This window comes from Pleurodeles waltl, chromosome 1_1 (genome assembly GCF_031143425.1).
Source record: "Pleurodeles waltl isolate 20211129_DDA chromosome 1_1, aPleWal1.hap1.20221129, whole genome shotgun sequence".
In the NCBI taxonomy this organism is placed as follows: domain Eukaryota; kingdom Metazoa; phylum Chordata; class Amphibia; order Caudata; family Salamandridae; genus Pleurodeles; species Pleurodeles waltl.
This window is the reverse complement of record NC_090436.1, coordinates 214,797,637-214,941,815: the sequence shown is the minus strand read 5'-3', so window position 1 is coordinate 214,941,815 and position 144,179 is coordinate 214,797,637. Positions and strand designations below refer to the sequence as shown.

Here is a 144,179-nt window from a genome sequence, read left to right as displayed (position 1 = left end):
TGGTCATGTCGGAGTCCGTTGCATGGCCCTCCGGGGCCATGTGAGATGCAGCTCCCTCTTGCGCCGATGCCACTTCTCCTCCGCCTGATGATGCTAATGCACACATTCACAGAAAAACAAAGAAAATGGGGGGGGGGTGGAGAAATAAAGACAAGTTGAGTGCATGCATTGGGGACACCGTTGGCGGAGAGGACAGATACAGAAGCCCCCTGCACTACGCTGCACACTTGGGGTACACTACTCATTCACTGGGATATGCCCTACAAGCCTATGGGCGACAACTGCCCACACAGAATACACAGGTCCATGAATAGCGTTACTAGGCACCCTACAGAGGTGGGGGGCGGGGGCACAGGACCATACCTCACGGAGGGGCCTAGCCTACAGAAATCGCCCTGGCCTATGGATACCCACAGCCCTCCTCCCCCACCCAGACACCTCCACTGCGCGCAAATATAGCTGAATGTGCTGGTACTCACCCCCTTGTGTCTGCTGTGATGTCCTCAAGCGCCCATCTAAATCGGGGTAGGCCACCGCCAGGATCCGGGACATCAGGGGGGTCAAGGTACGACTGGCACCCCTCCTAGGTTGGGAGGCCATCCCCAGCAGAGCCTCGGCAGTCTTCCTGCTCCCGCGGCGGATGTCCTCCCACCTCTTGCGGCAGTGGGTGCCCCGTCTGTTGTGGACCCCCAGGGCCCGGACGTCCTTGGCGATGGCACGCCAAATATCGATCTTCTGATGGGCGCTGACCTATGTGACATGTACAGGGGGGGAAAAGAAACATCATCACTTTTCTGCATGCTCAATGTGAGTGGCCCCCCTCCCCAAACTTGCCATGTGGCACATGCTCTCATCTGTCGTGCCATGCATTCGTAATTCGCTCCCCTCCCCTCCATCGTACATCCACCCCACTCATCACAGGCATTGCCCACTATGCATTGGCCCCCGTGTACTCACCTGTTGGTCTGGAGGACTGTAGAGTAGCGCATACTGGGGGAGGACCCCGTCCACGAGCTTCTCCAACTCTTCGGAACTGAAGGCTGGGGCCCTTTCCCCAGTCGCAGCAGCCATTGTCACTTCCAGACCGAGGTCACAGCAGCACTTGCAGTATAGGTCCTCTCCTGTGGATGCTCAGGTCTCGTGTGATTAAGCAGAGAGAAAATGGCGGTCACGCCCGCGGCGGTGCGTACCGCGACCGCCGGCGCACATCGTCATTGGCTCCTGAAACCCATAGGGTTCAATGTTAACCAATGCTGCTTTGCGCCGCGGTCTTCGACCGCCTACTGCCACGGCGTGCCACGCCAGCGCAATGACCTCACTTCACATTGTCACACTTCACAGGTCAGGCAGCCGCCATTTCAAGGGCCCACATGGCTTAATTCCTACTGCGTCACACATGGCTAGGCCTTGCATCGACACTCATACAAGCCATTCAATCCAGAGAGATTCGTGTACTGTGCAGGCTGTGGGAACTTACCTGTGGGTTGATTGACTCTGTGCTCCATGTTGTCCTTCCTAGGCACCGTCCGCTGGGACTTGCGAGGAGACGGAGGAATGTTCCCGTGTACAGACCGCTGGTGGACCTGTCGACAATGGAAGAACGACATGTCATACTCACCTACAGACTCAACAGTGCCACTATACAGGAACTGTGTGCCCAGCTGGAGCCAGACCTGATGTCACCCATCCGCCAACCCACAGGGATTCCGCCTCTAGTGCAGGTGCTGTCAGTACTCCATTTTTTGGCTAGTGGATCATTTCAAACTACAGTGGCCATTTCATCTGGGATGTCTCAGCCTATGTTTTCAAGGGTATTGTCCAGAGTGTTGTCTGCCCTGATGAAATACATGCGGAGCTACATCATTTTCCCTGAGGTGGGTGACTTGCCTACAGTGAAGGGTGATTTCTATGCCCTTGGACACATTCCCAATATGATTGGTGCCATTGATGGTACCCATGTGGCTTTGGTCCCCCCAAAAGACAATGAACAGGTGTACAGGAACCGAAAAAGTTATCATTCGATGAATGTCCAGGTGGTCTGTTTGGCTGACCAGTACATCTCCCATTTAAATGCCAAGTTCCCAGGGTCAGTGCATGACGCGTACGTCATGCGAAATAGCAGCATCCCTTATGTGATGGAACAGCTACAGAGACAGCGTGTGTGGCTAATTGGTGACTCTGGTTACCCCAACCTGCCTTGGCTATTGACCCCAGTGAGGAATCCCAGGACAAAGGCAGAGGAACGGTACAATGAGGCCTATGGGCGTACTAGGAGGGTGATCGAGCGGACCTTCGGCCTCCTGAAGGCCAGGTTTAGGTGCCTGCATATGACAGGTGGATCCCTAATGTACTCACCAAAGAAGGTGTGTCATATCATCGTGGCCTGCTGCATGCTTCACAACCTGGCTTTGCGACGCCAGGTGCCTTTCCTGCAGGAGGATGGTCCAGATGGTGGTGTTGTGGCCGCTGTGGAGCCTGCGGAGAGTGAAGAGGAGGAAGACGAAGAGGACGACACAGACAACAGGGACAGAGTGATACTGCAGTATTTCCAGTAACACACAGGTAAGAATCTACTCCTGCATTTTATTATATCTGTAACAGTACTGGCTCTCTACTGTCTGACCTTTCACCCCAATGTATGGTAACTTAGTTGTGAATTTGCCTTCCTATTTCAGTGATCTGGTCCCCACGGAGTGCCCTCTGGTTTATTTCCCCATGGACTACCGCTGTGTGACACTGGTATGTTGTCATCACAATGTAATTGGACATTTTTGGTTGGTTATATCGAATACATTTGGTTTAAAAAAATAAATAGCAGACTCCAGATGGTTTTTGTGCAATAATTGTGTTTATTGAAGTGCAAAAATTGGTGTATAGTTCAAAAGGGTGATGGGTGATGGTGGAGGCATGTCCATGGCAGAGTCCACACTCTCGTTCGCACAGGTGCATTGTCCATATGCCTGTGGAAGGTGGAGCAGGGGCAGTTCAAGGTTGGACAGGGTGAACAAGTGGGACAGTGGGATGACATCCGGGGGGATCCGTGCATGGCGGGGGTCTTGACATCCTACTCTGTCTTCTTCCTAGATCTCAGGCCTTTCTTGCGGGGTGGTTCATGTTCTGCAGGGGGTGGGGTCCGGGTGGCCCGTTGCTGTTGTGTCGGGCCTCCTGACCACTAGCGCCGGCGGAGGTGGTGGGCTGTTCTTCCTCCATGCTAGTGGCAGGGGCCCTTTGGGGGGCCACATGGTCCCGCAATGTGGTGACAATCTGGTTGAGTGCCACCACGATTGTACCCATTGCGGAACTGATGCTGCGCAGTTCTTCCCGGAACCCCATGTACTGGCCCTCCTGCATGGCCTGGATCTCCTGGAACCTGGCCAGGACCGTCGCCATCGTCTCTTGGGAGTGGTGGTACGCTCCCATGATGGTGGTGAGGGCCTCTTGGACAGTGGGTTCCCTAGGCCTGTCCTCCCTCTGTCGCACAGCAGCCCTCCCAGTTCCCCTTTGTTCCTGGGCCTCTGTCCCCTGGACGGTGTGCCCACTACCACTGCCCCCAGGTCCCTGTGTTGGGGTGGTGGGTTGCCCTGGGTGCCTGTAGTGGTAGACACACCGCTGCTTGACCTGTCCTGGAGACAGAGGCATGGGCCCGCTGGGTGGGTGCTGTGCTGGGGTTTCCAGAGGGGGGTAGGTCTGCTGTGGCCTGTGGCTGCCTGAGGGGAACCGACTGTCTAGAGATCCCCGATGGTCCGGGCTGGTCATCAGGTTCTAGGTCGACAGAGCTGCTGTCATCACTGGGGGCCTGTTCTGGGGGTGGGATGGACATTTCTGGACCCTCCGGGCCGGTGTGTTGGCGTTCGGGCCCTGCAGGGGTAAAAGAGTATGGTTATTGCTTCTGTGTGTGCCATGGCGTGTGATTTGTGGGTGCCCTTGTCCCCCAGTGCTGGCATTCCCTTGTGGGAGGAGTTGTGAGGGTGGTTTGGGGGGGGGGATGGGTATGTGCAGTGGTCATGCTTAGGTGATGGGTGTCCATGGTTTGTGTTGGCATTCAGGGGTTGGTGTTGGTTTGGGTGCGTTGTGCTGGTGAGACATTAGCAGGGAGGATATGTGCTGGGGGGTTGGGGGTGAGGGTGGGGGTGTGGGTTGGCATGCTGGTGGTTGGGGGGGGTGAAGTAGTTGAGATTAGACTTACCAGAGTCCATTCCTCCGCCTACTCCAGCGAGGCCCTCAGGATGCAGGATGTTCAAGACCTCTTGCTCCCATGCTGTGAATTCGGGTGGAGTGGGTGGGGGTCCGCCGCCAGTCTTCTGCACAGCGATGTTGTGTCTTGACACCATCGTCCGCACCTTCCCCCGTAGGTCGTTCCAGCGCTTTCGGATGTCTTCCCGATTTCTGGGATGCTGTCTCACAGCGTTGACCCTGTCGACGATCCTTTGCCATAGCTCCGCCTTCCTGGCTATTGTGGTGTGCTGCACCTGTGTGCCGAAGAGCTGGGGCTCTACCCTAATTATTTCCTCCACCATGACCCTGAGTTCTTGGTCCGAGAACCTTGGGTGTCTTTGGGGTGCCATGGGGTGGTGTGGATGAGGTGTGGGGTGGTGTTTGTGGTGATGAGTGTAGTGATGTGTGGTGTTTTGTGCGTAGTTGTAGTGTGGGGGATGATGTTGGGTTCCTGTGTTTGTTGTGGTTTGCGTTCCCTGTGCTCTCTCTCTGTGTATTGCGCCTTGTCTCTGAATTTCAACTTGTGGGGGTTTGTGGGTGATGTGGGTGTGTGTTTTATATCGTATTGATTGTGTGGGAGTGGTGTTTGTATGTGTATCAGGTGTGTGTATTTGTAATTGTCCAATGTGGCAGTGTTTTGTAGATGTGTGTGTATTTTGAGTGCAGCGGTGTGTACCGCCAATGGGATACCGCAGTTGAAAGACCGCCATGTGGATTTGTGGGTCGTAATGGCATGGGCGTATTTCTGTTGGCGTGACGGTGGAGGTTTGGTCATCTCCAGTTTATCGCTGACCGCTGATGTGGCGGCCTTCAGTGGAGGTCGGGTTTTTGGCGGTTTGGCAGTTGTGGGTCAGAATGACCCTGGCGGGTTACCGCGGCCGCGGCGGTGTTATGGCGGTCTTCTGACCGGCGGTAACTGCCTTTTACCGCCAGGGTCAGAATGACCCCCTGAGTGTTTTAGAACTGTATTAAAGAAACATGTGTTCTTTTGGTCCAATGAATCTAATGACATGTTTGAGCAAATCAAACAAGAAATTGTTAGTGTTCCTGCACTTCAACCGTTTTCAGAAAATAAGAACACCATAATTACAGTGGACGCTTGCGAGTATGGGCTTGGTGCTGTCATATCTCAAGTTTCTAATGATGGGAAGGAAAGCACTGTGGGTTTTGCTTCTAGGACGTTAAGGCAGGTGGAACGTAAGTACTCAGTGATCGAAAAAGAGTTATTAGCCTGTGTCTGGAGTATTGAAAAATTCAAACAGTATTTATGCGGTAGACAATTTGTATTGAAGACAGATCACAGACCTCTAGTAGAAATTATTTCTGGTAAAAGGGTGAAACGTTCAACAGCAAGGATCGCAAGGTTATCTGCCAAGCTGTTAGAATTCACTTTTACAGTAGAATACATACCTGGTAGGAAAAACAGGAGGGCAGATTGTTTATCTAGGCTTCCCATTGATGATAATGATGAACAAGAATGGGAAATGGAAATTGAAGAATGTTTCATTGCCTGTGTGTCTGAAAGCACGGTTCCGTTAGATGAAAGTGAGTGGGTGAAAGCAGTACAGGATGACAGGACTCTTTGTGAAGTGATGCATTTGGTCAAATCAGGTTGGCCCAAGGAGAGGTGTCTACCACCCGAACTACAATCATATTGAAAAGTATATGATAAGCTGTCTATTGAAGGGGATAAATTGGTCAGAAGCAAAAGGTTGGTTCCACCAGAAAGTGTAAGGAGAAGGCTGATTGCGGCTTCCCATGTGGGTCATTTGGGGTCTACAATCACCAAAAGAAAATTAAGATCCGAATTTTGGTGGCCCAAAATGGATACTGAAATTGAAGACTATGTAAAGAGTTGCACAAGATGTTGTACCAGTGACAAGGTGTTGATCACGGAAGGATCGTCTGAGACTTTCGTTCCTTCTCCTGCAAGGGCCTGGCAAAAACTCGGTCTTGACTTTTTAGGTCCCTATTATATTTTGCCCCCAGACATGAGATACATTGTTGTTATTATCGATCATTTATCCAGGTGGGTGGAAGTTGAGCCTGTTAGATTTCCCACTACTCGTCTAGTAATAGAATGTCTTAAAAAGATATTTAGTCGTGAGGGCTTTCCTGAACAAATTCTAACGGACAATGGTGTTCAATTTGTCTCAGCCGAGATGCTTCAGTTTCTGAAAAAGTGTGGTGTGAAACATATCAGGACACCTCTTTACCATCCACAAAGTAACGGCATGGTCGAACGATTCAATCGAGTGTTGGTAGACTGTATTCAAGCTTCATATAGAAATCATCTGTCCATTGTTCAAGCTATTAAGGATTTGGTTTGGTCTTATCGCACCACACCTCACTCTGCCACGAGGAAAACTCCTTTTGAACTCATGAGAGGGAGGGTGGCATCTACGGAGTTGTGCCCTTTTTGGATGGTAAAGTTATTCCATGCAGGTGGTGATCTTAGGGAATTGTGGCAGGTTGCTGAGTGTAATTCCAATGTCAGTGGGTTAAAAAGGGGAACTGGTGAAGGCATCAAGGGAAGTAAACTAAAGGTTGGTGACTGGGTGAGGGTGAAAAATCCGGTGCTAGTTAAAAAGGGATTTTCTAAGTTTAAGGATGCGCAGCAAATACGTGATGTGCGAAAGAATGCCGTCAGGCTGGCTGATGGAAGCTGGTGGAACAATTCTCGCATAGCTTTGGATCCTGTTGCACAAGATTATTCTGATGTCTCTATCACTGGCAGTGAATTTACACAAGGCACCAATGGAGAACACAAATGTAGGAAAAGCACCAGAACTTGTCAAACACCAAAGAAGTTTCAAGGTTTTGTTATGTCATAATTTATTTATTTTTGTTGTGTAATTTATCTTTTGCGTTGTCTCATAATTTATGTCATTTGAATTAATAAAAAAAATAAAAAAGGGAAGATAGATGTGGTGACTGCTTTGTATTATGTCCTCGCGGAGGCATAGAACGGTCTGACATCATTGATATGATGTCACGCTGTTCTGTGTCCTCGGTGCGGCAGTTGCTCCTCTCTGTGCCCCTTTTCGGAGACGTGTCCTCGCTGCCTTTCCGATGCTATTAAACTAAGAAGAAAGAGTACGTGTCTTCGTGAATTCATTCCCCTTCACTTCAGGTATCCATCTCGACGTGATTCTATCAAATCCATTCGAAATAAAATATTATCATATTAGACATGGTGGTTCTTCCAATTAAATGTATTATAAGCCAGCCTAAATCAAAGTACTCATAGACATTTGGACAGGCACCCATTGAGGACGATATCTTATATACACAGCTGGTGAACTGGAGGATTAACAGTTCTTCCCTCCAAGTGTCATGCAAATCTAATCTTCGTGTGCCTTTTATAAACATCATTAGAAGGCTGATACTAATACAAGCCATCCAAGTGGATATCTGCCTCTGCCCCACAACACCCTAACCTGTACCCATTCCCACCAATATAAGGCATGAAACTGGAAACACTTCTGCTGGAACCACCACAGAAAGGTATTGAAAGAAAGAAATCACAAACAATCAAGCATCTTCAGAGCTAACTTTTAGCCATAAACCTACTGCAACAATTACTTTGAGCTTTAGTCTTGCACACTACTTTCATCTATCACACCACCAAGAGCGATGGCACCAAGGCAAGATAAGAGCATTTCTTTGTTAACTAAAGAACCACACAAACAGCTTTCCACATAGGCACACACTGGTTGACAGCACCCTTACAACCACACAGTTCTATATGGTGTAGCATGCTACTTTCCCAGTAAGGGGCTTTGGCGCCTGCATAGGAGTATGAAATATGAAATAGATGGTACAATACAATCAGGTGAGTGATGGCCTGAACAGAGCTTTGGGACATTGGAACTTTGAGGGTTAAGAGGAAGGTGATAATCTGGTAAAAAACAGCTGTATGTGGGAAATTCGAATCTTAGAGCTGAGTTTACTGTACACAGTGGAACTGCTTAAATAAGTATGATGTTTCGTTATCTTCTGGAAGGATAGAGCTTGTTCATTGCTGAGTGGGCTAGTTTGAAGTGTATCTGATGTGTTATTACCCTAGGGGTAAAGCCACTTAGAGTTGGGATGGTGATGATATGATTTGTCTTTAGACACACGTAGTATCTTGTGCCTTCCTCCTTACCCTGTTCGATAGTGTTTATGCATGAAAAGCAACTGATCTACAAACAATCACTGCAACAAAAGAAACAAACATGCAGAGGAAACAAACACAAGGACCTTATCTAGTGATGCAAATAGGAGATAATGTCTATGATAGATCAGTACCTTTACAAATATTATGAATTGATCTATTGTGCATGAACTCAAGTGTTAGGCTCTGGGAGCAGTTCAGTCCAGATGTATGAAATAGTTGCAAACTTTCGCAAGATTAGAAATGCCTTAATTGAAAGGTGCAGTTTTCCTCTTTCCATACAATGAAAGACCTTGCAGCAAGCAGGTTAATAACACCCTGGCCAACGTGATAGCTGATAAATCACTCACCTGAACACTAGGGTCCATGTGAACAGAGACAGTCCGTCCTTTCACCTCCAGGCTAGCCCTCCAAACCCGATACACAAGTGCCGCACTTAGCCCTAAGGGGAAAGGCGAGAAAAAATGGAATAGGGAGAAGGAAGGATTCTGAAATCAGTGCAGAGCTCAATAGAGGGGAGGGTCCAGTCTTTAGGGTAGTAGTGCTAAATCATACATGGGTTGGGTGGCACATCCCTAAAACACACAAACAAGAGGTAAGTAACCACCTTAGTATGTGGTAACACCCCAGCAAACACTTCCATTGAAGCTCTAAAATGCACTCACCAATCCATTTATCACAATACGTCCTCAATCCCTCTCAAAAACTCCTGAAATGATGGATGTAAGGAACAATTATTCCTATTAAGAAATACCATAGGTGATAATAAAATAATGTCTCAAAGTAAGTGCCAATTTCTAATGGCTCGGATAAAGTCTTCTACAAGCAAAGGAACAAAAAATGAGGATTCATAGAATAGCACATCTAAAAACCAAAAATATCACAAGAAAGCTCCAGAGAAGTGAATAACAACGGAAATCCGGCTTAGTCATGACAGCCTCGATCAGCCCTTTGAAACAGGAACGAGGAAGGAAAAGGAAACAGAAGTCCGGAGCCGGCAATTCAAGATCCTATTCCCTGACAGAAGGATATAAGCCAAGCCCCTTGGCAATGGAGGGCGTGCTTAATAAAGGCCGTGCCGTCATGTCACGGGACAATAGTACATATGTAACCAGAGATCTCACGAGACCTTGCTTGTATCAGAAGGAGGGATGACAGGAGGCAGACAGAGGTGAGCTCCTAACTAAATGAGGGAATCATAATTAGGGAGACCAGATTCTCAAAACAAAAAAACAGGATATGTCATAGACATAGAAGTAGGATTACAGTTTGCAGCAACCATCGACATAAAAGTAGGACTACCTAACAGCTTTCCCAGACATAGAAAAAGGACTACAACGACAGCCTCCTCCACCGACACATATGAAGACTTACAGACAACAAATCAGATTTTTTTTTGCTCCAGTGGCCCTCCATAAATTCATCCTGTCACCTCCACAACAGTAACATTTACCGCCTCCCCTCACTCACTCAAAAATCTAGCCCCTCTGTCACACTTACCTCCTGCTTATCAGTCACTCACACCCAGGGCTGGCTCTAGGGCAGTGCGACTGGTGCCGCCGCACCAAGTGCTGACTTCGGGTGGGGGCACCGTATTTGCAGGTATATTATAGTTTTAAAAGCACCTGCTGCCATGTTCCTTGCCTCCAGCAGTTTTTAGGCAACAATAAATATGTCAAGATAACTCTGGTGGAGCTCCGGGAACATGGCGGGCGCGTAACACAGTGGTTGCGAGCTCTCCCCGGCCGGCGTTCGATTCTGTAAACGCCAAAATGCCACGCCTGGATGCCGCGAGGCCGATGAGCTTCGCACCACGCCCCCATGTGAGTCAGGGCGAGACGTGGTGTTGAATTTAATTGTGGAGACGCCAAGGTTTGGCGCTCCACACTCAGGATTCTGGCCAGAGGCTGCTTGCACTCTGCACCGAGGGAGACATTTTCTTTGCCTCAGGTGTTTCCGGGGGCCATGTTTGGAAGTAGCTTTCAGTATCTTCAGGAGGGAGTCGGAGGAGGCAACCAAGGATCACAGCAAGTATTTTTCTACTATTTTAGTGGGAGGCACTGTTTTTATGACGCCAGTTAAATTAAGAGTATGGGCATCTTACAGGGACCCCCCATTGGTGCAAAGTCAGAAAGTTCTCTTCAGTGTTGGGAAGGGTGAGGAGGCCCTTCAAAAAAGCATAATTAACTGCTCGCTAGTTTCTAGCAAGGGGGGTCCGGAAATAAGAGAGTGCTGGTGAAGGGGACTGTAAAATCTAATAAAGGGAGTTTGTCTGCACCCCTTCCGTCTGATTTGGAGCCTAGAAAGAGGCTCAGTAGTAAGCCTAGTAAAATCAGTAAGGCTTTGTGCGCCCAAGGCTTATTTTCCGAGGGGGACAAGTTGGTTTCTCCCCGTACACCCTTTTTGAGGAATACTTCACACTGTGTAGAGATGCAGCCCCCACAATCCTTGGAGAACTCTCCCCGCTCCCAGACCCCCTCAGCCTCCCCCTTGGGTATGGGAAGCAGGCTGGCGAGAATGAGTCAGCGCAAACTCAACCTGTAGTGTGCGGTGGGGCCTTAGAGTCTGGTTTACCTACTCATGATTCTGCGGTACAGAACCTCTTGATTTCCTTATCTGAGGAGATCAGAGGTAAATTTGAGGTATCTGAGTACAACCAAGGGAAAATCAGAGAGTCCTGTGCGTCATTGGAGACTAAACTTAATGCGTTGTCTGAGAGGATAAGTAAATTGGAGATGGCGGTTTCAGAGCAGGAAGCCCGAGTACTATCCAATTCCCAGGATATTTCTCAGTTGACATGCAACGGCAAGATGGTCCAGGAGAAGCTAGAGTCTTTGGAGAATAACTTACGGAGGAATAACATTAGGTTATTGAATGTACCTGAAGGGCTGGAAGGAGATGATATTAAGGCCTTTGTATTAATCCTGTTTAAGAAATGTTTCCCGCAATGGACCAGACAAGGTTGAAAGAGGACATACAAAGGGTTCATCAGGACCCCTTTAGGAGGAAGCCTGATAGGAAGACCCACCAGGAAGATTCTGGTTAATTTTGGCACTTACTCTGTAAAAGAAAGAATTTTGTCTGATGCTCTCAGGACAGGTAGTTTTTCAATGGGCGATTGGTCATTTCAGATCTTTCTAAAACAACTTTAGATAGGCAGGGGGAATTGGGGAAGTATATGCAAGATCTCAGGTCCCATGGTTCTACAGTTCAGTTGAGGTTCCCGGCTTTTTTGACGATTATGTGGAACAATACCATGTACAATATTAGGGAACCCGCGGAAGTCCAGGCATTAATTGAGAAAATGAACACTTAATGTTGATATTTTTTTTTTCTTGAGAAGAGCCGGCAGGCTCGAGCTCACATGGGTGGTAATAGTCACCTTTGAATGACGAGGGAGGGTTCCCATGGGTGGAGGAGGTATTGGGTGTGTTTGGGATACAGGTCAGGAGTTTTTTTTTTCACATGGAATGGGAGGTGGGTGGTGGGTGGGGGAATAGCAGGGGAGATGGGAAGTTATGCAATGCTTGAAAATGTCCTCAGTAGTATGGTATGTATTCTTATGAGGGGCTTTAACTTTTTGTTGAGTTCATGGTTTTCTTGTGATAACTCTTCTCTAATTGACAATGGTTAAGCAGATAGGGGCTACCTTGAAGTTTTTATCATGGAATGTGAACGGCTTACGGGTTCCTGGGAGGAGGTGGAGAATTTTTGAACTTTTAAAAAGGGTAGAGGAGGAAGTAATTATTTTAGAAGAAACTCATTTGTTAGAGACCGAATGGAATGTATATCTTAAACATCTGAATTGGGTGGGTTATTGTGCATGTACTAATCAATCATGCGCGATTAAGGGGGTGGCAATTTTGATAAAGAAATCAGCAGGAGTGAAGGTTGTTAATGTTAAGAAGGACCCTAGGGGTAGGTGGCTTATTGTGGAAGCCGCCTTACACGTTACCTGGTTTACGATCGCTGGTATTATGGTACTAATGTCGATGACCCTTCACCCTTTCTCGTTGCCCATTTATTGGTTGTTAAACGCCCGATTATAATTGGTGGAGATTTTAATGTTTTATTGAATCCTTCTTTAGATAAGTCTACACCAAGACCAACGGTTAATTTACCCAGAACTCGGTCAAGGATAAAACAAGGAATGCTGGATCTTGGTTTAATAGATATTTGGCATCAGAAGGGTGGGGTGGGCCCCAGGTACACATTTCATAACAAGAAGTATGGTCATCATTCAGGGATAGATTTTTTCTTAATTCAACATCAGTTAAGGGACATGGTAATGTTGGGTTGTCACGCCTCGGTACATCTTTCAGATCACTCAGCAGTAATAATGCAAGTCTCCCTTAAGAGCCAAGTGTCTACTCCGAGGTGGACAGTTAACCGTACTTTGTTTTTGGATGAGTTAATTGTGGATGGGTTGATGAAAGAGACTAATTAATTTTTTTAATTGAATTATGGATCCACCACATTGCAGACATTGTGGAACGCATATAATGCCTTTATTAGAGGTAGGCTTGTGGGGTTGGCCACATATAGATACAGAGCGTAGAAAGATCAATTGAAACAACTTGAGCTTAAGGTGGCTTCCATGCAGGAAGCTACTTTAAGGGTGGAGGAGAAACAGAAGGGGTTCTTTAACGCTCAGTTAGAATCTGCAAAATTGGAGTTGGACTTATTTTTAGAGGGGAAAGTGAGAAGGGCATGGGAATGCAGCAGGTTTTCCCACTATGAATATGGGGAAGGCTGTGGAAAACTCTTAGTCTGGAAAACCAGATCAGACCGTTCTAAGAATGTAATTTCGCTTATCAAATCAGAGGTTACGGGAGCTGTATTCACAACTAATCCCGAGATAGAGGAGGCCTTTGTGGGTTTCTTTCAGAGCTTGTACACAGAAGATCAGCATTGTTCTGAAACGTCTATAAGAGAGTATTTGGAAGCGCTTCATCTTCCTCAGTTAACAGCATTGAATCAGAACCAACTCGCGAGGGAAATAGATCCTGGGGAGGTGAGAGCAACAATTCAGAATTTAAAGAAGGGGAAGGCTCCTGGTCCAGACGGTCTGCCTAACGAACTATTTGGTAACCTTTGCGAGGAGTTGTTAACTATTTTGAGAGAATTGTTTAATCTTCTTTTACAGGAAGGGGTGGATATGCCCAAGTCTTGGGACGAGGCCGTCATTAGCCTCCTTTTGAAACCAGGGAAAGATCCGACCCTCTGTAGTTCATATAGGCCAATATCTCTGTTGAATTCAGATTATATGCTTTACACTCACATTTTGTCCAACAGGCTTCAAAGTGTGATTTGCAATTTGATTCATGAGGACCAGAAAGGGTTTGTTAGAGGTAGATATTTGCATGAGTTGACTCATGACTTATTGGGTGCAGTGGATCTGGAGACCTCTGAAAATGTTCCCCTATCAGTCCTCACATTTGACGCAGCTAAAGCTTTTGATCGGGTAAACTGGTGTTTTTTACAATGTGTAATGGAGGCCTTCGAGTTGGGCCCGAAATTTATCAAGGCAATTCAAGTAATTTATAAAGAGCCATCTGCTTGCATTTTGATTAATGATAAGTTATCTTCCAGATTTAGCATCCAGAGAGGGACGCGACAAGGTTGTCCGCTATCCCCTCTCCCTTTTAATTTATATATTGGACCTTTAGCAGCTAGAATCAGGGCGGATAGAGCGATCCCTCCTTTTCAATGTATGGGCTGGGAGAAGAAGATTGCTTTATATGCTGATGATCTTATGATATACACTGGGGATTTGACACAGGTTTTCTCTAGAATTTTACTACGGTTAAAGGAGTATGGAGTAGCTTCGGGTTATTCCGTTAACCCAGAGAAAACTGAAATTATGTGTTGGAATACTACTTTTGATAGCCCGTTGGTTAAACAACAGATTAGATATCTCGGTATTCAAGTTATTTCCAACCTTTGGCTGGGGTTAATTTTGATAAGCTTTGTAACGACACTCGTAACTTACTTAAGACTTGGGCCGGGCTCCCTCTGTCTTTTATAGGTAGAGTAAATATTCTAAAGTAGGTCACTCTCCCTAAATTCACATTCCTGTTTAATGCGACCCCCTTGGAATTTAAGAAGAGTTGCTTTCAGAATATGCAAGCCAATTTAACCTCGTTTTTTTGGGTCATCAAATGGTGTTAGGATCGCTTGGCAAAAACTATATAGGCCCAAGGGGAAGGGGGGGATTGCAGCTTCAGATTTCTACAAATACTATTTAGCCTTTCACCTGAAAAATGTTAGGATTTTGCTACGGGATAGGTCTGAATATACGTTCTTTGGGGCGCAGTGACTCAAGAGTTTTTAGCAGCTGGTAGTTTTTTCTTATACAAGTTTGGTCACCCGAAATTCTTCAAAAAGAAGATGATTCTCTTTGCAGACAGTGAAAAGCGCGATGGGTGCAACTGCACCCGTCGCACGGAGCGCAACACCGCTGGCTCCATTTGGAGCCGGCTCCTATGTTGCGGCCGTGATCCACGCTGGAAACCGCCAACAAAGACAGCCACTTTAACACTCCGACCGCCACGGCGGTACAAACAAACAGCGCAGCGGTCACCGCCAACAGACAGGCGGGAGACAATGTACCGCCCACACTATTACAACCCACCAATCCGCCACCTTTTCCGGGGCGGATTCACCGCAGATAAAAACACAGCGGAAACAGGAATTCCGAAGGGAAAACGCTCACCTCTACACACCCCACGAGGAACGAGGACACCATGGACCCGGAACTCAGAATTCTCCCTGCGATAGTCTTCCTGCTCCTCTACCAGGAGCACGAACACCGGCAGCGAAGACCACGGTGAGTACTGCACCTACGACACAGGGGAGGGGGAGGGAAAAAACAGGGACACACACACGCAATACGTAACACCCCCACCCCCACCCTCACCCTCACCCACTGCAACACACACACTAATGCATATTGATACATCACAGTTACACCCCCCAAGCCCCCTGGAAGAATGCAAAGACAATAGAAAATGAGTGTAACCATTGTAATATATTAAAATCAAGTAGGCAAAAATATATATATACACCATTTACAAAATATATACTAAGCATAGTAGTTCAGGTAGTGCTCCAATTAAGTCCGTGGAACACTGGGCCCACACGGTATGGGCGTTCCATCCTGGGGAGTGCAAAGCCACAGTCTCTCAAGTGGATAACAGTCTCCACTGGTTCTGAAGGGGGCCTGGTGCCCAGAGTGCTTCATCCTGCTAAGGACAGAGGTAGTGGATGGATCTCTCCACTGGTTCTGGAGGGGGCATGGTGCCCAGAGTACTTCATCCTGCTAAGGACAGAGGTAGTGGATGGATCTCTCCACTGGTTCTGGGGGGGGGGCATGGTGCCAAGAGTGCTTCATTCTGCCCGTGATGGACTCAGTAGCATCAGTGCCCTTGGCGCTCATGGGCCAGCGGTGCATGAGAGGGCGGTGCCCTGTTCAGCGGTGCGTGAGGCGGCGGTGCCCTGTTCAGCGGTGCTTGAGGCGGCGGTGCCCTGTTCAGCGGTGCTTGAGGCGGCGGTGCCCTGTTCAGCGGTGCTTGAGGCGACGGTGCCCTGTTCAGCGGTGCTTGAGACGGCGGTGCCCTGTTCAGCGGTGCTTGAGGCGGCGGTGCCCTGTTCAGCGGTGCTTGAGACGGCGGTGCCCTGTTCATCGGTGCTTGAGACGGCGGTGCCCTGTTCAGCGGTGCTTGAGGCGGCGGTGCCCTGTTCAGCGGTGCTTGAGACGGCGGTGCCCTGTTCAGCGGTGCTTGAGGCGGCGGTGCCCTGTTCAGCGGTGCTTGAGACGGCTGTGCCCTGTTCAGCGGAGCTTGAGGCGGCGGTGCCCTGTTCAGCGGTGCTTGAGACGGCGGTGCCCTGATCAGCGGTGCTTGAGGCAGCGGTGCCCTGTTCAGCGGTGCTTGAGACGGCGGTCTCCATTGCAGTGACTCAGCTGCTGGCGGTCCTTCATGGCCCAGCGGGGCTTTTGCTGGCGGTCCTTCATGGCCCAGCGGGGCTTTTGCTGGCGGTCCTTCATGGCCCAGAGGGGCTTCTGCTGGCGGTCCTTCATGGCCCAGCTGGGCTTGTGCTGGTGGTCCTTCATGGCCCATCAGGGCTTTTGCTGGCAGGCCTTCATGGCCCAGCGGGGCTTGTGCTGGCGGTGGCCTCCTGGGCAGCTGGGCTGGTGCTGGCGGTGGCCTCCTGGGCAGCTGGGCTGGTGCTGGCGGTGGCCTCCTGGGCAGCTGGGATGGTGCTGACGGTGGCCTCCTGGGCAGCTGGGATGATGGCGGTCTTCTCCGCCGTGCTGCTCTTCCCAGACTTGCTGACCTTCTTGTCCCGCTTCCCCACCTTGGAAGGTGTCGCAGCTGACTCCACACTCCCACCTGTACCCCTGGGAGCGGCTTTGGTGGCTGGAGTCTTCACCCTCTCCCGCCAGGCACTGGCCAACTTCTGATGCTTCACAGGTGGGGGACTGTCTGTGCTGTGGCTCCGTGCCACACTGGCTGCCCTGGTGGCCGGTGCACTCCATATTCCGGTTACTACAGGCACCACTGGTCCCAGAGATGTTGTGGCTGAGGTGCTAGTTCGGGACCTAGGAGACAGACGGGGTGGGGGAGGTGTGGGAAAGAGGTCAAGGTTGGACAGGAAAAGTTTTTTGGATACACTGGGACGGGTAGCTGGAGGGGGTTTGGGAGTGGAAGAGGTTGTGGTTGTAGGAGGTGTTCGTTTGCTGACTTTGGGTGAAGGTGCATGCGCTGGAGGCTGTCTTGAGGTGGATGGCTGTTGGATGGGTGTGTGCCTGCGTTTGTGTATCTTGGGAGGGGCGTCACAGACACACTGGGAGAGGACAAAGGGGACGTGTGAATGGTAGTGGGGGTGGTGACTGCACGTGAGCGGGGTGTGGTGGTGGGTGTGCTGTAGAGGGACGTAGTGGCTGTAGAGGTAGTGCATGCAGGTGTGAGTGTACTGTAGATGAGACAGGGAGGGAGGAAGGAGACAAGGAGGAGGGGGACACAGTGGAGGCAGTGGATGTTGCTATGTCTGCATCTGTGTGATGCTTGCGTGAGTGCCTGTGGGATGTGTGGTGCTTATGTTTGCCTGAGCTTCCCTTGTGTGTTGACGTGTGTGCATGCTGGTGTGTAGGTGTGCTTGGGATAGGCTGAGGTACAGGGGATTGGGTCGGGTGGAGGAAGTTGGAGGGGGGAGGCTAGACACAGGGACAATGGCTGCCATCAGTGCTGAGGCCAGAGTCTGAAAAGCTCACTGAAGGGCCGCCTGACCAGAAGGAATGCCCTCCAGGAATGCATTTGTTTGTTGCAACTGCCTTTCTACACCCTGGATGGCATTCAAAATGGTAGACTGCCCAACAGTGAGGGACCTGAGGAGGTCAATGGCCTCCTCACTGAGGGCAGCAGGGTTGACTGGGGCAGGGGGTGAGGTGCCTGGGGCGAAGGTGATGCCCACCCTCCCAGGTGAGCGGGCACGGGGCGAAGGCTGAGGGGCTGTGGGGAGGGTGGTGCTGGAAGGGGGGGTGGCGGCTGTACCTGTAGATGGGGGTGGCAGAGATGTTGCGGCCACCACAAGGGAGCTCCCATCAGAGGACGAGCCCGTGTCACTGGTGTCAGCTCCTGTCCCCGCCGTGGATCTCCCCTCGCCCTCCGTCCCACTGGTGAAGTCCGATTCCGTAGTGCGGCCCTCCATGGCCATGTGGGATGCAGCACCCTGGTGCTCCGGTGCCACTGCTCCTCCGCCTGATGATGCAAATGCACACAAGAACAGGGAGACCACAAAAAGGGGGGGGACGACAGAAGAAAGACATGTTGAGTGCATGCATTACCGCTACCGTTGGCAGACACGACAGACACAGAAGCCCCCTGCACTACGACGCGCTCTTGGGCTCCACTGTTCAATTCCTGGGAAATGGCCTACAAGGCTATGGACGACATCTGCACACATAGATGACACAGGGGCATGACTAGGTGTACTTGGCACTCTACAGAGGTGGGCTGGGGTGCCACATGGCCTGCCGAACGGAGGGACCTTGCCTACGGAACTCGCCCTGGCCTAGGGAAACCCACAGCCCACCTCCCCCACCCAGACCCCTCCACTGCACGCAAAGTCAGCAGAATGCAAGTGTACTCACCCCTTGTGGCTGCTGTGATGCCCTCAAACGCCACCGCCAGGTTCCTGAACATCAGGGGGGTCATGGTGCGACAGGCACCCCTCCCACGTTGGGAGGCCATCCCCAGCTGAGCCTCCGCCATCTTCTTGCTCCAGCGGCGAATGTCCTCCCATCTTTTCCGGCAGTGGGTGCTCCATCTGTGGTAGACCCCCAGGGTCCGGACGTCCTTGGCAATGGCAAGCCAAATATCTTTTTTCTGGTGGGCCTTGACCTACATGATTTGTACAGGGGGAAGAGAAAGTTATTACCAACTGCACCGTCAAAGTGATTGGCCCCCATCCCTACCCTTGCCATGTGGCACATGCACTCACCGTCGTTTCATGCACGCCGCACTCTCCCCCCTTCCTTCTTACATCCACCCCTCTCCACACAGGCATAGCCCATACATCATGCTCCCAGTGTACTTACCTGTTGGTCTGGAGGACCGTAGAGTAGCGTGTACTGGGGGAGGACCGTAGAGTAGCGTGTACTGGGGGAGGACCCCATCCACAAGTTTCTCCAACTCCTCCGATGTGAAGGCAGGGGCCCTTTCCGCAGACACTCGAGCAATTGTCTCTTCCAGACCGAGGTCACAGCAGCACTTGCAGTGTAGGTCCTCTCCTGTGGAAGATCAGGTATCGAGTGATTGAACAGATAGAAAATGGTGGTCACGTCCGCGGCGGTGCGTACCGTCACCGCCGGCGTACATCGTCATTGGCTCCTGAAACCCATAGGGTCCAATGTTAACCAATGCAGCATTGAGCCGCGGTCTTTGACTGCCTACCACGACGGTGTACAACGCCAGCGCAGTTACCTCATATCCCATTGTCCCACTTTAGAGGTCAGGCAGCCGCCATTTCAGGGGCCCACATGGCTTCATTTTCAACTGCGTCACACATACCTAGGCCTAGACTCAACACACATACAGGCCACTTTTTGATTATGAATGGTGTTCTGTGTAAGCTGTGGGTACGTACCTCTGAGTTGTTTGACTCTGTGCTCGCTGTTGTCCTTCATAGGCACCGTCCGCTGGGACATGTGAGGAGATGGCGGCTTCCTCCGGTGTACCGACCATTGGTGGACCTGTCGACAATGGAGGAAAGACATGTGATAATCACATACAGTGCCTCAATCCAGGAACTGTGTACCCAGTTGGAGCCAGACCTGATGTCAGCTATCCGCCATCCCACAGGAATCCCCCCTCAAGTGCAGGTGCTGTCAGTGCTCCATTTCCTTGCAAGTGGATCATTTCAAACAACAGTGGCCATAGCATCAGGGATGTCCCAGCCTATGTTTTCCAACGTGTTGTCCAGAGTGTTGTCTGCCCTGCTGAAACACATGCGGAGCTACATCATTTTCCCTCAGGTGGAGGATTTGCCTACAGTGAAAGGTGATTTCTATGCCCTGGGACATATCCCCAACATCATAGGTGCCATTGATGGGACACATGTGGCTTTGGTACCCCCCACAGGAGTGAACAGGTGTACAGAAACCGGAAGAGTTATAATTCGATGAATGTACAGATGGTATGTTTGGCAGACCAGTACATCTCCCATGTGAATGCCATGTTCCCTGGCTCAGTGCATGACGCTTACATCCTGCGAAATAGCAGCATCCCTTATGTGATGGGTCAACTCCAGAGGCACCGTGTGTGGCTATTAGGTGAGCACCTGGAAGCTAGTCAGTGGGAATGGTTGTCTGGGACTGGGGATATCCCTCCAGGTTAGTGTGTGTCTAACAGTTGTCCCTTGCCATTTGCAGGTGACTCTGGTTACCCCAACCTTTCATGGCTACTGACCCCAGTGAGGAATCCCAGGACAAGGGCAGAAGAACACTACAATGAGGCCCATGGGCGAACTAGGAGGGTGTTCGAGCGGACCTTCGGCCTCCTGAAGGCCAGGTTCAGGTGCCTCCATATAACAGGTGGTTTCCTATTCTACTCACCAAAGAAGGTGTGCTAGATCATCGTGGCCTGCTGTATGCTTCACAACTTGGCTTTGCGACGACAGGTGCCTTTTCGGCAGGAGGATGGTCCAGATGGCGGTGTTGTTGCAGCTGTGGAGCCTGTGGACAGTGAAGACGAGTAAGCAGAGGAAGAAGACATGGACAACAGGGACTCAGTGATCCAGCAATATTTCCAATGAGACACAGGTAAGAAGACAAACCTGCCCACTACATGTACTTAAACACTACTACCTCTCTACTGTCTGTCGTTTTCACCCAGTGTATGGTCACTGAGTTGTCACTTTCCCTTACGATTTCACAGATGTGGGTCCCACTGTGTGACATCTGCTTTGATTCCTCATGGACTAGAGCTGTGTGACATAGGTATGTTGCCATTACCAATGAAAAAGCTTTTTGCCACAGTTATTGCTAATACAGTATTCCAAAATCACAGACAGACTCCAGATTGTTTTGTGCTTTAAGGGTGTTTATTTAAGTGCTCAATATTGGAGGGGGTTGTAAAATGGTGAGGGGTGATGGTGGAGGAATGTCCATGGCAGAGTCCAGTCTATTAGTCTCACAGGTGCATTGCCCAAATGGGCATAGGAAGTGGAGCTGGGGCAGTTTAAGGATGGACAGGGTGACAAAGTGGGACTGTAGGATGACAATCAGGGTGGTCTTATTTCTTGGTGGGGATCTTGGTATCGTTCTCTGTCTTGTTCCTGGATCTCAGGGACCGTTTGCGAGGTGGTTCTCCCTCTGCAGGGGGTGGGGTGCTGGTGTGGTGGTCCTGTGGCGGTGCCTCCTGTCCACTAGCGCTGGCGGAGGTAGTGGGCAGTTCATCATCCAGGCTAGTGTCAGGGGCCCCTTGTAGTGCCACAGTGTCCCTCCTGGTGTTGAGTACTTCCTTCAGCACCCCTACGATGGTGCCCAGGGTGAAATTGATGGTTCTGAGTTCCTCCCTGAAGCCCATATACTGTTCCTCCTGCAGGCGCTGGGTCTCCTGAAACTTGGCCAGTACCGTTGCCATCGTCTCCTGGGAGTGGTGGTAGGCTCCCATGATGGAGGAGAGGGCCTCGTGGAAAGTGGGTTCCCTGGGCCTGTCCGCCCCCTGTCGCACAGCAGCCCTCCCAGTTCCCCTGTGTTCCTGGGCCTCCGTCCCCTGGACCGTGTGCCCACTACCACTGGCCCCAGGTCCCTGTTGTTGTTGGGGTGGTGGGTTAGCCTGGTTTCCTTGTAGTGGTGGACACACTGCTGATTGACGTGTCCTGGGGACGGAGGTATGGGTCCGCTGGGTGGGTGCTGTGCTGGTGTTTCCAGAGGGGGGAAGCTCTGTAGTGGCCTGTGACTGGGTGTGGGGAACCGACTGTCCCGAGGTCCCCGATGGGCTGGGCTGGTCATCTAGATCCAGTTGGACAGAGGTACTGTCATCACGGTGGGCCTCTTCTGTTGGTGGTGTGGACATGTGTGGACCCTCCTGTCCGGTGACGTAGGGTAGGGGTCCTGCAGGGGTATAAAAGCATGATTATTGCATCTGTGTGTGTCAAGGTGTGCAATGGGTGGGTGACCGTGTACCCCAGTGCTAGCATTCCTGTGTGGGACCTTGTGTGATAATGGTTTAGGGGGGTGTATGGGTATGTGCAGTGGGCATGCTTTAGTGATGGGTGTCCATGCTTTGTTGTTGCATGCAGGGCTTGGTGTTAGTATGTGCGGTTTGTGATGTTGGGACATTTGTGAGGAGTTAGAGTGATGGGGGTGAGGGTGAGGGTGGGAGTATGTGGTGGCATGCAGGTAGGGTGGAGGATGTAATAGGTAAGATTTGACTTACCAGAGTCCATTCCTCCACCTACTCCTGCAAGGCCCTCAGGATGCAGAATCGCCAAGACCTGCTCCTCCCATGTTGTTAGTTGTGGGGGAGGAGGTGGGGGTCTGCCGCCAGTCCGCTGAACCACCAGGTGGTGTCTGGGGACCACAGAACGCACCTTCCCCCGTGGGTCGTTCCACCTCTTCCTGATGTCCTCCCGATTTCTTGGGTGCTGTCTCACTGCGTTGACCCTGTCCACTATTCTTCGCCATAGCTCCATCTTCCTTGCAATTGATGTGTGCTGCACCTGTGATCTGAATAGCTGTGGCTCTACCCGGACGATTTCCTCCACCATGACCGTGAGCTCCTCCTCTGAGAACCTGGGGTGTCTTTGCCGTGCCATGGGGCGGTGTAGGTGATGTGTGGGGGTGATGTGTGGGGTGATAAGTGTGCTGATATGTAGTGGTGTGTTGTGTGAGGTACGTGGAAGTTATGTGAGTGATGGTGTTGTGTGCCTGTGGATGCTAGTGTTGTTGATGGTGGTGTCTCTCTCTGGCTTTCGTTCGTGATTTGTGGTCGTAAGGGTTTGTGGGTGATGTGGGTGTGTGTTTTATATTGTATTGAGTGTGTGGGAGTGGTGTGTGTATGTGTATCAGGTGTGTGTATTTCGAACTGTCCAATGTGGCTGTGTTTTGGAGATGTGTGTGTATTTTGAGCGCGGCGGTGTGTACCGCCAATGAAATACCGCAGTTGAAAGACCGCTGCATGGATTAGTGGGTCATGATAGTGTGGGCGTATTTCTGTTGGCGTGACGGTGGAGGTTTTGTTTTCACCAGTTTATCACTGACCTTTTGTAAGGAAATGGCTCTCTGTTGCAGTTACCCCCCACTTTTTGCCTGATACTGATGCTGACTTGACTGAGAAGTGCGCTGGGACCCTGCTAACCAGGCCCCAGCACCAGTGTTCTTTCACCTAAAATGTACCATTGTTTCCACAATTGGCACACCCCTGGCACACAGATAAGTCCCTTGTATAAGGTACCAGTGGTACCAAGGGCCCTGTGACCAGGGAAGGTCCCTAAGGGCTGCAGCACATGTTGTGCCACCCTAAGGGACCCCTCACCTAACACATGCACACTGCCTTTGCAGATTGTGGGGGTCATTCCAACTTCGGTGGGCGGCGGAGGCCGCCCGCCAAAGTTCCCCCGCCAGAAGACCGTACCGCGGTCAAATGACCGCGGCGGTCATTCTGACTTTCCCGCTGGGCGGGCGGGCGACCGCCAAAAGGCCGCCCGCCCGCCCGCCCGCCCAGCGGGAAAGCCCCAGCAACGATGAAGCCGGCTCCGAATGGAGCCGGCGGAGTTGCTGGTGTGCGACGGGTGCAGTGGCACCCGTCGCGATTTTCAGTGTCTGCTTTGCAGACACTGAAAATCTTAATGGGGCCCTGTTAGGTCCATGACCGCCAGGGTTGGAATGACCCCCTGTGTGTGTTGGTGGGGAGAAAAAGGCAAAGTCGACATGGCATCCCCCTCAGGATGCCATGCACACAAAATAATGCCTGTGGCATAGGTAAGTCACCCCTCTAGCAGGCCTTACAGCCCTAAGGCAGGGTGCACTATACCACAGGTGAGGGCATAGCTGCATGAGCAATATGCCCCTACAGTGTCTAAGTCTATTCTTAGACATTGTAAGTACAGTTGTGGCCATATTAAGTATATGGTCTGGGAGTTTGTCAAAAATGAACTCCACAGCTCCATAATGGCTACACTGAATACTGGGAAGTTTGGTATCAAACTTCTCAGAATAATAAACCCACACTGATGCCAGTGTTGGATTTATTAAAAAATGCACACAGAGGGCATCTTAGAGATGCCCCCTGCATTTTACCCAATTGTTCAGTGCAGGACTGACTGGTCTGTGCCAGCGTGCTGCTGAGAGACGAGTTTCTGACCCCATGTGGTGAGGGCCTTTGTGCTCTCTGAGGACAGAAACAAAAGCCTGCTCTGGGTGGAGGTGCTTCACACCTCCCCCCTGCAGGAACTGTAACACCTAGCAGTGAACCTCAAAGGCTCAGGCTTTGTGTTACAATGCCCCAGGGCACTCCAGCTACTGGAGATGCCTGCCCCCTGGACACAGCCCCCACTTTTGGCGGCAAGTCCAGGGGAGATAATGAGAAAAACAAGGAGGAGTCACCCACCAGTCAGGACAGCCCCTAAGGTGTCCTGAGCCCCTAAGGTGTCCTGAGCTGAGGTGACCCCTGCCTTTAGAAATCCTCCATCTTGATTTTGGAGGATTCCCCCAATAGGAATAGGGATGTGCCCCCCTCCCCTCAGGGAAGAGGCACAAAGAGGGTGTAGCCACCCTCAAGGATAGTAGCCAAGGGCTACTGCCCTCCCAGACCTAAACACACCCCTAAATTCAGTATTTAGGGGCTCCCCAGAACCTAGGAAATCAGATTCCTGCAACCTGAAGACGAAGAAGGACTGCTGACCTGAAAGCCCTGCAGAGAAGACGGAGACACCAACTGCTTTGGCCCCAGCCCTACCTGCCTGTCTCTCCACTTTGAGAAAAACTGCAACAGCGACTCGTCCCCCAGGGTCCAGCGACCTCTGAAGCCTCAGAGGACTACCCTGCATCTAAAAGGACCAAGAACTCCTGAGGACAGCGGCTCTGTTCCAAAGAAACTGCAACTTTGCAACAAAGAAGCAACTTTTAAAGACCACACGTTTCCCGCCAGAAGCGTGAGACTTTCCACTCTGCACCCGACGCCCCCGGCTTGACCTGCGGAGAACCAACACTACAGGGAGGACTCCCCGGCGACTGCGACCCTGTGAGTAGCCAGAGTTCACCCCCCTGAGCCTCCCCAGCGACACCTGCAGAGGGAATCCAGAGGCTCCCCCTGACCGCAACTGCCTGCTTCAAAGAACCCGACGCCTGGTAAAGACACTGCACCCACAGCACCCAGGACCTGAAGGATCTGACCTCCAGTGCAGAAGCGACCCCCAGGTGGCCCTCTCCCTTGCCCAGGTGGTGGCTACCCCGAGGAGCCCCACCCTTGCCTGCCTGCTTCGTTGAAGAGACCCCTGGGTCTCCCATTGAAACCTATTGCGAACCCGATGCCTGTTGGCACTCTGCACCCGGCCGCCCCCGTGCCGCTGAGGGTGTACTTTTTGTGCTGACTTGTGTCCCCCCGGTGCCCTACAAAACCCCCTTTGGTCTGCCCTCCGAAGTCGCAGGTATTTACCTGCTGGCAGACTGGAACCGGGGCACCCCCTTCTCCATTGAAGCCTATGCGTTTTGGGCACCACTTTGACATCTGCACCTGACCGGCCCTGAGCTGCTGGTGTGGTAGCTTTGGGGTTGCCCTGAACCCCCAACGGTGGGCTACCTTGGACCCAACTTTGAACCCTGTAGGTGGTATACTTACCTGCAAAACTAACAAATACTTACCTCCCCCAGGAACTGTTGAAATTTGCACTGTCTAGTTTTAAAATAGTTTACTGCCATTTTTGCCAAAACTGTACATGCTATTTTGCTGATTAAAAGTTCCTATGATACCTGAGTGAAATACCTTTCATTTAAAGTATTGATTGTAAATCTTGAACCTGTGGTTCTTAAAATAAACTAAGAAAAGATATTTTTCTATACAAAAACCTATTGGCCTGGAATTGTCTTTGGGTGTGTGTTCCTCATTTATTGCCTGTGTGTGTGTACAACAAATGCTTAACACTACCCTCTGATAAGCCTACTGCTCGACCACACTACCACAAAATAGAGCATTAGAATTATCTCTTTTTGCCACTATCTTACCTCTAAGGGGAACCCTTGGACTCTGTGCATGCTATTTCTGACTTTGAAATACTACATACAGAGCCAACTTCCTACACCTTTGGTGTGGCGGACTTGTGTGGGTGTCTGAATTTTGGCGGATTCCGTGCTGTGGGTCATAATAGCTGTGGCTGGATTCTGCGGCCGCGGCGGTGTGTTGGCGGTCTTCTGCATGGCGGTAAGCGGCTTTTACCGCCAATGTTGTAATGAGGGCCATGGTTGACTATTTAACAAGAGAGCAATCTTCTGATTATGATTGGAACATTTACCAGGTTTCTCTATATATGCTAATACCAACTGCCTTAGAAATTGCCCCCTTTGCCCACAGACGTATCATAGACTTAGGGCATTTCCTTCATGGAAACATGCCTTAGCTTTGCCTTACACATGATGCTTTTGATATTCTGAATCTCCATATTGTGAATTGCACTGCTTGGATCTTATTTATGCATGCTGTATCCAAGAAAATATTTTTGGGAACATCTTTTTATTCATTTTTCACAGTTGTAGCATCAACATTAGGTATTGCCATACATTCTATAAGAACAACGAGAACTCGAGCCCTACCCCTCCCTACCCGACCCTCCACCAAGTCCACAGACCATGGTGTGCCAATAACTCAAGTTCCTAATTGCCCGTGCCCATTTGGTCCATAAACCTGCCGGTGTCCGCAATGGCACCACCCTCCAATGAGGGGGTGGTGGGGAAGGGGTGAAGGTATTCACAGCCCGGATCCGTATCCTCAGAACCCCCTATGTTCCCCATTCACTCCAAATTCTCTCAAATGTTTGTGCACATCCTCATCCCTTATATATCTCTTTTCCCAGCAATCTACAGTACTCCATTCCTCTTTCCCACTCTCTAAGTGTGTGGGGGGTGCCTGTTCCCCACTTCTGTGCAATGTCTCGTTTCGCTACAATACATCCCAGGTTAATCAGGTATTATTGGTATTGTGTGTGATTTGTGTCTTCCCACACTTCCAGTAGCGCCGTCTTTGGTGTCAGGTCTAGTGCATTACCAGTGGCTGTTTCTAAAATCCTGCCCACTTTCTCCCAGATGGGACGGATGCAAGGGCAAGCCCATAGTGTGTGCAGGAAAGTGCCCTCCATACCACATCCTCTGAGGCAGTGCACGTCCATTATTTTACCAATCCAGTGGAGCAGGGTATGGGTATAGTACACTCTGGCCCTCATTACAACCCTGGCTGTTGGTGATAAAGTGGCAGTAATACCGCCAACAGGTCGGCGGTAATAACTGTGAAATTATGACCACAGTGGAAACAGCTCAGACAGACAGCCACTTTAACACACTAACCACCAGGGTGGAATCAACAGGCACCACAGCGGTAACCGCCTACAGCCAGGCGGAAGACAATGTTCCACCCACTGTATTATGAGACAGGAAACCTCCACTTTTTCCGGGCGGTACCAACGACATCAAAAGCCTGGCGGAAACACTGCACAGAAGGGAAACAACTTACCTGTGGAGACTCAGGGAAGAACCACGCCGCCATGGAGCCCGAGTTGCATATCTTCCCCATACTCTTCTACATGCTGCTCCACTACGAACACCAACGACGGCGAAGATGACCACGGTGAGTACTGCCATCTAGCACTCAAGGGAGGGGGGAGGAAAAAGAGAGTGACACACACACACGCAACACCCCCAACACCATACACACAAGCAGATGCAGTAACATAACATATTCACCCCGTACCCCTCAGGAATAATGCAAGGACAACTACAATAGAGTAAAAAGAGTGTAATAAGATAAATATAGTAGTAATACGTGCATCCAAATCAAAAAGTGTATACTTATTCACAAATCAAGAGACACTGCCCAGTCCTCAATGTTTGTGGGCCACTGGGCCACATCACAAAGTCCAAGGCCCCACCTCACTCCTGCAACAACACAGAGAGAAAACTGCAGGGGCATCAGGTCGAAAATAGCCAGGCACCTCAGGGGGACGGGGAACGGAGGTGCACCTCAGCCAGAAGATGGTACAATGCCACTGGTCCTGGAGGGAGCAACATGCCCCATGCTCTGTCCTGGGGAGTACAAGGCCACAGTCTCTCAAGTGGGTGACTTGCCCACATGCTCTGGAGGGGGCATCATGCCCAGTGAGCTTCATCCTGGGGAGGATGAGGTGAGTGGATAGCTTTTCCACTGGTTCTGGAGAGAGCATCATGCCCTATGATGCAGATCTTGGGGAGAGCAAGGTCACAGTCTCTCAGGTGGGTGTCATACCCACAAGATTTGCAGGGGCCAGGCCACACAACAGCCCATGGACACAGGACTACACACTGTCTGCCTGCGGTGATGGCTGCTCAGTGGTGGTGCTGTTGCTTCTGCTGGAAGTGGTGGAGGGAAGCTCCAGCCCATCTCCTACAGCCTCGGACGGCTGCCCACTGGGGCTGCTGTTGCTGGTGGCGGTGCTGGTGGCAGTGCTGCTGGTGGAGCTGGTAGTGGTGGGGTGAGGCTCCAGCCCATCCCCTGCAGCCTCGGACGGCTGCCCATTGGGGCTGGTGCTGCTGGTGGTGGAGCTGGTAGTGGGGAGGGGCACCAGCCCATCGCTTGCAGCCCCGGACGGCTGCCCACTGGGGTAGGTTGCGGTGCTGGCGGCGGTGCTGCTGGTGGAGCTGGTAGTGGTGGTGGGAGGCTCCAGCCCATCCCCTGCAGCCTCGGACGGCTGCCCACTGGGGCTGCTGCTGCTGGTGTCAGTGCTGGTGGCCGTGCTGCTGGTGGAGCTGGTAGTGGTGGGGGGAGGCTCCAGCCCATCCCCTGAAGCCTCGGATGGCTGCACCACCATGGTTGGTGGTGGTGGCTTCGACTGAGTTCCAGCACCAGGCCTTTGCCTCTACTGTCTGCTGTTGCAGGCCCCTTGCCCTTCCTTCCTGCAGCTGGGGCTTTCTCCTTGCCCTTCCTTCCTGCAGCTGGGGCTGGCTCCTTACCCTTCCTTTCTGCAGCTGGGGCTGGCTCCTTGCCCTTCCCTCCTGCAGCTGGGGCTGGCTCCTTGCCCTTCCCTCTTGCAGCTGGGGCTGGCTCCTTGCCCTTCCCTCTTGCAGCTGGGGCTGGCTCCTTACCCTTCCTTGAAGCACTTGGGGCAGGCATCCTTTCCATCTGGCTGGCTGGTGGCCGGGATCCTTTCCCACCTGGAGTTGCTGGGGACACTACTGTGCCTGTGGACTGGGTGGCTGAGGTGCTTGCCTGGGTTTTGACCACCCTGGCCTGACGTGAGGGACGGGGGAGGGCTAGGGAAGAGGTCAATGGTGGTGAGGAAACGCTTCTTAGGGACATTGGGGCGGGAAGAGGGAGATGGTTTGGGAGTGGAGGCAGAAGGAGTGGTGGTAGGAGATGTCAGTCTGCTGTGTTTGGGTGTAGGTGCATGGGCTGGATGCTGTTGTGAGGTGGATGGCTGTTGGGTGTCTGAGTGCTTGCGTTTGTGTACTTTGGGAGGAGGGGGCACAGACACAGTGGAGAGGACACTTGGGATGTGTGCATAGATGTGGGGTGGTGACTGCCAGTGAGGGGTGTGTACTGATAGGTGTGCTGGTGATGGTGGTAGTGGTTGAGGATGTAGGGCATGCAGGTGTGAGCGGAGACGCTACTGGGAGGGAGGTGGACAACGAGGAGGAGGGGGCCACAGTGGAGGCAGTGGATGTTGGTATGTCTGCTTCTGGATGGTGTTTGTGTGAATGCCTGTGGGATGAAGTGTGATGCTTGTGTTTGCCATGTCCACTCTTGTGTGTTGTCCTAGGTGCATGCTCACCTGACTGTGTGCTTCGGATAGGTTGGGGTTGAGGGTAATGGGGTTGAGAAGAGGAAGTTAGAGGGTGAGGGTGGAAACAGGGACAATGGCTGCCATCAGAGAGGAGGCCAGAGCCTGGATTGATCTCTGTTGGGCCACCAAGCCAGTGTGAATGCCCTCCAGAAATGCATTGGACTGTTGCATTTGGGCTGCCAGCCCCTGGATGGCTTTCACAATGGTTGACTGCCCAACAGAGATGGATCACAGGAGGACAATAGCCTCCTCACTCAGGGCAGCAGGGCTAACTGGAGCAGGGCCTGAGGTGCCTGGGGCGAAGTAGATACCTACCCTCCTGGGTAAGCGGGCACGAGAAACTCGCTGAGGGGCTGCTGGGAGGGTGGTGCTGTACCTGTAGTTGGGGTGGGCACAGAGGTGTCTGCCACCACCAGGGAACTTCCATCGGAGGAGGTATCCGGGTCCGAACTGTCCCCTCCAGTCTCCGCCGTGGTGCTCCCCTAGCCCTCCATCCCGCTGGTGCCCTCATCCTTGGTGGATTTGGCCTCCTGGGTCCTGTGGAATGCAGCTCCCTCCGTTGCCGGTGCCTCTGCTTCTCCGCCAGATGATGCTAATGCACATAAGGACAGGGTGACAAAACAAAAAGGGGTGGAAGAGACTAAGGATACACTTGGTCAATGGCGGCAACAACACCTCCATTGGACTACACAACACACTCACACACAGGGAACAGCCCTACGCATTAGGCAATGAACTACCAGTCACAATGCTAGTCACCAACCTATGGATAGGGACACCTAACGCCTGAGGACTCCGAAAAGGTAGTATATCGTCTGTGTCCTCCCCGACCTCTAGTAGAATATCTCCCCCTAGAGTCTTGTTTGTAATATTCTTCTGTCAAATAGGGGTAGGTCAATCTCTTGTCATAGAGGTTAATATCTCTAGCCAATTTATCCAGTTTATGAGCTTGTGTGTTAGTGTCAAAATCCTTCATCGTCCTTTCTAAACGATCTAACGCCTCCTTAGCATTAATTAATGCCTTATTCTCTAGGATCTCCTCTTTCAATTCAGCAATCTCCTTTATCAATTTCTGCACTTCTTCTAATGCCGTTTCCACCCCTAGTACCATCCAATGTCTGACTTCTTTGTAGGTCAGCGTTTCTAATCATGATGCATTATGCGTGGATCAGTGAGTGTCAAATGACTAAGCAGTGCCCTACATTGGTTGTATTGATTCTGCCCTTACCCCCTCTAGGTCAGCTTTCTCAACCACCACGCGTTAGGCGTGGGATAGTGAGTTTCAAATACATACGTTGTGCCGTAAATTGAATGTTTTTAATTTCATAATCGCTGTTTCAATTTAGTCGTCGGGTTTCAATTAGTAAACAGAGAAAGGTGATACGAGCGAGAAATGCCGATCGTTTGAATGGTGCCTCCTGTTCCGGAGTTATACGTTTAGACGAATGCGAGTATTTCCGCATTCTTGACATTTTTGCAGACAACGCATGCGTGCGCGTCAATCGACGATATTTAAACGCGGGCTTTTCTCTCGCCACGTCTTTAGATGGCAGAGAGAGGCCTCGCAGACGGACGAAAGCAATACCGGCAAGTGAAAGGTAATGGACCCTTTGCGGAGGTCAGATGTTTTGCTGATAAAAGGGTTTCAGTGGTTTATTTTGGATTGGGTCTCGGTCTTATCTTAAATGAGGCAATGTTTCTGGAGAGTTAGCTATCTGACTGATTGAGGGGTCATCATATGTGGCCTTCGAGCAAGGTGGAGTTACAATGAAGCTACTAAGGCTTGAGTGGGCTTGAAGGGTGTACAAATGGGAGTTGTTTATTTCTATTTAAGGCAAGAAAATAGAATTGGAATTGGAAGAAATGATACATGGAAGGTTTCTGGTGTGAATTGGATTGAAGAAGAAAATTGGGATAATTAATCACATGAATTTGGGGTAAGAGTGGGCTGTGATTGGTTTCTGTGTAAGTGTTTGATTGGCATGGGAGGTGACTGACTGGGTTAGTCTTTTATTTATGTTTTTTAGATTGGTGGATTGTTCAAGTGATATTGGTGAAGACTGGTGTTTCAATGTAATATTGAGGAATGTGGGTGAGTATTGAGAAGGATGATAGTGCAGCATAGTGTTAAGGAGAGTGAAAGGATAATATGAAGGTTGATGTATTCTTTTAGATTATTTTAGGTGCCCCCTGTCGATTAGTCCTGAGGAAGACCCATTGTGGAGCCTGGAGTTGGCCCAAGAGCTAGAGGGGGTCAAAACGTCGACGATGATGCTTTACCCTGGATTTGGTTTTTTGAATATTTTTGAAGGACTAAATTGGGGATGGAATCCTGTTTAAAATAATATTTTGATTCAATGTGGTAAAAGGAATAACCAACAGGCTGATGTATATATTTTTTAAGTATTTCCTTTGATTGGTTTAGTGGGAGATTGACTATCCTTTTTCTTTTCTAAATCACGAGCACTTGATCTATTTGCACTTTGTTCATTCCTTTTCTTTTGTGGTGATACGATGGGGGATTGTATAAATGTGAGGAAAAAATATGATTTTGTGTATGTAATAAAGGATGTTTTCCTGAATGAGTATGGGTCTATGCTGCATGTTTGATATGAGGGATGGTATGATCTTGGTTATAATTGGTTCCTAAGGGGTCAATGTTGTTTTAAAATAAGTTTCTACCCAGACCCTTTGGGTTGTCATGGGTTAACCTCTGTGGTATGTAAGATACCATTCAGGAGTCCAGCAGAGTAGCTCTCCCCAACTGTGGGTGCTCGTGCGCACTATCTGCCGCCCCAGCCTGGTGGTCCGGAGTGCTTCACCTCTTAACCTCCGGCACCCTCTCCTCAGCTGTCGCTCATTGCGGCACCTCCCCAGTTGCCATCTTGGGATCAGGCAGTTCACCGCCATTTCTGCTGGTACACATCGAACACAGCTTTCGGTTTTCAGCCCCTCTGTCAGCGCCCTGTGTTCCACCCGTCGGCGGTATGATATCGACAGGGTCCGTGGTTGTTTTCAATCAGGATTTAGGGGTTCCCGGGGCTATGGGGCCGGGAGCTCGAGGAGACTACGTCCCGTTGTCTGGGCGCTCAAGCCACGCCCCCATCCAAGAAAATATTGGTTTATTTTGATTGAACTGATTTGAGATGATATTATACTAATGTGATTAATACAACCTTTATGGTCTGCAATCTACTCCTCTCTGTCTTTACTGTGGGACAAAAATCAGTTTCATTGTCTAATCTCGCTATCTGTTTTGACCCCAAACTTGACACACATTCACACATGCAGCATGACTTGTGAGTCACGTCTTGGTCAGCATGGTATCAGTGTAGTCATCCCTCTACCTACACAGTTGGGGTACAGTGCTGATGAACAGGCACTGGAAGACTGATGGCAAGAGCGGTATTTGAGCAGACTGAGTCAGTGGGTGGTTCCTGATGGCACTGGGTTCTACTGATGTTCACTGGTATTGCAGCAGTTTGGCATCTGGAACCTTACCAGGAACTGTGGTATATGTAGGAATGTCCCAGTCTGGCTCACCCGAGATCATACCAGGAAATGGAAGGCAGAACAGCCAGTGGCTCTTATGGCCTGCCTTGGGGCATGGTGGTTGCGAGGGCAAGATTAAGCAGGATGCATACTATATCACTGCTGCATCAGTGCCCAAACCATTGAAAATAGTTACATTGTTGTGAACTCCATATGCCATCATGTAATTAAAAAAAATGGATTGAATTTCTGATAGCTACTTTGAATGACCATCCCTGCTAATTTTAAATAAGCATTGGCAAAGCTAAATAGTCTGGCTTTAATGTCCTAACACATACAAATGGCACTTGGGCATGTCTTTATTTGCCTGTGGTAGCACAATATAGTAAAATGCTTTCAGACATAAAATAGTCCCTAAAGCATTGTAACTGAAGCCCTCCCACAGAAGCACAGTGACACATCACACAGACATGTGCATTAGGCAGTGGCAGCTGGTAACATTTGAAAGTGGTGGGGCATAAAAGCTGGGTATGACTTTTATGTACCGAGTGAAGCGAGCAAGCTTAATGGACAAACATGGGGTCCAAGTTGAGCCCTCCTCCCAAGAAAAAAATGAAAAAAGATTGACAAATGGTGCATTTGAAAACAAATGAATGTAGTGAGAAAGCAAAGTTTATAAAACATTGTGAACGTATAGTTTTAAAATACTAAACACATTCAAAACTGCCCAGTATCTTCCCGCATTAACATGTTCAACAGTTACTTTAATGTGCAAATTGCACAGCGCAACAACTTTAGGCCCTTTAAAGTGCGTGCTTGCCCAGTGTCTTGCACTGCATGCAGCATCAACTTTGGGAGAAAATGCTCTAACCAGGCATCAGAAAGCACCCACAGCTGCTGGCTGCAATCAATCTTACTGAAATATGTGCAGACAGATCTTTAAGTGAGATGAAAAGAGTGGAGCTTTCTAAAAGGGAACATGTAAAATATATTTCTGTGATTCCCATAGTGTGACACCCGGCCTGTATTTTGGTTTCTCTCTGAGATATTATTGCATCCAAAAATATAACACAACAACTGACATACACATAAAACCTGTCAGCGCTATTGGCTTTGTCAATGGTTGTTAGCTGTTTAAGATAAATGAGTAACAACAATGATTAGTTAAAAATAGTTAACATTGGAAATATTTAAATTCTGAAATTGTGAGACTGTGAATTAAATATTATTGAGGCCTATGGAAGGAGTATGGCCTTGAGTTATGTATGCTTTACGTTAGATATGTAAGCCCTTTTTCTCTTCACATCTCATCCAGCTGCACATTTTCAACCACCTCTTTCCATGTCAGCACCCTCTTTTCCCTATAAATTGAATGCCCTCCCTCATGTTTCCCTCATTTTACCACCCCAAGCATACACTGCACTCATTCACATTTAAGCACTTTGTTTCATTTTGCTTTTGCCTTCTAAATATTTTTACTTCTACACACACATTTACACTGAATTTTATTTGCAACTGGAATACATGACTATTGTTCTATGTACTCTACAAAGAGACCAACCCATTGTCAGGCACATTGCTTTGCTTTCAGCCTCAGTACCAGCGCTCTCAAACAAAGCCCTTCATAACCACCTGGCATAAGTCAAAGCATGCACTATGGAAGAGTAATACAATGCACAGAAACACAGCATGATAAATTAGCTAACTCTCTTGGGGAATGCAACATTAAGTAAAACGTGAAATAAGAGGAACTAAATGGCTGACACACATTACGTACATTTTAACATTCATAGTTTGCATATCAATCCATATTTGTGGCATTAATGTTATGGGCATGAAGATAGGGCCAGCTTTAACACCATACAGCAGATAACTGCTTTTACTGTAAGCACGTATTTCTCCCCTTGCGCTTGACTTGGATATTTGGATCCATTTTGCAAGGGAGCAAGAACTGCGCTCGTCGTTTGGAACAATTTCATGAGGAACAAATACAGTAGCTCCACTTCTAAAGGACCCAGCGAACTGCAGCTAGGGCCTGGGGTGGTCACATGGGGGAGGTTAGCGTGACAAGGGGTCTCAGTACAATAAAAATAACTCAAGATTAGCATTATAACAATTGCTGTTACCTAAGACAAGGCACTAAATCACACATGCTTGCATCCACTCCTAATGCATGACGAATGGGGAAAGGCTGGGATCTATACCTGTTAATGGCAGATGGCTGCCCTCACGTAGGGATGAGGACTCCAACGCCCAAAATCATGACGCTAAAAGCGTCAGTTGCCTATAGTGGACACTGCCATAGACCACAATCGAAATGAAAGGCTTTAGAGCAGTCAGCCCTGCGTCATGCGTCAGTGTAGAAAGTTGATTTACTAACTGGCTTCCGTCTTGTGCTTCAAAGCGAGGCGGAGCAGGCAGCCTGGGACAGACAGCCCAGACTTAAATGCATCGATTTGTTCAGAGATACGAGCGTATCTCTAAACAAATTGATATAGTTAATATTTTTTTATATGAATGTGTAGAAATTTCAGAGGAGCGCAGCCCCTCATCCCTAAAAGAGAAACCGAATCTCATTAGGTGAGAGAAATTCTAATTCCACCTGTATGCATTTGTATATAGAGTATTGACAACAACCTAGGTAGGCAGCTGTCAGGTCATACCGAAAAAAATATAAATCCAGTGCCTGCAGTAACTGCATAAAAAAGCAGTTTTTCTCTCTAAATAAGTCCCAGTGCTAAGAATTTAAAAGCACTGGCCGAAATTAAGCAATAAAATGAATAATCCTGTGGTGTATTCATTGCAGGTAATAACAATGACAAGAATTCTGTTGTATTAAATTAAAATTAATCGAAGACCTAATGAGTCCAGTAAGTAGGTTTTGGTACAGTAACCCAAATTAATAAATCTCGTACTGGGACATGTCTTTTTGTTGTTGTTCTGTTTCTTTTTTACATTCTATATTTATCTTTATTTGAAAAGTAAAAAGCAGAATCCGCATTGTGAACATGTGTAGAGGTAAACAAATATTGGCTAGTATTTACAATAAAATAATAAAAATAAGGATGTTGTATGATGTATGTCTGTGCAAATTCGTATCTCTGCGATGGTGTTTAACATTTAGTGAAAGCCTTCTCTGTGAAGAACTCATTAGTTGAATATGTTTGATCAGAGGTGTCTGACATTTCAAAAGGTGTTCGGCTAACATTTTGAAGTTTTTTTGAAGCTTTGTGAAGTACTTGAAAATTGTTACGTTTAAAAAAAAAAAATGTTTTAAAAAAAACTAATGTACTTTTTTGACAAAGCTTGCTGCCCAGAAAAAAGTTGCTTTAGCTAGAGAATAGTCTTGCAAAAAAGGGCGTTGCAGTAAAATTCCGAAGTGAGATATACATTTTCACATCACTGCATCAGACAAAATCCTATTCATCATAAAATGTAAACGCATATTAGGAAATTCACACCTTCGTGTGCCCATGCCTTTAGAGTTCTTCCAGTTCACAAACCATTTCTGGAATACACCTAGAAAGCTGCTATAGGTGCTGGTTTCTAAGCATACTCCTGGATACGTCATGTGACTCTTTCAGGTGTTCAGTAAATAATTCTAGATCACACTCCTTTATTTTGAATTAGATATATGTTAGCGTGTAACAGTTCGCCATGCTTCTCCTAGGATTGACCACACATGACAGAGATGAGGACATTCTCCTGAAAATTCTCGCCATTATCTACAGCAGGCAAAATACAATTGGGGAGCATTGCCAAAATGTAATTTGATATAATTCATTGATTCATCTATCAAGGAACTGATCTTTGTAAGTAGAATAACAATCTAAGCAACTATTTAGTACCGCCAGCACAAGCACTGCATTTCTGAAGAAAAACATGACATGAACTATTAATTGCAGCTTTCTAATCAAACCTTAAATAGTTCAGCTACATACCTGCAAGAAATATCAAATCTACCACCGTGTACCCATCTACGTAATACCTAGCCCATTTGTTATGTTGAGTGAATTTGTATGGTGCAAGTAATCACCCGCAAGGGTATCCAGGCGCAGGCGTGTGGGCCCGGCGGTGCTTCTAGTTGAACAGTGAGGTCTTCAGCTTCTTATAGAAATTGAGGAGTGGAGTAGCAGCTCTGATGTGTAGAGCAAATTTGTTCCAGTTTTTGGGGTCAATAAAGGAGAAAGCTTATGCTTCTGTCTTGCTAAGGTGGATGTGTGGGATTCTTGTGAGGGAGAGAGGTGGAGCGTTGTTGTCTGGAATAGTAGAGTTGGAGTCAGTCATTGAGGTAAGCTGGTCCTGTGTTGTGGAGAGCCTTTCTGAATGGGCAGCCAGTGGAGTTCAGTGAGATAGGGATTGATGTGGGCATTTCTGGGGATGTCTAGGAGGAGTCTGGCGGCAAAGGTTTGGATGGTCTGGAGTCTTTGTGTGAGATGGTTGGAAATGCAAGCATAGACTGCGTTGCCGTAGTATAGTCTCCTGGTGATAAGGGCTTGGGTGACCATGCGTCATGTGTGTGTGGGTAGCCATTTGAAAATCTTGTGGAGCATTTTTGGGATGTGGCAGCAGGATTGCTATCATTGCATTGACATATTTGTTCATCGTGGGCTTCTCATCCATGACAATGGTGAGTAGACAATGCTGAGGTTTCTGGTGTTGTCAGTAGGTGTGAGCATGGGACCCAGGTCAGGTGGCTGCCAGGAGGAGTTCCAGGGGGAGTTCTTACTTCTGAATATCAGGATCTCCATTTTGTCTATGTTGATTTGTGGCAGTTCTCTTGCATCCAGTTGGCCACTTTGGACATGCAGGCAGTAAAGTTGGTCCTCGTTATGGTGTTCATATCGGTGAGGGAGAGTATGAGCTGAGTATTGTCAGTGTAGGAGACAATGTTAATGCCATGGGTTCTTATGATGTGAGCAAGGAGCACCATGTATAGGTTGAACAGGGTTGGGCTGAAGGAGGAGCCCTGGAGGACTCCGCAGGCCAGCTTCTTGTGTTCGGAAGTGAAGGCGAAGAGTGTAACTTGTGTCCTGTTGGTGAGGAAAGAGGCGATGCAGCTTAGTGAGAGTCCTTGGATACCCCAGTCCTGGATTCTAGCAATGAGAGTGCTATGAGAGATGGTCTTGAATACCGCTGAGATATCGAGCAGGATAAGGCCAGAAGGTTTTCCTCTGTCCATAATGGATCGGATTTCACCTGTTGCTACCAGGAGGACAGTTTCCGTGCTGTGTTTACTGCAGGAACCCTGACTGGGCAGAGCCTAGGAGGTGGTGCTGTTCAAATTGGGCGAAGAGTTGCTTGTTGATCTCTATCTCCAGGACTTTGGCTGGAAAGGGCAGGAGAGAGATGGGTCTGAAGTTGCTGAGGTCATTCGGGTAGGCCAATGGTTTCTTCAGGAGAGCTATAACCTCTCCCTGTTTCCAGTTGTCTGGGAAGTTTCCACTGAGGATGGAAGAGTTGGTGATGGTGGTGAGGCTGGCACTGATCAGTGTGCTTCCCAAGTTGTACATGTGGTGTGGGCAGGGGTGAGTTAGGGACCCTGAGAGGATGGTCTGAATGTTTCTGGTGGTGTCATCTGTGGTGAGGGGGTGCCAGTTTGTTAGGAGGTCCTGGAGGTTGCATGATTATGTCCTCTATGGTAAGTTGGGGTGCGAAGTTGGTGTAGAGCTTCAATATTTTAGTTTGAAAAAAATGAGAAAGTTGTCGCAGAGGACCTGTGAGGTGATGATGGTGTTAGAGGCTGCTGTCTGGTTGGTGAATTCTTTGATGATGTTGAAGGGTTCTTGTCGGAGTTGGAGCAGGTTTCGAGTCTGAGCATAAGGGCTGCTTTTCTGACTTCTTTGAGCTGAGTGTGATATTTTCAGAGTGCAGATTTGTAGGTGTCTCTGGAGGTGCGAGTATGACTGGTTCTCCATGTTCGTTCTAGTTGTTTGCAATAGAGCTCAGAGTCTCTTAGGTCTTTCGTGTCCCAGCAGGCTTGATGCTGAGTTCTGGTGTGTCTGATCTTCTTCAGGGGGGCCTAGGTGTTGCCACAGTTAGAGATCCAGTTGTTGAAGGTTAATAGGCCATACTGTACCCTGTAACACCTGTACAGGTGATTGGATCGGAGGGTGTGGGTCCAGTCTGCTTCTGTTATGTTGCTATAGTTGCAGGTAAGAAAGGTGGTTGGTTTTTGTTTGCTGGCTTGGGGTGCATGGATGTGCAAGTGTACAATGGAGTGGTTAGTCCATGTGAGCTGGGTGAGGTGGCTGAAGGTGATCCTGTTGCTAACTGTGAAGACTGGATCGAGAGTGTCCAGGGGTGTCGGTCGGGCCTAGTATGATCTGTGTGAGTCTGATGATGTTGAGGCTTTCTAGAAAGTCAGTGGCGTTGTGGTACATAGGGTCATCGAGATGGATGTTGAGGTTGCTGAGCAGGAGAGTTTTATTACTTGGGTGAGACAACAATGCCAGTGAAATTAAGATTTAATAAGCATTAAACACAGGCATGGGAAGCCACTGATAACTGGGTCTGTGACAAGGAAGACCAGGACTCAGGGTAATGAAGAATTTCAGTTATTATGTGGGTCGTTGCTGTTACTGTGTTGACTACAGTCCCCAAAAGAATGACAAGAACAAAGAGATGCAACACACATAGATGTTTCAATAACTCCGGATAAGGCATACACATTCAACTACCAGAACCACAACACCCAGTGCAGCAGAAAGAGGACTTTCAGCAAACAGCAATTAATGCAAAAAAAAACATGCAGGAACGCTCAAGCAGCAAACCTACAAAACTTGTGCATGGGAACCCCTTGCACTTTGGCCTCTACACCTCTTGAGAGCAATCACTGAATCCTAGGCTAAAGCGACAATCTTACAACTACATAATCCTGAGAGATAGCTAGGCAACTCCACACCAAGTTTACTGTGGTAAGCATCAGGGTCTTGTTCATCTACAATCCAAGTAAGTCAAAAATGTAGTGCACAAATTATGAGTATCACAAAACTGTAGTCCAAATTTCACATGGTATAAAGATCCTTTCATTCTTGCAAGTGTATAAGGCATTTCTTCTTAGTCCAAGCACTTGGTTCATTTTATTCTAATTTTATATGTTCATGTACATAAACATAGTCACGCACCGTCTTGCTCTTGACAAAATGCTTACATAATCAACAGAAATATATTGATATGCATCTTCACCCAATGGTGACTGGGTTACCACCATACATTAGGGACACTAAAGACTTACTGAAAAGGATTAATGACATACAGTGGCAGGAAGTATACTTACTAGTGAAAATGGAAATCCATGAAGTTCTTGTAATGAATTCCACTCGTCAACAAATTGTACATTGTTACTGAACATTCCAGAGGCTTAATGGGCAGGACGTTCCTTTTTTTAACTCCGCTAGTTTTTACAACATGTGCTTATTCTTATACATCTGACTGAATTTGTACTAGTAAAAAAAAACTTTCTTATACTAGGGCATGATATATCACCAAGACCGATGCACAGCCATGGGCCCTAGACTTGCTCCCTCTATGCCACTCTATTTATAGACTGGTGTGAGTGGGTGAAAGTCTTCAGTAGTGTGTCCTTTCCTCAAGCGAAGGAAATTTTTTGAGTTCATTACATGGACAATATTTTTATGCTATGGAATGGAACAAAATGTTGACTGAAGACATATCATGACTATTTCACTTTGAACACATTCAGTGGTAAATTAAGCGCTGAGTATAATGCTATGAAGATTATCTTCATTGATATAGCGCTTTAGTTGCCCAAGCAAATCACTATGGCAAATCCTATTCTGCATGCCAGATTAGGACACCCAAACAAGCAAATAATATTCCTTATGAGCAATTCAAGTCTAGAAGGAACTGCAATAATAATTGTAAGTTACACAAAGAAAGGAAATGTAGATCATTAATGATTAGATCTTAATGAAAGGATATGGAAAGGATGTATTAGAAAAAGCATGCCCAAGAGCAGATAAGCTGGAAAGAAGAGACATTCTGAGAGATGAGCTGAAACGAAACAAAGTTTGTAGAAAATTTGAGTTTTTTTACAAAATACTGACCTACTAGTGATGACTAAAGCAGAAGCCTATTGAAACACATTTGGCGTACTACGTCTAGATAATGATTTTTGCAGATGTATTACTGCAAAACTGTAGATGACTTTCAAGAAAGGCACTGCTGTGAAACTCATCCAAATACATTGAAATACTGTAGTAAGAGGATTGCAGGTGGTCAACTATAAATGTAGCAAATGTATATGCTGTAGGTATATGTGGAATAAATGTAAAATGTTCACCAACTTTGAAGGTAAGAACATACCACATAATTACATTTATCAATAATTATACCAAATTTGTGCATATGTAATAAACTGTATGCATGGCGATACGGCCAGAGTTGCAGACTTTGGAATTGGGGAACCATGTTCGGGACCCTGCCTCAGCTTAACATCCAATGATTCTGGACAAATCACTTAATCTCCCTTTGACAAAAAACATAATGAATGTCATCCTGTGTAAAGTAAGCGGTGCTCATGTAAAGCACTCCAATGCCCTAGGGCTGAGTTTGCGAGCAATATACAATTGCAAAAATAAAAGAAAAATGTGGTCTGCAATGTGTTGTGTCCTAAAAGAGGAAATTATAGGAATGATGGAAAGAAAAACATTAGGGAAATAAAAAGCATATTCAAAATTATGCCATTGTTTAGTTCAACGTTGCATCACCTACCCATGACCCTTGAGACATCTGTTCAATGCAAAAGAAGTGGGGGAGTTCTTCAGGGATGCAAACAGGTCCACCATGGATGACGGCACCATTGCACTATTGTTTGGCATTAGGACACACATTTTTAACTCCACATATCAAATACATAGGTACATGGCATGAAAGGGACAATAGTGGTCTTGTGTGGTAAACTGGCTCAAGAAAAGGAAAGCTGGGCCCAAAGACTCAACATCAATGGGAGATTGATGCTAACTTGACTGTGTGTGTGCTGGGATCCTGCAAACCAGGCTCCAGCACCAGTGTTCTTTCCCTAAACTGTACCATTGTTTCCACAAATGGCATACCCCTGGCACACAGCTAAGTCCAGTGTAAAAGGTACTAGTGGTACCAATGGCCCTGTGACCGGGGAGGGACCCTAAGGGCTGCAGCATCTATTGTGCCATCCTAAGGGACCCCTCACTAAGCACATTCACACTGCCATTGCTGACTGTGTGTGCTGGTGGGGAGAAAAAATGCAAAGTCAACAAGGCACCCCATCCAGGGTGCCATGCCCACAAACCACTGCCTGCAATATAGTTAATTCACTCCTCGAGCAGGCCGTACAGCCCTAAGGCAGGCTGCACAATACCACAGGTGAAGGCATAGCTGCAGGAGCAATATTTCCCTACAATGTCTAAGTCCATTCTTATACATTGTAAGTGCAGGGTGGCCATATTAAGTACATGGGCTGGGAGTTTGTCATTACGAACTCCACAGCACCATGATGGCTTCACTGAAGGCTGGTAAGTTTGGTATCAAACTTCTCAGCACAATAAACCCACACTGATGCCAGTGTTGAATTTCTTGTACAATGCACACGGAGGGCATCCTAAAGATGCCCTCTGTATTTTACCCAACCCTTTAGTGTAAGGCTGACCAGTCTGTGTCAGCCTGCCACTAACTGACATGTTTCTGACCCCATGGGGTGAGAGCCTTTGTGCTCTCTGGGGTCAGGAACAAAACCTACTCTGGGTGGAGCTGTTTAATACCTCCCCCCCTGCAGGAACTGTAACACCTGTATCAAAGGCTCAGGCCTCCTGTCAAAGTGCCCCAGGGCACTCCAGTTAGTGGAGGTGCCTGCCCCCTGGACCAAGCACCAATTTTGGTGGCAAGTCCGGCAGAAAGATTAGGAAAAACAAGGAGTGACCATTCTAGCAGGGACCACCCCTAAGGTGTCCAGAGCTGGAGTGACCCCCTTCTTACAGAATCCTCCATCTTGTTTCAGGGAATAGGGACCAATAGGGTTAGGAATGTGCCCCCAACCCCAAAGGGGGTGGGAACAGGAAGGGTGTAGCTGCCCTCAGGGGCAGTAGCCATTGGCTACTGTCCTCTGACCCCTGTACCTCCCCTAAATCCAGTATTTAGGGGCTCCACTGAACCCTACACACCAGATTCCTGGCAACCTCAGAAGAAAGGACTGCTAAGCCGACCCCAGCAGTGAAGACTCCAGATGACAATTGACTTGGTCACATTCCTGCTGGCCTGTCTGCAGCTTTGAGACTCCTGCTTCAAGAAGGTGACCCATCTGCAGGTCAAGTGACCTCTACAAACCCCAGAGGATGGCCCTGTCCAGACAAAATCACCAAAAGGACTCCAGAACCCCCCCCAGAACCACAAACCCTGTCTGCACTGCACCTGACACCCACGGCCCGACTCCAGGTGGCCCACCAGCCCAGATAAGGTCCTCAGGCGATTCCGACCTGGAGTCCACCCTGGGTTACCCCCTCCTGGTCCACACAATGACGCCTGCAGCCTGAAACCGGAGGACGCCCCCCCTCCGACGAAGATTCCCAACACTCGAGGAGACCCATGCACCCGCAGCCCCCTGGCCTTAGGGAATCCAAACAACGGTTGAGCAATGTCCAACGGGCACCTCCCCTGCCTGTCCAGTCTTTGGTTTCCTTGAAATGACCCTCTGTACCCAGCCTGCAGCATCATGTGTGACCCCCATTTACCCCTATTGAAAACCATTGGGCGCCCAGCTCTGTATCTGCACCCATCCCACGGCCGCCCCTGTGCCACTGAGGGTGTGTTTGTGTCAACACCAGGGCAGTGCGCGCTCTACGGGCGAGTAGAATGCAAAAAACAAACAATTTCAAGCTAACATAATTTATGCATTGTGCTGATATGATGTTGTTTAACCTTTTGCATTGCAGAGTTTAATCCTGAAGATTTATGTTCAGCGTGCATATAAATACTGTTCACATGTAATGTACTGCTGCAGGCTTTCAGACTGTGTCAGGGTGTGGTCCCCTTCCAGGGCCTTCTATAAACTTTCCCTGCAGCATGCCTGGGTGTGGTTGGTGGGCTGGGCTAAGACTCTATAAAAGGGAGCCAGCCCAGCTCCACGTGCTCACTATTCCGAGGTCCCCGGTGCAGAGCAGCAGCAACTTCCTGAGCTCCTGTTCTGGTGGCCTACTTTGATCTTCCAGGCCTTAGCCCTTCATTTACATTGGTGATCCTTGATCAGGGCGGTAAGACGGAGGTTGGGCTGGGCCCCCGATCTTGTTTTCGAAGGCATCAGAGTTCCTGGGCCTAATTTTCATGTTGAGACTTTACCTTGTGTGTGTGAATGTGCTCTGGGTTTTTCTGGCATTTACATGTTAATATTCGAATCGGCAAGACGCGCGATTTGTTCCTCGTGCTTTAACCCTTGATATTCATTGTGCGCTACCATTCCTTGGCACTTACATGGTGGCATTCGAATCGGCAAGACGCGCCATTCATTTCTCGTGCTTTAACCCTTGATATTCATTGTGCGCTACCATTTCTTGGCAGTTACATGGTGGCATTCGAATCGGCAAGACGCGCGATTCGTTCCTCGTGCTTTAACCCTTGATATTCATTGTGCGCTACTATTTCTTGGCAGTTACATGGTGGCATTCGAATCTGCAAGACGTGCGATTCGTTTCTCGTGCTTTAACCCTTGATATTCATTGTGCGCTACCATTTCTTGGCAGTTACATGTTGGCATTCGAATCGGCAAGACGCACAATTCATTGCTTGTGTGTAATTCATGTTATTCATTGTACGCTACCATTTCCTGACATTCATAGGGTGACATTCGAATCGGCAAGCCACGCGATTCCTTTTCTTGTGTCTAATTCATGATATTCATTGTGTTACCATTTCATGACATTTATTGGCTGACTTTCGAATCGGCAAAACGCGCAATTCATTACTTGTGTTTAAATTCATGCTATTCAGCGAGTGTTACCATTTCATGGCATTTACTTGGGGGTACTCGAATCGGCAATACGCACAATTCATTTCCTGTGTTTAAAATCACGGTGTTCATTATGCGCTACCACTTTAAGGCATTTATTTGGTGGCTTTCGAGTTGGCAAGACGCGTGATTTATTTCTCGAGTCTAATTTATGTTATTCATGGTGCACAATCATTCCATGGTATTTTAAACCTTTGTAAAAATCTGCAATGTGCGCAATTCATGTTCCGGCAATTTTGAGAAAACAAAAAAGCTAGAGTTCTAGATGTAATGTTGTATGTACATAATACTTTTCTCAAACACGATTCATATGATGGTTTAGAAATCATTCAGATTATTTCCTGATCCTCATGCAAAAGATAATATTTGAATTTGAAAGTTGCATTTAACCTTTCTTGATTCCCTCACAGGTATCCAGTCATCTTGAAGCCTAGTTATTTAAGTCTATGCTTAGGTTGTCCATGTTTTTGAAGAATGACAATGCTTAGTCATAGCCTAGTATTGATTAATATGATATAATTTTGATATTGTGTGTTTTAATCTTTTTGCTTCGTACAGGTCTCCTTCCCAGCTGTTCCCTTCCTAATCCCCTTTTCCCCACTTGGACTCTCTTAGACTCTGTGACAATTCTAAACAGAGTATTGGAGCTGTCTTGTGGTGGAAGTGTTGGGAACGTGCACAGACCCCGAGGATCTGGTGACTCTGACAGAAGAGTGAGTCAGTTACAGGATAAGGTAGAGAAGAAGGAACAAAATCCCCCAGGTGTGTCTTGGCCAGGTCCTTCTTCTCAGACTTCTGGAGGTAATCCGACAAACATTTGCCTCAATGTTCCTTCAGCCATTCCTTTAGCTCCCCCAGAACGTTTCTCAGACGACCCCTTGAAAGCGCAATCTTTCCTGGTTCAAGTGGAATTACACTTCACCTGCAGACCACATACTCTCCCCGATGCCCAGTCCAAAGTAGCTTTCTTGTTATCATATCTGACTGGAAATGCAGCTACCTGGGCTATTCCTCTTGTGCGTAAAGACAGTACCCTGCTGTACAACTGGAGACATTTTGTTCGCAAGTTTGAACGAGTTTTTGATCGTAGAATTGTAACACTGTCAGCAGATCGTGAATTATTAGACTTACGACAAGGGAATCCGGACTTAGTGTCATATTTAGCCAACTTTAATCAGCTGGTCGCCGAGACATCCTGGCCTGAAGAAAAACAAGCGGCCTTGTTCTACAAGGGACTCAGAGGAGCTAAAAGATATTCTAGCTCAAATAGACCCGCAGCCTACATACTGTCAAGAATTGATAAACCTTGTATTGATGCTGGATCATCGTTTAACAGAACGAAAAGGAACACGCAAAAAGACTGAAAAATATTCCTGGCGTGTTCACGATAATAGACTCAAGAACTCCGAAAGAAAGAATGCCGGAACCAATGGAAATTGGAACCATCAGGAGACCTTTGACCAAAGACGAAAAGGACCTACGTAGAAAGAATGGACAATGTCTCTATTGTGGGCGGAAGGGTAATTTTGCCAAAGAATGTCCAATCAAACCAAAGAGCAAATGAGGTCCGGTTCAAAAGGTTGCAGCCAGTGCACAATTCGAGTCGGAAAACTAAAGCACCCAAGATGCAGAGAAGGGTTGCTCTTGGGTGTCACCGTGGACCCTTCACAATCTAGACATCTCAAACTGGGTATAAAGGTTCAGGTAAAGAAAGACCTATTTCAAGAAGGCTCTAGTAGATTCTGGGGCTACCGGGAACTTTGACGCCCAATTGGTTTGTGCATGGGGGATCCCATGTATTGAAAAAAAGACCCCAGAAATCATCCAGGCAGTTGATGGAAAAGTCTTGACTGGAGGTCCGGTAACTCTTCAGACTGTCCCCTTGTCGGTGATTTGTGAAGATAAGAATCAAAGAAAGAAACATAAAGAGAAACTCATCCTTGACGTGGTCCATGCTCCCCAGTATGGAATTATCCTTGGCTTAACATGGTTAACTCATCACAATCCAGAGATTAATTGGGCAGAACGAAAGGTCGTGTTCTCATCTGCGCTATGTAAAGAACAAGGCCTCTAAAAGTTTGCAACTCTTACATAGCCACTGCCGCGGAGAAATAAGTTAAATTACCCAAACAGTATTCATCTTATGAAGATGTATTCAATGAGAAAGAAGCAGAGAACTTACCTCCTCATAGATCTTGTGACTGTCAAATTGATCTAGTTCCAGGTGCGATACTTCCCAACTGTCGTCTATATGCCCTGTCAGAACATGAAAATCAACATTTACGAAAGTATCTAGATCAATTCTTGGAGAATGGTTTCATTCGCCCTTCTAAGTCTCCTGCAGCTTCTCCTTTGTTTTTTGTTCCGAAGGCGAATGGAGAACATCGAACTTGTATCGACTATAGGGGATTGGACAAAGTCACCATCAAGAATAAATATCCTTTGCCCCTAATTCCGGTCTTGCTCGAACAAGTAAAGAAAGCAAAAATCTACACGAAGCTTGATCTTCGAGGTGCTTATCATTTGGTCAGATAGAGAGAGGGCGACGAATGGAAAACAACGTTCAAGACAAGATATGGCCTCTTTGAACACACCGTCATGCCTTTTGGTCTGTGTAATGCTCCAGCAGCTTTTCAATTTTCCTTGAATGACATTCTTATAGAGTACCTCGACATATTTGCCATAGTCTACATCGATGACATTTTGATCTACTCAGACAATGAAAATGAACATGTCAAGAAAATTCTTGCAGCCCTTTGAAAGTACCATTTATATTGCAAACTAACCAAGTGAGTTTCATGTTACCACAGTTGAGTTTTCAGGGATTATCCTTACCCCTCAAGGTATGGTGATGGCAGAAAAGAAAGTAAAGGCCGTATCGGATTGGCCCACCCCAAGACTGTTTGTGATGTACAATGTTTCCTGGGGTTTGCAAATTTTTACCGGAGGTTCATAAATCATTTCTCCCAGACAGTGGCTCCAATCACTAACCTATTAAGAAAGAAGGAAAGATGTGTATGGTCCCCAGAAGCTGACCAAGCCTTTTCAACTTTGAAGGAAGCTTTCTCCACTGCCCAGTCTTGACTCATCCTGATGCGGATCGGCCCTTCATAGTGGAAGCTGATGCTTCAGATGTGGCAATAGGAGCAGTCTTGTCGCAACGAAACAAAGACACTGGTCAACTTCATCCTGTAGCTTACATGTCTCGGAAGTTGAACGAAGCCGAATACAACTGTCATTGCTGAAAAAGAGCTTCTGGCGATTCGTGACGCCTTTAAAGAATGGAGACATCATTTGTTGGGTGCCAAATACACTGTCACGGTATATACTGATCATCACAACCTTCAGTTCATGAGTTCCGCCAGACTTTTGACTCCTCGGCAATTACGCTAGATGCTGTTTTATGCCGAATTTGATTTTGTGGTAACTTTCCGGCCTGGTAAAGACAATCGCAAAGCTGACGCCTTGTCCTGCCAAGAGTCTACCACGTTGCCTGCAGTTCAAACCTCCAGAGCTCTCATTGCTCCAGACAAAGTCCTATGTATCATAAAAACTGAAGATTTCTTTGAAGACATCTGCAATTCTTTCACTGTTGAGAAATGGCAGACATGGGCCCAAGCAGATCCCAAAAGGTCAATCAAGCAAGGATTACCTTTTCATGACGCTTGTTTGTTCGTGCCCACTACCAAACTTCGCAAGATAGTGTTTCATTGGTTGCATGTTATACCTACGGCAGGTCATCCAGGTACTCCTAAAACTCTTGAATTACTCCAACGCTATTTTTGGTGGCCTACCCTAACAAAAGATGTAAAAGCGATGGTAAACTGCGAAGTCTGTGCTCGCACTAAAACAAGTCATTTAAAACCGAAAGGGTTGTTGCATCCACTCCCAACTCCAAATCGTCCTTGGGAGCACATTTCTTTAGACTTTATTACAGGTCTACCAGTGGTTCAACAACATTCAGTAATCCTGGTGGTAGTAGATAGTCTCACGAAACATGGACATTTCATTGCCTGTAAGAAATTGCCCACCTCCAGTGAACTGGCAACTATTTTATTGAATAGAGTGGTTCGTTATCATGGACTGCCGAAAATGATCCTCTCTGATCGGGGGTCGCAATTTGCCTCCAATTTCTGGAAGACATGGAGTAAAACACTCCAAGTGACATTTACACTATCTACTAGCCACCATCCTCAAACAGATGGTCAAACGGAGAGACTAAATCAGACTTTGAAGCAATACCTACGTGCTTACGCTGAAAAAGCACTTCATTCTTGGACATCAATGCTCTGGTTAGCGGAGTTAGCCTACAATAACTCATTCCACACTTCTACTGGCGTTACACCTTTTTTGGCTTGTTTGGCTATCATTCTGACACCTTGCCCATCACAATCCCTCAAGAAAGTTCTCTTACTCCAGCTGTGTCAGAAACCATTCAACATCTGCATCAAACCCAGAAATTGATTCAACAGCGTTTAGAAAAGGCCAAACAAAAATACAAAAAGCATTATGACAAGAAACATTGTGAGGGACCGCAGTATCAACCAGGTGATAAAGTGTGGCTTTCCACAAAATATTTAGACTTCAAAAAGAAGCACATGTTCAACCCTAAATTCATAGGTCCTTACACTGTCCTTCAGCAAATCAATCCTGTGACCTATAAACTGCAATTGCCAAGATCATTACGGATTCATCCAGTGTTCCACACTTCCCTCTTGAAAAAGTCAGTCCAGAAGGTCCGCCCTCATCCAGCTCCAGTTCTAGTACAGGGGGAAGCAGAATACGAAGTCAAGAAGGTGTTGGATTCTAAACTGAGAGGGCGTAACCTATGGTACTTAATCTCATGGAAAGGTTATGGCCCTGAAAGTAACTCATGGGTTTCCGCATCTGATATCCATGCTCCAGTACTTGTGAGGCGTTTTCATCGTCTCAATCCAGACAAACCAGGCCCTAGAGTGTGTGGGAGAGGGGAATACTGTCAACACCACGGCAGTGCGTGCTCTACGGGTGACTAGAATGCAAAAACCAAACAATTTCAAGCTAACATAATTTATGCGTTGTGCTGATATGATGTTGTTTAACCTTTTGCATTGCATAGTTTAATCCTGAAGACTTATGTTCAGCATGCATATAAATACTGTTTACATGTAATGTACTGCTGCAGGCTTTCAGACTGTCAGAGTGTGGTCCCCTTCCAGGGCCTTCTAGAAGCTTTCCCTGCAGCATGCCTGGGTGTGGTTGGTGGGCTGGGCTAAGACTCTATAAAAGGGAGTTAGCCCAGCTCCACGTGCTCACTATTCAGAGGTCCCGGTGCAAAGCAGCAGCAACTTCCTGAGCTCCTGTTCCGGTGGACTACTTTGATCTTCCAGGCCTTTGCCCTTCATTTACATTGGTGATCCTTGATCAGGGTGGTAAGACGTAGGTCGGGCTGGGCCCCCGATCCCGTTTTCAAAGGCATCCGAGTTCTTGGGCCTAATTTTCATGTTGAGAGACTTTACCTTGTGTGTGTGAATGTGCTCTGGATTTTCCTGGCATTTACATGTTAATATTCGAATCGGCAAGAAGCGCGATTCGTTCCTCGTGCTTTAACCCTTGATATTCATTGTGTGCTACCATTCCTTGGCAGTTACATGGTGGCATTCGAATCGGCAAGACGTGCGATTCGTTCCTCGTGCTTTAACCTTTGATATTCATTGTGCGCTACCATTTCTTGGCAGTTACATGGTGGCATTCGAATCGGCAAGACGCGCGATTCGTTTCTCCTGCTTTAACCCTTGATATTCATTGTGCGCTACCATTTCTTGGCAGTTACATGGTGGCATTTGAATCGGCAAGATGCGCGATTCATTCCTTGTGTGTAATTCATGTTATCCATTGTACGCTACCATTTCCTGACATTCATATGGTGACATTCGAATCTGCAAGCCGCGCGATTCCTTTTCTTGTGTCTAATTCATGATATTCATTGTGTTACCATTTCATGACATTTATTGGCTGACTTTCGAATCGGCAAAACACGCGATTCCTTACTTGTGTTTAAATTCATGCTATTCAGCGAGTGTTACCATTTCATGGCATTTACTTGGGGGTACTCGAATCGGCAATACGCACAATTCATTTCCTGTGTTTAAAATCACGGTGTTCATTATGTGCTACCACTTTAAGGCATTTACTTGGTGGCTTTCGAGTTGGCAAGATGCATGATCTATTTCTCAAGTCTAATTTATGTTATTCATGGTGCACAATCATTCCATGGTATTTACAACCTTTGTAAAAATCTGCAATGTGCGCAATTCATGTTCCGGCAACTTTGAGAAAACAAAAAAGCTAGAGTTCTAGATGTAATGTTGTATGTACATAATGTTTCCCAAACACGATTCATATGATGGTTAAGAAATCATTCAGATTATTTCCTGATCCTCATGCAAAAGATAATATTTGAATTTGAAAGTTGCATTTAACCTTTCTTGATTCCCTCACAGGTATCCAGTCATCTTGAAGCCTAGTTATTTAAGTCTATGCTTAAGTTGTCCATGCTTTTGCAGAATGACAATGCTTGGAGTCATAGCCTAGTATTGATTAATATGATATAATTTTGATATTGTGTGTTTTAACCTTTTTGCTTCGTACAGGTCTCCTTCCCAGCTGTTCCCTTCCTAATCCCCTTTTCCCCACTTGGACTCTTAGACTCTGTGACAATTCTAATCAGAGTATTGGAGCTGTCTTGTGGTGGAAGTGTTGGGAACGTGCACAGACCCCGAGGATCTGGTGACTGACAGTTTGGTGTAGGCCTGTGTCTCTCCTCCCCTCCCCTTGCTCCCCAAGGGCGCGGGTACTTACTTGCCAGCAAATCTTTTCCGAGTGCCCCCATTCTCCATAGGATCCCATTCTAAATCCGACATCAACTTTGACCTTTGCACCCAGCCGGGCCCGTGCTACTGATAGAGCATGTTTGGGGTCAACTTGAACTTTTTCCGGTGAACATCCTAACCCCCGGAGAATAGAACTGTAAGTCGAGTACTTACCTTCAAAACGTATTAATACTTTTCCTCCCCTAGGACTGCATTGGTTCCTATTAAAAATTGCAGTGTCAACTTTTGAAATAGAAAATTGATACTTGTAAACTGCTTTAACTTCGGAAACCAACCAAAGTACATTTGATATATATATGCTTGATACCTACTTACAACTGTACTTACCTGCAACAAAGTTCTTCTGGTTCTAGTGATAAAGTAACAAAAAATGTTTTTGGTATATAAAAACGATTGGCCTGGAGTTAGTTATTGAGTGTGTGCCTCATTTCTTGACTGTGTAGAACAAATGCTTTGCAATACTCTTTGATAAGCCTAACTGCTTGACCACACAACCACAAAAGAGAACATTAGTATTATCTACCTTAGCCTCTGGGGAACCCCTGGACTGAGCACACTATACCTCATCATGGTATAGTATATACTGAGCCAGCTTCCTATAGGTAATACCCCAGAGGGAGACCAGCATATACACTTGTTTCCTGTACTGCACTGATTTGGGGCAACCGGCAAACATCGGGCAGTGGACCCACCCAAAAAAGTCTAATGTGAGAGGTGGTTGAAACCACAAGGCAAGGGGTACACAATGTGGTTCTCAAATGCTGACCAGCAAGTGAATGGTCAGAGAGCAAATTCTAGGGCTATACCTGCTAAACACCAGGGTAGTACAACCAAAGCAAAGCTGAGGAGAGTGGCAATGGAATTTGAATGGCCATTTGAGATGAATGGCCAGGGCCTAGAATTGATCTGGGGGGGGCTTAAGAGTGTGGCAGACAGTTCCAACTTCAATATGCCCAGAGGTACAGGTAGCCTAAGTTAAGCCTTGTGGTCATTAAGGCTCTCACCTTTCACCCCTCGCACTCCAGCAGATCACTTCCTGGCTCTGAAAGATGAGCCCCAGCTGATTCTGAGGTGATTGACTTAATACAGATGGTCCTTCCCAGTGCCTCATCATCCTTTTTCAGAAGAGAAGTAGCATAACACCATGACGGCCTCCTGTGAAGCCACTGTACAGGTGCAACTTCTTACTAATCCAATTTGAATTGCACAGAGTATACTTAGCCAGTAAAAGACTTTGGCCCTTCCACCAGGAAACTTTCCTGACATGCTTGCAACACAAGGGGACAGATGAGCATCTCAAGCACCAGTTAATGATTGCCATGTCTTCAAGCCCTTTCGGTGAAAGGTCCCTCAATCTCTATCACAGGTTTTGGTAAAGCCAATGGACCTTAACCCCATGATGGACCTTTTTAACATACTGCACTATATGAACGCCATCCAGTACACACAGGCACATACAGACATAGGCCTTATTTTCTCAAAAACAGAGGATGCACAAAAGTGGTAGGCAGCTGGAATGTTGGGTGTGGGGGCATGAACCACTGCCCAGCCACAGAAACCAGTGCACTGTTCAAGGGGTTCTCAACACAAAATGGGAAAATATGGGGTGCGTATTCGGGACTTCCACTTTGAGGTCCACTGTAGAGACCTACCCATGGTAGGGAGGTCTACAGAGTAGGCAAATCCACATATGAAGCCTAACTTGTAGACAAGCATGGCACATACTTCTCAACCCACATGTACTTAGATACCATTGATTGTTTTTTTAATTCTAGGACTTCTAGTCTTATTTGTAATGGAAAAAACAAGACTATAAGTGCCAGAATGTAAAGAAAACAAACCTTGGCTACAGCAGCACATTACGCATGGACCATGGAAACGTGGCTGGGCTTTAGGACTGTATGAAATTGTATGTCCTTATAAAGTATCCACCATGTATGTCACTGAATCCCCACGTTTTATATCTATACCAGAAAATGTCATAAAACTGGTTCCATAAAAGAAGAAAGAAAACTACACAATAAAACCAATTCACAAAAACTTAGAACAATTTAATGATCAAAGACACACAAAAATGATTAAAATTGAATAAGGGTGGTTGAAGAGAGGGATTTTTTAACTTATGAGGAAAAAGGGAATGAGAAAACACAAAGGCCCTGTCAGAAGTTCAATTCTGGTTGACTTGGAACTAGGCACAATTTAAGGCAGACTGCGATGTAGTGAGGGCCCAGTAAATCAAATGGGTCACACCGGTCAAATGCTGGGAATGACTAAATAGCTGGGGACACATTTGATTTGCAAAAGTAAATTTATTTGTATATTTAAATTACTGGACACGGGGGTGAGGGTAAATGACGAATCAAATGAAGACAAATAAACCGGAAAAGGTACTGGTTCATCTTTCATAATATGTGCAAGTGTCTACTGTGGAAAAAATACACGGGCGTGATACAGACACAGGTCAGTTTTGCAATGGCATGCCCTGGGGTTAGGTATGATGAGTTTAATAACAGAATGGAGGCAAAGCATCCGGATGTAGAGTGATGGAGTTGGATCATTTTGTGGCTCCAATGACTGGCACCGATTAGAATGGCTCCTGCAACTCACAGAGTAAGCAAATTACCTGTGCAGCTCATTTCCAGTCCTTTCTGGTGCACCTTTTCAGGGTGGGGGATCTGCTAGAGGATTATTCCAACGAGGTTGGCCTTGTTGGTCCTTTTGACAGCGGTTTGTGTACCAGAGCCTTTTTTAAGTGTTGATGTGAGTGTAAAAAACAAGAGGTGCAACAATCTTCCTAGATGAATGAGTAACCATTTAGTTGACTGGCAAGATGTAATGGCTTAATCGTTGAATGTTTCTTATTGGTGTTAGTGAAAATAAGGGGTATCTAAAAGTGGGAGACTGAAGGGCTTGCCTAGGATGGGGTAGGAAAAAGCCTCAGGGGGATACTGGGCGCCGGTTGGGGAGAACTTTGATGGGCATAAGGGGGTTTGGTTTGGCTCTGTCACTGATGGGGGGGGAACCAGCTTGTGGTGCACAGTTAAGCAGAGTGGCTCTGAAAAGGAGAGTAAATTAGAGCAGTTGTGGGGTAAAGGAAAGGTGACCTTAGGGTGGTTAGGTGACATCTGATGCCATGAGACGGACGCGAAGAGCTATAGGATCTTGGGGAGGGATGGTAATGTATGGGTAGCTTAACGGTGAGTGGTTGTAGGTATCGAGTACTGTTTACGTTTAGTGTTTGTTTTAGGCTGGAAGGCAATGATCCAGTTATTATTGTTAGCACAACCCTATCTCATTTATTGTATTGTTATTTATTTAATTCAAAATGTTCTACAGCACTGCTGTCCCTGAAATGTGTTAGTGCACTTGCATGTCACAATAACAGATTAAAAGGCATCAAACGTTTGGATCAATAGATGGTATATTACAACAACATAGTCAATTTGGAGGGATGTAACTAGTCACATCTGACGTGATTTACACCTCTAGCCTCACAACTATGTACAGCATTCTGACTCCCCAAAGGGTCTGGTTTGCATTGTGCTCCACAAACTACAAAAACAAATTGCAGTAACAATCATGAAGATAATTGGTGAAATTATGAATCATGGCGAAGCCACTTGCTGTATGTGTGAGACTGATCAGGTTGTTGAGACTCTGGGCTCCCTGAAAGGGAATCGGCCTGACCTGCTACTGCTGCAAAATGTCTGACCTTGTGAACGAGGCGCTTGGGTCTGTTCCAAGAGCCGATTAAACAGGCTCGAAGGCTTCAGGAACACGCAGAGCCCATGAACAATAGAAATGGACGCGAGCCAAATTGGTGTTTTTGGCCCATTTTTTGGTCTTCTGGATGGCACTTGTACGAGAGGCAGCTTCTAAATCTGTATCCACTGGAATCATTGTAGAGATACTGAAGAAAATACCAGAGAGGTTTGCTACGATGTAAAGCAACTTTCCAAATCAAAGGTATGAAGTGAGAGTGTGCAAGTACGTTTCATAGCAGCATTCATTTTCCATTTCTAGGAGGCTGTACCGAAACAAATTGTTTTATAAAATCTACATAAAAAATAAGAAAATATGAAATCGTTGCCGCACATGCCCAACAGTAGAGGTGATGCACAACCGTTGCGATTTTTTTTTTTTCGTTTCTGGGATGAAGTTTCTAATGGACTAAGTGCTTCTTTTGAGTTTTATGGCATTCGACCAGTGTCAAACTTAAAAAAACAGAGAACATGCAACCGGTTAGACAAAAAAACAACTGGAAACTGATATCATTAGCACGACAAAGAAAAGTGTCATGGTGAAATGTAAAGGAAGGATCTTTAAGTGAAGCTGTGAACAAAACAACACAAACATTCACGTTTTTAAGTCTCAATAAAGGGCAAGGACCTTTACAACGTGCAAATGTGTCCACAGGGAGTCTCCCTTCGTATCCTTAGATGCAGGGGGAACAGCAGAATAATTTGTAAGCCGGGAGCCATTTACACAACTTGAGACCTGAAAACCGTGAAAGTATTTAGTTGCACAAAGTTACCACAGTTTTGTTCAGAAACAAACCATGCTGAGTGAAGTGCTGCCAGGCGAGAATTACCGAACACGTTCACCTGCGTGTAAACTCTAAAGCGCTTAGATGGACCCGCTGGCTGCCTACCAAGCACTCTGCAGGCGTTCAATTTAGTTATTTGGTTTGACCTAAAAAGCTTTTTCCTTGAGAAGTTGTGCCGTAGTCCCAACGTGACTCCTCTCAATCCTTATTTTGCGGTGGCTTGTCTTACTCCTGGAAGTTCTTAAGTCACCTGGAGCAGGACAGGGCAATTTTCAAGCCTGCCTCACATTGTGAAACACCCTAACCAGGCCACGGGGGCACGGCTGGGGCATGGCGGTGCATCCTGTTCTGAAAGCATCACCCTAGTTTTCCATCAAGGTCTCAAATGCATAAGGGACAGAACGGTCTGCCTGGCCCAGATGTGGAGTAGCGCACAGCAACTCACAGAAAATGCTTTCCGAAACAGGCAATGAAATTCAGGAATAATTCACACGCAAGACTAACGTAAGGCACAACCACTCATAAAAAAACCTTTATTTTCCATCCAACAGCAGTGTTTCCAACTAACTCTGAAGAGAGAGGGGTGATTTTTGTCACCAGAAATCCATAAAGAATTATGACCGTGGGAAAATAAGTCTACATGTTGGTACTGCGGAAACAGGTTTTATTTCCCAGCAACGCTCAGAATATACACACAATATGCAAATTACACTACATGCCACTCACCCAGTCTGTCTCAGACAATCCCACTCTTTTATGCACTTCATCACGCTGCGTTGCTTTTGAGTAATTACACAAAATGGATGATTGGCAGGGTCATTCGTGCACCGGAAGGGCAAGGTGAACCGAGAGTTCTCCGAACAGAAGATGTAAATCCCTGGGGCAATTTCTACTTCCCCGAACCTTTTCAATAAAAATAAGATAAATCAGTATCGAGGGAAGTAGATCTGGATTTTCTTCAAAAGAATTAGTCACGGAGAATATTTATACATTCAGAAGGAATTTTTGGGTACATGCTGTTGGTGAAACTGGAAAACGGAACTTTAATTTCATAGTGTTACTGTAAAGTATACATAAAACCGAATAAATGAGCAACACAAACTGTGTGTAGAGATGCAGGCATCAGTTAATTAGTAAAACTGAAAAAGGACAACACGAGTGCTAAAAAATAAAAGCGCCAACTAACTAAACAAACTCATAAATACATTAAAAAGAAAATGTAATTCCATCAAATTAGTACTAAACGGTGATGATATATAAAACATTAAAAATACATTTAACCATAACGCCTCTGTTCCTTTAAGCTATCACCGGCCTCATGGCCACTAAACAGGAAGGGTTGACCATCACATCTATACAGCATGCCCTTATTACTTCTCCCCTTAAGCGATCCAGAGGTCTTACTGCCGGCCTAGAAACCCTAAATCCTCACCACTTTGGCACCCCTATCCTCCCCTCTCCATCCTGCCGGATGTGGGTGACTGTTTGTTGTAATAGGTATAGAAGTGGAACCTCGGGAGGTTCCAGAATGTGGGGGCGCGAGGTGGAACGGGGGCTGAGAGGGAGGAGTGACGGTTGGCTATGGAGAGGAGGCTGGGATGTATTACGGAGATTTGTTTTACTAGTAATAAATATAAGAAATATAACTTACCCGATTTGGATCTTCATTACGACACTAGCGACGAAGGTGGTCAACTTCGTGTGTGTGACATCCCAACTCCTTTTGTTGAGTTCGGTGTTTCTGTGAGCAGCTATCTATCAGGACCTGGAGAGTGGAACGGCTCTTCCGGTTCAGGAGGCAGAGACGAGTTCAGATTTTCCGGCTCAGACGTGGTTGGCTGCATTTCACAGTTTGTGTTTCTGCTTCTTGGAGACGCGCAGCGAGGACGGCGTGCTGTTTCCTAGCAACGCCGGCACGGCGTCGGCTCGGCGTCTTCTTCTTGGAAATTCAGACGTCGTTGGTTGCATTTCACAGTTTCTCTGCGCTCAACGTGGTCAGCGTGTTACCTAGCAACGCTGGCACAAAGTCAACTCAGTGTTTTTTTTTTTCTCAATTATTCAGACATCTTTGGCTGCAATTCACACTTTCTCTGAGAAATCTGGAGACGTTTTTCTGCAATTCATCACCAAACAGAATTAGTTCTTCATATTTCATTGGGAAACTCTTCCAGAACATTTTCTCGAGATTTATAGTATTCATGTGATTAATCTTAGTTTTTTTGTTGTTATTTATATATATATATATGTTGAGATAGTTTTATTCAAACAATTTTAAACGTATCACAAAGGCGTCTTTAAGCAACTCTAGGTATAAACTTTTATTTTTTGTCACTTCTGTATTTATATATATATACAGTGTGATTTAAATACTTTATTTGTGTCTACTCATTCTATCAATATGCAGAATGTTTCCTCTCCGCCTTTCTTTCTTTCCACTCCTGGTGAACCCCCAATTAAGTGGGCTAAATGGAAGAAAGTTTTTGAAAGATACTCTAGAGTGTGTGGTACATCGTTGAGCAATGAGAGGACGACTGCTTTACTTCATTGTTTAGGAACAGAAGGTCAGGAGGTTTTTGACCATCTTCCTGATCTTCCAGACAATGAAGCGATCAATTTGAATGAGTATAAAATATGTATTAGAAAGTTGGATCTGCATTATCTTCCTAAAGTTAGTACAATTCTAGAGAGGTGTTATTTTGGAAAGTGTTTTCAATTGGAAGGTGAATCTATTGAAAATTATATCACGGATTTGAGACGTTTAGCTTCATCATGTAAATTTGGGTCCACAATAGATGAAAGAATTCGTGACCAATTCATGTTGGGGTGCAACGTTGAAAAAGTAAGAAGTAAACTATGGCTTTTAGATGATCCTCAGATTGACCAAGTCATTTCTTTAGCTAAGAGGGTTGAACATTCCCTTAAGTGTGTTGATGTTGTGAAACACTGTGATTCCAAAGATGTCAATGTTGTTGGTGATGCTAAACTCAAAGTAATCAAAACTTTTGATAAAGAATTACCCTCCAGCGTTGCTAGCAAGAAATGTTTTAGGTGTGGGAGAGGGGGACATCTAGCCAATAGTAAACTTTGCCCGGCTATTAATAATTCTTGTTTGCTCTGCAAAAAGAAGGGTCATTTTGCAGTTGTGTGTAATCTGAAAAGAACAAAACAGCATGTGAGAGTGGTGGATAATGATGTTGATGTCTGTAAGGTTGAATCTGATTTTGACTGTGGTCAAATAATACTTCAAGTTGGTGACGGATTATCTGGCCCTCAAGATTTTATTACTGTGGAGGGTAAAAGAACCAAAGTTCTTTTTGACTCGGGGGCAAAAATTTCCATTGTGTCTAATGAGTTTTATCAGAATGAGTTAAAGGGTAAGGTTAATCTATTGGAACCTGATATCAAACCTTGTGGTTATGGTGGTGAGCCCATTGATTTACATGGTTATTTTGTTGGTTTGATAGAATATGATCAACGTTTTACTTCTGGAAAAGTCTACGTTTCTAAAAAAGGAGACAGCATCATAAGTTGGTGGCATCAGAAAGATCTTGGAGTGATGCTTGATCCCAACAGTTCACCTCCTATTATAATAAAACATTCAGGAGACATAGATGGAGTGGATATAATGTCTACAACTAATCTCACTGAGAAATTATGTAAAGAATTTCCGAATGTTTTCAGTGACAGAATAGGTTGTATGAAAGGTTATTCTCATAAAATCAAATTGCTTCCTGATGCTATACCGTTCTATAGTAAAGTACGGAATGTTCCGTTTGCGGTAAGAGATGAGTTACAATTGGAACTCAAAAAATTAAAAGATCAAGGGATAATTGAAGAGGTGGAGGGAACTGATTGGTTGTCTCCCATAGTTGTAGCTAAAAAACCTAATGGTAAAATCAGGCTTTGTGTTGATCTTCGCAAACTTAATAGATGTGTAATGGTTGACAGATATCCACTTCCCAACATTTCTGATTTACTAACCATGGTTTCGGGTGCTAAGGTTTTCTCTACTATTGACCTAACTTCAGCTTATCATCAGATTATCTTAGATGAATCTTCAAGAGATCTAACCTCCTTTGTTACACCTTTTGGTACGTTCAGATTCATTAGATTGCCTTTCGGCTTAATCTCGGCTGCGTCTGTTTTTCAAAGGGCAATGGAACGCATTTTAAAAGGGATCAATGGTGTGTGTATATATCAGGATGATATTCTAATTTATGGGGAGAACAGTTATGCCCATGATGAAATCCTCAGAAAGGTGTTAATGAAAATTTCTGAACATGGTTTGACTATTAAGGTGGAGAAATGCAAATTTGCAGTGGAGAACATGGACTACCTTGGACACACCATATCTTGTGGTGGTTTGGTTCCCAAGAAAGATCTGGTTGACACGATTAAAAGTTTGGCTTCTCCAACCTCCAAGGAAGAGCTAATGAGATTTTTGGGGATGGCTGAATACTATAGTAAATTCGTTCAGGATTTTGCTAGCTCATGCTTTAATATGAGACAGTTATTAAAGAAAGGTAAAGAAGTTCTGTGGGATGAGGTGTGTGAGAAGGAATTCATCAAATTAAAAGATTGTTTGTGTAATGCTCCCAAACTGAAGAATTTTAATCCTAAATTGCAGTCTATACTGACAACTGATGCCAGTAGTAAAGGGTTGGGTGCTGTTCTGCAACAAGGTTTGCGTAGTGCTGAGAATACCATAGCATTAATCTCTAGAAGTCTGAAAGATACAGAGACAAATTACTCTGTTATAGAGAGAGAGGCTCTTGCGGTTTATTGGGCAATAAAGAAATTTAAAACGTTTTTGTGGGGAAGGCCTTTTGTTGTGAAAACTGATCACAAACCATTGGTTGAAGTTTTTAAGTCCAAAGGTGTTGATGCAATCTCAAGCAGAATTACCAAATGGATCATAGCGTTACAAGAGTATGATTTTCTTGTTGAGTATGTTCCTGGGATTGATAATTACTCTGCAGATGTGTTATCAAGATTAGTATCTCCTAAAATGGCAGATTTTGAAGATGTTGAAGACTTTGAACAACTTGATAAAGTTTGTACAGTGGATTTCGAAATAACTGAGGAAAAGTGGCGTGAAGATACTAAGTCTGACAAAGTTTTACAAGAAATAAGTAAGTTAGTGTGTTCTGGTTGGATGAGCAAGAATCAAGGCAGTGTGGAGTGCAGAGAATTCTGGAATGTGAGGGATCAATTAAGTGTTGATCGAGATTTATTACTTAGAGGTATGAGGTTAATTCCACCATCTAGTGTAAGAGGTCTACTTATTGGTCAGGCACATGACAGTCACATGGGAATATCTAAAACGAAAGAGAGGTTAAGATCTTCGTATTGGTGGCCTGGGATGGATACTCAAGTTGAGAGAGTTGTTCGCCACCGTATGCAGTGTGCTCTTAATGAGAAGACTATGAAGTCAAGAGTTCAACCGATGATAATTAGAGATAAACCGAAGGGACCTTGGGAAGATATTTCTCTAGATATTTTGGGTCTCATATATGGTGATGGGTCTATTGACTATGTTATTGTAGTCATGGATATGTATTCAAGATGGCCTGAAGTTTTTTTTACTAAAGGGATAGATACACGAACTGTAATAGTGTCTTAAACCTCTCTTTACTAGAGAAGGCATCCCTTCCACTTTACTTACTGACAATGGGGTACAATTGATTTCGAGAGAGATGGAGGAATTTCTTAAGAAATGTGGCATAAAACATAAGTTATGTGCGTTATATCATCCCAAGTGTAATGGATTAGTTGAGAGGTTCAACCGAGTTTTAAAGGAAACTATCTCTTTGGCTAAAGATAATCGTCTTAACTGGAAACAAGAAGTAATTAAAAAAGTTGCAGTATATAGACATACTCCACATTCCACAACAGGACAGATTCCTTTTGTTTTGTTTCGAGGAAGACGAGGGAATACTATACTTGAGCCACATTGGGTCAATGAATTTTTGGAGGAGAAAGGAAGAAAGAGTTTTAATAAGGATTGGGAATTCAGGGAACAAAAGAAAGTTTCTAAGAGTAAAAGTTATTTTGATAGAAGGAATGCTGTGAAGAAGACTTTTGTAAATGTTGGTGATTGGGTTTTAGTCAAGAATCCGGTGTTGAAGACTAGTAGTAAGAAATCTTATTCTCCTTTAAAAGTTGTGAAACTTTTCACTAATGCTGTAAAACTGAGTGATGGCCGAATTTGGAACTTAAATAGAATAAGTAAGTTCAATGCTGATGCTACGAGTTTGGAAGCCTCAAAGTGTCAACATGAGGAGAACGTCTGTCCTGATGATAATATGAGAATGAGGAAATCTGAAAGGAACGTCAAGGCACCTTCACACTTGAAGGACTACATCTTATATGGATGAAGAGAATGTTTTTTTTTCTTCTCGTTTCTCAAATTTGGTGGATGAAAGAACAATGATATGTATCAAGACTCCTTTTCATCTCAAAAAACTTTGTTATGAAATAATATGTTTCATTGTCTTGCTTGCAATTTTGGGACTTTGAATTTTGGGTTCTCTTTGTTATTGTAATTTAAAAAAAAAAAAAAAAAAATCATGCTATTCTTTGGGTTATGTTGCAAAGGGGGGAGGTGTGTTGTAATAGGTATAGAAGTGGAACCTCGGGAGGTTCCAGAATGTGGGGGAGCGAGGTGGAACGGAGGTTGAGACGGGGGCTGAGAGGGAGGAGTGACGGTTGGCTATGGAGAGGAGGCTGGGATGTATTACGGAGATTTGTTTTACTAGTAATAAATATAAGAAATATAACTTACCCGATTTGGATCTTCATTACGACACTGTTCCTACCCTCCCCCTGGCTCTATCCTCTACACCCACTCTGTCCTGCTTTTGATCCATCCAATTGCTTTCTTCGTTGGTTCCCTGCCCCCCTTCCCTCAGCCACCCACCCCGTGCCCACCCCACCGGGCGCACCCGGCTTGCAGACTGTTCAAGATTAGACACGCGGATCAACAGTCTCTGGTTCTCATGAGATATATTTTCCCTCTGATTCTAACCAGCTTCAGAGCAACTCTTCTTCCTTGTCCTTCACTTTCTCTTTTTTGTCTTCTTAGTCCCCCCGCTTTCTTTTCTTTCTTTCTCTTTCGATTTCGATTTCTACTGCTTGTTTCTCCCTTTTTACTGGTCTAACTTTTCCTCTACGTGACCGAGGGACTACCATCCCCTCCCTTCCCATCTACCCAAAAGGATTTCTTGTGATACTACCTCCACTCCACACCCCACAGTTCTAGTACCCGTAGAAGCTACTTCATTCTCTATGGCACGAAGACCCACTACAGGATTGGGGAACACCCTCCCATTTAAGATAATTTCATGGAATGTTAATTTCCTCATGCACTACATCAAAAGAAAGAAGGTCCTGTCCTATTTACAGTCCAAAAGAGCAGGCATTGCCCTCTTACAGTAAACACATCTCTGCCCTCTGGAATCAGAGAAGCTGTGCCGCACTGGGTGGGTCGGGTGCTCTACAGGAGCAGCCCACCGACACAAGTGGGGGGTTCTGGCTCGGCCCGGAAATGTGGGGTTGCAATCCTTCTCCACAGATCCTTGCCACTCAAAGTCCTTAAGACCAGGTCTGAGCCAGAAGGCCGCTATGTCCTTACCAAACCCATACTTGGGGATTGCACAATTTGCTTTAGCTCCATCTATGCCCCAATGGGCTCCAAACGCCTGTTCTTTCTCCTTCTCAGTCGTCTCCTGATGGAGATTGGAGCCTCCCAATACCTCCTGGGCGGGGACTGGAATTTGGTCTGTGATGCTGCTCTTGATCGTACGGGAAGGTTAAACATTGGTAACAATGTCAACAGAACACTGTTGGGGGACATATTATTGGATCATGGTCTGGTGGACCACTGGCGCCTCTCACACCCAACTGACAGGGAGTATATCTTTCTATCTCCAGTCCATGGGACACAATCCAGGTTGGACTATTTTCTCGCCACCCACAGACTTGTTTGCCATGGACAGGGAGTCCCAGATCCTAGAGGCCGCTTTATCAGACCACTCCCCAGTCCTACTCACATTGGATCTGGGACTTACCTCCCCAGGACTCAAACCATGGTGCTTGAAACCTTTGCAGTACCACACACCACAGGGTAAGGACCAGCTACGCTCTCATGTCTCCACCTATCTGGCCAATAACAAAGGATCTGTTTCCTCCCCCCAGGTTTTGTGGGCAGCTTTGAAGGCGACAATAAGAGGACAGCTAATGAGAGGCGCTGCTATCGCCATTAACCAAAGACATTCCTGTCAATGGATCCTGGAGGAATCAATAGCAGCATGCCCCTTGAATATACTGTGACCCCCTCTCCCCTTATATGCTGCCACCTTGAACGGGCCACAATGGAACTCAATATCCTATACACTTCCCAGGCAGAGTATATGTGGCAGCATATGAAAGGGAGACACTACGAGCAAGGGGAAAAGGCAGGCTGCCTTTTGGCAGCTCAATTACGCCAATAGGAAGCAGCGCTGGCTATCCCAGCCATACAGACCCCAGATGGTACGGTACTCACCCTTCTGCAAACCATAGCCTGTGAATTTGGGCATTTTTACAGGGACCCATACTCCCCTGAGACAGTAGAGGACGAAATCCGACTTGATGTTTTCTTCAAGAACGCCCAAAGGCCTAGTCTTACTGACTAAGGTAAAGGCTTGTTAGATGGGGAAATAAGCAAGGAGGAGATAATGCAGGTGACTGACAAACTCCCTTACAACAAAGCTCCTGGCGAAGACGGATTCCCGGCAGAATTCTACAAATGGCTTGGAGCGGAAACAGTGGAGTTACTGTACGAGGCCTTTCGAAAAGCCGGAAATGCAGGTTCTTTGAGCCCCATCTATAACAGGGCATCTATAGGGTTCCTACCGAAACCGGGAAAGGGCCCCCTATTGTGCGGTAGCTACCACCCTATCTCCCACCTTAATGGAGATACTAAGATTCTGGCAGGTATCTTGGTAGCTCGACTTAAAGTTATTCCGTTCTTTATTCATTATACCCAGGTGGGATTTGTGCCCAGACGGTCCTCCAGAAACCATCTTTGTACCTTGGCATACACCCTCTGGACAGCTAAGGACCTACGGGACAAGGCCCTGGCCCTCTCCCTCCATGCTGAAAAAGCATTCGACCAGATAGTGGTGGTACCTCTTTGAGACCCTGAAACACTTTGGGCTGGGTGATGGGCTCATAAACAAGGTCCGTTGGCTATACGAATCCCCCACAGCTCAGGTCAATTGCAGGGGACTCCTTTCAGACTCATTTTCCATTAAACGCAGAACCCGACAAGGATGCCCACTGTCGCCATTGCTATTTCTCCTGGCTGTTGAACGCCTGGCAGCTTATATTTGACAGTCGCCTTTAATTACCGGAATCACCATTCCGGGCGGACACTTCATAATTTACCTCTATGCTGACGATATATGGCTCATGCTTACAGGCCCTACACACTCCCTCCCAGCATTGCGAACCATCTTAGCCGAATTTGAGGCATTGTCGGGCTACAAAATGTACGGGGATAAAAGTGATACATGTACTGTAATAGCGGATCTGCTGATTCATTGGAACCAGTCACGCCTTAAGCATCTGGGGCTCTATATTAATAGAGGTCTGGACCACATGTTGGCAGACAACCTGGAACCGTTGCTTACCCGTACGAAGCAGGACTTTGAAAAGTGGTCCCATCTGGGTCTGTCCCTGTGGGGGAGAGTACAGGCGGTCCGTATGGTGACCTTGCCAGGGTATACCTATGTCTTTGGAATGTTGTTGCTTTAGGTCTCCCTCCCTATGCTCCAAATGGTGGACAGATGCATACGCACCTTTGTCTGGGGGTCCATGAGACCACAGTTATCCAAAGCTACACTCATAGCTCGTCGTGAGTGCAGGGGACTGGGATTACCCTCCATGGAGCACTCTGCATTGGCACTGCACCTTTCCCAACTTGCCTATCTGATTCACAGAACGCATGCTGTTAAAGAGTACCCAGGGACTCAGCTTGCTTTACGGCACTGGGAATCCTGTGCTCCGACCTTCCAATGATACAAGCCATGTTGAATACCTGGCGTCGGGCTCACCATTCGTTAGGGGTAGATCCCGGACTCACATGCATGCACCCATTTGGGGTAATGCCAGTTTGTTATTTAGGGGGGAAATGGCTGACTGGGAGGGTTGGCCATCGAAGGACATTTTAAATATTGATCAGTTCTTTGTTAATGGTGGCCTTAAGTCATTTACAGTCCTATAGGACGAATCTGGCCTCTCAGGACATCAGTCGTGGCGCTACCTGCAGCTCCAACACTGCCTAAATCATCGTATGGGGACCTGCCCATGGACACTCTAACACTCTCCTGTGCTTACCTACCTTGAGTCCTGGGGCACCTCCCGGGGAGTAATGTCCGGCATACATAACCTGTTGAACCAACATTTCTTCTCCCTACCCCTCTTAACCAATCTTCGAACTTAATGGCAAGCAAGACTACAGGTGGAATATGAGATGGAAGACTGGACTGATCTATTGGAAGTGCAAGACCGGGGCGCTCGTGAGGCCAGGATTAAATTCTGCCTTTTTAAGACCCTACATGATTGGTATTGGACGTTCTAGAATCTTAGAGCTGCAGGAATCCTACCCCATGCAAACCTCTGGTGTAGCCCCCACCCGCATTGCGATCTGCCCCACATACTGTGTGATTGTCCAAATATCCAACGCTATTGGAACGTGGTGGGGAATATGATGCGGGAGGTCATACCACTTCCACCCTCTCTCCCTCGACACCAGATCATTCTGAACGACAGCAATGAGGTACTGGCCTCTCTAGGCTGCAAACCCGCCTCTTGCACACAGCGCTGGCTACAGCTAAATTATGCATCCTCTGACACTGGCGTTCAAACACACACCCTCCTATGATGAATAGCTCACAGCAATGCACCAAACAGCCTCCCACGAACGAGTAATATATGGCCTGCAGGACAGAGGTCTTTCTCCAAACCTGGGCCCCTTTTCAGGACACTAATCACTGCTCATAATTCCCTCAGCCCCACCTGCACCCCCTCAAGTTTAGCCTGCCCTCCCGGCCCAAGCTAGGCCCAACCTCCAATGCCACCTCCATAAACACTGAAGTTACGCCTGTGTACATCATTGCGCTCCCAAATTCTCTCCCTTCCCCTGCCCTTTCCATTTCTTCTCTTTCCCTCATACCCACAGCTCCTCCCCCCGTCGCTGTTCTCTTCTCTTTTCTCCTTTCCTTTCTCCCTTTCTTCTTTCTGCCCTCTCTCTTGTCTTCTCTTGATCCCACCTTCTAAGTCCCTCTTCTTTATTTGCTTTCATAACCTACCTCTCCACTCTTCTTAGCAGCGGAAGCAAACACCTCATGTCTGGTCATGATTTATGCCAAATACATCTCCTCAGCATCACTCTTGCCTCATCCCTGCCCTTTCCCCCTACTGACCGAGCCTACATAGAGGTTTACCACCGGGCCGACTAAGTAGAGGTTTTTCTATCTTATACTTCACGAACTCCACTTCAGTCCTTTAGCACTGTAATAGTATCTGAACCTTTCTGTTTGACACCTACTCAGGGCTCCGAGCCCTTTTATTGTACTTAATGGCAATGTATGTATCCTAATTGATGCTGTTGCTTTTGACCTGGAAGTGTACTGAGATCTGCTAACCAGACCTCAGTACCAGTGCCCTTTCCTTTAAATTGTACTGACCTAGGAGCCTGCAAGACCTTAACTCCAAGTGGGTTCTCCTGAGCTCACCCTCTGATTGATTGCTAACTGTAAGTTCATTTGATGGGAGTCGTTTGACCATTAAAAGTACTGTTTTTCAACTCTTTAAAAAAATCACAAATCCGGGTGTCTGTTAGATAAAGGGGGTTATTCTAACTTTGGAGGAGGTGTTAATCCGTCCCAAAAGTGACAGAAAAGTGACGGATTTACCACCAGCCGCATTACGAGTCCATTATATCCTATGGAACTCGTAATACGGCTGGTGGTATATCCGTCACTTTACCGTCACTTTTGGGACGGATTAACACTCCTCCAAAGTTAGAATAACCCCCAAAGTGTGTTTCAGTGTCTAAATTAAGATAAAAATCTGCTTTATTTTTCTAAACTGGTTTCGGAATTCTTTTGAGTCGTGTCATTTACATTTCGTCCATGTGGGTGTTGTGAAATGCTTTACACATGTTTCTGTAAGTAGCCTGACTGCTCTTTGCCACTCTACCACGACTGAGCTAAGGTTTACTAGTGTGAACCCGAGGTCCACTATTGGGTAAAGTGCTAGTATTACATGATTAGACTTCCCAGTCATGCCACATAATACTGCCACCTTGCTACAAGGGCTTACATCCCAGTCAACCAACAACCCAATTTCTCACACAGTTGTCACTTGAGCCCATGTCACCATAAGTGACTCCAGCCAGGCCTTATTGAAGATAAAAAAACAAGCCCTCATAGACCAATACTCTTAATGGGGAAAGCAAACCGTAAATACCATAATCTAGAATAGTTCCAGTAAAAAGTATGCTGACTGCGTGCACGTTCAGATGAGCTGTATAAGGGATGAAGTACCCTCATCGTACATTATAAGGAGATTGCAAGTCACTGAGGAATTCCATAATCATGTAGAGGAACGAGGCCGAAGGCTGAGTTCCTTTATAAGGTTATGGAACTCTGAGGTGACTTGCAATGTCATTATCATGTATTCTAGGAGGTACTTTATCCCAACAAATACATGATCACACCCTCACCTTTCACACAAACCACTTAAAAAATTGGTGCATACCTCTTTCATACAAAAGAGAGGGTGCATGTGGGGAAACATGAAGAATAAAAACATAACCTCTAGTGAAAAATTAAGCACGTCAAAAACCAGTTAGATATTTGTTGCAAAAAGACATTAGAAACAGTTCAATATAAGTCTGTTTTATTTTTTATTTTATTAAAAAAAACCTGCAGTAGCTTGCAATGTGTAAAAACATGCAAAAAAGTCTACTTTTCTATAATTAACCCGACTATTATGAGTTATTACAGTTGAGTTCTGACATCACAATGCACGCTGCCAGCAGACAAGGTGAAAGGCAGTTCAGGTCACGGAGCATAATTGAAGAAGCTGTTGAAACCAACAAAAAAGGAATGTTACTTTTCTTTAATCAGCTCTATTTTTTAGCCTACAATGACAAGCAGAGAAAACATGTTTATTTTTTGAACTATTAAATAGAGAAAAGTTATAATCTGTTTGCATGTTTCTACACATTCTAAGCTAGTACAGCCTTTAAAAAAACTAATTTCTATTGAATTGTTTCCAATATCTGTTTGCAACTAATAACTAACAGGTTTTTGAGCAGGCGGTGCCACTAGCTCCACAGAAGTCCATTGGGGGTGGAGATAATGTTGGAGCCCTGGTTTGAGCTTAGCGGAGCAGTGGGAGTGGCGGTAGTGTCTTAGAGCCAGATGTAGGAAACTCCCAAATTGCGACTTGCAATTTGCGAGTCCCTGCGACTCCCAAATTGCAAGTCGCAATTTGGGATGCAGAAAGGTGTCTCAGACACCTTCTGCGAGTCGCTATGGGGTCGCAAAGACCCACCTCATTAATATTAATGAGGTGGGTCACAATTTGCGACACCATAGCGACTCAGGCACTCACGGGGATGGAGGCCTGCTGGGAACAGCAGACCTCCATGTCCGTGACTGCTTTTAAATAAAGCAGTTTTTTCTTTTCAAAGTGCAACCCGTTTTCCTTAAAGGAAAACAAGCTGCACTTTGAAAAATAAACCGAAACCTTTTGTTTCGGTATTTTTCAGGGCAGATAGTGGTCGATTGGACCACTGCCTGCTCTGAAAAATTATTATTAGGTCCAGTCACAAAGGGGAAGGGGTCCCATGGGGACCCCTTCCCGTTTGCGAGTGGGTTACCATCCACTTCAAGTGGATGGTAACTGCGAGTCCATTTGCAACCGCTTTCACGGTCGCAAATGGAATTGCATACCACTGCGACTCACAAATAGCAAGGGAACATCCCTTCCTATTTGCGACTCTGAAATGCATTTTGCGAGTCGGTTCCGACTCGCAAAATGCATTTCTACATACCAGATGGGGTTTAGCGACTCGCAAACGGCGTTTTTCGCCGTTTGCGAGTCGCTAAACCTTTCCTACATCTGGCCCCTAGTGTGGCTCATGTTCGACCGCGGGGAAGGAGTTTAATGTGACTATTGGATATTGCAGCAGTCCCGCATTCCAGCACTTAAGGAGGGAGTGGGGAGAGGTAAAAGGCTCAGTGGTACTTTCATGTCTCTATCTATCTCTGTGGCTTTGACTCTTTAAGCACTCCTTTCTCCCTTGAGGGCTGATACAAATAGGAGTGTGTTGGCAGCAGTCAGTTCACACTGGTAATCCACAGTTGAGCCCGGGCAGCAGGCTGTTGGTAGTGTCAAGGAAGATTTCAGGATGCCTGGCTGGCTTAAGGAGACTTACGGTCCTGCTGAAACTTGTTCCTCAGTGGGGGGGCAAACTTGGGGACCTCCCTACTTCGTTCCCGTTTTGGGGCTTCAGTCAATGGTGAGTTGCACTTCACCACTTTCATGGAGTTGGACAGAGGTAGTGGGGTTCACTAAAATACTTAAGCTGCTATACAATAACAGCGACTACAACACTACTAGTTACTGCTGTTTGGAAGGCTAAAAGGAGTCCGGGAGGTGGCGGCGTAGCTTGTGCAACCAAGATTTAAGACGCACTGTGAACACGTTCCGCTGTTTCTCCCTGCCTATCCATCCTTTAGCCTGCTGTAGACCGGCCATCGCCATCAGGCAAGCCATCTACCTCCTTCCCTGAACTGCCAGCTACAGACATCTGCTGCTCTTCGAGGAGACGGTAACAGCGTGATACCACGACCATCCCCAGAAGCCTACCATCCGGGTGTAGGACCTGGTGGGGTGCGGGCTCTAAGGCAGAGTCCCCGGAAGAGGTGCATTGGACTGTGCCCAGACCTGTATCCCACCTCCCCGCGGTCTGCATTCTGTGGGGGCTGAAGAGGAGGGGAGACACCGGTAAGGTCTATCCAGTGGCGGCTCCTCCATTAGGGCAGAGGACCCCCCGCTAGCAGCAGCAAAATCTTTTCAAGAAAACAATAATAAACTGTATTTATTATCGTTTTCTTGAAAGTGGGTGGGGTATTGAAGGGAGTGCACAGAGCACTCCCCTTGGTGCGCTTGTATGTTTGGCCGGCTGTTTCGGGCTGGCCAAACACACATGTGCAATAGGCTCTCTCCAGCACTGTTGCCAGGCTGGAGAAAGCCTACATAGGCTCCCAGTCTGCCTGGGAGCGCCCGGAGCGCCTGGCTTGGCGCTGCCAGCCAATCCTGACGCTGCTCTGAGCAGCATTAGGATTGGCCGCAGGGCAGGCTGGGAGCCTGTGTCTGCAGCCAGGAGTGACGAGGGAAAGAGGAGCGGCGCTGTGGCAGGAGGTACGTTTTTTTATTATTTTTTTTATTATTATTAAATGTTACCCCCTCCCCAACACCCACCCCCGCGCGCCGCACCCACCCACCACTTTAGAGGTCAGCAAGCTGCGACTGGGTCTATCGCATGTGGGCAACGCTAGCTAGAGCCGTCTCATATCCTACAGGGGTTGCTGTTCCTTGCCGAGGCCTGCGTTACCCTCGCCATATGAACTGGCCCCCTGGTGTATGCGGGTTGGTGGTCCTACAGACAAGCGGGCTGCAGGGAGGACGAACGTGACTCTGCCGATAGCAGCCCAATGTGCAATCTGCCCTCGTCGGCTGTATTGGCCCTGGCCCCTGTACCTGCTCTGCCAGTGGGCCTTTCAACAGTGGAGGCCAGATCTATTACACACCGTGCTCCCACTGCAGTCGCACCTTGTGCTCCTACTGCCAACCCTTCTGTAAGGCCACACAGCCCCTGACAAAGAGGGTGCTGAAGTAACATAACTAAAGCGCGCTAGTGCGGGGCTACGGAGGTGCTTCTATGCACTACTGGCACTAATCGGGGCTCTACCCAACACCCTCAGGAGAAACGGTGGGCTGTAAAGACACACTTTTACAGGTAGAACACAGTTGAGCCCATAAGGGACAACTGTCGTACCGATTGAGGGGGCCTCTATTGACTTCCCGACCTGAGCACTGATTGCAAAAACCAAAAACATTTAATGCTGCTGTTCGGGCTAAATTTCTCGCACTAATAACATTGGCTTGTAGCCTGTAGACCACTGGGGTGCCACAGTTGTGACTACAGATACATGACAGCTCTGGGACTACATCGGGCCACAAGAAGTAACCCTCCCACTTATACCCTTACTCTGCTATAACACAGACACTCATTTGATGTAATGGGCTCCTAGTGTTCTCTGCCTCTGGACTGTTGACTCTGACTTGAGCCATAACCGGTAGCTGGTTTCAACATGCCACCTGTGGCGATTTCCCTGCAATGCATGCCGCACTCACACCTACTCCTCTCTATGCGTCCTAAACTCCTGGACATACGGGGATTGCTCGTGCTGCTGTGCTCCCATGGATTTTAGGGCGCTGGGAAATGGGCCATGTTCAAGACAAGTGAAGCTCCTTCACCTGGCAGAAGACTCTGTCGCTGGACATTTAGGTCGCCTATGCACCGATACCCAAAGCACATCCTCGTGCCCCTCTGCAGTCAGTGAACAGCTAACCAGCGGCCCTGACACATCGGACCATCCCAGTCCTCCTGGGTCAATAGGTGACAAGTTGGACACCATTCTGGAAGCTGTCGAATAAATTGTGACCTACCTGGAGAACTCTTGGCATCTCTGGAAAGTAAAATTGACAATGACAGCGGATCTCAAGTTGCTATGCGCAGACCCCTGCAAAATAGCAGATAAGGCTCATCCTGCCACACAAGTCTTTACTGACCTCCAACTGAAGGCTCATGAAATGGAGTCCTCGTGTATACATCCTGGAATGCTGAGGTGCGGATGCAGAGAGCCACTTAAGAAAGTATAATGTACGAGTGGTTGGCCTTCCGGAGGGAATTGCGGGGTCGGATGCATTTGCTTATGTAGAAAACCGGCTGAGAGACCTGCTACCCCAGGAGACATTTTCACAGTTTTTCTCCATGGAGCATGCCCATCGCGTTTCTACACAGAAACGACCTCCTGGCTCTAACCTCAGACCACTACTGTTCCTTCTGCTTCACTATTGCGATTTTGACTCCATCCAGGGTGAAAAGTGGAAATTCCAAGATATTACTGTTGAAAACGCTCATATCATGTTCTTTCCAGAGTACACAGTAGCTGTACAGAAACAAATAAACTCCTTTCTAGTGGTCAGATGCCACCTGTATCTGGACATCCGCTACTCACTCCTGTTCCGGGCGCGTTTGCGAATTGTTTCCGAAGGAAGAACACACTTCTTTAATTCTCTGGAGGACACTTGTGACTGGTTGGAATCCACAGGATTAATTTCCACTAGGCAATCCACGTAGGTCACCAAAATGTCCCTCAAGTCATCTGCGCCTCGCCATCGCTGACCTTGCTCACACCGCTCCTCAAAATCGAAGAACACCACTGACCTGGAACAAGTCATAAGGGAGAGACTTCGAGCCTGAAGATGACTCTGCCAAACCTATCAGCGATAATGGCTCCTTGACCACCTTGCCCTCCGGAGTGGTATCAAGCGTCCCACCTGATGTGACACCACATACAGCTGATAACATTATTTGATAATTGCAATGTGCCACCTGTCATGCCCAGTCCATTGCGTTGAAGTTAACTACATCATATTTTATTACTGTCTCTTCTAACTACTTTTGCTTTGCAGCTGGTTCTTTGTACTCAAATGTTGGCATTACCCTGTTAGGCATAGCTATTCTGTTACAGTAACCTTACTACTTGTCACACTCCATGGCTTAATGATGTACTAATTGTAAGAGATAGTGCACGCTCATCCTTAATATGCGGTGTACCTCATCTTTGGCTGCTGTGCCTTCCCCCACTAGTTTCCTTTTCTAGCTCTATAGTTTTTGCTGGCCTCTGTTGCTCAGCTGTTTGGGCGGAAACATGTTGTCCCTCCACTCCACTGGCATTTACAGATCCACATTTATGGTTTATTTCTTAGTTTTATGTGCGATTATTTGAGACCAGCCCTGCATCCCATGCCCTCATTTCACTGATATCGCTCACAACTGCCCAGGTTGACCAGCGTGCAGCGGTCACTCATTGGGCTCTATTTCACACTACACATTACCCATCTTAACATTATTATCTGGAATGTGCTTAAATGCATACCTCTTCGTGTCGATACTTAGTTTATTTGTATCTTAAGCACTGCTCCACACACATCACACTTTTGCAAGAGACACATTTAACATAAGCAGAAGCCACTAAGCTACAAAGGCTTTGGCGAGGTCAAGTATTTGCTACTAATTTCTCATCCTGTACTAGGGGAGTGTTGGTATGGGTCAAACCTTGAACTCTGCTTTGTAGCAGAAGACACTGTTATAGACACAGAAGGCTGTTATGTGGTTATGAAGTGCCGCCTTGAAGGCTGTCAAATCCTCCTATGCTTCATTTTTGCCCCAATTCTGGACAAGCCTTTTTCCTTCACAACCTAACATTGTCCACTAACGTGGGCTGCGTGGCTCATAGGAGGACATTTTAATTGCGTCCTTAACACTGCCCTTGACAGTGTCTCCCACCACTGCTTCGCACACCTCCAACCTTTAACACTCAGGCATGGCATGACTGGCGCCAACATTGGCAACTAGTCGACTTTTGGCATTTCCGTAATCCAGGCCCAATGGTATATTCCTTTTTCTCCTCTCTGCATCACTTACCAGTCCGCATAGACAGACTAATTGGCGCAATCTCTTTACTTTCTTCTGTTTCACGCGTAGACTATCTAGGCCGTACACATTCCTATCACAACCCTCAGTATGCGCTGCTTGCACGGGACAGAAATTCGCCTTCCATTCCCGCCTGGAGCTTACAGTGACAGCACCACTCTGGGTCTGGTCATTGCAGACTACTTTGAGCATAACAATGACACAACCTACACAAAAATAATAGGATAGGATGCATGTAAAGTGACGCTACGTGGACACTGTCTGGGGAAACAATGTACCATGCATCAAATGCTCAACAGGGACATCTGAAGTATTGTACGCCAGCTTTTAGACTACGAGAACCAAGTGGTACAAAGACCCACCAACACACACCAACTGACACACAAGACACTAACACACTACATTTCTGGAAAGACTGCGTTTTCCTAATTAAACTGCTTGCTCAGCCGGCACACACACCGCAGCTGATAGATCTAGACAGTTACTAGCGTGGCTTATTCAACAAGAACATCCCAGAAATTTATGATGGTGCTGCGTTCTTCCACTGACAACACTACACATAGGATGAGCTAACGCACTACTACATTCTCTTATATCATCCGGTCTCTGATGTGAGCCCTGAAGACTTTGGGTCTTTCTTTTCCACTATATCATTACCTCACATAACATTCGGCCAACAAGCAGAGCTAGATGACCCTATTACGCAGTTCTTAATTCAAGAAGCAATAAGAACGCTTGACTCAGGCAAGTCCTCAGGCCCGATGGTCTACCAGCTGAGTTTTACAAAACATATGCACCTCTTCTTACCCCAAGCCTGCTGGCATTGTATGAAGTCCTCTCAGCTGAGTGTCTTCCTGCCTCTCAGCAGGAGGCACTCCTCATCTCCGTTCCTAAGCCAAACAAATATCCTACTCTGGGTCATATAGACCCCTGGCTCTGCTCATCACAGATTACAAGGTCTTAGCCAAAATCCTCGTGGACTGTCTGACACCTTTCGTCCCGGCCTTCGTCCACTCAGATCAAAACAGGTTTGTTCCATCCAGTAACACTCTTTCGAGTCATGACCCACTTTCACAGTATTGGCCTTGGGTCGAGTGCCTGGTCTTAGACTTCGAGAAGGCCTTTGACTCATTGGAATGGGATTATCTATTTAATATACTACCTCGGTATGGAATGGGAACTGGCCTCATGGCACGCCACTGGCCTGCCCACTCTAGATGACCTGTATTGGGAAGGTACCTTTGTCTCATATGAGATGTTGATGGAAGATGAGGGCATACTCCGGGGCAATTCCTGTTATACAATTTATTGCTCCCATCTTAAGGATGCAAGTGGGGTGACATGTCCAATGAACACCCAACCCACCTCAGTTCAGTATCTTCATGTAATAGGGACAGACCAACACCTCATACGTTGGTTTGCTGAATCACTGCAAACCCATACTGCCCCACAGTGCATAACCTTACGATGGTGCTGGGAGACTGACTTGCCATGCCCCTGCAAAGATAAGGAATGGGCCGCCTTGTTGGAAAGCCCAATGCATATTCCGCGAAACCCCCGATTTAGGCTTCTTTAACTCTATATTATACATAGAGCTTACCTCACCCCTGCTAAAAAAAATATTACCATCGAACAGACGCCACTTGTCCTCACTGTCATTAGATAGGTGCACATCTGCTTCATATCTTATGGGCTTGATCCACACTTGCAATGTTACTGTCTAGGTGTTACGTTCCACTTATTCACATGCACAGGGCGTCCGGACCTACCCATGTGGAAAATATACCTTCTGAGTCTATATCGCAGACACAAGAACAGAGCCACCTCTTACTTTCCATATCTAGGGTTTCTAGTAGCCAAGCAACTTATTACTCGAAGGTGGAAATCACCTGAACCTCACCATTGGTAGCGTGGATGTGCTTGCTGCTTATTTGGGCACAAGCAGAAAGGGTTGCATTGCACAGAGAAGACAACCTTGAACCACAAAAATACCCTATCGCTACTCACTGGGACACCATCTTTTCCGAGTTTCAGACTAACTCCCACCAAGACACTGACACTTGCGTAGACCTACTATAGAGAGAACACTTACCATTATTGCTTATCAGCCATATGACACCCCTGGTTGTCAGACCCCCCTCGTAGGCACGTTAATCCAGGCTCCAGAACAATGATAGTCATGCACAGTCCTGTTTGTATTTAATTTTCTCCTTCCATTCCCCCTGTGGTGGTTTATCTTCAGTCTTGCACATTTTTGTAACATGTGATTTTCATTCTTGCCACTATCAGCTATCTAATATGTTTCATTACACCTGCAATTATGATCTATCCTGACTGTTGTCCGTACTATTGTTATATTATACAATTAAAAATCAATAAACAGGTTCAAACATAAAAAAGAGGAGTCTGGAAGGTGACAAGCTACTCAAGGTGACTGTTTGCTGGCTGGACATTATAGCCTCCTCGGTAATCACCGCTATCACCCAAATGAAGCATTACAATTTAAGCAATTCTCTGAGGAAGGCCAAACTCAACTAAATCAACATCTAAAAAAGGGTTAAAAAAAATCCTCAATAGCTAGCTGAATCTACTGCCTCTGAGAACCTAGTGAACAAGGACACAGTAAGCTCACTTCAGTGGGTCAGTGCTCGGACTCTCCCTATAGCTCAGGAAACTGTCAATAAGGTTATAGACCAACAGTATCCTTTGTTTACCTAACCAGTGCAGAGCAATTGGGTAGCACTGCTAACTCTGTTAGCACGGTCAGCATGGCCCAGGTAATTTCACAGAAGGCCCCAGTTTTCTTCTATTGTCTTCAGTAATGTCCTCAGATAATGCGATCAGGAAGGGTTATGACTTTTTAGGGCCTGATTTGGATCTTGGTGGACAAGTTACTCTGGCACAACAATGTCAGATATCCTGTCTGCCGAAATCTAAATTCCATAGCATGTAATGGGATTTCGATTTCAGCGGATGGAATATCCGTCACCGTTCTGATGGAGTAACTCATCTGCTGATATCTAAATCAGGCCCTAAGTTATCATTCCGCATAACAGGGCAAGGGTCAGTCATAGATCTGTATGGTAAACAAGGACGATCATTTGTCTACTCCACTGCCAGTGGTCCCTTGTCTGCATTCTTCACTCCAAACATTGTTGGAAACTATTTTGTCAGAAGTCAGATATTAAAAAAACCAAAACCCGGCTATGATACATTTAGAGAGTAAGCTAAATGGTATTTGATCAGAAGATGTTTAGTATCACTAGAAGGCGTGATGAGTTGGAACAAAGGGTTTCCAATTTGGAAGGTCAGAGCAGTATTACTCAGTCATTCAAGTAGGTTGGATGAAGAATCAAAAGCTCAAAAACTTAAGCAAAAAGAGCTTCAAAATCATTTCTGGAATTCAAACCGTAGGTTTGTAGAAATTACAGAGAACTTGGAGAAGGACTGTGGTATGATTCCCTATGTGGAATGCCTCATCCAAAAGTACATCATGCCCAATTATACCGCAGACTTTACTATTATGAGAGTGGATCGAGTCTCTGCCCAAATTTCAAACCCTGCTGCTAAGAATCCACAGACTGCGAAGGTAAACTTTTCTGATTTTCCCCTTAAGGGACAAATCTTGCAAAAGCAATCAAGCAGAAATCATTTGTTTCCCCCGAGGGGTTTTCTTTTAAAATATTTACAGCAGCCAGAAGAAGAAGAAAAGACATTCGGAGTATGTTTGATGCATCGAAGGCAGTTGGAGGGCAGCCTATTCTGTTTCATCAGTCTAAGCTGGGAGTACTTCTCAAAGGTCACTAATATATTTAATGTAATTGAAGATGCACAGATTTTTCTAAAGACCCTACAAGACGACCAGACTGGCTAGATGATGTGCTGTACATTACTGCTTGTTTTGCCATTTCCTTTTCCGGGACTAGGTTATGTTGTTGGCTTTGTTTTCTATTTATGGTTGATTGATGGTATGTCTCTACTTACCGGGCTATCATTAGTCTAATTTTTGGTCCCTTCTTCCCGTTGGACTTTCTGGGCAATTGATGAATGCAATCCCATGGCACCTTCAGTTGCAGGGTGGACCTCCTACTTTCCTTGGGTGGGGGCAGGCACCAGTATGGGGGAAGTTATGGGGGTAGGGATGGGTGGGGTGGGAGGTAAGAAGGGGTTGTGGTTTGGGTGTTGGTGGCACAAGGGCGGTGTAAAGGAGCAAATGTTAGTATTTTGTTGGCTTTTGCAAATGCACTGCTCAAATTTGACAGTAGTACCAATTTATGCAGAAACGCTTGTCATGGGATAAATAGGGTTGTGTCCTGTACCATCAATAGGGCAAATAACAAGTATACATTTTGTGCTGCAATGTGCTGTTGTGCTGTTCCCTGAATGTCAAATTCCTCCAAGAAAAGCACCCTAATTCTAAAAATCCTAGGCATGGGTATCAGTCTGTGTTTGCCTCTGCAAATGTCATTTGTAGGGAGTGGCTACTTTCTTTATGCGCTCATTAAAAGTGGAGATAATTAATTCAGTTCAGGACCCTTTAGCTAGATGGCTTTAGATCGGAGTCCAGGTGGGAGCTGGTATTTGTAATTTTGTGAACTGACAGCCCGATCCTGGACAAGAAAGATGCCCTGCAGCATTTGTATTCCCTCACAGTCCAGTTCAAAGGACCTATTATTCTGGGTGGGTATTTTAATTTCCTTCAAGAACCAACGTTAGAGCATCTAAGGAAGAATACAAGGCAACTGAAGCCTAAAACTGCAAACCTCATCGCCACTATTAATGAGGATTTTGGTCTTATAGACCCATGGTGATTCCAGTTCCCGTTAATCAGTCAATTCACTTGTTATACAACTAGGCATAGGATCTAGAATTTATTTTTTTATTTTGGTTTCCCAGTTTTTGGAAGGATTGAAGACTCAAATCATTATGAATAGTTTTTCTGACCATGAGCTGCTCTCTTTGGATTTTGAGTGGGACTACTTACCTCGAAAAAGGTGGTTGCTATCAGAATCTGATTGGGTAACATCAATATGGGGGTTTATGAGCAATTTTTTCAAGTCAAACTGGACTCCATCCCTCTCCATGTTGTTTGGGGAAAGTTTTAAGGTGGCCAGGTGATTGCTCGTTCCTCTACAATTGTAAAAGTTAGGGAATGCTTGGCCTCCAACCTTTAGGAGAATATTGAACGTGCCACTCTCGCTTTAAACCTAGATAGGCATTCAGACTTACAAGTCTATTTACCAAAGCTAGATTTGGCAAAGCGAAAACTGAGGTTTTTTTATATGCAGTAGAACTTCTGAGACAACAAACCATAAATCAGAAATTTTATTGATTCGAGCGAACATGCCAGCAGACTGCTAGCATGCATTGTTGAGTCCAAAACGAATGCAAACTTTGGAAAAACAATTAAGAACCCATTATCCAAACAGCTGGTATCTGAACCCCACCTTATGCACAGGGTTATAAGTAGATCATTATACAGAACTTTATAAGACAGATGTAGTTATGGATCTGTAGAGGCTGGGGTATATCGTTACTGAAGGAGAGAAATGAATAACTGTCGGAGACCCAATATTTTTTATAGTAACGTTAATCTCTTATTCCTTTCTTTGTTTCTTTTTTTTTTTTTTTTTTTAGGAGATCTTCTTCTTAGGCTGGAATCTCTCCGACGTCAGGAGGGAACAGCAAGGGGACGTCATTCAAGAGGAAAAAAAGAAAATTGAAGAAAGGTGAGTGGTTTGCTTTGGGGTTTATTTGTGATGGTTAGGTGGGGAGGTGCTGAGTGGTGGGTGACAGGACTGAAAATAACTTAATAGGTGCCCAAATTCTCACGTGTGTGTTGGGGTGCCTTCTTGTATACTTAAAGGCTTCCTTTGGTTGTTTTTATGCAAGTCTATTATAGTCACATCGCTCACTTAGTGCACGTTAGTAGAAATGGGGAGCAAGAAACCAAGCAAAAGGAAAGACAAGCAAAACTACTTGTTTTCTGTAGTCTTTGACTATAAGCACGAGTGAGGATCGGTAGGGCAAAAGTAGTCACTAGATCGTTAGCGCTGAGTTTTTGTTCTTCCCTCCCAGCGTTTGTCCCACACCACCTTCCTTCCCCTCCCGCCCGTAAAATATGCTATGGGACTCAAGAAGCAGGTACGTACTTGTGATAGCCATGTCCCTCCAGGGACGTGGCGGGAAGTTGTTTCCAAACGCTGCTCCACCATCGGCGTACCTGTGCCTTGGTTACAGGTCAGGTTGCCGGTTCCTGTGGGTTTTCCTTCGCTCTTTGGGTCCGGTCGCTCTCCCTGGCTCTCTGGTCAGTCTGTCTTCCGCTGTCTCTCTCTCTCTCGAATGCGCCGGCAGTCCTTTGATTTGTTCTTCTGTAACCCGGATATCCCGGTTTGTGGAGGTCCTTTCCGTTTCTTGTCTCTAGTCGGTGCCCCCCCGTGGTATCGGTTGGCCGGCCTGGGCCGATATTCGTAACCAGGGTCCCCGCGACCCTGTTATACACCCCTCCCCTAGAAAGGGACTGTGAGTTCCTGGTCAAGGGGGTATCTTGACAAATAATCAGCAGTACACAGTTGATTTCCCGGTAGGTGTTGCACCTGAAAGGTAAATGGTTGCAGTTACATAAACCAACGTAGTATACGCGGGTTAGTATTCTTGTGGCGGGACAACCAAGTGAGGGGAGCATGATCGGTATTGTCAGTCACCAGATCCTCGGGGTCTGCGCACATTCCCAACACGTCCACCACTGAACAGCTCCAAGACTCTGATAGATAAATCAGAGGCTAAGAGTTCAAGAGGGGATTAGGAAGGGAAACAGCTGGGAAGGAGACCTGTAGTAAGAAAAAGGTTAGAACACACAATATGAAAATTATATCTCCTGAAATCAATACTAGACTATGATTCTAAGCATAGTCATTCTGAAAACATGAACAATCTAACAATTAAGTTTAAAATGACTAAGTTTCAAGATGGCCGGATACCTGTAAGGGAATCAAGATGGATTAAATGAAAACTTTCTTATTCAAGTACTTTCCTTTACATGAGAATCAGAAAAACATTCTGACTAAATTTTAAACCAGTCATATAAATCCTTTTTTGCGAATGCATACTAGGACCATACAATATTGCATCTAGAAACTCTGACCTTCTGTGTGCTCTTAAAATGTTTCAACACAAATTGCACATATTGTAGATTTATATATATATATATATATATATATATATATATATAGTAAACACCATAAAAGGATTGTGCACCATGAATAACACAATATGGATTCAGGAAAAACAAATCACATAACTTGTCAACTCGAATATTACATGATAAATATCTTAGAATAGTGGCATACAATAAACATGAATTAAACTCGAGGAGAGAATAGTGCGTCTTGCCGATTCGAGTGTCACCATGTAAAAAGCCAAGAAATGGTAGTACGCAATGAATACCAAAGTCAAAACATCAGTAAACGAATCGCGCGTCTTGCCGATTCATAAACCACGATGTAAATGCCAAGAAATAACAGCTCACAATGAATAACAAGATCAAAGTACAATGAAACGAATCGCGTGTCTTTTGCCGATTAAGCCACCATGTAAATGTCAAGAAATGGAAGCGCGCAATGAACAACAAGGTTAAAGCACCATGAAACAAATCGTGCGTCTTGCTGATTCTTAAGCCACCATGGAAATGTCAAGAAATGGTAGCGCACAATGAACAACAAGGTAAAATCACCATGAAACGAATTGCACGTCTTGACGATTCGCAAGCCACCATACAAATGTCAAGGAATGGTAGCGCGCAATGAATAACAAGATTAAATCAGCATGAAACGAATTGCGCGTCTTGCCGATTCGTAAGCCACCATACAAATGTCAAGAAATGGTAGCGCGCAAAGTAATCTGTTAATCATTAAAGAATTAAGCCAAGAATATGAAAGTTCTCGATAACGGTGTCGGGAGGCCAGCCCAAACACCGTCTTACCGCCCAGAACAAGGATCACTAATGAAGAATGAAGGGCAGAGGCCTAGAAGATCAAATAGGCCACCGGGACAGGAGCTCAGGAAGTAGCTGCTGCTCTGCACCGGGACCTCTGAATAGTGAGCACTTGGAGCTTGGCTGGCTCCCTTTTATAGAGTCTTGGCCCAGCCCACAACCACACCCAGGCATGCTGCAGGGAAAGTCTCTGGAAGGCCCTGGAAAGGGACCACACTCCAACACACTCTGAAAGCCTGCAGCAATACATTCCAAATGAACAGTATTTGTAAACACATTAAAAATAAGTCTTCAGGATTAAACTCTGCAATGCAAAAGGTTAAACAACAACATATCAGCACAATGCATAAATTACGTTGTTTTGAGAGTGCTGGGTTTTTGCATTCTAGTCACCAATAGAGCGCGCACTGCCCTGGTGTTGACACGTACGTAGTATAAAGGGGTGTCCCTGTAGGTAATATTGGAGATTCTCAATGGCCCATTTGATTGGTAGACACTCTCTTTCAATTATCGGGTAGCGCTGTTCCCGGGGCAGGAGTTTGACTTATGAATACGATGGGGTGGCTGTTATCATTCTCATATTTTTGAAAAAATACAGCCCCATTCCCACGTCAGAAGCATCAGTCAGTAGATAGAATTGTTTTTGGAAGTCTGGGCAACGTAGCACTGGTTCAGTGGTCAGACTTCTCTGCAGGGATGGAATAACTGTGTTGTTGGGCAGGAATCAGACTTGTTAATTTTGTGGGTTGACCTTTTTCTAAGAGATCAGTTAAAGGGGCAGCCAGTGTGGAATAGTGTGGGATAAACCTTCTATAGTAACCTACCAGACCTAGAAAGGAGCGCAACTCTTTTTTTTTTTTGTGGATGGGGTGGGTACTCGGAGAATGGCTTTGACTTTACTCATTTGAGGTTTAATCTGACCCTTCCCTATATAATAGCCAAGATAAGCAATCTTGTTGCAGGCTAGTTTACATTTAGGATTGGCAGTGAGCCCTGCATTCTGTAACAGGTGGAATATTTTGTCTAAGTGGGTTAAGTGTTCGGCCCATGATTCACTATAGACCACTATATCGTCGAGGTAGGCGGCAGCGTATGCGGTGTGATGACGTAACAACGTATCCAGGAGCCCTTGGAAGGTTCCTGGGGCCCCGTGTAAGCCAAAAGGGACAACAGTGAACTGATAGATGCCTGATGGAGTAGAGAAAGCCGTTTTCTCCTTGTCCCTTGGTGATAAAGGAATCTGCCAGTACCCTTTTGTGAGGTCCAATGTGGACATGTACTGGGCTTTTTCTAGTCGTTCTAGGAGTTCGTCAACACGGGGAATGGGGTAGGTATCGAACTGCGATATAGTGTTCAACTGCCTAAAGTCGATGCAAAACCGGATGGACCCATCCGGTTTGGCACAAAAATGACTGGGTAGCACCAGGGACTCACGGAGGGTTCTATAATGCCCATCTGTCTCATTTTTCACACTTGTTCTACTAGTTGCTTTTAGGCTTCTGGGATTCGATATGGTCGGAAACGAACGACCTTTCCGGGTTGGGTTTTAATATAGTTGTATCAGGGTTGTTTTCCCAGGTATTAAGGAAAATGATTCATGTTTGGCAAGGAGAGAATTTAGCTGTTGTTGTTGATTGGCTAAGAGGGAGGTGTTTATGAGGGGCTTCTCAGACTGTCTCCTGACCTGTTGGATATAATCCGATTTCTAATTCTTTGACGGTGTTTACAAGAAACCCAGTTGGCAAAGAAGCTGCGGTGTCTTCAGGTTCTTCCCACTTCTTTAGTAGGTTTATATGGTATATCTGTTTTTTGGGTGTTCTCTGACAATTCAATCGTATATATGTTACAAGGGTCACGGCACCCAGAACTCTATATGGGCCCTGCCATTTCGCTAATAGTTTGTTGTCTGAACTATGTACTAATATGAGGACCTTATCCCCAGGCTGTAGTTGCCTAGGATGGGTATTCTTGTCATAGTATCGTTTTTGTTTGTCTTGGGCTCTCTCGAGATGTACTCGTACGTCCTCCTATACTGTCTGTATTTGAGATTTTAACTGTTGGGTGTATTCTAGGAGGGCTTTGTCCCCGCCCTCTTCCTCCTCCCACAGTTCTGCGGCCATATCTAAGAGGGTTTGGGGCTGCCGACTGAAAGCCAGCTCAAAAGGACTATGACCCGTAGAGGATTGTACATGAGTCCTTATTGCATAAAGGACCAGGGGTAGCTTTTTGTCCCAATCCTTCCCCGATTCGGAAATGGTCTTCTTCAAGAGGGACTTTAAGGTACGGTTCTACCTCTGCACGAGACCATCCGTTTGGGGGTGATATACAGAGGTCCTTAGGTGGTTTACGCCTATTATCTGACATTTTTGAGTCATTAGATGTGACATGAATGGGGTGCCCTGATCTGTTAGAATCTTCTTGGGGAAACCCCACTCGTGAGAAGAACCCGACCATGGCATGAGCCACACTTTTAGTGGTCATACTAGAAAGAGGTATAATAGCCTCTGGGTACCTAGTCGCGTAGTCGACTAGAACAAGGACAGAAGTATACCCTTTGGAGGAGGGAATGAGGGGACCTACTAAGTCCATACCTATCCTTGAGAAAGGGATGTCAATAATAGGCAGCGAACATAGGGGTGCTTTCTTTTGTGGGCCAGGGTTTGTCAACTGGCACCGGGGACACTGTTGGCAGAACCGCTGGATTTGTGAAAATACCCCAGGCCAATAAAACCGGCATACCAGACATAGTCCTCCGTCTTCTCCCTCCCAAAATGTCCACCCCCCCATGTGACTATGGGCTAGATGTAAGGCTTGAGTGCAGTACGGTTCCGGAAGCACTAGCTGTTTCTTTCTTGGTTATTATATTTTGTTATTCTATATAGGAGAACTTTTTGAACAAGAAAATAGGGACCCACCTCTCCGGTTATCTCGGATGTAGCTGAGATCCATGCGTGTTGGAGGGTAGGATCCTCTCTTTGGCTACTGCGAAAAGAAGGAAGAGAGGTGACTGCTATCTTTCTCGCTCCCCCTGTTTTACTGGTCTCTTCTTTTGATTGGTGTAGTTTCTTTCCTTCTCTTTTTTCCTTCCTGCTAGGTTTGTACCGATCTTCCCCAGGACTTGTGTATTCTGGTAAAGGGGGCTTCCTCCCACAATAGATCCACCTGGCTTTTAGTTTGTATACAGCCCAGAAGGTCAGAAAAATATGTATAATCGGTGCCTACGATGACTTCCTCTACTAAATGGTCGATAACTCCCATCTCTATTATGTCTCTTAGTTCCTTCCATTCAATGGAGACAGAGACCAAGGGATAGTCCCTCATGTCCCTGTGGATACAACATATAGAGACCGTATTTCTGGATGCAGGAGCTTTGAAGTTTACCAAGCTCACTCTAATGACGGATTGACTGCAACCTGAGTCAACCAGGACGGTAGTGTTGCATCCGTTGACGGTCATCTCTTTCATATACTTGAAATTCTCTATTCCAGTATAAAATACTCTTCCACAGGTAACGCCGATTTCCATGGGTTCCGGTCTTTCTTGAGGACACGTGCGGGCAATATGGCCCCACTCCCCACAACTGTAGCATTGTGGTTGTTGGTTGGGGCTTTTCTCGTTGAATCTGGGAATAAACGTTTCCTCAGGGCTTTTGGGAAGGGTAAGACGATAGGAGGGTCCTATAGGTCGACCGGCTGAGTTGGCTCCTTTTGCCGATCCGGTCTTGAAGTCAGCAGATCGATGTTATGCACACGCCAGGTCTATTGCCGCAGTAGTATCCACATTGGGGTGTTGTTTTATCCCGTTGCGGGTGGCTGATGGTAATGCTTCCAGGTATTGATCAAGAAGGATTGCTCAAATAACACCTTCTCTGTCGGTGCCAATAGGCCCCAACCACTTCAGTCCCAAATCCTTTACTCGGAAATAAAGTGCACAGGGATTCTCTGATGGACACCACTTAGTTTTTCTAAATTTAAGTCTGTAGTATTCAATATCAGAACCAACCCGCTCCAATATACTTTTCTTTATATCGGCATAAGGGGTGGTTCCCCCAGGTTAACTGTTTGATATGCGGCTTGTAGGTTACCCGTCAGTAAGGGGGGCACATAGTGTCCCCATCTATCTTCTGGCCACATGGCAGATGTTGCTACCCTCTCAAAGTTGGTGAAGAACGCATCAGGGTCTTCACCTTCTTGATACTTCTGGAGGACCGAACTAGGCACGTTGGGATGGACCCGCGCTATGGTTTTGCAAGGCAGTCTCATGAACAAGCTAGTTATTCGCTATATTTGTGGCCTGCTTCTTAAAAGCACTTTGAAGGGTTTCTCTGTCTGTCCTGGCTTCCCTTTGGTGTTCCTCCCAAACGACCTGTAAGTGGCATTGTCCCTCCCCCAACTGTTGGATCATGTCCTCAATCGTGGGTTTGTGTTCCATTTCACAGTATGGAATAAGGTCTTTTCTCTCTCTCCTGCTAGCGTTATCCCACTTCTGACACCACTGTAGAGGCTGGGGTATAGCGTTACTGAAGGAGAGATATGAATAACTGTCGGAGACGCAATACTTTTATAGTAACGTTGTTTATTTTATGTATAGATGTTTCTACTATCCTAGGAGTCCTCAACAGTCTGTGTTCCCTTAGCTATGGCTTTCCTTCTTTGGGTCTTTCTGTTCTTCCGCGCCTTTTTCTTTCCTTTAATCCCTCTGTCTCCTATTCCTTTATTTTTTTATATTTTTTTTGTAGGAGATCTTCTTCTTAGGCTGGAATCTCGCGGATAGCAAGGGGACGTCGTTCAAGAGAAAAAAAAAATTGAAGAAAGTCAAGTGGTTTGCTTTGGGGTTTATTTGTAATGGTTAGGTGGGGAGGTGTGGAGTGGTGGGTGACGGGACTGAAAAGAACTTAATAGGTGCCCAAATTCTCACCCGTGTGTTGGGGTGCCTTCTTGTATACTTAAAGGCTTCATTTGGTTGTTTTTATGCGAGTATTATAGTCACAGCGTTCGCTTAGTGTGGGTTAGTAGAAAAGGGGAGCAAGAAACCAAGCAAAATGAAAGACAAGCAAAACTACTAGTTTGGGCAAAAGTAGTCACTAGATCGTTAGCGCTGAGTTTATTTTGTTCTTCCCTCCCAGCGTTTGTCCCACACCACCTGCCTTCCCCTCCCGCCCGTAAAATATGCTATGGGACTCAAGGAGCAGGTATGTACCTGCGATAGCCAAATCCCTCCAGGGACGTGGCAGGAACTTGCTTCCAAACGCTGCTCCACTGTCGGTGTACCAGTGCCTTGGTTACAGGTCGGGTCGCCGGTTCCTGTGGTTTTTCCTTCGCTCTTCAGGTCCGGTCGCTCTCCCTGTCTCTCTGGTCTGTCTCCGTCTTCCGCGTTCGCTCTCTCTCTCGAGCGCGCCGCCAGTCCTTTGTTTTGTTCTTCTGTAACCCGGATATCCAGGTTTGTGGAGGTCCTTTCCGTTTTTTTCTCTCTCGTCGGTGCCCCCGGGGTATCGGTTGGCCGGCCCGGAGCCGTTATTCGTAACCAGGGTCCCAGCGACCCTGTTACAGTATCGTGTAGGATTTCTGATTTTTTACAAACTATTGCAATCCCTAAGATGTCTACTAACCAATGCTCTGATCTTATGGCCCCGATATCAGCAGATGAAAGTCAAACTATGTCTAGACAGCTGTGAGAATGGGAAAGTGGTGGCCAGCAATTGGTTCCCTACAGAAATGTGTAAGATCTTTCTCCATGAGTTACAGGGTATTTTGATTAAACACTTCAATCAAATTTTAGAGGGGGGACATGCAACCTCTTTGTTTCTGAGGCGATTGTTATAAGTATTTTGAAAAAAGATAAACCAGCAGTTCATCTGGGTTCATTTCATCCAATAAGTCATTTATGCTTGGACTGTAAGTATTTATGACAAAAATAGCACTTAGGGTCATGGCAGTAGCTGCTTCACTGATCCATCAAGATGAGAGCGGGTTCCCACTGAATAGATTAATATCGGCTAATATTCGGTGTCTGCTACAGGATATTGGCTTTTTTGCTCAGAATACGTTTAATGGTGCCATCCTAATGTTTGCTGCAAAAAAAGCCTTTGATATGGTTAGTTGGGAATCCCTTTTTCGTATGTTGGGGATTTCTTTTACCCCTTGTTTGACAATGCTGAATGACCTCTATGCAATCACCTAGAATCGATAACAATAAACTCTATAGGGGTGGGCGAAATCCGGATAACTAAGGGACCCAGGTAGGGCTGCCTATCCACCTTCATCAAACTCCTTGCTACTGCTATTCGAGAAGATGACAGCATCAATCCTCCTGTTCTTGGTATTTCTAAACTGAAGCTTCATGCAGATGATTTAGGGGGTCATTCCGACCCCGGCGGGCGGTGGGCACCGCCCGCCGGGCGGAAACCGCCCAAAGACCGCACTGCGGTCAAATGACCACGGGGGTCATTTCAACTTTCCTGCTGGGCCGGCGGACGATCTCCAAAAGATCGCCCGCCGGCCCAGCGGGAAAGCCCCTGCAAAGAGGAAGCCGGATCCGAATGGCGCCGGCGGATTTGCAGGGGTGCGACGGGTGCAGTGGCACCCGTCGCGATTTTCACTGTCTAAGCAGACAGTGAAAATCTTTGTGGGGCCCCCAGGGGCCCCACGACACCCGTTCCCGCCAGCCTCACACCACCAGGAACAGGCTGGCGGGAAGGGGGTCGGAATCCCCATGGCGGCGCTGCAAGCTGCGCCGCCATGGAGGATTCCCTGGGCCAGGGGAAAACCGGCGGGAAACTGCCGGTTCCCATTTTCTGACCGCGGCTTTACCGCCGCGGTCAGAATGGCCCGGGAAGCACCGCCAGCCTGTTGGCGGTGCTTCCTCTGCCCTCCACCCTGGCGGTTTGAAACCACCAGGGTCGGAATGAGGGCCTTAGTGGTTTATCTGAAAGCAGAGAAGAATAACATTCCAAATTTAAATTTAATTGCCAAGATTGCAGAGTTCACCTCAATTGGGGCTATAAAATAAATCAAGAAAAGACAAATTATTTTATTTATCTCTCCTCTCCCCCCCCCCCACCATCGAAGACATTCCACCAGGTTTAGGTTATACGTACAATACCTTACACCCAGTTTGCTATCTAGGCATCTCTGTCACATCCAACTGTGCAGATTTGTGTCCACAGTAATCAAAGTTTTTAATCTACTCTTTAAATGGTCGTCTCCCCATTTTTCAATTATTGGTAGAGTAGCGTTGTTTAAAATGTAAATTTTGCCTCTCTATCTTTTGATTCTCTAATGTCACAATTAAATGTCCAAGGAAATTCTTGCTGAGATTGACATATTACTACGCAGATTCATCTGGAATAATCAGCCTAGGATGAGGCTTCCAAATCTTCAATTGGATAAAAGGACATGGTGGCCTTGCATTGCCTAACCTACAATCATATTATCTGGCAGCACTTTTAGACACCCTCTTTTGCTTCAATTATACGCTTTCGGCCCTGATTTTCTGATAATTTCTTAGTCCGTGCCATGCATCTATGCCATGCTGGATGATATTGGTGTCTCTTTCCCAGTATTCATGAACATTTGTACCTACTGAAAACTAGGTATGTTGATTCAGGACTTTTTATGGCATACAAATGAACTTTAAGGAGAATAAAAAAATTCATGCTGACGCATTAAGAATTTTCAATTCTATTAAGGACACGGAGGCAATTATGCTTCTCTCTCTTTATTTAATTTTCACAGCAGCCTATTAAAACATGTAAAACTTTGAACTGCCTATCCCATGGGCACACAGCCCACCATCCCCTCCAATCACAGGTGTCACGGTCCCTATAAATGTCTCTAACACCAACGTCCATCGTCTCTTTGCAAACTATAACCAAGATTCTCGAAACTCTAATCCAACACAAAACTGCACTGGAACCAAACAACTATTCCACCTGTACGACCTCCTTCAGATGAAAGAACTCCCTTCGTAATGACAACAGCTCAACCACCACAGCCCTGATATAACATCTGACATCGCTTTTGCATCCGTACTTGAAATAAAAGGACATCCAAATAAAACCCATCTCATAGAAATTTCATTCAATAAAGTGTGGGGAAAATTAAAATGCAATAACTTCCAACGTCCAATGTCTCATATACAAAATAACACATAAAATGATTTACAAAAATAGAACACATGTCCAATGAACAGTTCACATTGCATGCTAATACATATTCTCAGGGTGGGATAATCTTCGCCTCTGTGTTCTTAATAGAACTGGAAATACTTCATGCGTGAGCTTGAAACGTTTTTATTCTATGTCAGGACGGTAATTTTCATCCGTCTGGAAACAGTAAAGGAAACTCCAGAGGGGATAAATACTCTACCTCAGTGGTTCCCAACCTTTTGAATTCTGTAGACCCCCACTTTATCATTACTGGACCTGAGGATTCCCACAGAATCATTAGTAGAATCCGTGGACCCCCCACTGAGATCACTGGAAGCCAGGGGACCAGGCCTAAACATTGTTAATGATTAGAACCTCAAAACAATACACAGAAAATACAGAAACAATCGTTCCATCAAACACATACACAAAGGATAACACATTTTATTTAATTTGCAAACAAATTAAAAAAAAGAATTTTAATAGGAAAGTTGGAGCTTTTCTAAATTCAATGTAGACATCAACCATACTATATTCTGTTTTAAGCACCTGCACTGCTCCCCCCCCAAATCAATCGGAGGATGCTAATTTAATTCATAGCCTCCAATTTCAAATTCCACAAAATTTACAGTACGTTTTAATATATTCATTTGCATATGTAGCCACTTTATTTATATACACTTTATTAATTGTTTAATGTTACTTAATTTTCTAAGCAGTCACGGCCCCCTGAAGAGGCTTCGTGGACCCACAGGGGTCCCTGGACCAGAGGTTGGGAACCACTGCTCTACCTGCTAAATCCAGGGCCCATACATCTGAGACCCATCTACAAGAGACTAGACATAGAAGAATCATCAACTTAGTTGATAGTTGCTTACGGGACAGATCTTCGTTAGCTGGCCACGCTCTGACAAAACGTAAGATTATATAAACCTCCATTAACAAAGAATATTTTGGTTGTGGACGCCAAACCATCCGAATACCTCTAAGAACTTTACACACCAAAGGATGTTTCCCAACCAGTTTTCCATCCAAATGTGGGTGCCCAGCAAATATAGCTGACTGGAAATTATTAACCATCCTATATGCTAGACCCGGACTGTCCGATTCCGATAGGAAATTTACAATCATATGGACATTTGCCCCCATAGAATTTACGTTCCGTTGGTCACACAAACATACCCATCATCGCCAGGCAGCCTTGCATTGTTTATGCATAGAGGGAGCTCAAGACTGTGGCAAGAAGAACATAGCATCTTGCAAAACTCCTGGCATTTTCTCACAACTCCTGAAAGTCTCCATGCCAGAAGGGACAATAGCCCTTGAGACACCAACGGATATGGACGGCCCCCTGAATGCGCAAGGAGATCCTGACAGGGAAGAATCCACACCTGCACTGCACACAACATTGTCATCGCTATGGGGAACGAAGGATGATCTTGCTAACAAGGGGTTACTACCACCAACTCTGCTTTCTGTTTGTGTATCTGAGAAAATATCCTCTGGATCATCGAAAGGAGGAAAAGCATACAGAAGACCCGTCGTCTAAGACTGAAGAAACGCAACTGATGCAGCTGCCGGAGGATCTGACCTCCAAGAGTAAAAGATTGGAAGGTGAGTATTCTATTGTGACGCAAATAGGTCCATCAAGAACGGCCCCCAAAGCTGATTCAGCTGCTGGAAGATCCGTGGATGAAGCCTCCAATCGCTGGCATTGCGTAGGGATCGAGAGTTCAGTCCATTCTGACAATGGTCAGACATGAAATGTATTCCACTGTCACCGATATTTGCTGTGTGAGATAATAATGCCAAAAATCTTTGGCAATCTACAAGAAAAGACGGGAATCAGGCCCCCTCAGGCGATTGATATAATGAACCACTGACACATTGTCCATATTCGACACAATGCAACAACTTCTCTTGCGGGGAGAAAGAGTGCAAACCACAAAAGACCCTGCCAGAAGTTCCAGACAGTTGATGTTGAGATGAAGTTCCTCCAGGGACCACTGCCCCCCCCCCCCCCCTCCAGCACACCATCACCCCAACCCCATTGGCTGGCATCAGATTCTATTACCACTCCCGGAACTGACGCAAAGATCACTTTGCCGTTCTATGCATCTATATACTCTAACCACCAGGTCATTTCCGTCCTTGTTTCCTCTGATAACTCTATTTTCTCCAAATAGGCCAAACCCTTCCGAAGATGTAAAATCTTTAATCTCTGAAGGGCTGATAATGTAAGAGACCCAGAAATATAGCTTGAATGGATGAAGCTAATGGGCCCACAAGATGAGCCTTGGTCCTCAATGATATAATCGCAGAGGCAAGAACTCGCATCAACTCTTTCTTTATTGACATCCTTTTCTTCAGAGGCAAAAGGAGTTGTGCTCTGACCAAATCCACCCGAAAGCCCAGAAACTCTAAATTCTGAGAAGGGACCAGAATTGACTTATCTGTATTGATAACAAAGCCCAGGTCCTGAAGAAGTTGGATTGTCCAATCAAGGTGAAGAATGACAGTGTCCCTGCCTTGTGCTATGACAAGAATGTTGTCCAGGTAAATAATCAAACGGACCCCTCGCTCTTGAAGTTATTGAACCACCGGCCAAAGTAACATTGGTGTCACCACCTAAATTGGAGAAGTCTCTGGGGCAGAAAGATTGGAACCGTCAAAGAAGCATCCTTGAGGTCCAACCGAACCATTCAATCTCTTTAACACATCCCGAAACAAATGTATGCTCTCCATTTTGAAGTGATGATACACAATCCAAAAGTTGAATTGTTTGAGATTTCGGACTAGCCGAACTCCTTTGCCCTTTTTCTGAACCAGGAAGATCGTACTGATGAAACCATGGGAATGAGGGGTAGTCTGTCAAATAGCCTTCTTTAAAAGAAGTGCCTGGATTTCTTGGTCTATGAAAGAGCTTTCTGTTTGGGAAAAAAGAGGAGGATTTGGATGTCTCTATTGGGGAGTGGAATAAAACTCCAACCTGAAACCCTGAACCATTGCAACACCAAGGATCTTGAGTGATCATCTCCCAATTGTGCAGGAACCACTGTACTCTTCCCTCTACCAAGGCCCCTGAGGTCGGTATAACACTCACCTGCAGAAGAGGAATCAGCAGCATTGTTACCACCACAGTATCCGCCTCTCTGAGCGCGGCGGCGCCCTCTTCTGTTACAGGAAGGATAGAACGAGGAGGAACTAGAAGGGAAACCTCTTCGTCTTTGGTAATAGCCTCTGGAAGCAAGGTTAAAACCACAACCTTGCACTCGGTATCAAAAGCGCCTGGCCGTAGCAAAAAAGGACCCAGTGGAACACCTATTTTATGGATCCTGTGCCTTGTCCAAAGTGGCAAAAGTTGCCACATACTTTCCGAGATCTTTCACAAATTTGGCTCCAAATAACAGACCATTAGATATCATGCCTTCCTCCGTGGAAGCCAAGTCCGTCAATTTTGGGTCAATTGTCATTAAGAACTATTTCCCACATTCAGTTGACATTGCACAGTTAGCACTGCCCAATAGACACATTGCTCTCGGAGTCCATTCTAGGATCTCACCTGGATCTAACTGTGAATTGTTATCCTTTGCTTGGACTGCCAGTTCTAGTATTTTCATGAGGGATCCACAAATGTCAAGTAATGTATCTTGGTAGCCATGCCATGCCATGCACTGTCTAAACCTTTTTTGGGGGACTTTGAAAAGATTATGAGAAAAGTTGCCATGTTAAGATCTAATCCCGGAGTGTCTGTCACTTTGCCTAATAGGGTTGGTCTCAGACATTCCGACCTGAAAGTGTTGCATGCCTCACGATCCAAACCCTTGCGCAGCTTGTCCTGTACATAGTGTGCTACCTCCATACAGGGTATCCATTCAGATGAGCGAGGGTGAATGATATTTTCTGGTGAAAACAAGAGGTTCTTAAGTTCCAGCGATGACTGATCGGTTGTGGTATAACGTGTCTTAGCTTGCATTTAGATGCTGGACATGATTCATCCAAGGATTTATCCGAGTCGAAAGGTGGGGAGAAAGACGTGGAGGATAATATGGTAAATTGATGGGATGACCCCATTGAGCCCTCAGGTGGCCCAAGGGCAGAGCATTCCCATACTTATGGCCCCGTAGGACTGAAGCAGCAATCTGGGATAGAAATCCTGCTGACCTGGAAGCAGAAGACACTATAGTACCCCCACCTGAGGCTCCTAGTCAAAGCCCTATCGCTAGTTGCAAAATTGCTGGAGAAAGTCTCCAGAAGGTCCCCCAAACTCTAGATGTCCAAAATGAACCAAGGATTGTGTGAAAGGTCTCAAAGCCCTAATTAGGGCTTGGTTCACGGAATCCTGCACTTGATTATTGAGTGCCGCTGCCAATCTCTTTTCCATTTGGTGCTCATAAGGTACCTCTATGTATTCCATATATCCTTCCTCCTCATCATCGTAGTATGCCATATTGCTTGAACAAGCAAGACCACTGAGGGGCTGGAAGAGGTTCAATGAGGGAATAAGAGCCCTGAGCTGGTGTAAAAGTCTCACAGGACTGAAAAAGAAGTTGAAAACTGCTTCAAAGTCAGCCAAGCAGTTGTGGAGCGAGCCACCTGCAAATTCCCTAAGGCAAATCCTTTAAGTTCATTTACTCACCCCTTCGGGAAAAGAAAGTACTTTAGGCCCATATGAATTATGAAGTGAAAAGTTACCCGTCGGGTGTTCACTGGGGTCAAGGAGCATTTTAGACTGCATGCGTTTAGGAGCCAGCCGGGGCTGAAAGAAATGCCAGACACACAGCACGAGCACAATAAAAGAAAGAGGACAATGTCCTCACTCCGAGCGTAGACCGCTACAATACGTCGCTCCACACTGGCAATACACATAGTACAACTATAGCCAAGCACTCTGTCACATGGTAGATATACCACTGTTAAACCAATTCCAGTATGCAAATAAATACATACAGAGTACATACAATCAATAACAAGCATTTGCATTGCAATAGGTCTCACATTTGTGAGAGTTAGCTATCAGCACTGTAAATGACATTGTCTTTTACCTATGTTTTGGTTTGGATGTATGCCATGTGCCATAGCATCCCTCTCAGGCCTGTTGCTGCAGTGGAGAGGAAACAACAGGGTCTGAGTGTTTTTGCCTAATTCCTACAGACTGGCTGGGATACCCTAGAGAAGCAACCCTTTCTAGTGTGTTTTCCTAAACATTTATAGCACCAAACAAGCCACAGAGGCACCTTTGTAGATTTTAACCCAGAAAATGAAGGGGTCAAAAGTGTTAGGAGCAAAGAAAAGAGGGCAGCCATATATTTCTATGTGTTAAACTTTTAAAGGAATTATTCTTCTACATTGTCAATACCAACCTAACTTTTAAAAACATTGATTGTATGCAAAGAGAATAACAAAAGAGGCAGCTTAACTGAACAGGATGCTTCAACTGTGTGTAGACTGGTGAAACAGGGCTATAGTGGTAGATGGGCTTACAGGATAGATTCCAGAGGTGCAACATCTGTGACCTTGGGTCAGTGTTTTTAATTACTTTAATCACTCACTCTATCAGTTTGTGAGACTGACGTCTCTCCGCTCTGTAAGCAAATAGAAAATTCAGTCTTCAAAATATTCTAAAAGAAAGTACCTTAGGCCCATACGAATTATGAAGTGAAAAGTTACCCAGTCCGAAGATGCTATGAAGCAGCCATGGCTGTGCAGCCCGAGCCATAGATGACTGTTTCAGAAAGCAAAGACATGCAACTAGCAAATTAGGCCAAACTCCTGTGTACAGAAGCAAAGACTGTCTGACCACAAATCACTGTCTTCATTTTAAATGGCAAGTTAGAATTACAGATGTGAAAAATAACATAAATATTCACATGGAAGAGGGGGCTTTGGACTGCCACTCAGCTTGGAGTCATGGCTCCTCCAAATATGTTCTACACTTGTGTGTGTTTTTACAGACACAATGAGCCACATTCACTAAGAAACTTAGTCTTAAGTTTAGTCCTACATTAAGGGGGAGATTTTCAATTCTGATTTTGGAATTCTCAAAGAATTCCAGAAGTAATCCTGTGAGCCCTCAACAGTTACAACCTTTTTGGAAGTACTCAAAATCGTAAGCAGCTACACCTACATAACTGCTCGTGGAAAACAATTTCATATGAGAAAAAAATGATTACTAAGACGTTTAACTTTTCCTAACTATTTCTCCCACTTACCAACAGGGATATGATTTTCCGGGTGGAGAAGCCACTTCTCCTACAACTCCGCACATTTTAGGGATGTTTCCCCTAATTCTGCTACTGAGAAATAATTTACTCATGTCTGTCACAACAGTAAGTCTCTAAACATTTCCAGGCTGAGAATGTTTGTGAGCAGGTTACCAGATCATACATTTGTCAGTGTGCATGAACTCTCTATGGCATCCCCACCGTGGAATGCACACTCCACACCCATGAGAGCAGATTTACTCCAACCTAATATTACATAATACATGTGTCATATTATGAGTGTGTAAATTGAGTTATAAACTTAAATTCATATTCCACATTTGTAAATCAAGCCATTTACACAAGTAAGTTGAACCTATACATGCAAATGACTGTGAATCGGACAATGAGTGCTATGGGGCACATAAGCCCAACTTCCTGCTTTCCGGGAAATCATTTGACAAGTAAATCTCATGGTGCCCAATTAGGGACTGGGAAAAGGTTTGCAGTCAAAATATACCTGCAGACCAGGATGTGGACATTGATCCAGCCAAGGGCAGCCAGTGTCCATGTCACTGTCGTGTGACTGGATACCACAGTGGTGGTGCCTTGTATTATATCATGCTGATACTTGGTCCCCTTTCCGGTTTTGACACAGTTTGGTTGTGTGGCAGAGCCGCAAATGAGAAATCATGCAGACCTTTTCCAGCTGGCAAGCAGCTCTGTGTGAATTGTAATACTGAATACAATATTCTGAGACATGGTGAGGCACATTTCCCTCCATCATTGTTAGGTTGTCTGTGCCATTACAAGCTGGGACAAACCATGTGAGAATTAATTTGGCCCAGCCATTTAATGGACATTCTATTGGAACAGCTGGGCCATGGCGTAGGGCAATTTTCAACTCCTTGGGCAAAACAGAACTGTGCCACTGGTGCAATACCCATATAGGCTTTTAAGGTAAATTGGTAATAATTTCACCTAACCACTAGGTGACTCCATAAGGCACCTTCCTTAGACCACAGGGCTTGGTTAGACCATATACCTTCTGAAGGGGAATTTGTGCACCCCCTACTGCAACAAATATAAAGCTACAGCATTAATGTACTTCTGGTGTGTAGTCGTAGAACACCCAATGAGAATAAGTTAAGACAGTCATGTCCCTCTTAGGCACTGACTCAGCTCTGACCTCTCTTAAAGTCAAAGAAGATGTCCAGAAATAGTCTAGTCATGTGCCAGGAATATTTGTGTATATTGAAGATGTCGTGAACCGCTGCTCTGAAACAGATCAATGTTGTGGTGATGCTGAGAGCGGATGTGTCCAAGTCTGTGTAGCATAAATAGATGTTGCGCCACCCACAAATTCTCACTGCCTCAAGTCATAAATAGGAATCAAGAGAAATTAGAGAAAATATTGACTCCTGTGTTGAAAGTCTAGACTGCATCACGTATATGTAGTGCATTCATAAAGATGCATTCCTCTTCATAACCCCATCACACAACTAATGCAATAACAATAATATTACAATGAACATTTATGTAGCCCACATTAAGAATGCAGTGTCTCTAAGTGCATGTGAGGAAGGGCCACTGGAATGATGCAGTTCTGTGATTGGCATATGCAGAGAGGCAGATCCTTTGCAGAGGTCTTCTGGTCACTTTTTAGTTGCTGACTTGTGGTCATGCATTAAACTGGTACTAATAAGGAGAAATCTTTGCTCAAACCGTATTAAGGTGTGTTAAGTGACAAAACAGCAAAATAATGTCACCACTGAATGTGCAGCATTAAGCAGCATAATTTCTACTTTCTAGCTACTTAATTCAGGCACCTCTGCAACATACTTTTGCCCACTCTTTACTGCATAATTCCAGAGGCCCTGATAATAGGGTATCTGAAAAGAAGACGCATCTATGCATCTATTACAATGTAAATCAGTAGAGAAGGTAGGTGATCAATCATGTATGTGGCACTGTCCCACCAGCAGCGTGATTTTATCACCTCATTCCCTGAGTAGCGTCTCCTGTTTCCAGCTGACATACAAAATCCTGAGGAACAGCATGGCACCACACACAAAACCATGTCAAGACATGACTCCAGGACAAGGAAAGGACCAAGAGACAGAAATATGATAAAACATATATTATCTTCCCACCGTTTGTTTTTCACACATTTGCCTTCTGTGTGGCATCATCTGAAGCTGCTGCATCCCTTCTGCTGGGTTCTGAATGTTCTAATTAACTGGGATAGTGGTGGTCTGGGCTTAGTGTGTTAGTTTAGTGACAGGCAGTCTCTTCCATGCAGGGATGGTGTGTGATACCATTCAAAGGCTCAGGTGGTATCACCCTGCATGATGAAAGGCCAGTCTAGCCCCTCTGAGAATGAAACATTTAATCCTGGCTGCCACACAAATCTTTGCTGAGGACACATTAGGCATGTGGGCTACCTTAGCCCATATTCAGACTACCTTCACTTAAATGCCGGATCCTCAAGTTTCACATGTTTGCAATGTGAACAAAATGTGTTGTGCAATTATGAAAAAAAAACACTTGAGGTACACTATTTCAATTGATATATGGGCTTTCCACTGTAGCCCTGTGCAAGCCATATTATAATAACCTATCAATGTTGTGCCAGCGACAAATCTGGACTCATCATAGTGTCTATTTGTGGTCTTTCTTTGTTGTCTTATACACAAAAAGACTTCAGTCACAACAAAACATTTGGGTTACATAATTACAAGCAGTGTCTGGTCCTGGTGGCCACAGTTTGTGAAAAGAGTTCTCCTGTTTAAAATATCTCCTGCCCATGACATCATTATTGCTACTATCCAGGATTCACTTCGAAATGTAGTCCTTGGGGTGTGTACCCATATAAACAAACTGGAGGCATGGTGAAGCACCGAGAGGAACACCAGTAGAAGCAGGAGTGAGTTTTTTTGCATCATCTGTTCTTTTTGCTTTTGTCGCCCTAAGTGGGGGTATGCCCAAACATGAGTCCCGTTCTCACTGCGCCTCTGGATTCAAGCTGGCCTGGCTGATGAAGAGTGATACCCTGAAACCGGTCCCAGGATTCTGAACTGATGGATTAAACCCAGATTTGTGACTGGGGGGGTGAATGTTTGATTTGTTCTGTATTTCAGCCATCATTTGTTATTTTTTGTAGCTGTATGTGTATAGCCATTTACAACCATGTCTCATCATATGTCCTATTTTACTACCAGTAACATATTTAAAAAAAATAACAGGTTTTTGATTTGTTTAATTTTGCACTAGAGGTTTTATTTTTATTCGTCATGTTTGCAAACATGTTCGCTTTTTCATATGAAAGAACTAGCCACCAAAGTGTTAAGTGGTTTGTGGAAAAGATGATGTTGTGCGCATGTATTATATTGGATAAAGTACCCCATTGCATACTTGATAGGATATTGCAAGTCACTTTGGAGTTCCATAACCTTGTAAAGAAACTTAGGCCCATATTTATACTTTTAGCGCCGAATTTGCACCACGTTATGACGCAAAAACGGCGCAAACTTACAAAGTATAATTGTATTTTGCAAGTTTGGCTGCTTTTGTGTCAAAAAATGACACAAATGCAGCGCTAAAAAAGTATAAATATGGGCCTAAGCCTTCAGCCTTGTTCCTTTATAGGATTATGGAATTCCTTGGTGACTTATAATATGCTTATAATGTACAGCAGGGGGTACTTTATCTCTTATATAATCAATGTAGGAGAATGGCTCTTTAAATAGTAGACCAAAATGACGTATACTGAGCAAAGAGTAAAAGCAATCCCCAAAGTTATTTAGAGGCACACATGACATCCCAAATGCTCTTTTTGGGTAGTGTGATCGAGCAGTTAGGTATATCAGAGGGTAGTACTAAGCATGATGGGCACACACTCATACAGTAAGTGCAACACACTCAATAAAGAAATCTGACACCAATTTATAAAAAATAATACATAATTTTATATAAATTTAGATACCAAGATCACTGGAATCAGGTGAGTACTTTTCCATATAGGAATTTTTACAGTTTTTAAAAGTTGCAACAGAGCAATTTTTGTGTGCGGTAAATTTAGCCCATAGGGGAAAAACATGTACTTCATTCAGGCACTTCACAGCAGCTCACGGGTCTGTTCTTCTGGACTTAAGATGAGTAAGGGGCAGGGTTCAAACCACATGAACAAGTCATCTTGGGGGGCTCTGGTGCCTCTGGTTGCAGAGATGTGTTACGGCGTCAGTTGTCCCATTCACTTTAATGGGAAATGGTCCAGTTGGAAAGTTGCTGCAAGTTGGGACTGGGAGGCCAGTCTGGGGGAATGCACAGGAGGTCTCAACCCTTGAGGTCCTTGGGCATGGGGGGCACCATTGGTCCACTTCTCCTCTGGCTGTGGGGCTCAGGTGCAGTGGTGACTTTTGGCATCAGGTCCAGTGCTGGAGTTTCTCTGTGGTGCAGGACGGCCTGCAAAAACAGTCTGCGAGCATGGACTGGGGGTCCAGTCTGACAGTCAACAAGTGGGTTCAGGTCTGACAATGGTGAGAGACGTTGGGACACCCTTGGTTCTCTTCCCTCTGTCTAGGATGGATGGGGCATTAGGTTTCTGTCTCCTGGTCACACACAGTTGCAAGGAGGTCTGCAGAAAAAGGCTGCAGACGCCATCTCAAAGTCCACAGTAGGCAAACTTAGGGTGGGCTTTGTCTCCGGAGGGCCTGGAGACCACGCTGACACCACTGGACCACTTCAGCATGGACCTGGCAGCTCAGGTGCAGTGGTGATGCCCGGCGTCACGTTTTTGGCAGTCCCGGTCCTCACAGTTCTTTCTTGAGTGCTGTGGATGTAGGTGAGCAACTCCTCTACTCTAAGGGAGCTCTTCCTGGCGATTTGCAAAGCACTGGCAGCTCTCCCAGTTTCTTGGAGGCTGCAGCAGTAGGACAGGTCAGTTGCTTGAGGGTCAGGTGCTGCAAGCATGCCAGCAGGGTTGGCACCAAGTCAGTTGTGCTCCTCGGTTCTCGAGTTCAGCAGGCTTCTTGTTCACTCACTTCTTTTGTGTCCAGGAAAGATCTCAAGTCCTGGTATCAGGGGGCCCCTAAATGCTCAATTTAGGGGACATTGAGAGGAGTGAAGTATACTAGCCAATGGGCTACTTACCCCTGGGTTCACTACACCCCCTAGATGACCACTTCCTGTGTGGAAGTCCAGAGTTTCTAAATTCCACCACACACAAGATGACCGAATTCCTGAAGTTGTTTCCACTTCAGGCTGGTCACCCTAGGGGTGTTTCCAGGCTGGAAATGCAGCACCCCTCCTGCATAGCTAATTTTCCCGCCTGTCCGGTGCCAAATGAGACCCGGGCATCTTCCTCTGAGGAAGGCCAGATCTACATACTAAAGGTGGTGTGCTTCTTTGAAGCTCTCTGCTTTGGAATGCAGATCACCCTATGGGGAGGGGTGTTCCACACTCCAGCCCGGACAGGTTTTTCTTTCTGACCTCCATAGAGTGAAAGCTCTCACCCTGGGGAGCCAGATTCTCACATGGTGATGGCAGACTGGCCAGAACTGGTCAGTGAGCTCACCAGCAGTTGGTAGATTTTCAGGGGGCACCTCTAAGGTGCGCTCTGGGTGCATGCAATAACAGATCAGTCACTGGAATCAGTGAGGCTTTGTTTATATGAGATGTTTGATACTAAACATCCTTATTTTCAGAGATGCCATCATGAAGCTGGGTAACACGTATTGATCAGCCTTCAGCACATGTATTTAAAATGGTGTCCCCGCATACTCACTATGTCTAAGAATCGACAGGGACATAGTAGTGGCATATCTGCTCATGCATATACGTTCTCACTTGTAAAATAATGCACCCTGCCTCAGGGCTGAAAGGCTTGCTGAAGATGTGACTTACAAATATTACAAGCAATGGTTAGGATGTATGGCACATAAATGTGTTCCATGTCGTGTTTTCACTTTTTGGGCACACCTGGCCACAAAGCCTGCAATGGCAGTCTGCATAAGGTTGGTGCTGAGTCCTTTAGTGTGGCACAAGTTGTGCTGCAGCTCTTAGGGGCCCTCTTCAGTACCCATGTCCTACGTACCAATGGTATCATTTACTATGGTTTTACTAAAGGGCCTGGTCACTTGTGAATCAAGTGACCAGATGTCTTGTTTTGGGGAAGGAACACTGGCACTGGGGGGTCCTGGTTAGCAGGAACCCAGTGCACTTCAGTTAAAGGTCATCAGAATCCAGGCAAAAAGGGTGTGGGGATGGGGGTACTGCAACCAGAATCCAGCTTTCTACAATCAGCAATTAGGTGCTTTACAAGGCACTGATTATAATATTTATAATTAGAACATTATAATAATATTAAATACTTAAGCAGCCACATAAAGTGAAGTTTGAAGGGATGGTATAAAGAAAATTGACTGGTGTTTCAGGTTACAGTTGCTCAAAGCCTTCAGTAGCTGGTGTTCATTATACATTTCATGGATGGGTTAAAGTAACCTCATCAAGGTGAACATGCTTCCTAGACTCTTGTGACTCCCTCTTCTACATCCTGTAGCAGACCTGAAGGCTTTCCAGGGCAAACTAATGGGCTTCATTCGGGCAAGTAGAAGGACAAGAGTGTACTAAAAAACTGAAGCATGTAGGGAAAAGACCAACTGGCAGGCCAGGATATATTAAAATATGGCAAAGTATCACATCTCCAGATACAAATGAACGACTGAACAGCATGGGATTCAGAGAAAAAGGAACTACAATGGATTATGATATTGTGGGATGGCCTCTTTGGGACTTTTTTGGCTAGCAAAACCACAATGCCCACAAAACACATAACCTGGCAACCCCAGTTTGGACAATTTTGGATGTGTGGACCAGCTAGCGTTTAGGGCAAAATTGGGAACCTTTTTTTCTGGGGCACACTGCTATACTTCAATGCACACTTTATACCAGATCTCTCTGAACTTTTTAGACACTGGAGGTGTCAAGAGAACTGACATTATTTCAAAGGTTTGTTAGGATAACCTTGGGCTCCTAGGATATTTATGCAGGTGCATGTGGAGACCACGATACGTGGCCTAAAACAGACCAGAAAAAGAGCAGGTGGACTTGAAGCAAGGTGTGCCTAAAGATTTTTAAAAGGTAACAGTACGTAACTGCAATGTTTAAATAGATCTAGACATGTTTAAACATAGCCATCTTTATAAAATAAATGTGACAAATTCTGAGGGGGGACCCAATGATTTGTTTTTTTCGACTGGGGGGCGCAGCATCAAAGTTTGGAGATCACTGCCTTATAGGGAGGCAGCATGTAAGATGTTCTACGACTGGTACTTGATGCCAGAAAGACTTCAGCACAGCATTGGGCACTTGTTGCCAATGTAAGGGTGTGACAGGCTCTTTAATCTGTATTTGGTGAGAGGCCTCATGACCTAAAACATTCTGGAAAGAGGTCTTGAGCCACATCAGAGGGGTATTGAGTTACCCATTCCCAGCGGTCCAAAGTATTGTTCTGTTAGGTGTTGCAACACCAACTCCAGAGAACTAAAGCAGCACTGGTGCAGCTCTGTTATAGCAAATTCTGTAGTACTTATGGTACTACACTGAAAGAAAAAAGAATCACCACCCCACCCCCCCAGTATTTGGCAATGGTATTACAAAATGCTGCAACTAATGGCGAAAGGAAGGTAACCCATGACATGGCTCAAACTGAGAAAACATTTACTACGATAGGGAACTTATTGATTACTTAGTTGTCTCCTGTGGAACATCTTTATTTTTCACATCCATGATTAAGAGGAGTGCAGTTATTTGACTGAAATGTTAAGCCAAGTTGGGGCGGCCTAGGTGTAAAAGGGATGGTTGTCGGGGAGATTAAGAATTTCCATCAATCCACATTGCAATGTGCCCTGACTTCCGCATGGCAGAGAATGATTGTAAAGTTAATTTCATTCACCTCTTGTTTTAATGTTATATGCAAAACAACATTGCAGACTAAAGATGAACCTCATGACATGAAGGCAGTCAGAAACAACCTGCACATTGCAGGTACTTCCCTTGGTGCCCACAAGATGCAGATGGGAAGATCATAGCCTACAGTCGGTACAGGAAGCAGCATGAAGATGAAGCTCACCATGGTTGACGCAGGAAACAAGTACTTAACTGGGACAGTCTGTGATGACACTAAAACCTGAACAACAAAGGCACTGCTCAAGTGCTGTGTTGGTGTTAAGCGTGCAGATTACATTATAGATTCCTTGCTATGTCACCTGGAATCTCTCTGCTGGCCCTTGGGGAATGTGGCATATGGACAAGGACCTGATGGTGTGAAAATCTGTTTGATCTAGTTCTTCTGCTGTACTAGATAAATTACCATTTTTACACGTTTGGGGCACTAAGAAGCAGTGTTTTGTTCTAGAATCCCCCACCAGATATAAAGAAAATAAAAGTACATAAATATCTATGAATATATTGCTGAGGCAAATATATGCAATGTGTATAAAGGCTATACGCCACGGTATAGCTTAAAACCACAACAAAAAAGACTACAGGCAACCAGTCACGGCTCGCACTTATTGGGCGGGGAGAGGAGGGGCGGGCGGCGGGCGGGCGGGCGGAGGGGAGATAATTAAATTTTAAAAAATAATAATTTTAAAAACACGTACCTCCTCCGCCCGCGCTGCTCCATCCACTCTGCTCCTTCTCCTCATGGCTGCAGGCACAGGCTACCAGCCTGCCCTGTGGCCACTCTTGACACTGCTCAAAGCAGCGTCAGGATTGGCTGGGAGCGCCCAGCCAGGATGCTCCCAGGCAGACTGGGAGCCTGTGTAGGCTCTCTCCAGCCCAGCAACACGAGAGCCCTGTGCACTTGTGTGTTTGGCCGGCCTGAGATGGCCGGCCAAACACACATGCGCTCTGAGGGGGAGCGCTCTGTGCACTCCCCCTCAGTGCATGTCACCCCCGTGACCCCGCCCCTTTTCGCAAAACCTGATCATAAACACAGTTTATGATTGTGTTTTGGGAAAAGGTTTGCAGCTGCCACTGCTGGCAGGGGACAATGCTCCTCCGCCCCTATGGAGCAGGTGCCCCAGCACGCAACTACTATTTAAAGACAACTATCATGACTCAAAAACCGTAATATGATTAAAAGATAAACTTATGCACAAAATTAGTCTTTCAACCACTGGATCACAAAAACATTTTTTCGAAGGCACAGTAGATGATGGATCAAACCTATGTTCATCCAACATACTTCCTGTTAGAAATGAGGTCTCTAGTTGGCAGTCGGTTTGCACCCTGCCCAAGTAGGGACCCTCACTCTAGTCAGGATAAGGGAGGTACCCAGCTCAGATAACACCTGCTCACCCCTTGGTAGCTTGGCACAAGCAGTCAGGCTTTTCTCAGAAGCAATGTGTAAAGTATTTGCACATAACTTACAGTATTATGGGAAAACACTACAAAAGGACAACACACCAGTTTTAGAAAAATAGCCAATATTTATCTATGTAAAACAAGGCCAAAACAATAAAAATCCAACATACAATACAAAAGATATGAATTTTGTAAGGTGTAACTTAAAAATACAGTTCCTTGAAGTCTATAGCTCCACCTGGGGTTATCACTGCGTCGTGATCAACAAGGCCAACAGTTCAGGCCGGCTGTGGTGTCGCGGGCCAGCTACGGTGTCGGGAAGACTCGCAAACAGTACTTTTGGATTTACAGGGCATTGTGATCCTTGCGATGAGCTCCGGAGGGCGGCGTTGCGTTGTCGGTCCTGGAGTCAGTGCGGGAGTCATCGGGCCCTTGAAGTCACATGCGTTGCAGATCGAACTCTGGGGTGATGAAGTCAGGAGCACTGGCGTGGATGGCGTCGGGGCTGCAGTGCGAAACGGGACGATGCGAAGTGTGGTGCCCACAGGTCACGGTGCTGGCAGCGGCTCGATGATGGCATCCAGCAGCGTCGGTGAGACCAGGGCTGCAGTGTGAAGCGGAGCGGTGCGACGTACAGTGTCACCAGTTCACGGTGCAGGCAGCAGCGGTGGCGTTGCTTAAGCGTTGTTACCGGCAGGCCCAATTCGGCAGTGCGGGGCAGCTCTGGGCAGTGTCTACGCGTCGCGGTGCAGACAGGGATGTCTGTTAATGACACTGGAGTAGATGGTGCTGGTGTCGATGGACCGGGGCTGCGGTGCGGGACAGGACGGTACTCACGAGCGGTGCGACAGAGCAGGCAGAGGCGGTGGTGTCAGCAGGAGCGGCAGTGTCGGGCGTGCCCAGGCTGTGGTGTGAGCAGGCAATGCCGGAGTGGGGGGCTCACAGGTCGCAGTGCGAGCAGCGGCTCGTGAAGTCATCCGATGATGGCGTCGGTGAGACTACGGTCACAGTGCAAAGCGGGGCAGTGCGGCTCCATGCGTCAGTGGCAGGTCACGATGCAGGCCACCAGCATCGTTGACGACATCAGTGGTTTTTCTCCTTGAACAGCACAAAACACAGTTCCCAGTGCTGAGGCAAGCCCTACTCCAGGCCCTTGGAGAACTTTCTGAAGCAGGATACACAGCAAAGTTCACCCTTTGCTCTCTTTTAAGGCAGAACCAGCCACTCCAGGCCAATCCAGCAAAGCAACACAGCAAAGAGACAGTACTCCTCCTTCAGCTCTTAAGCTCTTCTGCCTGGCAGAGGTTCCTCTTGATTTCAGAAAGATTCTAAAAGTCTTGGGTTTTGGGCCCACTACTTATACCCCTTTCTGCCTTTGAAGTAGACCTACTTCAAAGGAAAGTTGTTCACAAGGCCCTGCCTTGCCCAGACCAGGCCCCAGACACACTCCAGGGGGTCGGAGACTGCATTGTGTGAGGGCAGGCACAGCCCTTTCAGGTGTAAGTGACCACTCCTCCCCCCACTCTAGCCCAGATGGCTCATCAGGATATGCAGGCTACACCCCAGCTCCCTTTGTGTCAGTCTAGAGGGAATTCATAACAGCCCAACTGTCAGTCTGACCCAGACGTGGAATACACAAGCAGGCAGAGGCGCAGAATGGTTTAAGCAAGAAAATGCCCACTTTCTAAAAGTGGCATTTTCAAACTAACAATCTAAAAACCAACTTCACTAAAATATCTATTTTTAAATTGTGAGTTCAGAGACCGCAAACTCCTTATTTTATCTGCTCTCAAAGGGAAACTGCACTTTAAGGATTATAAGGGCAGCCCCCATGTTAACCAATGAGAGAGATAGGCCTTGCAACAGTGAAAAAACGAATTTGGCAGTATTTCAGTGTCAGGACATGTAAAACTCATCAGTACATGTTCCACCTTTAACATACACTGCTCGCTGCCAATGGGGTTATGTAGGGCCTAACTTAGGGGTGTCTTAAATGTACAAAAAAGGAAGGTTTGGGCCTGGCAAGTGGGCACACTTGCCAGGTCGAATTGGCAGTGCAAGACTGGAGACAAAGACACTGCAGTGGCAGGTCTGAGACCTGTTTTACAGGGCTACTCGTGGGTGGCACAACCAGTGCTGCAGGCCCACTAGTAGTATTTGATTTACAGGCCCTAGGCACCTCTAGTGCACTTTGCTAAGGACTACTAGTACATCAAATATGCCAATCGCGGATAAACCAATAACCAATATAATTTACACAGCGAGCATAGGTGCTTTAGCACTGGTAAAGTGCCCAGAGTCCTAAAGCCAACAATAACTGGTCAGAAAAAGTAGGAGGAAGGAGCCAAAAAGATTGGGGATGACCCTGCAAAAAGGGCCAGGTCTAACACTTCCTTTGTCATATCTCACCAATCAAGATATACTCCACCATTCAGCTGTATGCACCTTTTACGACATATAATGTTACTTCTGTGATTTCAAGAGGTCGAAAGAGCTTACTTCTACCTTTCTCGCATCCCTGTGGTTTTTTGATCCACACTCTGTCACCAACATTCCATACCATGTGGCACAAGTGAACTATGCAGCACAATGACGACGGCTGCTCATTGTTCACACTTATCTTGAGAGGCCTAAGACTGGAAGATGTGCACATTATTCTGTGTATGTTTGGAACACATCTAAAGTTTGATTTGGATTGCCTATGGTTGGCATTTAGATCAAGGGTGAGTATGAGAAGGTGCGAACCTGAGGCTGAATGCATTCGCTGGAGGAGGCAGCCGAATCCTCAACGTGGCTCCAGAGGCTGAGTATGTAATGGGAGAATGTAGATAAATAAGAATTATCCCAGTGTTCAGGCGATAAGAGGTCTGATGAGGACATCTCTTAGGTTTGAAGAGAGGTGTATGACCAGTCTAACATGAGACCTATGCTGGCCAAAATAATATTACTAAACCATATTTAGGGCTCCAGGTTTTATGATATTCATTTTTTGACAACTATCATTATCCATATTTATTTTTGGTAATTTTATCTGTTTATCCTTATTTATGTTGTGCTTAGTGTAGAAAATGAATTTGCAAAGGGCATATTTCCAGATTTAGTTAACCGACACATACTTACTGAAATACTTAAATGTGCCTCCCAGCCTAAATACCGCCATGCTCTACTCTTAAACCATAACACCCTCTTTGTTTAACAAATTCATGGACCACTTTGAAAGTCTCCAATGCTGTTACTGAAGGAAGTATGGGAGTGCCACAGAAAAAAAAACTCTTAGGTATAGAGACGATAGACTTCAGGCCTTAATTTTAAGGCTTAACCTAACATCCCCCTACAAATAGGTGTAAACCTACAGGTGACATTTTTTTAATGCTTTTTGGCAGTCAGGGTCTCTGCCTCCACCTTACCTCCCCCACGGCTCAGGCCTCTTGTGTGACAAAAAATTGGGAGCGTGAAAAAGTTGATTCACTTTACAGTGTGCGCTACACAAGCAAATCTATTTATGCAAGCTCACACTGAAGTTCCTGTTTTCCTCTGGGATGAGGTGGGTCGGTCTCCCTTACAAAAAAACCCTTGATTCCAAATATGTGAGCAACCATAAGGTCATTTGCACAACATTACACTAGGGATTTATTGCATTTTATGGAGAAGTGTATAAATAGCGCTTATATGTGGGATACTAAGGCATTTACCCACACTGATAGTGTGCTGCACGTGCTGGGTGTGTGACCGGAAGTGTATTACCTTAGATTTGAGCCAATGTGGGAAGTGTTTTCATGTTGTGCACGAGTGACCAGAGAGGTACTCTTATCTAGTCTTGGGATGCGGTGCAGTATTATGGACTGAAGGGCCGAGGGAGTTTGCTCGAAGTTTTACTATTTGTAGTATGCTGGCATTGCCACTGGCCCTGCAGGTACCATTTGTGAGATGATGACTTGTTTTCATTCTCAGTCCACATTTATAAGCTGGCTGAGGCAAGAGGCAGCCCACACAAAGATCTTATGGGTCTGAGGGAGGCAGTGGTATTGTGAGGGGTGTGAGACAGAGATCCGCTAGGATTGACTAGGTCACAGTCATCCTTTGTGTGATTGTATTAGATGCTCAGACTCATGAAGGCAACTAATCTACAGAATATAGAAGTAGTCTGGACCAGCCTGTGTGGACTATGTTGGAGTCCTCCTGTGGCCGACAAAGTTTAGCAGATCTTTATATACAGCACACCTGCCAGTTACTATCAAGAGGGTAGTTACAGAGGACTGACTGATTACATCCAGTCATACAGGGGGGCATAGAAGTTGTATAGTTGGAAATGGCGAGCTGTAGCTCCTGGATATTTGGGGAAGGCTAGGTGCTCCGCATCAAGTAGTTTACCTGCATGTGTCTTCATGTCCTCGGCCAGTATTGGTTGTGGTGAGGTATGCTTGGGCTGGCGGTACAATCAATTTCAGACTGTTTGTAAGGACCAGTAATCTAGAGATTATTTCGGAAGCAGCCAGGGATTTACCTCATCTGGATAGCATGAACTATTTTGTATTTAGAATTTCAGAGTTTTGCTGCCTGGAGTGAAAATGTGGAACTTCCCATAGTTTTTTAGGGGATACGATGATCCGAGGTGCTAATCTGGAGTGCAGTGACGTGTTTAGTGAGTATTGTTTAAACTTCGGCTGCAGGTATAATCCACTTTCTCCCTGGCAGGCTCTGTGAACGATAAAGAATGCCTTGAATATTGCTCTCCAGGCTATAGGTGGCTAGGCTTGTAAGACTGGTCTCGTAATTTGTGGGATGTAGGTGCACGAGGTCTTGCCTCGAATTTATCAGGTCTGTAAAGGGAGCTAAATGGATGTTAGATAGAAGCAATGATGGATCCTTGTGGGATGCGACAGAGCAGGGTGTGAGAGGCTGATTTGAAAGGTGGAAAGAACGCCAGGCTCCATCTGTCTTTAAGGCACGAGGCCATCCATTGTAGGATCTCTGTGGTCATGAATTGGTTTGAGCTACACTCCACATACAAGTTTGCGTTTTCTTTTTTGGCGCAGTATTAAGAAATACCAAGGGGCAACCACATGTTTTTGTTTTGTACTTAACAATGCAGCCTATTTATTGGTATATTTTAGGCACAAGGAGATTAGGCGATTTTGCCACAATTCTAAGGAGCAGCCAGAACTGGGATCCCGGTCCCCAAGTTTCAAAATCGTCAGTTTATCCACTAGAGGCTGTGCCACTGGAATGATGCGATTCTGGGGCCACGACGTTTTTCACATAGTTATGGACTTGCTGCATTTGCCACATGAATCATCATCTACTGTATAATTTGCAATTTTTAACAAAGGTTGAATCTTCACTTTTCAGTTGCATACTGTTATATTTGGATGCCAAACTAATACTAATATGGTGAAACCTTTGTTCAGACAGTGCTAACTTCTAAAAATGACAAAGTAATATTCTGAACCTATCACAAAATGTGCCCCATTATGCCGCATAATGTGCATTTTCCTGCCGCATAACTTGGACATCCCTTACCGCATAATTGTAGGGGCCCCGCCACTAGAGTACATGTCCTCCTCGACTACCTGGTGAACAGAGATACTGTGCACAGCAAATGATTCTGCGTTCATACAAAAGTGGCACATTGCGCCCTGTTAACTTCACCTGACTTCAGCGCACTACCCTGATTCATCCTGGCACTAACTTCTGTGTTTATCTCGCAGATGATTACTCTTCTGACAAAACAGATTCCATTTTCGGAAGGTGGGATTTATATGCTTAAAAACGACCACACCTTGTGAATACATTTTTAAAAAACTTTACACGGACAGCAATGTGATGGTTCAAACGAATTCTGATCCGATTCGGGGGTTTGGTTCTAATGTGCTATATAAACTATGAGCCGATAGCAACGCACAATTCAATAAGGCATGTCGGTGCTGCCACCTTGTGGCAAAATGTTGACTATATAATTAAGAATGACCAATTTGTTACATAAATGGCGCATAAAGTACCAATAACGTAAAAGATTAAAGAGTGAGCCACCCGGGCTCACCTGAAGAAAGTTGTTCACCCGGATATGTACCATGCACATCCTCTGGCCCAGAGGCTATATAATAAACGTGCGGGGACCGCACAGGGTGTGTCAGTGTGAATTCTATGTCAGGACTGGAGGTTTAAGATTATGCTTCTCTTTCTTTACTGAGAAATGAACAGCAGCCAATCAAAAACGCTTAAACACAAAACTACTTTTCCTAAGCTCCACAGTTGTTCAAACGGTTATCCAATCATATGTCTGCTCAATGTATATACCTCTTTGAAATCACAGTCCTTCCTCTTTGTTTGCTGCTTGCAGCCAGAGATAAGTAGATCCTCATACTGTTATGCTTGTGTTTGTTGCATAAAATAATATGATTGTTGTGATTACTGTTTTAATGTGACATTTGCTCTCCTTAAGGTTTCCGAGGAAACCCAATTTTTAAAGTCGGTGCGGGAGCAGAGATCATAACCAGCGCATTGCACTGCCACTTTCTAACACGTCGCATATGCGCAAGTCTGATTGGTATTGCGTGTATGATCGGCTCGTGTAATGCGCTTGCTGCCAACATTTTGTTCGTCTCACCACGGATGGATTGGGATTTAAAATAGGCCCGGGCACCCTAAAAAAAAGTGCCCCACAATTGCAGATTATGCCTTTTTGCATAGCACTCCTTCAGTGTTTGAAGTAGTATCAAAATAAAGAGGGGGTTCACTAAAAGATGGAAGTCCAAAAAACGGAACCAGAATGATCTCAGTCTAGCTGTCTAGATCTGAGTACAACTTTTTTTTTTCTTAACTCCACTGAGATTAAAACATTGCCAGCACTCCTTGCGCATGGATTAGTTCACACTAGTGAACCACAGCTGAATCTCAGTGGGGTCACTTCTGTTCATGCCCCCTGACCCTGCTCAATCTACATACATTAATGTTCCCAGAGCCAGCCCAAGTTAGCTTTTTATATCAATGGGCCGGCCCAGCGGGGCACTGGGATTGAGGATTCCTGACCTATTGGTGAAGGGGAGGTAACAAACTCCCATCTGCCTTCTGATACAGGCCTCTAGAAAGGCCGCTTAGACCACCACTGGGCCGCTGGTTGCATCTGAACAGGCAAAGATCGGTATCAAATCGGCCACCACTCTGCCCTAAAAAGCAGCCCACAGCTGCATCTCAAACACTGGCCCATCGGCCATTGCCTGAGTGCCTGCTTTGCCAATCCGACCCTGCATCTCGCATTGTCTATTGCCAAATTCCCGATGGGGTGCATAAACTTTAAGGGCTCTGCCCTTTTTACAATGTGCACTGCAGCCCCCAGCGGGTGCACTATATGCGATTGCTGGGTGTAGAAGATCGTGTGCCCTCTTTCTGTTTTCATTGTTGCACATGCGCTGTGCCGTTTTTCTGTGTCTAAGCTATCCGATCGGCCCACGTGCTCCACTGACGATCCTTCATAACCAAGTTATTCCCTGGAACGCCCGACAGGGTAGGATTTTGCCCTGTGATTCATTTGCAGGTGCTCCCGCCACATCTAATTTGGCTGACATAGACTGTCTCACAACTTTATCACAGCATTTAGCTATTAAGACCTCTTGGGGCTGTCCCCCCTGAACTCCTTCATACCTCTTGCTAACTAGCCATGGTGTACTATGCCGAAGAGGATGAATACTATCAGGAGCTACCTGATGTACCCTATGAACAAATGGAAGAGAAATTAGTGGAGGCCCTGTGGAACCATGTGCATGACTCCATAAACCAAGCTCTCATTAAAGCCCTAAGACCTTTTACTCAACCTCTTATGAGATTTGGACATTGAGAATTGCGGGTAAGAATCCCTCCCAAGACTCAGACGGCCAGACATCTGATTTGGACTTTGCCCAGAGTGCCACATTAGGACCTGCCTCATCAGCTGAAATCCTTGCGCACATAGCGGCATCAGTCCTTAAAGATTGAGTATGGGCCCTTTATACTACTAGGCCCTTTTCTGTGCTCTTTACGCAAACGTCGGAGGCGCCCCTCTCTACCTCATCTCATTCTTCCGACTCTGATCAGGCACAACATGAACCCAATCCTTCAGGTAAGCATAAGCGTAAGCGTAAAATCCACCATCTAAATGAAGACGCTCAAGTCCAACGTACTTTATTTGACCAGGAGAATATTATACACCCACGTTACACTGAGTGGGTGCCATGCATGGAGGTAGAACACTATGTGCAAGACAGGTTGAGAAAAGGTTTTGACTGGGAAGTACGCAACACCATGCACTCAGAATGTGTTCACCCCTCTCTTAGGCAAGGTGGAATTAGATCCCACTATGGCAGCATTCATCAAAAGATTTGCTAAGGACCCTAAGAGAGCCTAGGCCATGCATGGAAAGGATGTCAGGACAATCTCTTGGATGTTTCTGGTCCTATTACGAAGATTCTGGAGCTCACTGTGCAGGCAAAATAATCCAGTTCCCAACTGGACCCTGAGACAGTGTTAGAAGGGGCTCAACAAGCCATATGTCGCTTGGGCAATGCCAACTGCGCTATGTCCACCAAGCATAGGAAGTCTTTCTTGATGTCCATCAACCCAAAGATAGCATAAATGGCTCTGACTGAGGGTGGCACTCTAACGGTCTTCTGTTTGAGGACAAATTTGTGAAAGATTTAAGGAAGTACGTAGCCAACTTCTCCGCGTTAGACAGGGCCCAGTCATCCATGAAAAAGATGTTCAGTGGAGGCCTTTTTGCCAGGGCTGGACGCTAAAGAGGCCGAGTGCCAGGCTTTGGATTCTACCAGGCTCAGGTGGATACCCCCAACGGGGTCGAGGTAACAACTACACCACGTCCTGATTCTACCCTACCCAGTCCCAGAGAGGCTGGGGTCGTGGCTTCAGACGTGGTAACTGAGGCAGTTTCAACACAGCAGATGGCACCCCATCAGGTGAGAGTAATCCTCTTTTCAGAGGTTGTTCTGGGGGGGAAGGATAACGTGGCATCTCCCAGCCTGGGAATGCATTTCTCAAGACCCATGGATCTTACAGATAGTTCGGGGGTACAGACTAGAGTTTTACTTCTTCCCACAACAGAGATCTCGTCCCTGTCCCTTTCATTTTTTTCCCAACTAGAGAGCAGTTTCATAGACAAAATAGGCCTGCTTCTTCACAAGCAAGTGATAACCAGGACAAGCCCACACCCCTCAGAGTATGTCAGCACAATCTTTTTGGTGCAGGAAAAAAGGTGGGGGCTCCCGCTTAGTTCTCAATCTGAAGACCTTGAACTCTTGGATAGTGTACCACCATTTCAAGATGGAGGGTTTTCATCTTCTAAGAGATCTCTTGCAAGAGGGCGACAGTCTGGTGCATCTGGATCTCAAAGACACTTTTCTAACAGTTCCCATTTGTGCCCCTCACCGTCAGTATCCTCAGTTCCGTTGGCAAGACCAATGGAAAACATTCACCGTCCTCTCATTTGGTCTTTTCTTCAACCCCTTGGTGTTTCACCAAGCTATTGCGGCCAGTAGTGCAGTTCTTCAGAGAAAGAGTCCGCCTCATTATGGATCTCAACGAAATTCTGATCATGGCTCAAAGCGAAGAGTCAGTCCTGATGAATCTGTCCTGGTCTATCCAGGTTCTACAAGATCTGGGTTTTCTGATAAATTCAGACAAATTGATCATGACTCTTCCTCAAACCATAGAATTCTTAGGCTTCCAAGAACATTCTATCAGAGTCCAACTTCTGTTACCACTGCTAGCAAAACGGAGCTCTATCAAGGAAGAGTTGAAGGGAGCCCTTGCCTCTCTGACTATATCACTAAAGACCCTTGCACAGCTGGTGGGTCTGTTAGCCTCCTCGTTCCAGGCGATTTTTCCAGGTCCTCTTTACTATCGGGTCTGTCAGCGTTTAAAGATCTTGCATCTTCACAAAGGGCTATCCTATTCATAACAGATACTGTTGTCGGACGAGGCCAGGACAGAGATAACCTGGTGGCTGTATCATATGGATGCATGGAACGGCAGGGCCATTTTCACATCCGCCCTGAAGATAGTGATAGAATCAGATGCCAGTCGATGGAACTGGGGTGCTCTGTGCCCATTGCGGACCAATGGAGAAGGGGGACCGGTGGAACTGGGTCTTCATATCAATTGCCTGGAGCTTCTAGCAGAGGCTTTTGCAATTCAATCTCTCTCCCCCTGCAAAGCGAGCTGTTGTATTTTGCTTTGCATAGACAACATCTCAGCAGTTCGGTACATACATCACCTAGGAGGGATCAGGTTGCGTGTTCTAGTGGAGATTGCCAAGGACTTTTGGCATTTTTGTCTCCAGCTCCCCATTTCGGTGATGGCGGAGTACATTCTGGGATGTTCCAACATAGTGTTGTACTAGAACTCTTGATTTTTGAGAGATATCAGTGATTGGAAACTCAATCCACAAGTGTTTCGCAGGCTGGAGCACCAGTGGGGTCAGTGTTCTATAGACCTCGTCGCAACTGATTCTCAGCTTACATGGTTTTTCAGTTGGAGACCGGATCCCCTAGAAGTGGGATTAGATGCCTTCCTTCAAATGTGGACGACGGGTCTTCTCTATGCCTTTCTCCCGTTCTCCATGATTCAAAGGGTACTCTCTCAGGTGAGGAGGCAGACAGCGGAAATTATCTTGGGGACACCTCTCTGGAAGGCTCAGTCATGGTTTCCGGTAGCAATGTCACTGTTGTGTGCTCTGCTGATTTGAATCCCATTCTGCCCATCTCTTCTGGATCCGGAGGGTCTTCCTCATCCATTGATAATAGCAGTTCAGTTGTCACTTGTGTCTTGGAGACTTTCCAGGGACATTGGAAAGTGGCAGGAGTTTTAGAGATCGCAATGTTTTGCTTATCACAGTCTTGGGCCCCCTCCACACACAAGCGCTATAAGGCTTCCCGGAGGAGATGGGTTTGTTGGTGTGGTGAGCAATGTGTTAATCCCTTGGGAGCAACCATTAGTGATTGTCCATTTTCTTTCCGAATTGGCATCCTAGGGTTTGACTTACAGAACCATTAATAATTTCAGGTCCGCTGTTTCTGCAGGTCACCCACATCTGAAGGGGAAACCAGTAGGTGAACATCCTTTGGTTTGTAAGCTCCTGCAGTGTATCCGAATGGTCAAACCCCAACAGCTCAAGTATTCTTCTTTATGGGATGTGGAAGTTGTGTTACGTTTTTTCAGAGCCTGGCCTTGTAATGAGGATCTTTTGTGCAAAAAGTTGTCAGCAAAACTCATCCCTCTCTGATATCATGCCGATGTGTTTCAGATGGACATGCTCTGGGCTTAGCATGTAGAGTATGTACTCCTTCAAGAATTTCTTTCACTGTTTCTAGACGTACAAAGACTGCATCTTCCTACCTAGTTTTCCCCATAGTCACAAATTATGTGTGGTGAAATGTTTGAAAGCTTATGAAGATTGTACTCTTGAGATTCATAGAGACTCCCAGGGACAATTGTTCATTTCTTTAGAAAGTCCCTTTGGTCCAGTTCCTGCGGCTACATTGGCCAGATGGGTCAAATCGTTGTTGGGGGAAGCTGGGATAGACATTTCTAAGATCCGTGCACATTCTGTTCGTGGAGCAATGGCATCTAAAGCTTTTGTACGTGGTTCTCGTCTAATGGACATATTGGCTGCGGCAGGCTGGTCTTTGGACTCTACTTTCAAGATATTTTATCGTAAACTTATCGTTGATGTGGTGTCTACGGTGCTGGATAAGCTTTAAACTAGCATAATCTAATGCCTCAGGTCCTGAAATAGAGTAAAACATTTTCTAACTGTCGCGTCAAGAATTTTCAGTTCTATTAAGGACACATAGGCGTGGATTATCCCACCTGTAAGGCGAATTTTGGTATATAACTCTGTTATTTCTAGATGATTATGTATATGCATAATGATATTATGATATTGTTTAACAAGCCCACCCCTTTGACTTCTATGGTCCGAATTGGTATTATTCGCATGCTTTCCCTTGTTCTTAGGGTCAGACAACAATGGTACATGAATGACCATGGGGAATCCAGGAAGGACAGCTTCGTGTTGACACCTCAAGGTCAGTTGGCGATTGAGGTTTAGAGTTCTCTGTTACAGAACTTCATTTGGATTCCAGTTTCATAGGCGTCAGGTTCATATGTTCTCAATTGTTTACAAAGAAAGATGAAGGACTGTGATTTCTGAGACATATATACATGGAGCAGACATATGATTGGATAACAGTATGGACTACTGAGGAACTTGGGAAAAGTAGTTTTGTGTTTAAATGTTTTTGCTGTATACTTCTCAGTAAAGAAAGAAAAACATAATTCTCGCCTAGAATAGAAAAATCTTAATGCAATAGCTAGAACATTTTTTATTCATTGCATGCCCATCCATAGGCCTGAGGAGCATCAGCACAGGCCCTCTGGCTTAAGAGTTTCTCTCTACGCAACATTAGCGATGAAGCTAAGACTGTCCTCTGATGCTCGGGGTGTGGAATTTCTATAGCCCGATGCCCAGGACATATTGTATGGGGTCAAGGACAACAGGTTTTCATGTTTATTTTATGGTTGTGACAAGAAGGCCAAATCCCATGCAGCACCAACCCTTTGACTGCCAGTTTACAGGGAAAGAAACTGGCTGCAGTTGAGGTAATATTTGTGTCCAAATGTTAATACTGTTCAAACTTGTATTTAAGGTTCATTAATGCAAAGTCTTTATTATTAGGGTGAGCGGTATAAATAAATGTTGTATTCCAGTGAAAAAAAGGTGTGCTCACTTTTGAAAGGTTTAACAATATGAGGCTACTTATAATGCTCCCAGAATGCTCTTTTATTGGATGCAAATGTTTGGAGAAGCTTGAAAGCAAGATTGGTGATTCTTTGCTTTCAAAATAAAATAGTCCGAAAAAAATGCAAGTAGGAAAATAATATTTTGCGAAATTACTGTGAAATTTTAAGTACTATGGTGGTCATTATGACCCTTGCGGTATTACAACCGCAGGGCCAAAACGACGGGCGCACCGCCAACAGGCTGGCGGTGCCTCCCGGCGTATTTTGACCGCGGCGGTAGCGCCGCGGTCGCACCGTCGGGGCCGGCGGTTTTCCGCCACAATGGCCCCGGCGGATGTAATCCGCCAGGGCAGCGCTGCTTGCAGGGCTGCCCAGGGGATTAAGAGTCCCCGACCGCCAGCCTTTTTCTGGCGGTCTGAACCGCCAGGAAAAGGCTGGCGGTATGGGGAGTCGTGGGGCCCCCTGACAGGGCCCCATGCGGCTTTTTACTGTCTGCTATGCAGACAGTGAAAAGCGCGATGGGTGCAACTGCACCCGTCGCATGGCCGCAACACCACCGGCTCCATTTGGAGCCGACTCCTATGTTGCGGCCGTGATCCCTGCTGGGCCTGCGGGCGGAAACCAGGTTTCCGCCCGCTGGCCCAGCGGGGATCTCCAAATGGCCGCGGCGGGGGGGTGGCCGCATTGGCGGCCGCATGGCGGTCAGATCTTGGCGGGCGGCTGATGCCGCCCGCCAAGGTCGTAATGACCCCCTATATCTTTAAAGCATCATTAAGTAAAATGTGTTGATGCGTGATAGGATTTTCAAAAAATTTCATAATGGAAAAATCAGTGTAACCATTTTCAACAATCTTATGGGAAACATGAAAATAAACAAGCACTGGCAAAGCCAAACGATCCGACCTTAGTTGTCAGCCTCTGGGTTTTGTCAATGAGTGTCTTGCCTTGACATTGCTTTTGTAACACTTTATTGTTGTGGGAGCTGCCAGGTCATCACCATTGTAACAAACATTGTCAAAAAGCAAAAAACAGATTCTCAAAAAGCACACAGTGCCACAGTAGTTCCTGGCACTGAAAAAAACTGTATGTGCCAATATGCTCCGTGTGGAAGAGCAGAATGCTATCGCTCACAATAAAGCCAGCCGATAGATAGATATAGAGGGAAAAATAATTTTAATAAAAACAAAATGTCTTGGTTAACCCTAGACCTGATAAGGGGTCCAATTCTTTAAAGGAGTCACAAAAGTACAACTATGATATAGGTCTTTGAATTAGTGGCTTTAATGAAACAATAATTTACAGAAGTAGGCCAGGAAATATTTCTCCTATAAAATATTTGTGAACAATATTTTAGCATGAGCAAATATGCATGTGTAGATTTGTTCATACAAAATGTATGATCGTTTACAAGTTCACTTTCCCTTCAACCACTTTTTCTCAGCCCTTGAAGAACTTCCAGTTCTGCCCTTGTCAAGAGTAAGTTTCCAAACTTTCTCAGTATGGGAAAAGATTAGAGATGAGGTGGTGAAAATCCTTAAAACATGCAAGTTAGTACGATTGCACAGACTCGAAGGCATTCCAGCCTGGAAAATATAGCTTACTGCTTCCTCCAGCCCCAGTATGTACATCTACGGAAAGGTGGCAAAATAAGGCAATTGCTATAGTAGTAATTGCTAGTTCTTAAGCCCTACTATAGTATTAGCCCTGGCATAATCAGAGAAGCTATTAGCAGAGCTCTTACCTAATGAGGTTGCTGCCATAATTTATCACCACACTACATGGCACAAATGGGACAAGTAGACTTTTTTATAGGACAAGTAGATTTGGATGTATGATGGAACTACGACTGCTATAAAACGGATGACTTTACAATGCAGCCACAACTAAACAGTACCACGGACGTTAGTACCACGCACACAACAACAACACATATAGATTAAAATGACTTAAAACACAACGCATGTTATTACCTCGCACACCATTACAATGCACGAATATATGCTGCATCTATGTATAACGTAATAAATATTTTCGAATCTTTTTTTGAAATCGGATATAAACAGTGCATTAATAATATAGATAGAATTAAATTACAACTTTTTATAAAACAAGAAAAGTACCAAAAATTTACCTTTGAACTTAAAGAGAGTAAGGACGCATTACCAAAAATGGAAGAAAAACTGTAAATCACTGTAAAATATGTACGAAAAATTAAGACGTTCAGTCCGTGTTTACGTGGACTAAATATTCCTATCAGTCCATTTTCTATTTCATTTACTTTACACAATTTCCCCTACCAAAATTGATGTCAAACGCACACTAGGTCAAACAATAATTAAATCACTTTCAAAATAAATGTATGTTTAGTCGGGTATTAAAGTTAAAAAAAATAAGGATTCAAACACATATATTTTAGTTTAATTTAAGAATCACTTTTGATAAAAACTATATAAAGTGTTGTCTACCATTTTGTGAGCAGTGGTGTACTGAAATTTCAAGTGAGCAGACACCACTGCAAGAACTCCGGGAAAACATCTTGAAAAATAGTAAAGCACTGCCACCTATTGGTTTTGGTAAGTTAAGTTCACGTCTGCAAACTTTTAAATAATTAATAATAATTTTAAAATGAAACGTTTAACATTATTTTTTTATTTTTTTCAGAGAATTTTCAAACTCAAAGGCAGTATTACAAATATAAAGAAATACTGTTCATATAAAACGCAGGTAAAAGTACAATATCATAAACCGTGAGAAAATATAGAAAAATATTACTATTAATGAAAAAAGATTTAATAAAACAGTATAGTAAAAATATTTTGATATGTTTTTTAATATTGAATGCAGAAGTTGAAATAAAATAGTATAATTACAAAAAAGACATGAAAAAAATATTCAGAAAGTAATGATTCAGACTGAAGCAACAAAATCCACTGTTATAAGTTTCTATAGTACTTATATTAGGTAAGGTGAAACAGAGTAACAAATTTGAAGACATTATACCTAGTGTAACGTATTCTTACCTTAGTGAAGTTCTTGGAGTAAGGTTAAAATTACTATAATTACTGTATACATTACTTGGTTCAGAACAGGTGCAGGATAGTGACTAGACATAGAAGGTTAGTATTCCAACTCCACTGGGTACTTACCTCAGGGCAGTCGCTGGACAGTGAGTAGAGGGAAAAATTACTATTCTAACTCCACTGGGTACTTACATCAGGGCAGGCACTGGAGAGTGAGTAGAGTGAAAAATAACTATTCTAACTCCACCGGGTACTTACCTAAGGGGAGGCGCTGGACAGTGAGTAGGGGGAAAAATTACTATTCTAACTCCACCGGGTACTTATCTCCGGACAGGCGCTGGATAGTGAGTGGGGGCAAAATTACTATACTAACTCCACCAGGTACTTACCTCAGGGGAGGCGCTGGACAGTGAGTAGGGGGACAATTTACTATTCTAACTCCACCAGGTACTTACCTCAGTGCTGGCGCTAGACACTAAGTAGGGAAAAAAATTACTATTGTAACTCCACTGGGTACTTACCTCATGGCAGGTACTGGTCAGTGAGTGAGGGCAAAATTACTATTCTAACTCCACCGGGTACTTACCTCAGGGCAGGTACTGGACAGTAAGTAGTGGGAAAAATTACTGTTCTAACTCCACCGGGTACTTAACTCAGGGCCAGCGCTGGACAGTGAGTAGGGGGAAAAAATTACTATTGTAACTCCGCCGGGTACTTACCTCATGGCAGGTAAGACAGTGACTCGGGGCAAAATTACTATTCTAAACAACTGGGTACTTACCTAAGGGCAGGTGATGGACAGAGACCAGGGCCAAAATTACTATTCTAACTCCACTGGGTACCTAACTCTGAGCAGGCGCTGGACAGTGAGTAAGGGGAAAAAACTATTGTAACTCCACTGAGTACTTACCTCATGGCAGGTGCTGGACAGTGAGTGGAGGCAAAGTTACTATTCTAACTCCACCAAGTACTTACCTCAGGGCAGGCACTGGACAGTAAGTAGGGGGAAAAATTACTATTGTAACTCCACCGGGTACTTACCTCAGGGCAAGTGATGGACAGTGAGTAGGGGGCAACATTACTATTGTAGCTCCACGGAGTACTTACCTCAGAGCAGGTGCTGGACAGTGAGTGGGGGCAAAATTACTATTTTAACTCTACCAGGTACTTACCTCGGGGCAGGTGCTGGACAGTGACGGGTGAAAAATTACAAATCATAATGAAGTAAATGCTAACCCTAGTGCTACAATGAGCAGTGGCTATAGATAAAGATAATATAGATAGTGCACTGTGTAAAAAAAAAAAAACAAGATACTTGTACCCCAAATAATTATTTTTTACAAACTACAGTTATATAGGTAACTGAGTTACATTCATATTCGAGAAGTTGTTAAGCTGGGCCAACTAGAAAATACAGAAGAAAAATATCTATAACTTTGAAGAAAAGGAAGAAAGCTAGAAAAGGTAAACACTTTGAAAACCATATTTATCTGGAAAAAAACTGTTTTTTCACCAACAAGATACCTACAGAATCAAATTAAAATAAATTTCATTTGAAGGGAGAAACATAAATGTATTAAGATATTCTGTAAACAGTGGTTCCCAACCTTTTGATTCCTATGGACCCCCACTTTATCATTACATGAACAAAAGAACAATCATTGAATCTTTATTGGAATCTGGGGACCCCCACTAAGTCATTTCTGAAAACTGGGGACCTAACATGTTAATATAATTTACTTTTTTAAGCAGTCTTGGAGCCCCTGAGAATGCTTCACAGACACCTAAGGGTCCCTGAACTACAGCTTGGGAAACACAGGTGTAGAAGATTAAGAAGTAATAAAGGACATTTTTACTGTTTAGTAGCATATATGTCAGATACTTATTTGAAATTATTTCTTCTCTTGTACTGTAGAAGTATAAATAACAAAGAAGAATAAAAACAACTAAATCAAGCTGCAATAAACTGAAAAATATCTAGTATAGAACCTACAGGTAAAAATGATACTTTTTAAATGTTTACCTTACAGGTGAAAAGAATAAAACTGTTAAAGGATTTTTTTTAAAAATTTCATAAGGAAAACCTGCCTTGTTCACCGAAAGAAAAAATAGACCATTTCAAACATGTGAGTCTTAAGACCACTGGCTTACTGGTGGTGGACAGGACTGCTGCTGCTTTAAACGTTTGACAGTCACATAAAGACCATGGTTGTCAAAATGTCAGTGTTTCAATTTGTCACCTGGGATTGCTAAACCAAATGGACTGATAGTGGTATAGATCATAATCCACTAGGAAAGCATGGCATGTAATGCACACCAATGGATTATGACTTTGTTTACAGCAAAGCTTTTTCAGACATTTTCAGTAGTACTACAGGTACAGAGGATCATGAGGCAACCCTTGAACTACCCATGAACTGGACATGGGTAGTGGAATGGTCAGGCTCTCCAGCACCATTTTGATGTTCATTATCTATTGTGTAGACAATGAACATAATTAAAGTACTGATGCCCCCTCCTGTTGATAACACTCACTGTCTCAATTATAGATTAGGGACAATGCTATCAACTGTTTCCCAGTAAGGTAGTGGGCAGAAAGCAAAGATTCTGCTTGGCAGCCTGACAAAAAACACTAATAAGAGCTGACAAGTGTTCTGAAGAAATATGGTGGCCACCTGTGAGCAGTTTAATGGATGTGATTTCTTATATATCATCAAACATAAAATTTGCCCTATAGTGGATTAGGATAAAAATTAAATGAAAACATAGGAAATATTAAGTTGTAAAATTAAAAATGTAATCATAACCTTGAAATGTTTTATATTTGCAATGAATGTAAACAGTGCACATTAGCGAAAAAGGTAAACTGGAAAATGAATTGATGTAATTATTTTTTCACCAAAACAGTAGTAAATAAAAGCAGAAGAAAATGAAAAAGTTTCTTAAACTATAATATATATTTTTTTCTATTTCTTTTTACTTCTACACAGCTGCAAATGCAAGTGACTGCAGTCGTCGTGCTAATTATATAAGATCAAGACATGGTAATAGACTTCTGAAATATAGAGAATATATTTACTGACAAGAAAGGTTGACTGAGCCCAGGAGTCATTGGGGGTGTGTTGAATACTATTCTACTCATTGCAAAGGCAGAGCGGTTACTCTGGGTGACATAGAGAGTTCAACAGAGCACAACCACTCAGCCTCTGCAATGGATATAGAAGTTAGGGAACATTTAGAACAAATAAAGTATTTGGCATGCACCTCCAACCTATGTGAAATTGCTCAAAATATCCCTATGCATGTTACAACTAAAATACCTTCAATCCCTAACCTAAGGCGCATGATACAACAAAACAGGCAAGTAATCCTCATGCAATAACACCAAAAACGTTCTCTGATATTAACATTCCTCCTGAATTTAGTATTACATATACTAACGAACCTTTTCTTATGTATGATAATCAAGACCCTCTAAAAAGTACACTAATATTCTCTTCAATACATAATTTGGCCTCCCTTGAAAATACAGAAATTTGGATGATGGGTGGGACCTTTAAATCTACACCCCACCCATTCATTCACATTTATACCATTCATGGAAATATTAATAACTCCACTGTGCCATTATTATATTTATTTTGTCGAGAATGAAGAAAGATTGTCACCTATTTTAAATTACTTTGAAGAAACCTGGATTGGGAATCTAAGCCAGTCGGGTCGCAGGAGGAAGCCAAGCTTTCCTAAAGAGTGGTGGAACTGCTACTCCACTTGCTTAGAAGGGAGCGCAAAAACAAATAATGCTGTTGAGGGATGGCATAACTCTTTTAATAAATCTATAGGTAAGTCACCCTAACTGCTATCATTTTTTGGAAATTTTTAAAAAGAACAAAGTTTCCATGAAATGATATTGGCACAGTCATTTTCTAGTGCTCTGAACCCACGTGTTTAAAAAAAAAAAAGAAATGAGTGAAAAGCTATTGGTAAAACTACAACTATTTCCACTAATGGGCACTTCAGAGTACCTAGAAAATATTTCTTACATATTACACTATTAACTTGACATAGAAAATTACTTGCCTGTTTTAAAGCAAAAACCACATTTACAATTGGTAATTCTAACTAAATATTTGTTTTAAAAATGTAAACAAATATTCCTATCAGAAGATGTCTTCATAGTTCGAGTCATGAATTTTTACTGTGCAGCACCAACTGACATAAGTCATAACAGACCCTCATCTGAAAAATTAAAAATAAATTAAACATTCCACCCAACAAAAGTATAACTGTACATAAGAAAACAAAAAGAGAAAAAATATATATATTTTAACAATGCAGCATGCTAAGTGTAGCAAAAAAAGTGGAATAAATGTTTCACTGTTACGTTTTTTGGAAAAAAATTGTATCGCTACCAATAAAGAAAATGATGTTTAAAACAATATGTTCCCCAAATATATATATTTAGAATAAAAACTCCATCTGAAATTGTAAATCATTAGCTTAACTAAATAAAACACTTTATTTTCCATAAAAAAAAAGCAAATGTTTCACAAAAACAACAGTTCACTACATAGAAACGTTTTATTTTGAAAAAGAAAAATACCTTTTACTGTATGTTTTTATACTAACAAGGCCCTCCTGTGTAGCGTTATGAAGAGGAACGTGCTTAGGGATTAAAATGTGAGTACAGATAAAGTAATAACATGAAAAAACGATAATATATTGTTTAACCCCCCTCCCACCTTTCGTTGCAATAAAAATATGCACTATATAGTAGAAAACAATGTTTAAAGGTTGCTTACCTGATCGGAGCTCTATTTCCCTGCCTAGCACAACCGGAACCTCCATCAACTTTGGAAACAGACGCAGAGCGACGCGCTGCAAAGGAAATAGTAAAAACAAAAAATGGTCTATTTTATCCATTGTTTAAAATGGAAGTGAATACAAAATACTTTTCAAATGTGTTTAAAATAGTTCTAATAGTTTTAAAATGAAATAAAAATGTTTTAAAGAAAATACACTTGCTTATTTTCTTACATATATTTTAATGAAATGTGAATAACTTTTTCAATGTCATTAAAATGTGTTATTTATTTTCTTCAATAACTTGCTTTGGAAAAAAATAACAAAAATATAAAACTAGTTGATTTTTTTGAATTAAAAATGCAAATATTTTTTGAATGATTTAACTATATTTAAAAAATATATATTCATGCATTATGAATTAATTAAACATAAGGTAAGTGAAAACAAAACATTAGTATTTAAAACAATTAATGCATTCTGCAGACCACTAATCTTGCTAACATATTTAATAAAAAGTATGCTGCACACTATAACAGCACTATCTGTGTACAATATTTTAAATATCGTCTGACAATTATTTACACATGCATATCTTTTAAATATATTGAAATATTTAAAGAAAATAAAAATAAAAATACCCAGGCATTACATTTGTATACTTGAGTATTTAAACACTACCCACCCATAACCCCTAAATCCCTTGGAACCTGCCCCTAAAGGTAAGCGTTACATTTAACAATTATATATATATATATGTCTCTTTTGATATAAAATAAAATTAAAAATGATAGATAAATACTCAAAAAAATATATAAACATATACAAATATGTACAAATGTTAACATAAATATTATTACTCAGGTATGAAAGTTTAAAACCTGAGTACTTATACACCCTCCCACCAATTACCCCTAAATCCCTTAAATCCCGACCCTAAAAGGTATGTGCAATATATAATTACTCGGATGTATGATGGAACAATGAATGCGCTTACAACGCATGTCTTTACAACGCATGTCTTTACAACGACTGCGTCTTTACCACGCCTGCCTTTACAACGAATTTAGTCGTAGAAGCGGGTTTGGCAAAGTAACATGCATGGCAAATTCTTCCCTGCCCTGCCCCCTAAACCTGACATCATACTCCACCTGCCCAAGCCCTTGAAACTGCCCCTTCCAACACCTGCCCAGAGCCCTAAGCCCCCGGCCTACCCTGCTCGGTCCTAAAACATATCCCAAACTTTCCTAAAAACTACCGCGACCCCCTACCCTGCCCTGAACTCTAAAACCTACCCTGGCCCAAAAACGGCCCCACCTGTTCTTACAACTATTCTGACCCCGCCGTAAGCTGTAATACCTACCCTGGCCCAAAAACTACCCTTCTCTGCCCTAAAAACTACTCCCAACCTCACCTTGAAACCTAAAACCTACCAGCCCTGTCCTAAAAACTACCCGACCCCCTGCCCTAAACCCTAAAACCTAACTGCCCTGTCCTAAAAACTACATCTCCCCCAACCCTAAAAGCTACCCTGTCCTAAAACCTGTCCTGTCCTAAAAACTACCCGGCCCGCCGCTCCAGCCCTAAAACCTACCCTGTCCTAAAAACTACCCCACCCTTTCTTAAAAACTACCCGAGCCCCCATCCAGAACCCTAAAACCCACCCTGCCCTGTCCTAAAAACTACCCCAACGCCCTGCCTTCACCCTAAACCCTAAAAGCTACCTTGCCCTATCCCAAAACCTACCCCGCCCTCTCCTTAAAACTACCTGACCCCCCTACACTAAAACATACACTGTCCTGTCCACCCCAACCCCTGCCCCTGCCCCTGCCCCACCCTAAGCCCTAAAACCTACCCTGCTCTGTCCTAAAAACTACCCTACCCTGTCCTAAAAACTACCCCACCCTGTCCTAAAAACTACTACAATCCCCGCCTTCACCCTAAAACCTACGCTTCCCCTGTCCTAAAACTAAACCTGCTCTGTTCTAAAAACTACCCGACCCCGCTCTAAACCCTAAAACCCCCCTATCCTAAAAACTACCCAGACCCCTGCCTTCACCCTAAAAACTACCCTACTCCTGTCCTAAAACCTACCCCATGCTGTCCTAAAACCTAACCTGACCCCCCCACCCTAAACCAAAAAACCTATCCCCATCCTGTCCTTAAAAACTACCCGACCCCCTGCCCTAAACTCTAACACCTACACTGTCCTGTCCTAAAAACTACCCTGACCCCCACCCCACTCTAAAACCTACCCTGCCCTGTTCTAAAACCTACCCCACCTAGTCCTAAAAACTGCCCCATCCCACCACCCGCCCTAAACCCTTAAACCTACCCTGCCCTGAAACCTACCAAGATCCCCCACCCTGTCCTAAAAACTATTACAACCCTCCCTCTCCAACCCAGGCCCCACTTACCTCTCTCATCTGGTCGCTGCACCTTCCTGCTTGTTTCCTTCGTTCTGCCGACTGCTCACTCTACCGTTACCACACATATGCATTGTAAACACATGCGTAGTAAAAGCATATGCGTGGTAACGGCAGCGTGGTCAATGCATATCGTTGCATTGACCGTGTTATTAATGCTGTTTCCCTAATTAATATGCTTTTAACCCAATAAATACATTAAAAAAATCTCCTACAGGTGAATGCTCAAGTAATAATTTTTAAAAATAAAGTATTATCATACATACACATCCATTACCCCTAATCTCTCAAATCCTCTCTCTATATATATATTTATATATAAAGATAGACATATGTAAAAAAAATTACGTAAAAATTATTACTCGGGTATCAAAGTTTAATACCCGAGTACGCATATACTTCCCCACCCTTACCCCTAAAACCCTTACATCCCGATCCTAAAGGTATGTGCAACATATAATAACTAGTTTATTTTTTCTTTTAACTTAATAAATAAATAAAAAATAGTATCCTTCAGCATAATACTCCAGTAATTCCTTTTAATACTACAGTATTATCATACTTACATAAATAAATAAAAATATACATATACAAATGTATGTATATAACATTTAAAATTTTAATACCAAGGTATTAGAATAAAAATCTGAAATACTAGAGCATTAACAAGCCTCCCCAAATATAGCCACCATATCCTCTAAATCAAAACCCAAAATCATAACTATTTTATTCTTCTTAAATAAATATTAACATATACACACACATATATATATATATATATATATATATACACATAGTAAACATACAAATAGATATATATAAAAAAAATATACACACACATATATATAACATATCAATAAATAACCAACTTACCTTCCTTTTCAAACTCGTAAATCGTTGTAAAGGCTTCCATTGTAACCGGATGAGTTATTAAAACATAAGTTGTAAAAGCATCTCGTTAAAACGGCATGCGTGGAAAAAAAAAGTTGCAATAGCGTGCGTGCTATTACAACGTGTTCTAACCTACCTGCGTTTTCATGCCTTTCGTTGTAAAGGCACACACTTTGTTTTGGCTTAGCTAAAACAGTCTTGCGTTAGCAAGACTACGTTGTAAATGATGTTTCCCGTAGATTTAAGAAGCACCCAGTGCCATGGACAAGTAGATATTTTACTAAATTACACACCCCTGGCCTACCCCGTGTAACGCCAACTGGCCCGCTGGCCTGCCTTATGAAAATCGCCCTGCCAGCATGCAGCCCGCACATCTTTGGCCCTGCTGTATGGCGCCGGCACACAAACCAACCCTCCGCGACCTGCTCTGGCTAAGACACCTACCGTGAGCTGTGGCCGGCGAGCCTTCCTGATCCAAGCACCTCATCAAGCTCTCCTGCCCATGAGGAGACCCCTTGCGGAGCAGTGACGCGCCCCGCCTATCAACTGTAGGCAGCCCAAACAGTAAGCCTCCAGCAGGCTTTGTGCCCCACCTCCTGGCACCCAATGGCAGTGGGCCCCCAGAGCAACTGAGACAAATAAGGGCACAACATCAGTACTCGCTAGCCTCAATATTTCCAAGGTGCTAAGGAAGGAATAACAGGAAAAAAAAGGATGATGTCCCAGTAGAAAATCACAAAGGGAAAAGAAAAGTAATAATAATTACAAGAAGGGACTAGCAAAATAACTCACCAAAGTACACCTGCAGGAGGCAGTTTTGGCACTCGCAAACGACATTACACAAGGCACAACTGTCACCCAGCCACAGCAAGTCTACATCACTGAAAGAACATGAACTGCCTCACAGGGCGCGCACTGAGACCAGCTATGATGGACAATGCAAATGCAGCCCCACCTCAAGCACAACTGCAAAGACGATTCCCACCTAAACATGTGGGAGTACTGAACCATTTAGCGGACTATCAGACTTTGCAACAGTGTCACCTCGATGGAAGACATGGGTGAGGAGACTGGATAATTACTTGATATACATCCGTGAGAACGATGAGGGAGTTAAGCGCTCACTCCTACTCAGCTATGCAGGAGATATGATTTACAAACTGTTTAAACCCCTATCCAACAAAGGCGCAGCAGACTACTTCGCAGCAGTAGGAGCTCTCAATGCACACTTTGATCTGCAGTTAAACCCAGACTTTGAAAGCTTTAAGCTCAGGCAAGCCCGACAAAGGGAAGGGGAGTCAACAGACATGTTCTATGCACATCTGCAAGAATTAGCCAGTGTAGGAAAGTGCCCCCTTTTGACATGGTCATTCCCACTTTTTGCCTGATATTTGATGCAAATTTGACTGAAAGTGCACTGGTTCGAGGTCCCTAGTGCCAGATCTGTTTCCCTAAAACTTTGCAATTCTCCAATTGGCACAGTGGTGTAACAAAACTTGGGAGGGGGGCGCTGCAGTGTACACGTAGGGGGCCCCTGTCCCTGGCCCACCACCTACCTCTTTTGCTGAGGGAGCCCCCTGGAGGTTGGGGGGCTTATATTATGCCAGTGAGTTGACAATGCTTTTGGCACCCCTATAAGTCCCTAGTAAAAGGTACCCCTGGTACCTAGGGCGTGGGAAACAAAAAGGGTCCCCAAGGTTGCAGCATGTATTGTGCCACCCTTAGTGTTCCCTCACCTAGCATATGCAGACTGCCATTACAGGCTGCGTCTCTTATTGCAACTAAAAGTTAAAACATGACATGGCACACAGCCATGTCCCCTAACACTTCATACAATATATGCAAGTCACCCCTACATCATGCCTTGCAGCCCTAAGGCAGGGTGCATTATATTACATGTGTGCAGGAGCAGATATGCCCCTTTTATGTATATGTCGATTCTTAGACATAGTGAGTGAACATGGAAGCCATTTTAGGTACATGTGCTGGACACTGGTCCACACGAGTTACCCAGGTACATGATGGTTTAGCTGAAAATAGGGATGTTTGGTATCAAACATCTTGTATTAAACCCTCACTGATGCCAGTGATGGATTTATTAATACATGCACCCAGAGGGCACCTTAGCGGTGCCCCCTACAAACCTACCGTCTACCTGTGTGCTGGCTGACTAGTTTCAACTATCCTGCCACCAACAGACAGGTTTATGACCCCCCCACCAAGGGTGAGAGTCTTTGCTCTCAGGTGGACAGGAACAAAGCCTGCTCCAGTGGGGTGTTAACACACCCCTCCCAACAGGATGACCTGCAAATCTGCATTCCAAGGCAGGAGGCTTCAAAGAAGCCTACCGCTCTTGGTATCCATATCTGGCTTCCCTCAGAAATGAGATACTGACCCCACTGCCCCAGGGACTATTTGGCACTTGGGTAGGCAGGAAATTTAGTATTCAGAGCGGTGTGTCCACCCACCAGGTCAGTCCCACCCCTAAGTTGAGCTGCCCAATATGGACCGAACATTTAGAAATCTGCCTTGTTGGTGTTGGTAGAATTAGGAACTCTGGGACAGGGTTATGCCCACTTCCCACAGGAAGTGGTCATATGAGGGGTGTACTGACCCCAAGGGTAGGTAGCCCATTGGCTGCTACCCTGCACTCCCCTAAATGTCCCAAAGTTGAGTATTTAGGGGAGCCCCTGGCACCAGTAAAACAGGTTCCTGCTGGCCTATGAAGAAGACGGGCACTCAAGAGCTGTAAAAGCAGAGACTGAGGAAGAAGCAACTGACTTGGCACCATCCCTGCAGGTCTGTCTGCTGCTTCCGCCAAAGTGCAATAAAGTTGTCTCATCCTGGGAGGACTACAAAGACCCAGGAGCTCCAGTGTAGCAGTGGAGCTGCTTCCCTGCAGCCACCTCAAGAGATCTATTCAAACTCCGGACCGCCAAAACCCAACACTGGAAAGCACCACTCCATCTGCCTAGCCCAAGATGAAGTGGATCAATGGTGCTGGCATGGTCCCCCAGCCCTCCAGAGACAAAACCCACCATGGACTTGCCCATTGTAGACTCACCAATGTCATCTGCAGCCTCTGTTTGTAGGCCCCCTCGAGTACAACTGCTCCTGATGATGAAAACCCAACATTTCAAGACACCTCTGCACCTGTCGACTCTGGCCCGTGGAGAAGAGGTCCTAAGGTGTTCCCACATCCCCGAGCATCATAAGAGCTGAGCCCACTAACTGGTTTAGCTTGACTGACCTCCCAGTCTAAAGCTGCATCCTCATTTTAACTTGACCAATCCCCATAGACCACGGATCTCCAACCGGTCGATCGCGAGCTACTGGTAGCTCAGACACCCTGTCAGTAGCTCACGGTCTATCACTTTAGTACCCTGTCATCATTATTTTGTTTATTTTTAGGCCTTTTCTGGCGTCTTGTGTGCTTGTCTTCAGTCATAGAAACCAGCTGCTCACACTGGCTATTTGAGCCTATTTGGGATGGGGCAAATCAGCTGACGTTCGCCCAGCATTAGCAGTGTTATCCTGCCCACGGAGAGCCACCATGCCTGCCTTCTGCTACCCAGCATCGCTCTCTGATCCTGTGCGACCTGGCAGCCGGAGTGGCAGCCTTGAAGGCACAGTTCCCTCTACATACTGCCATCTTATAGACAACAAGACAGACATCAGGTTTGTGGCAAAAGCTAACTTTATTTGAAAAACAAAAATGATGCCTGTGCAGAGCTTTATTCGAGGAATCTGAAACGCGAGCAGTACTCTATTTAAAAAAAATAAAAAAATCTTAAACACTGTTTTGATTTAATCGTTAAGTAAAAGCATTTCACATGCATTATTTATTTTAAATAAATACTGTACCTTGCAAGTTGTTCCTGAGCATAAACCGGAACGAAGAACATAATTTTACACGTCTTTTGATTACATGTTAATGAAATAATGGAAGAAATGTAAAATTAAGTTCATGACTCCGTTTTGTGCCCAGGGAAAACTTCCAAGAGGTGTTTTAGTTAAAAGAAATCTCTCTTAAATGTGATGATATGATGGAAGAAATTTAATATGAAGTGTTAATTTTATGTCACAATGAATATATTGGCTTAACACTTCGCTTTAGATTTATCACATTTAAAAAAAGCACCTCACCCTTGCAGTGACCATATTTGTGAGCTGTAAACGACGCTAATAAATTAACCAGGAGAACCGAGCATGGGCCTTAGGTCTATGGCCCCTTCCTTGCCTGAGCAAAGACCGGAAAATAATCCAAATAGTGGCATAAAAGTGATTGGAAAGGTTTTGTCTATTTTGTGATTTTGTGTGGAAAGTGTTTCCATGTTGTGCATGATGACCAATGACATGCAGTTACCAAGTTATGGAGCGTAGTACTGTTGGGGTTGAAAAGGTGCGAGAGACGGGTGCATTTTATGGTTTTGAGTATGCTGGCAGCTTTGAACAGCTCTCCAAGCCCATATGATTTCTTATGATTTCACCGTAGGATTGCTAGAGCAAGCTCCTGTCCACTAGTAAGGGAACCCCTGCACTCTTTGCACAGTATACCTCATTTTGGTATACCATAGAAAGAGCCAGCTTTCTACAGCCAGCACCTGTACAGCTGATGACCAATCAAAGGAATTCAAAGCTCAGATAATCCAGGGGTGTCAGAAGAAAGCACTCAGAGGCCTCCTCTTAAGGCAGCCCAACACCAGCCCACACAATATACTCATCATGGCCAGGCCCCACAACCTCTCAGCCGCCTGAGCTATCGAAATGGAGATGGCAATTATGCAAAACCCTGAGAAGACACCAGTGATAAAAACAGAACAAGCAGACGCAATCCATACCTGAGCAAGACTAGGGAAGCCCAAGACACCAGCCCCCACACAAATGGGACCGTGCTGCAACTACTGTGGCCGGGAAGAACACGCACCAACTGACTGCCTGGCCCAAAGTCATATCTGCTAGAACGATGGCAAGTTAAATAATTTTGCCACTGTATGCCGACGACACAGAGGACCCAGAGGGAGAGGTGTCAGAGAGAGGCAAGCCCCTACCTGAGCTGTAAACCAATTGTCCCTAGATGAATCGTGACACCAGCCACCATCCAGACAACAAGCACACATGTACTGCCCAGAAGACTCCTTGCCAGAGGAAGAAGTCTTTCTTGCCTCGTACACCAGTGACATCAAACAACACAGACAACCCCAACCCACATGACTAGTGGAAATTGCCAGGTCAGGAGTCAAGGCCCTCATAGACACAGGGGCCTCAGTAAACGTAATGGACATTCAACAGTATTGGTGCCTCCAGCCACAGCCAGAATTAACACTCTCTCACACCAAAGAAATTCACATATGGAAGCCTACCTCCATGGCCACTACGAGAATGAATGACCGTGAGCGTATGCTCCAAAGACCAAAATATCCAAACCACCTTCCATGTGGTTGACCGAGAGGCAGACACCCTTCTTGGAAGTCACTCGGCTAATGACTTAGCCCTGGTGTCGTTTGCAAAGAACATAAAAGCATTCCAAATCAATGAAATGTTAACCCAGCTCCTAGAACTATTTAGTGGAATAGGGTGCCTCAAAACTCCTCTAATTAAGTTGCATGTACACAAGTCAGTGAAACTGCTATACGTCATTATCGAGTGCTATTCCACTTACGACCATAGAACGATAAGCCATCCAACTGCAGCACTATCATATGGAAGTAGTCTCACTTCCTGGAGCCAAGAACCCTGAAGACTTTTTACTGCGTCATCAGCCATTACCACAGCGGAAAACACAGTGAACGCCAAAAACACAGAGGAATACATCCAAATGTTGACACAAGAGACGTACCCAAGAAACCTTCACCCACAGGATATCAAGGAGGCTACCTCTCAAGACACAGAGTTCATGAAGGGCAAGGATACCATACATACATAAGAAGGGCTTATGGCAAGGTTTCTTGCCTGACACCAATAACTGGAGAGGACAAAACAAAGAAAGACTTACCAAACTCTGAAGAGTGCAGGAAGAACCCACAATGGTCTCCTGTTGCAAGGGCACAGACTACTAATACCTGAAAGTCTCCAGCAGCAAGTAAGCACTCTGGCCCATGGAAGACACCAGGGTGCCGTGAAAATGAAAGCATGTCTGAGGGAGAAAGTATGGTTCCCACACCTTGAGTCTATGGTAGATGAACTAGTACACCAATGCACCACCTACCAACTCACCAACTCTCAAAGTTACACCGCCCATCATAACAGAGGAGCCATGCACCAAACGGTGGTCCAAAGTAAGCCTGGCCTTTGAGTGCTTTCTGAATGGGAGGACCACAGCAGTCCTCTTGGATGACTATTTGAAGTATCCCATTGTAGAAGTAATTGATTCTAACGCTTTTACAAGCCTGGCACTAGCGCTCAAGAAGACATTTGCATTGTTCGGCCTCCCTGAGGAAATCAGGAAGGACAATGAGCCACCTCCTTCCAGGGATCAGAGGTCAGAGACCTACTGGAACAGCTGGAAATATGGCACCGCCGAATAACACCCCAATGGCTGCAAGCGAACGGAGTAGTGGAGCGCTTCATGCGCACTCTCAACAAAGCACTCTTAATCGCCACTGAGGAGAAAGTCAACCCTGAACTCAGTCTCCAGGAGTTCCTCCAGGAGTACTGGGGAATGTCGCACTGCACAACACTTTGCCCACCCTGGTCACTGAGGCTGACCGGACCCCGAAGAGACACAATTCCCATCCATACAGACTGGTCTCAGCCACCCTATGATCCAGAACAAACTCAAGCACAACACGCACAGAAGAACGCATGCACAAGCCTTAAGCCTTACCCAGAAGACAACCCCAAACAACAGTGCCCAGAACCAACTGCCAGTAAAAAGAGGAACACAGCCAACCATAGCTCTTGCAGGGAGGCGAACAGCTCATACCATCAGCGGTATGCCCTCTGACTAAATCCCCCAACAAGCTAGTTGATCAAGGACTTTTTATACTACACTGAAGGGTGAACTTTGATACTGAGTCAGGTAGGGATTTAGTGAGCCACCCGTGCTCATCCAAAGGAGTGAGAGTCCCCGGATATGTACCATGCACACCCTCTGGCCAGAGGCTTTATAATAAATGGGCAGGACCACACGGGGTTTCCCACCCACTGTTATACCATGATACCATGAGTCAGTGTAGGCCTGACGTGCAGCAGCACAGACCCTAGGGCCTAAGAGCTATCCCCCTTACAACAGACAAAATTACAAGATTAAGGCGGAACTAATTAAACTTATGAAGTTAATTAAATCTTCCCCTTATTTTGATGATTGCCTTCTTCCTGTGTAAAGAAGGTAACAAACAGAAATTGCCACCCACACACACACACTAGTCAATGGACTTGCACAGTGTTGTCATCAATGATGTAACTTCAGATGTGAGCAGTGATGTTATCAAGGATTTCACAGAACATGTCATGATAAGTTATATACTATGTGAGGATATAGGCAGTGTATGGCAAGGGGTTGAGTTATAGTTACTTCAGTGTTTTTTTTTAGTTTAAAATGTAATTTATTTTGTAACTGGCACTGTCACCTAACCATATCAGACACTTTAACTTCTAAGTATTTTTTTAAGACTTAGGCCCTCATTACAACTCTGGTGGTAAATATCGCTTTCCGCCGTGCAGAAGACCGCCAACATACCGCTGCGGCCGCGAAATTCCGCTACAGTTATTACGACCCACATCTCAGAATCCGCCACAATACACACACCCACAGAAGTACGCCACACCAAAGGTCAGTGATAAACTGGCGATACCAAAACCGACACGCCAACAGGAATATGCCCACACTATCACGACCCACGAATCAGCGCAGCAGTCTTTCAACCGCGGAGATCCATTGGCGGTACACACCGCTGCGCTCAAAATACACACACACTTACAAAACACAACCACTTTGTACAATTCAAAATACACACCTGATACACATACCCAAACCACACCCACACACCCAATCCAATATAAAGCACACACCCACATCACCCATAAACCCTTACAACTAAAATTCTAAAAGAAGGCCAGAGAGGGAGACTACCTAAAACAACACCAGCATCCACAGACACACAACACCATCACTTACACAACAACACATTGTAGGAGGCTGGCCTGGCTTGTAGTGGGTACCAGAGGTACTTACACCTTGTGCCAGGTCCAGTTATCCCTTATTAGTGTAGAAGAGGTGTTTCTAGCAGCTTAGACTGATAGAAGGTAGCTATGGCAAAGCAGCTTAGGCTGAACTAGGAGAAATGTAAAGCTCCTACTATTCCACTGGTGTCACATGCACAATATCATAAGAAAACACAATACACAGAGTTACTAAAAATAAAGTTACTTTATTTGTATGACAATATGCCAAAAGTATCTCAGTGAGTACCTTCAGTATGAGGATAAGTTATATACACAAGATATATGTACACAAACCAAAATTAGGTAAGTAATAGCAAGAACAGTAATGCAAACAGTGTAGAATCACAATAGGTTGCAATAGGAGCACATAGGTATAGGGGCAACACAAACCATATACTCCAAAAGTGGAATGCGAACCACGAATGGACCCCAAACCTATGTGAGCGTGTAGAGGGTCACTGGGACTGTAAGAAAACAGTGAGGGTTAGAAAAATAGCCCACCCCAAGACCCTGAAATGTAGGTGTAAAGTGCACCTACTACCCCCAGAGAGCACAGAAGTCGTGATAGAGGGATTCTGCAGGAAGAAGAAACACCAGCAATGCAACAACAGTGGATTTCCGGACCTGAGTACCTGTAAGACAAGGGGACCAAGTCCAACAGTCGCGACAGTGTCGAGAGTGGGCAGGAGCCCAGGAAATGCCAGCTGAGGGTGCAAGGAAGCTGCCACCTGGTGGAAGAAGCTTGGAGTTCTTCAAGAAAGAAGAGGACTAGGGACTTCTGCTTTGGAAGACGGATGTCCCACGTCGCGATGAAGCTTGCAGAGGTGTTCCCACGCAGAAAGACCACAAACAAGCCTTGCTAGCTGCAAAGGTTGCGGTAGAGGTTTTTGGGTGCTGCTGTAACCCAGGAGGGACCAGGATGTCACCACTTGGAGGAGGAGACAGAGGGGGCGCCCAGCAACTCAGGGAGCCCTCACAGAAGCAGTCAGCACCCGCAGAAGTATCCTAACAGGCACATGGAAAAAGAGTGAACCGGAGTCCACGCAAAGTCACAAAAGGGAGTCCCACGACACCGGAGGACAACTTAGAAGGTTGTGCACTGCAGGAAGGAGTGTCGGGGACCCAGGCTTGGCTGTGCACAAAGAAAATCCTGGAAGAGTGCACAGGAGCCGGAGCAGCTACAAATCACGCAGTTCCCAGCAATGCAGTCTAGCATGGGGAGGCAAGGACTTACCTCCACCAAACTTGGACTGAAGAGTCACTGGACTGTGAGAGTCACTTAGACAGGGTCGCTGAGTTCCAGGGACCACGCTCGTCAGGATGAGAGGGGACCCAGAGGACCAGTGTTGCAGTCTTTTGGTGTCTGCGTTAGCAGGGGGAAGATTCCGTCAACCCACAGGAGATTTCTTCTGAGCTTCTGGTGCAGAGTGAAGGCAGGCTACACCCAAAGTATGCACCACCTGGAAACAGTCGAGAAAGCCGTCAGGATGAGGCGCTACAATGTTGCTGGTAGTCGTCTTGCTACTTTGTTGCGGTTTTGCAGGCGTCCTGAGCAGTCAGCGGTCGATCCTTTGGTAGAAGGTGAAGAGGGAGATGCAGAGGAACTCTGATGAGCTCTTGCATTCGTTATCTAAAGAATTCCCCAAAGCAGAGACCCTAGATAGACAGAAAAGGAGGTTTGGCTACCAAGGAAGGAGGATGGGCTACCAAGAGAGGTAAGAGCCTATCAGAAGGAGCCTCTGACGTCACCTGCTGGCAGCACTTGGAGGAGGAGACAGAGGGGGTGCCCAGCAACTCAGGGAGCCCTCACAGAAGCAGTCAGCACCCTAACAGGCACTTGGAAGAAGAGTGAACCGGAGTCCACGCGAAGTCACAAAAGGGAGTCCCACGATGCCAGAGGACAACTCAGAAGGTTGTGCACTGCAGGAAGGAGTGTTGGGGACCCAGGCTTGGCTGTGCACAAAGGAAATCCTGGAAGAGTGCACAGGAGCCAGAGCAGCTGCAAATCACGCGGTACCCAGCAATGCAGTCTAGCGTGGGGAGGCAAGGACTTACCTCCACCAAACTTGGACTGAAGAGTCACTGGACTGTGGGAGTCACTTGGACAGGGTTGCTGTTTCCAAGATGGCAGAGGTCTGGGACACACTGGAGGAGCTCTGGGCACCTCCCCTGGGAGGTACTTGTCAGGGGAGTGGTCACTCCCTTTTCCTTTGTCCAGTTTTGCGCCAGAGCAGGGCTGGGGAATACCTGAACCGGTGTATACTGGCTTATGCAGAGATGGGCTCCATCAGTGCCCATCAAAGCATTTCCAGAGGCTGGGGGAGGCTACTCCTCCCCAGCCTTCACACCTATTTCCAAAGGGAGAGGGTGTGTAACACCCTCTCTCAGAGGAAATCCCTTGTTCTGCCTTCCTGGGCCAGGGCTGCCTGGACCCCAGGAGGGCAGAAACCTGTCTCAGGGGCTGGCAGCATCAGCAGCTGCAGTGGAGACCCCGAAAAGGCAGTTTGGCAGTACCCGGGTACTGTGCTAGAGACCTGGGGGGTCATGGAATTGTCACCCCAATACCAGAATGGTATTGGGGTGACAATTCCATGATCTTAGACATGTTACATGGCCATGGTTGGAGTTACCATTGTGACACTATACATAGGTAGTGACCTATGTATAGTTCACGCGTGTAATGGTGTCCCCGCACTCACAAAGTCCAGGGAATTTGCCCTGAATGATGTGGGGGCACCTTGGCTAGGTGTTGCCTCTGCCCAGATTAGGGAACGACCATGCATGAAAATATAGTTAATTTATCCCACAAAGAGACTGATGGGTTGCTCTTTCGAGAAGCAAAGAGTAATAGATGAGTGGTTTCAGTTGCACATTTATTATTTTTTTCCTCTACTTTTTTGTATTATTTTTGTGGGTGTCCAGGTTCCACCAGAGACACCCACTGTTTTTTTTGTTGGGGACCCCAAGGATAGCCCCAGAGCCTTCACAGCACCTGTCATCTCCCCAGCCAGCACCCATTGCGGGTGCCAGTGGGAGTCATCAACCTTGTTTTTGGGTGGGTGTCTGGGTGCCCACCTGGGGCACCCACATATCAAACAAGTTGGTGCAGCTAGGCCGTTCCAGGCCCACAGAGCCCCTATTAGGTCCCTAGGAATGAGCCAGCCACTTTTTGATTTTGTGGGTATCCCAGTGCCCACTCAGGACACCCACATCAATGAAATCCTTTGGGAGCTGTGCGGTCGAGAGGGCAGCGCCCTGGCAGCCCCTCCTGACTCCCCAGGCAGCCCCCACCATGGGTTTTGGCAGTGTCATAAGGCCGCTAACAAAGTTATGAGGCTGCTGGATTTGGGGCGGCAGCCCTTCTGCATTGCAGGCGACTGTCACTCCCACACCAGTTGGCAGCTGTAGACCTAACCTTCTTGGCTCACTAGCAGCACCTCACCAAAACCCAACCAGTAAAGTTGGCAGCCTTGCTTGGGAAATCATGGTGGAAACAAGTCTTACCCTTTTCTCTCCACATACAAGTGTCTTACACACATATAGGTAAGAAAAGTGTTGCAGAACAGTTCTCAATACATTTATTGAAAGGAGTGCGATCTACGATAACATGCATGAGCTGCAATGATTAGGATAATAAGGAACAACAAAGTCAGGATTGTGAAAATTAGAGTTGTAAATATAAACAACCCCCAACATATTGTCATAACATGAGCATGCAATTCATACCTAAAAGCTTAATCTCTAGCCTTTAAGGGAGAGCATGGCAATGTAAGCCAAATCTGTCTGTACAGTGTCCATGAGAAGCGCACCCCACCCCCGTTACCTTCGTACAATGTCAGGCCATCAGTCCCCAGATCATGGCCTGTGGAGACACAAAGGCTGAGGTCTACCGAAAACCAGCATGCAGCATGGATGGAAATTCTGTCTGGAACCCCCTCTACTGCCCTTTGCCCTACAGGGTGTTTTTATAGGGGACATGTTTATGTTCACAGAAGTCTGATGTGAGTATTTACCTAAGCGCTGGACTGTTTACGTAGTCTTGGGGCTGGCAATACAAATTATTATTCTTTGTGCCTCACATGCTGTTCTTGTTATTTCAAAGAAAAGAAAATGATGCAAAGTATGTCATCCATAACAGTGATCATGACACTTTCACAGATTAGCAGCTGATAGTGAAATTAAAACAATGCCACTAAAAGAAGCAATAACAAAATGAATAAAAATGAATACAGGAATAAAGAGCATAATAACTAGGTAAAAGGACACAGGCTGCAAGCCTAAGTTAAGCTATAATTGTGCCAAAGCAACTAACTAAAATGGACTCACAACAGCAGGACCCTGCAACAAGTATGCTCCAACCCTGTGGGAGCAAACTTTATTTCTGCTTCTGTGGCAAAAGCAAACGGAGACAAGGAACAAAACCAAAAGTTTGCTCTCACCTGCGGGATGAGTATTGCAGCTCTGGGAGAGGAGCCACAACCCCCCCAAAATATTGACGAAAGGCCCTGGGGTAGGGTACCCTGGGCCTTTCCAAGACTCTTTCAGGGGAGGTGCACTACCTTATCCCAAAAAATTTAACACAGCACTGTGGGATGTGATGGGGTCGCTGGGGCCTTTCCAAGGCTAATGGAAGAGGGCTGTATGTCAACCTCCCCAATAGAATTGAACATGGCCCCTGGGTATGGGCCCCCTGGGGCCTTACAAAGACTGGGTAGG

The 144,179-nt window shown here is 45.6% G+C and overlaps 1 long non-coding RNA gene across 1 annotated transcript; it reads left to right on the top strand.

Moving 5' to 3' along the window:
• The first annotated feature begins 31,454 nt into the window (after positions 1 to 31,454).
• LOC138282971 (uncharacterized) lies at positions 31,455 to 128,122 on the top strand. The gene is made up of 4 exons (XR_011201027.1): positions 31,455 to 31,500; positions 81,295 to 81,386; positions 126,168 to 126,221; positions 128,008 to 128,122. It is a non-coding gene; the product is annotated as an uncharacterized lncRNA (long non-coding RNA).
• The last annotated feature ends 16,057 nt before the right edge of the window (positions 128,123 to 144,179 follow it).